At 33.2% G+C, this 126,041-nt stretch overlaps 7 protein-coding genes across 19 annotated transcripts in view; 2 read left to right on the forward strand and 5 right to left on the reverse strand.

Annotated features, from left to right (window-relative positions):
- Positions 1-3,041, reverse strand: part of LOC127789107 (calcium-dependent protein kinase 8-like) — a 5,495-nt gene extending 2,454 nt beyond the window's left edge. The window contains exons 1-5 of one of the 2 annotated variants that reach the window (XM_052317891.1): positions 2,652-3,041; positions 1,913-2,539; positions 965-1,088; positions 718-861; positions 1-16 (exon numbers count right to left, since the gene is read on the reverse strand). The exon at positions 1-16 is cut by the window's left edge and continues 137 nt beyond it. In XM_052317891.1, the coding sequence (XP_052173851.1) occupies positions 1-16; positions 718-861; positions 965-1,088; positions 1,913-2,419 (791 nt within the window). In that variant the 5' untranslated portion in view covers positions 2,420-2,539; positions 2,652-3,041. Of the gene's footprint in view, positions 17-717; positions 862-964; positions 1,089-1,912 lie in introns of both variants that reach the window. The other variant, XM_052317889.1, reaches the window with a different exon arrangement.
- A 14,649-nt stretch (positions 3,042-17,690) lies between these two features.
- Positions 17,691-43,968, reverse strand: LOC127788947 (putative elongation factor TypA-like SVR3, chloroplastic). 4 transcript variants are annotated; one of them, XM_052317665.1, is made up of 15 exons: positions 43,592-43,709; positions 43,322-43,414; positions 42,663-42,772; positions 40,847-41,050; positions 39,234-39,410; positions 38,710-38,862; positions 34,253-34,342; positions 30,589-30,723; positions 30,369-30,485; positions 22,426-22,577; positions 22,258-22,342; positions 21,628-21,722; positions 20,459-20,624; positions 19,121-19,316; positions 17,691-18,327 (listed from the first exon to the last, which is right to left on the reverse strand). In XM_052317665.1, the coding sequence occupies exons 2-15, from the start codon at positions 43,380-43,382 to the stop codon at positions 18,194-18,196; spliced, it is 1,875 nt and encodes a 624-aa protein (XP_052173625.1). In that variant the 5' UTR covers positions 43,383-43,414; positions 43,592-43,709; the 3' UTR covers positions 17,691-18,193. The 4 variants fall into 4 exon arrangements, with proteins under 4 accessions (XP_052173625.1, XP_052173621.1, XP_052173623.1 ...); XM_052317661.1 differs by lacking the exon at positions 43,322-43,414 and having other exon boundaries at positions 43,583-43,962; XM_052317663.1 differs by lacking the exon at positions 43,322-43,414 and having other exon boundaries at positions 43,592-43,960.
- Positions 43,969-52,195: 8,227 nt separating this feature from the next.
- On the forward strand, positions 52,196-54,528 carry LOC127788724 (remorin 4.1-like). The gene is made up of 2 exons (XM_052317317.1): positions 52,196-53,027; positions 53,997-54,528. The coding sequence occupies exons 1-2, from the start codon at positions 52,410-52,412 to the stop codon at positions 54,186-54,188; spliced, it is 810 nt and encodes a 269-aa protein (XP_052173277.1). The 5' UTR covers positions 52,196-52,409; the 3' UTR covers positions 54,189-54,528.
- A 1,173-nt stretch (positions 54,529-55,701) lies between these two features.
- On the reverse strand, positions 55,702-60,952 carry LOC127788725 (pentatricopeptide repeat-containing protein At2g33680-like). 4 transcript variants are annotated; one of them, XM_052317319.1, is made up of 3 exons: positions 57,794-60,952; positions 56,535-56,618; positions 55,709-56,249 (listed from the first exon to the last, which is right to left on the reverse strand). In XM_052317319.1, exon 1 carries the CDS (start codon positions 60,775-60,777, stop codon positions 58,489-58,491), a length of 2,289 nt encoding a protein of 762 aa, XP_052173279.1. In that variant the 5' UTR covers positions 60,778-60,952; the 3' UTR covers positions 55,709-56,249; positions 56,535-56,618; positions 57,794-58,488. The 4 variants fall into 4 exon arrangements, with proteins under 4 accessions (XP_052173278.1, XP_052173279.1, XP_052173282.1 ...); XM_052317322.1 differs by having other exon boundaries at positions 55,710-56,618; positions 57,794-57,876; positions 58,360-60,952; XM_052317320.1 differs by having other exon boundaries at positions 55,716-56,249; positions 58,360-60,952.
- Positions 60,953-66,173: 5,221 nt separating this feature from the next.
- Positions 66,174-69,981, forward strand: LOC127789265 (guanylate kinase 2-like). The gene is made up of 11 exons (XM_052318127.1): positions 66,174-66,414; positions 66,837-66,872; positions 67,013-67,120; positions 67,225-67,301; positions 67,388-67,517; positions 67,745-68,107; positions 68,675-68,796; positions 68,877-69,012; positions 69,122-69,167; positions 69,293-69,398; positions 69,491-69,981. Exons 2-11 carry the CDS (start codon positions 66,870-66,872, stop codon positions 69,600-69,602), a joined length of 1,203 nt encoding a protein of 400 aa, XP_052174087.1. The 5' UTR covers positions 66,174-66,414; positions 66,837-66,869; the 3' UTR covers positions 69,603-69,981.
- A 6,558-nt stretch (positions 69,982-76,539) lies between these two features.
- On the reverse strand, positions 76,540-88,361 carry LOC127787876 (pentatricopeptide repeat-containing protein At4g20770). 5 transcript variants are annotated; one of them, XR_008020268.1, is made up of 5 exons: positions 85,777-88,361; positions 82,891-83,062; positions 77,222-77,858; positions 77,057-77,107; positions 76,540-76,955 (listed from the first exon to the last, which is right to left on the reverse strand). XR_008020268.1 is itself a non-coding variant. In XM_052315939.1 (2 exons), the coding sequence occupies exon 1, from the start codon at positions 88,204-88,206 to the stop codon at positions 85,825-85,827; it is 2,382 nt and encodes a 793-aa protein (XP_052171899.1). In that variant the 5' UTR covers positions 88,207-88,361; the 3' UTR covers positions 79,127-79,472; positions 85,777-85,824. The 5 variants fall into 5 exon arrangements, 1 of the variants encoding a protein (XP_052171899.1); XR_008020265.1 differs by having other exon boundaries at positions 76,544-76,955; positions 82,891-83,050; XR_008020266.1 differs by lacking the exons at positions 76,540-76,955; positions 77,057-77,107; positions 77,222-77,858 and adding an exon at positions 79,131-79,472 and having other exon boundaries at positions 82,891-83,050.
- A 12,384-nt stretch (positions 88,362-100,745) lies between these two features.
- LOC127787825 (G-type lectin S-receptor-like serine/threonine-protein kinase SD3-1) lies at positions 100,746-104,504 on the reverse strand. Of its 2 annotated transcripts, none has more exons than XM_052315850.1 (3): positions 104,288-104,504; positions 103,690-103,784; positions 100,746-103,337 (listed from the first exon to the last, which is right to left on the reverse strand). In XM_052315850.1, the coding sequence occupies exon 3, from the start codon at positions 103,323-103,325 to the stop codon at positions 101,016-101,018; it is 2,310 nt and encodes a 769-aa protein (XP_052171810.1). In that variant the 5' UTR covers positions 103,326-103,337; positions 103,690-103,784; positions 104,288-104,504; the 3' UTR covers positions 100,746-101,015. The 2 variants fall into 2 exon arrangements, with proteins under 2 accessions (XP_052171810.1, XP_052171809.1); XM_052315849.1 differs by having other exon boundaries at positions 100,746-103,382.
- Between the last annotated feature and the right edge of the window lie 21,537 nt (positions 104,505-126,041).

Raw genomic sequence — 126,041 nt, forward strand, 5'->3', positions numbered from 1 at the left:
ACACCTTGTTCAGTCTCTGCATAGCAGAAAACAAAATTTTAGATGGGAGGGGAACTCCAAGAATCAAAGTAGGACGAGAAATGGTCTTAGTGACATAGTTGCAATTATATAAACTCTAGAAAATTGAAATTCGAAGTACGAACTGCTGACAATGCATGCAATGGTGCAGGCATTTATCAATGACAAGGCTTGGTCCATAAGGACATACTCCATAATAATACTCCTATTTAAGGGAAAAACAATCTAATTATATTACTATTGCCAAAACTCTTATCTGCCATCCTAAAAACAAGGCACTTTCATAAATGTCTCTGGTACTTAGATTGATGTTTTCTTCTTTATTTGGTCTTACTGAAAGGGGTACAGGGAAACATTATAGTACTTCTTTCCAATCAGACTTCCAATATGCCATCCCTCCAAGACACAAAAGCTACTAATCCTGGCTAGCCCATTTTATGGGATACATGAAGGCATGCTACATTTTACATCCACTCATACTTTCTGTAGAATCATCAGACTGAAAATTAATAAAGGAAATGGCCTCATTCAAGTGTTTTGAACTATGAAGGCATCGTACAGTTCTGTCACATACATTTTGTTAACATGCTGAGATAAAATTTCTAATTGGCAAATACCTGCCGCAGAAACCATTTTTTTTAAGACTTATACAGCCAGGGAAGCAAAAAGTAGCATGAAACCTTCAGATCAGATACAGACCTGCCCAAAAGGGTGGGACACCACAGAGTAAGATGTAAAGGATTACTCCAGCACTCCAGACATCTACTTCTGGACCATAGTTTCGTTTCAGCACCTCAGGAGCCATGTAGTAAGGACTTCCTACAATCTCGTTAAATCTCTCGCCTGTGGAAGGTAGAATAATTTCAGCTAAATGTCAATAGAGGAACCACTTATTGATGATGACAACAAGCATATTATCCAAGAAATGGGTATTGAAAGGCATTACCAGGCTTAAAGAAGACTGACAGCCCAAAATCAATTGCTTTCAAGGGTGATTGTTCCTTCTTGTTTGCAAACAGAAAGTTCTCAGGTTTTAGATCCCGATGCATAACTCCATGCTTATGACACATCTGAAACGCAACAAAGAAAAAGTAAGTATCCAGAAAAATCAATTACTTTTCACTGAATGATAGAAGGCAAATAAAAACTTCTTAAAAGCAATATTGACTGCCATGGAAGAGAACCTATAATAAGAAGAAAGAACAAATTGAACGAGATAAAATAAAAATGAAAAAAAATCAATAGCTGTCAAGATTCGAGTAAATAAGGCCACCAATAAAGGACCAAACCAAAGCCCAATGACATAAACCTCCATCCATGGCAGGCAGGAATCCAACACAAAGTGAACTACTTAATAGATTAAAATCAGACAAGTTTTTGAGTTTCATAACAATGGCACATATATCCAACTTCTCAAAATGTTACCATGGGATATGAGAATCTCGAGTGAGACTAAGACGAGCCAAATTTGGAAGGTCACAATTATTTTCAAATGGACAGGACAGAGACAGGGGGATTGAAATCTGTCTTTGAAATAAAATCTAAGACCCCATAAGTACCCACAACTAATCCCAAAAAATCAGCAAATGAAAGCTAAAATCTAGTAATCAAGACCCTTATTGGAAAAAAAATTATGTCCAAATAAACAAAGGAACCCACAGGTGGAAGTGAACTTTTCATGTCATATAGCATTAGGATTTCTATTATAGTCTCCTAACAGCAAGAGTGTGTGTGTGTGTGTATCTTAGGTATGTTGATGCATACTTATCATCTTTATGCCCCTAAATATGTGAGGAAATATTGACCAAGTTATACTCTAACCATGTAAGGAAATGTTATCACTTATTAAATGAGACCCAAGACAATATCAATATAATATGAAGCAGATCTTCACCTGAATGACTTCAACAATCGTTCGAGTCACCACTGCAGCTGCCCTCTCTGTGTAATGCCCCCTCGCGACAATCCTATCAAACAATTCACCACCCTCGCAGAGCTCCATCACCAAGTGGACTGCATTGTCATCTTCATAAGTGTCTTTCAAGCTCACAATATTAGGATGGGGAGGCAAACGCTTCATGATCTCAACCTCCCTCTTCACATCATCAATATCCACTCTAGTCCTTAGCTTCTTCTTGGATATGGACTTACAAGCAAACACATCCCCTGAAGATTTATCAGTACACAAATATGTAATCCCAAATTCACCCCGGCCGAGCTCGCGACCGAGTTCATAACTCTGCTCAATTTCATGGCCTGTTGGGTTCTCCAACACATAGGACTTGTGCCCACCATTTACAGATTTAGGGTTTCCACCATGTTCAGTTGCAAAAGGGTTTGATTTGTGTTTGACCTTTTTGTTTTCTGATTCAAAAGCGGGCCTCACACAACAATTCCCCATAACTCAAAGCAACAGTTCCAGAAAACTTGTCCCAAAACTGAACCAAATATTGGTCAAAAATAACAAAATCCTGAACTTTCTGCCTAGAAAAGATAGAAACCCGGAGCGCAAGCTTCAATCCTAAAAAAATCAAAGCTTCAATGTCAATGTTTCTCTAAATAGACAAAGGCAAGACTCAGTCAAGATCTGCTCTTCTCTGATCCAAAACACAGAGAAATCAAGAAAACAAAACCTGAACTTTCTTCAACTTCAGTGCCTCAACAGCTTCAGCACCAAATCAGAGCTCCCTGATTCAGTAACCCAATTGAATTCCGATTTCTCCAAGAGGAAGGAAAGGCAGCCTACCTCAAGACTTGGATTTCCCCGGAAAAAAAGTATGGAACTTGCAAAGAGGAAACTGGGTATGCCAAGAATTTATGGAAGATGGAGAGGAGATTTATGGAAGAAAGGAAAGGGTTTGGGGCAGGAAGAAGGAGGAGAAGAAGACAAGTGGAGGAATTTGAAGCGTGTGAATCCCGCATAAAGGTCAAACCCAATTCGTGGACACTTCCGTCCACCCCCATCCACCCTTCCATCTAAATTCTATAATGCAATGAAGACCCATTGTGCGTTTGTTCCTCTCTTTCCAGCTATCCAACATTTTACCCTAAATTTCTAGAGGCCAAGACCTGGTTTTGCCACGGAGGGGGAGGTGGTTTTTCCAAGTAATTATAAAATGATTTTTTGATTCTATAAAAATATTTTTTTTATTAATTAGGCCCATCTCTTAAAAAAAAACTTACAATAGCATAAAATTGTCAAATGCCATAATTTTATAAATTATATATAATTGATAAGGATATCACTTCAATAAATTCTAAATTTAATACGTGATTGATATAGTCATACTAATATGATTCGAGAAATAAATTTAGTTATGATAATAATTCTATACTCAAATATAATGTAAAGAAGATGACTTCTAGAAAGTCCAACGAATTTACCGATTGGGTTATTGAAAAGAGAGCAAAAAGATGATTTTGCCCCTACGTTTTGCTCTCTTATTTCCCCTCCCATTGATTGCCCTGCCCCTACTTTCTTGTCTCCCCTGCCATGGCCGCTACCCTCGTCTCGTCGCTGCGCCTCGCTATCGTCACCTCGCCTAGTCTCCGTCGTCTCTCTGCCATTGCCGCCAGAAACTGTCGACGAGGCGAGACGGGGCGACAACAGCGAGGTGAGGGCAGCGGTGAGGCGGCGACCATGGCAGGGGAGACGAGAAAGTAGGGGCGGGGCAGTGACCCGCTTTGTAAATTTACAAAGTAGACGGGGCAAAATTATCTTTTTACCCCTTTCTATGAAGGGCTCGGTAGACTCGTCGGGCGACTCTGTAAAGAATATGCAATTCACTTGTATATTTAAATTAAATAGAGGTGCACGGTCCACGGTCAAGTAGATCACATCTTGATAATTTACTGTCATGTTCTTAATTTTTTACTTTAAAAAAATTAAAAGATAAAAACATTAATTATTGTGTATCTATAATAAAATAATAAGATTATTGACAATACTATTCTCCCCAAAGATGAATGTTTTATACAAATAATAGTGTCATTGATAAAATCGAGTCAATTGAAAATTAATCCTTACCTAATAGTGTGGAAAGATATTGGTCTTTTTTTTAAGAGATATCAAATTTAATTAGAGTGTGTTTGATTATACACATTTATTATAGAAAATGTATAATTATTATAATATTTTTTATGAAAAAATATGTATGGTACAAACATTTAAAATTTCTTTCCATAAAATTCATTTTTCAAGGGAGTGGAATGGTTTTTGTTTTCTAGGCAAATATTACCTAAAATTAAATTATAAGTAATGCAATCAAACATACTCTTAGTGTCGAGAAACCCTAATGTGCAAAATAAATCTTATCCAATTTACTTCAAGATTATCACACCATTAATCTAGATGCAACAAATTAATTTTAATAAAAGTTTTGTTTATATAACATTACTTACAAATGCGTACAATTTAATGACTATATTAAGGAAAATGTAGGATAAGGCAAGGTGGGTTGCATGCCAAATAGCTAATTTGTAGGGCACTTGAAATGATGTGATGTGAAATAGTCTCAAATATTAAAGGGCTGTTCTCTTTGGCATTCTCAGCCTGTTTTTCATTTTCAGTTTTTCAAAACACTCAAAACGCGTTTATTTACTTATTTTCAAAAACACATTTTGCAAAACACACAAAAAATTTACACAAAAAATTCAAAATGCCAAAAACACGTTTTGGCTGTTTTCAGCCAAAACCAACCTTCATCCAAAACACGGAAAACAGCCATCGTTTTCATCTCTTTTCTTCAACCTCTCTTCTCTTTCTCTTCTTTTCTGTTCAAGCTCGATCGCCTCCATCATCCATGCCACCGCCATCACTGCAATCGCTCGCCACGACCATCACTGCCACGCCCAAATCCGCCAGCCACTGCCATCTCCCTCACCCGCCATAGCCCTCCGAGCCCAGATCCTCCACCACCACTGCCTTCCATGCCAAGATCGACCACCGCCATCGCCCTCGCCTGTCACTGCCCTCCAAGCCCAGATCTGCCACAGCCACCGCCGGCCACTGCCTTCCACGCCCAAATCCGCCACTACCATCGCTCTCGCCCGCCACTGCCCTCCACGCCCAAGCCATCACCACCGCTTGCCATGCCCAAATCTAGTCGCCCGCCACCGCCCTCTGCCATTTCTCCCTTTCGCACCTCCATGCCCAATTAATATAGTTTTTTTTATTTTATGCTTTATATATTTTTTAAATATTTATGTTGTGAATAATTTAAATCTCAAAATTAATATCAAATTTTAATTTATAGGTAAAAATAAATTTATTATGAAATTAATAGTTGAGTGAAATTAAAAATGACTTAGAATGTACTTTGTAATTTTAATATATTATATATGATTAAATTATATAATTTGTATTATATTTGAAATTTTTTAAATGAAATTTATAATTTATTTTGAATCAAATTTCTTAAATAAATTATCATAAAATAACATTTTACAAAATTTCAAAATAAACACATTTTCCAATTTTCTGTTTTGAAAAACAATTTTTCAGAATAACAAAGAGAACGCGTTTTTAAAAATTTCAAAACAGACACTCAAAACACAAAATTCAAAATAAATTCAAAATTTAAAACTAAAATACAAAGAGAATACCACCTAAGATTCGTAGGGTTGCTTTGCTTACACTTGAGAAAGAGAGAATCTTGTTAATAGATGTTGCAGCTTTTAATTCCTTTCCTTTATTGGAAAGGCACTATTGATGGCAATACCTCATGCATACTTTATTTAGGCCTGATATTTTTTTTTCTTGAATAAAAAATATAAATATTTATTGTAATACCTCAAAAGCTCGGAGAATGATAGTATATATCGAGGAAAGTAAAGAAGAAAACAACACCAGCTAAATACATTTTGGGTTGGATGTAGATAAAAAATTCTCGGATTAAGCGTAATTGAGCTAGAGAAGTTTAAGGATGAGTATGTGACCCCCTAAAAAGTTCGTGTAAACTCATCAGGGTAAATTGTTCTGGTCTTTTCTATCACTCGATATAGAATATTACATTTATATACATCGAGATTGATTTTGTCCAGCTCGTGTTCTACCCATTTAAGTTAATTATTGTGAATGACGATTGTCTTTCAAGAATAATAGGGACAAATCAAATAAGAATCTTCCAAGCGTTGTACGTTGATTTACTTTTATCATACCTACAACAATTTATTACCTTTTAAATTTGATAGATAAAAACTTAGGAATACATATCTAAAGTTCACGAAACTTGATCACAAGATCCTAAACTCACCAATATCACAACTTATCGCTAGCTACCACTCTTAGTTTGGCATTTATTTTTCTCATTAGATACTTAACACTACCTTTACTTTTTTTTGACGACAATGGCACACTCTGTAATCTAATCACAATTTTTTCAAAGTGTATCAATGCACCTAGACGACATATTAATCATCAACTTTTATTAATGAGAAAAAAAAGAAAGAATTGATAGAGATTATATAATTGCTTTTACACTTTTTACTTGGTAAGTAATTGCCTTTTCACTTTACCCACAAATTAATTGAACAAATGTTGCAATGATCCTTTGTAGGCCTCACACTACTCTTGCAAAGGAGAAGAGATTAATTGGTTTGGTTTGGCATGATGAATATTGAATTGTGATAATGGTTTGAAATACAAGAAGCAACATATCATCATTCTATGTTGACCCAATGATGCCATGGCAATGGCACCCACATTGGGAACTTAATTTTGCCAAGAAGTTTAAGACTAGAAGAGAAAATGAAAGGAAGGAGAGGAAAAGGTTTGTTAATTCTTTTGTTCATCCTTTTTAAGAGATAAAACTTGTAAGAAGTAAAAATGATATGAGTTTTTTTTTTTATTTCGATATTAGTTGTTATGTTATGTATTTTTTTTTACAAAAAATGATCAATCGTTTAATAAAATCATATAACTTGACGAAAAGATAGTAATTAATTGATAATTGAATATGTCACGTCTTATACTGTTAGGTGTTTTAAGTCAATCACTTCTCTTCGAATGAATTTTTTTTTTTTTCATACTTGACGAGAAGATAGTGATTAGTCGATAACTTAATAAATCACGTCTCATATTGTTGGTGTTTAGGTCATTTGTTTCTTTTTTATGGGAATTTTATTTTCTTTAAATGTATTCTAATTTTTTACTTAATTCTTCTTCTAATAATCGATTTAATATTTGAACAGATGGCATTGCAAGCGAATAGAGAACTCTCATTTGTTTGAGCCGTTGTGAGCTAGAAGGCAGACCTATAGTTTGAATCGAATCAAAAATAGGAATACAAAAACAATATTTTTGTGCTTTTCCTGTTTTCTATAAAATAAAAATTGTCATTTTATTTTTGACTAATTTCTTTTTCTAAAAATTAAACATATTGCAAAATTAATTTTTTATAATTAAAATCTTATAAATTTGATAATTTAAGCCTTTTGTTTAGACATTTCAAGATGAAATTAAATTAAATTAAAATATGAGATAATTGTATTTATTTTTTAAAATAACAAAATTGCCAAAAAGCTACTTCTCGTGAGGTGGGAGGTCGTCGTACACGTGGCGCCTTGGGAAAGGTCTTCTAGAAGCAGTCGCAGAGGAGGAGGTCAATCTTGTCAGTTTCAATGGTCACGTGTGACCACTAACGACCAAGTCCATATATATATGGCATCGCATCAACCCAAACTACTTTTTCCATGTACACCATCAACCCAAGCCACTTTTCTTTTTTACATTTTCACCCCCATATTTTCTTTTTGGTTTCAAGTTTCACCTCAACTCAACTTCACTCTTCGGAATAAGAGTAGATCGGCTACGAACTAGATGTACCTTTATTCGTTTCTGTAGTCTGTAAAGCACAAAAAAGGCTCCAATGCTTCATTTCTACGTTTCCAAATCGTTTCTCATTTTGAAAACAAGAAAAACGGTCCAAAACTTTTTTGGTCCGTTTGTGTAATTTTTTAAAAAAATTGGGCTGTTTCGAAATTTAAAAAACGTAACTAGAAACGCGTTTTTGGTGAGTGCTACGAATCCCTACAAAAAACTTTCTCCTTTATTTTTCTCTCTTTTCTTCTTCTTCTTCCAGCAATTTTTTCCAACGATTTTTTCTCCTCCTTCTTATAACGATTTCTTTTTCTAGCGATTTTTCTCATGCTTCCCTCTTTTTTTTTTCTCACTATCGATCATTCCTTCTCGGCCTTCTCGTTGTTAGTGCCCGTCATCTTTTCCTTTTTTCTAACTATAAGTAACCCTCATCTCTTTCTCGATATATATATATATATACACACACGAAGATATATATACGTGGAGTTAACAATATATATATTTATCATTATATATATGTATATATATTTTTATATATGTTTCTAATATATTATGGAATTTATATTTTTTGTTTATCTTTGAATACTCTTTATATTAAAAATTATATTTAGAAAAAAATTCTTATATTTTTTAAATTTACAATTTATTCTGCATTTCCATTTCTTATTTTTTTTTTAAAAAATGTCGTTTTCACATTTTTGTTTTCTATCGAAAACATCTCCCATTTTTCATTTTCGTGCAATCTAGTCTATACTTATATCTTATCACTTTGGGGTCCTGCCAAGTTGATGAACTAGGTTTGTCGACTTGACAAAATCTCTAAAATGTCCTTATATGTATTTTGGAGATATTAAAAGGTTGACATACGGAGGTCTTATTTGGCTTTGAGTTTGAACATGCATTGAGTTGAGTTTATGGCCAAACACAATAAATAAGATGTTTGGAGATATTAGGTACATGAAATGACTCAAACTCAACGAAGAGTTTTGTTAAATTTAGTGCTTTATCAAATACTTTTATGTAATTGAATTCACAACTCTATCTTAATCCCAAACGAGGGTTTAATTACCAACTTAAGCAATGTTTGTTAAAATTAATGAGATAAGATTGTAATACTTTTCAGACCAATATATGAAATGGTTAAAATAAAATTAAAAAGTATTTTAAGATTTTAAATTTTTAAAATGCATTGGAGGACATATGTTTCATTTTTTCTTATATGTAAAATCTAAAATATATTTATTTGGAGTGAAAGAGATATAACTATATTTGAAAAATATCATATAAGAAGTCACGTAACATTTTTTTTCAAGAATTGCCGAATAATCTTAACAAACGTATTGAAAATGATAAAATTCTAAAATGTTTTTTTATATCTTACATTTTTTTTGTCTGTATCTTAATTAACGAACACTGTCTTAATAGGTGTCACAAGCCTAATATAATTCCTTGTGCAATGTCCTAAACCCTAAAGATCAAAATTAGCTATACTCCGTAAGTGACAAATATTGAACTCGAAATACAAAGTTTCTTAATAATGCTGGCCTACATTCACAATTATTTTATCAATAAACTCGCAAGAATAAGAATGTCTCAACATATATAATGTCAAAGGTATCGGTATTCTATATAATATAAAGGGTATTTTATCTATATAATAAAAAAAATATTATTTTCAAAAAATGATATATAACAGGAAAATATAATACACAATAAAAAACAATATACTCCCCTTCTATTACACGGAACATTTTCAACAGTATATACAGTACCATGCCTTTAGTACAGGATGATTTTGGTAGGGGTATTTTCGTCTTCCCAGCGATCGATCAAAGAAAAAAGCTAATCCTTGTCGCGTTCATGTGAACGAGTTCTAAGGGTAATTTCGTCCTTTCGTAGGCCACCCCGGAACCCACCAAAAGAGCCACCAGCCTTTTAAAGCGGCCGCCGGTCAAACTCAACGCTTTGACTCTAATATAATATAATAATAATAATATATTTATAATAAATTTATATTTTTGTGTTACATTGTAGCACAGGATATGTCCATATGAATTTTAACACGTGTTTTAAATAAAGATTTTTTTAATAAATAATAATTTATATATTTTTTATATTAATAAAATTAAAAATTTGAGTGTTAGGGATCCATGGTCACCTAATTCGATATCTATCCATTTTCTTTTAAATAAAAATTTAGTTCTGATATTATCTTAATAACTCTTAAATTTCATGTGTTTTAAACCGACCCTTATAGAAAAAAAAAATTAATCTTTTAGTGAATTTTTAACATTTAAATTAACCATTATATATTCGAAAATGATATAATAACGTTACAATAAATGTACCTAAACCCTTAAACATTGTATTTTTACATAGACAAATTGTGCAATCAGTGCGGCAAGAAAAAGAGCATGTGAACACTCGAATATGATCATTTAGATAAACGAGAGAAACTAATTATGAGTCTAACTCTAGACCCTAACTTATCTTGGTACTGGTTTGAATTGTCTAATGTCGGGTCTTATGGGTAGGTCAATTTTTTTTTTTTAAGACCTCTTTTGGTTATTTAAGTCTTTTCGAAAACGCTTATCACCGGTCTATTTTTTAAAAATAATTCACAAAAAATGAAAAGTTATAAATTTTTTCATATTGAAAACAAAAAGGTTTTAATTTTTAACACTGTGTATATATATGATATATTTAACATATGACGTTTGTTTATACAATAATATAAACAAAAATAAATTCTAGTAATAAGATTTGAACTTGTAATATTTAAATTATAAGATACTTAAATTTATCGCTACCTTAAATCTAAATTTCATTTAATTTTTGCTTTACAAATATAAAAACTAAATTATGAGACCAACTGTTGTCTAACGAACCTTGATTTATTATTATTATTATTTTTTAACTTATATATGAATAGCACCAGCAACACCTCTAATATATATATATATAGATAGTAAAGCTAATTATATGAATGAATGGTGACAGTTGTAAAGGAATGTGACCCATAATAATGAATAAATGTTGGATACAAGCAAGAAAAGTTTGAGCCTTATTGTGGCACATTCACATGTCTTGCACTCAATTGTAGGGGCACCATTATGTTGATGAAAGTTAAGGACTTCTTATTCTTAATGTACACATATTATCGAGTTTCTTTATTTAAGTAATATTTATTAAAATGATAAAATCATATTAAGATAAGATTAAAATTTTTTTTGAATCAACATATAGAATAACTAAAATAAGAGTAGAAAACATTATAATATTTTTATCAAAATATTTATTAAATTTTTTAAAATACACTTGAAGACATGTGCCATTTTTTTTTATCTCTAAAGTCTAAAATATGCATATCTTGAAGGAATGAGAGAGATAAACATATCTAGAAAATGTATAAGAAATCACGTGACTTATTTTCTAAGGTTTACCAGATAAGTTTAACAAATACATTAGAAAGGATAAAAGTTTGGAATGCTTTCTATATTTTATTTTTTTCGATCTATATTTTGGTTAACAAATAGTACTTTAATATATGTAATTTCTTTAGGAAGTGTTTATTAACCAAGATAAAAGGGAGAAAATATCATATATGAAAAGCATTCAGGATGTTTAGCCTTACAACATGTTTGTTAAATATCATATATGAAAAGCCCTTACGTGATCTATTATCTCATTTTTTCAAGATAAATTTATCTTACCTCCCCCTCAAATAAATTTATCTAACATTTTGCAAATAAATTTCAATTAGCTATATGTCCCTTATAAGATAGTTAATACATTTTAAAATTTTAAATTTATTAAAAAAAATTATTCATTTAAGTCTTATAATTAATATTATTTAATACATTTTTAAATTGTCATATGTCATTTAAAATTTAAATGACATTATTCCTTTCACCGATTTTTAAAATTTAAATTTCTCTCTCTACATATATATTTTATTAACTAATACAATTCCTTTCGGTAATTTTTAAATTATTTTATTATCTGTTATGAAAATATGTTTTGATCATTTTTAATTATCTAGGTGAAATTATTGTATTTTCAACAATAATTATTTCTACTTTTCAACTCTTTTTAAATCTATTTTTGAACATAGATTTAGAAAATAAAATATTATTTTTATTTTTTTGATAATTCATATTAATCATAAAATACTATTTTAATCATAAATTTGTTGTTGATGTTAACAAACAATTTTGAATGAATTTGATAATAAGGATATTTTGATAAAAAAAACTCTTATCTTGGTGCTTATTATATGCATTAACAAATAAATAAAAAGAATAAAGTACAATTATTAGTGAATTTTAAAAAATTTAATAAATAGTTTGATAAAAATCTTAGAATACTTCTCAGTCTTATCTTGACAATTTCATATCTTGATCTGGAAAGCATTCCAAACTTATCATGATATCTTTTATTTTGTTCATTTTAACAAATGTTCCTTTAAAAATTATGGGTCATTTGTTAAAATATAAATTGTTCTTAACCATATAATTTTATATAAAATAAAAATTTATGAATAAATTACACTCAGCATCTTGTTGTTTAAAAATGATATTGGAAGTCCTCAAACACCCTTATTAACACCATAACACTCAGGCAAAGATGAATGTTAAAAACGATAATGGTAAGGTTGAGCCTAACAAATGAGAGACCTTTTCCAAGACTTCAACGTAGATGACAACATTACAATCACTTGTGAATAGAGGAAGATTTATTACCATCGTCGACATGCCATAACCATTATTCATCACTTATCTTTGATGAGTTGCAAGAATTCTCGATTGGTTGGAGTCTATCGCCAGCGCTAGAAATGGATTCTAGCTAATAACGATGATTGTTTAGTAGATGATATTACACTTTTTTTTTATCAATAATTAATTTTTTGTAACATGGGGTATTCTGACTTTCGGTCCGATTAATCCTCATGAACCCATATAAATTGCCTTATCCACATGAATCGAACAAAACTCTATCACTTGATGGCAAAACTCTATATAGTCATTACATGAAAAAGGATATGTAATGTCTATATAGACTCCACCACATAACATGATAAACAGAGTATCACGTCAACCACAAGTAATACACAAGACCACAAAAAATCCACTATACATTATAAGAATAAACCTTAAATAGTACAAAAACTTACTTGAATATTAATTATGTAGAAATAAAATAATATTATTCAATGACTTAAGCCCATAAAAGAGAAAGTGGCCTAATTTGTTGTGAATTTTATAATTATAAAGATCACTTTCAAATTATTGTCATACAATTGATTAACACTACTTAAATAATCCTAAACTCCTTTTAAAATAAATGTCCCTTTCCACCTCTTAAATCGCCATTATACTTTTTTCCATCAAGTTATTAAATTTTGGTTCTTTGATTCAAACATCACTTGAATTTTAAAATTAACTTAATTAGACTTTAAATTTTTAAAATTAGTGACGACACCTCATCTATTACTATTAGGGTTGAGTAAATTATTCGTACACTGTTTAAACTTTGGGTCTTTGTCTTAAATGCTCTTTAAAATTTTATTTTTTGTTAAATTAATTCTTAACTTTTCTAAAATGATCAAGACTGATTTGAGAAAGACTAAAAGTTTAAGAAACGTTCGAACCAAAAATCCGAAGTTTAGAAGGTGCTTGAGCTACAATCAATTTACTCAGCATTGTTAATAATAAAAAGGTATTTCAAACGGTGAATAAAGATCTATCACTCACAACAAATGAAAAAAAAAGAGTTAAAGTTTACCTAAATCGAATAGAACATCATAAAGATCATTTACTAACATTTTAGGCAAATTAAAATTATAAAATTAAAATTCATACAATCTAAAATATTACTAACTTGAAAATGAATTTCAGAACTCAAGAAATTTTCCCAACTTTATCTCTAATTTCTAGAGTTTGGGTTTCCCAAATATTCTGCCCACAAAAAGTCTCCCCCCTTCTTGGAAGCTTTTTCTTTCAATGCCCCAATCAATTCTCAATAAAGTCCTGTGGATATGCCTTCTAGAACAAAATAGTTGTAATGGGTAAGCCAAGATATTCCTTCTAGAATCAAATAATTTAAAGGGTTAAACCAAGAGTCATTCTAGATTGGGCTTCTAAATATCTTTTTAGTGTTAAAAAATTGTAAGGAAGTTGAATAATACAGGGTTATTTTTATTATCTTTAATTATTAAAATAGAAGATAGTTGCAAAGACCGTTACTTGATTAAAATATTACTTTTTTTATTAAATTTATTATTAACTTATAGAAATTTCTTAGACACATTCTCATTTTTTCTCTCACCATAAAAAATTTCTAGTAGCTCTAAAATAATATCGAGACTTACCTATGAGATAATTTTTTGTTCAAATTTTATTTTAGTTGACCTTTTAATACTTAATATTTCTTGAATTTATAAAATTACTAACACTTTGTTCTATTTTTTAGATCGCGTTGACTATATTTGTAAAATTTTCATACTAAAGTAACGTTTGTTAAAATGAGCAAGATAAAATTGTATCAAGATAACATTAGAATATTTTTTGATCTAAAATATAGAATGGTCAAGATAAGAATGTGAAGCATTCTAAAATTTGTATCAGATTATTTGTTAAATTTTTTAGAATGCATTGGAGGGCATAATGGGTCATTTTTTCTTATATGTAAAGTACAAAATAAATTTATTTGAAAGGAGAAAAGATAAATTTATCTGAATAATTCAAGATAAAAAGTTCCGTAACTTTTTTTTTAAAAAAAAATTGATAGATAAATTTAATAAACACAATGAAAACCACTTTTGTTTGGAATGCTTTCCATATTTTATTTTTTTTCAATCCATATTTTGACTTGATTAACAAACACTATTTAAAAAAATAAAAATTCTAATCTTACATCAATTTTTGTTAAATCAAAGATGGTCGAAGAAAGTTTTTGTAAGATGATATCAAGATAGATGAAAAATAAACATTATAACAGACCTTTAATTAGGTCTAATATAATTATTCCTTAATAGAATGACCTAATGGTATTGTGCTGCTCAAGTTATCAAACAAAGGAGGATAAAGTCTTTGTTGATTCCACTATTTCAATGCCATAAAATACTTGACACATTCAAGTCAAGAATGGTGAGCTTAGAACCACCCTTTAAGGCCTGCTTGGCCATGCATTTTTGAGGAAAAAAAATGTAATTTTTAGTATATAAAAACATTTCTCCAGATTTTGTATTATTTGGCTAGTGAAAATAAATGTTTTTAACCGTCAATCAAAGGTTGGATATGGTAAGCGACTATAGTGACTGTTTCTATAATTTACGAACTATTGTGCATACATGATAAATTTACCTAGTATACAAAAAAAATAATAATAATAATAATAGGGTAAATTATATGAAATTTTCTTACGCTTAGGGTCATGTACAACTTACTCCCTGTACTTTCGATTGCATCAAAAAATCTTATACTTTTAAAATGTTACAATCAGCCACAATTTGTTATTATTTTACATAATTTTATGCAATCTATTAGTTGTAAAATTTTATATTTTATATGTAGATTATGTACAAAATTATTTAAAATAACAACAGATTGTGGTTGATTGTAACATTTTGAAAGTGAAAGGGGATCTTTTGATACAATCGAAAGTACATGGGGGATAAGTTGCATATGACTCTAAGTGTATGAAGATTTTATATAATTTACTCAAAAAATTATGACGATTGCATCTCCTAGTCGACCAAAAAAAAAAAAGAGATTTTGTATATTGCATAAGCAATTTTGTGACTGAATCTCACTACATTTTCATCTAGTTAGAATCCTAAGCAAAGAGGGGTATGCTTCTATGGAATTAATGATGCAATTCAATCAACTAATTGACTAGTTGTAGAACATCTGACCTTTTAATCAGAGGCATCTAAGTTTAGATTTGGCTTCTAGAGAACCCACTTGGATTTGGCTTCCAGAGAGGCAGCTTTATCCACATATTCCAGCCTGACTTTTAACTTGAGGATCAAGCTTTGAATTTTGTCCAAGCCAAAAGGGTCTCAAACATCAGCACATTGCTCGCTGAGCCCTCGCCTTAGTACATTAACAAGTTAGGCTGGGTTTTCTTTATTATTTTTAACCTATTTTGAGCTTTTAATTTTTCAAAACATTAAAAACGTGTTCACTTTAGTTTTTTCAAAAACAGATTTTCGAAAACAATAAATTTTTTTATAAAAGAAATTCAAAACAATAAAAAAATATTTTAGCTATTTTCAGTCAAATACACTCAAAAAATCAAAACACGCAAAACGCTCACTGTTACCTCTTCTCTCTCCCTTCTCTCTTTCAGATTTGACGAGTCCTATCTTGCTACCTCTTCTCTCTCCTTTCTCTTTTCCTTGCTTCCTTTTCTTTTTTGTTAGTCGGCGATGCACTTGCCATGGCTATCTTTGCTGCAAGCCGTAGTCTCACTCTTCATTTTCTCTACCAGATTGAAGTTCACTCACTCTCTCTCTCTCTCCTTTGTTGGCCAGCGACGTGCCTACCAGGGCCATCACAGCCACAAGTCATCACCATCGTGACCAACAACCCAAATTCGTCACGCCTCGCTTACGCCTATTGTTTCAACAACCTAGTTCCGTCGTTCGCCTACGTCATCAGTCACTTCCTATTGTGGCTTTTTCTCTTCAGGTTGAAGCCCTTATACTATTTGGAGAATTATGTATGATTTTGTATTTTTGTTTCTAATTTGATGGTTAAATCTGGATATGTAAATCTATTCTTGTGAGGAAATAGGTATGATTTTGTATTTTTGTTTCTAATTTGGTGATTGTTGATATGATAAATGGGATCTTTTGAGTGGGTAGGTGGTTTTTTGAGTGTAATTCTGTGTTTTGTATGGATCCAATTCTAATTTTTGAATTATTTGAAGGAAATATTCCTATTGCCTCTCAAGTTTTTGGGACAGTGTTTTCACTCCATTCTTTCGTTTGATGCTACCAGCTACCGTTTTGGAGTTTGTGTTCTTGGGTTGTTGTAAGACAAGGTTGGGGATTAATCCTCATTGTGTTATGTGGTGCATTTGAAAGGAAACAAATAGAATAGATTTTGGGAACAGTGGGAGCCCAATCCAATAACTATGCTTGCCTTTGAATTGGGCCAGTAGTATCCCATGCCCCATTAGTGTTGCATTTTTTGCCATTAGTGAGCTTAGCTTTGGCTTCCAGAGAACCCATGTTTTGCTATTAGTTTTGAGTTTTTAATTTTTTAAACTGTTTTAATTTAATGAATAATCAAATTTATTAAATAAAATATTATAAAATAATTTTTTCCAAAATTCCAAAGTCAACACGTTTTTTTAGTTTTTAGTTTTGTAAAATAGTTTCTTAGAATAACAAAAAAAAAAAAACACACATTTTCACTAATCTCAAAATAGATATTCAAAATAAAAAATTAAAAATAAATTTAAAACTCAAAACTAAAAACTGAAACGCAAGAAAAACCACCTTACTTTAGTACCAAAAATGACTATGGAATATAGACATAATCAAGTTACTGTTGTACCTAAAATTCTTATAAATATAGCAAGCGCGATCATCTAGAATGGAAACAGTAAGGCTTATCCTTTATGATCGAAAGGTCAACAGTTGATATTGTGAAAACAATCTCTTTGCATAAAAGCAAAAGTTAGGTTCCATACGTGCACCAGTTTTATCATCAGAGACCCAAAATGCCTTGAGCTCAGTTGGCACTAATTACCATTCATGATGCAGATCATAGAAAGATGATAACTTGTTTTGGTACAAAGTAAAATCGAATTTTGAGAACGTACCTTTCATCTGTACATAAACTTAGAAGAATAGGCCTGCAAATCTTATCAGCTGGCAGTCCTAGAATAACTTCAACATCAAAATTAGTTAGGGATCGATCGACGTTCAATCTTCACGATACAGTCAATACATTCATGTTCAGCCAACTCGTCATAGATTTTACAAGATAATCAAAAAACAGAGCCTCTGTCAAAAATATACTACACGTATCCCATCCGGTAAGATCCAAGTATACAGATGGAGTTTGTCTAGTTTCTATTGCTTTCCACCTAGACCTACTGCCAATCTTTATATGGTGGTATGTAACCCTTCAGGATATGTACTAGATATAAATTCACTAGATCAGGGAGCAAAACTTGCTGCACCATTTCTGTACCTAATAAAATAAAAAATCTGTTTTTCCTGCAAGGTGCAAGTTTCAAAGGAAAAAAAAAAATGCTTTCTGTGACCCTCCCATATAGGGAAGAGGGAGAGATTAATCTTCAGGTATGAGCATCCAACCTTGCATAGTCTACAACTGAATTCTACCTTCCCTTCTTTGCAGCCTTTGGATTTTTGCACATGCGGATGCTCATGGGTGTAACCTCCACGAGTTCATCTTCTTGAATGTATTCTATGCAGTCGTCCAGACTGTAATCCAATGGGGTATCGAGAACCACTGCATCATGAAGATGACAAATTTGCGGTTAGATAAGTGCAAGGAAACAAGGCTTAATGCTCCAAAATAATGTCAATACATCTTTGGGCTCAACTTCTGTTCCTGGGGGGCTTCCAAATAAGCTACTTCTTAGGTGCTTCTCAGTTAGTGTTTCAAGTTTATTAAACACTTCTTTACAAGCTTCTTCTCCAAAAAAGCTGTAAGCATGCCACGTTAAGCAAAATCCCATACAGGGCTTAAGACTATAAACCAGAAAGACTCTTGGGCACACTAATTTGGAGTATATTTATTAAATCTAAGGCACCTCGAGAGATGTTTATGATCAATCAATCTCGTAACTGAATATTCTCAAAACAGTTTCAATCACTTTGTCTTTTGTGTTTTTTGTTTTTTCCATCATTTTCACTTTTACGACAACCAAGCCTTATCCCAATAATTGGGGTCAACTACATGAATTGCAGCTTTCTGTTCATTTTCTATCTATAGCCTTATCCTTATCTTCTATAGTTTATGGAACTTGAAATTTTTACTAGAGTGTAGTGCACTAAATACAAAAAATTATGGACAATGTGAGAATTTGAAAAGAACTTGTATAAGGTGGACTAGCCAGCATGCAAAGTTATAAAGGACAAACAATTCATAATAGCATCAAGATTCGTACAAAGAGCAAAATTAGGGAAAACAACTAACAGCAGTACAAGTTTCCAGTTGATTGGTTGGGTGATATTTCTTTCTTTTTCCATTATGGGAAAAGGAACACTAAGTTGAGCGATGTAATTGAAAATTGCCTTACCTGTTTGCTCTTTGTTGGAACGGACATTTGTTGCAGCCTTTTTCTTGCACACGTTTAAGGATAAGTCACCAGGCCGCTGATGAATGCCAACTATTTGACCTTTATATACGTCAATTCCAGGGCCAATAAACAACTGCCCTCTTTCTTGTGAACTAGATAGGGCATAAGATGTTGTTGTTCCATCTTCAAATGCAACCTAAAATCAATCCGCTTGTAAACACTATCACCAATACTTATAAAACACAATGGCCTCAAAGTAATTCATACTTTTAACAGAAGAATGAACAGGTATGAAATGATAATAAGAGATAGGTTTAGTAGCAAGAACCATACAGCTGCCATATACTTGATAATAGGATAAAAGCATACCATCAAACCAGCATTGAAGAGAACTGTTACCACAGGTCAAACATACTTTTCAACTACTATCATATGGTTACAACATATATGATTTACTTTAAAAGAAAATGAACAACCATTTTAACTTTTTTTTTCATTTGTTTTAATGGATAATAGAGAACAAAACAATTGTGCTATTGTTGAGAGTAAAAATGATAATGCATAAGATAAATGTGAACTCTCTATCTAACAATTTAAACTTTTAGATCAGGTTGTAGTTAACAATTCAATATGATATCAAAGCATACTAAAGTCCTGAGTTCAAACTCATCACTGACCCAATATTTAATTTGTTACATGAGTTTGGACAAGTCATGTAATGAAGCCTAGCCACACTTGAGGAGGTATGTTAAGAGTAAAAATAATAATATAAAAGATTAATCATTTATCTAACAGCTTAAGTTTTTAGATCAAATGGTGGTTAACAATTCAACAACAATTAACTATTTTATAAATTTAAATTATCTATCAAAATAATAAACTGAAATAAAGCAAAGGTGATAGCCTAATAACGATAGGATTTTTGGTTATTTTGGTTTATTTTATTTTTTTTTAGATTTTTAGATTTTATCTTTTATTTATTTTGTTGGGATAATTGTAATTTAGGACAATTATCTTTTAGTTGGAATTTAGCCTATAAATAGGTTAGGAGATAATCAGACAATCAGTTTTGATGATTTGATATAAAATATTGCTGATATGTTCTTTTGTGAATTTCTCTCCTCCCTTGGATCTCCTTTTCAAATTTCTTTTTCTTTTCTTCCCTAATTCTTCTCTTCTTCAATCTTTCACAACATTCTGGCTGTTCCCCATCAGATAAGGAGGATCATGCACTACTAACACTTCAATAATTATAACAATAAACACTGGCCAAAGGCTTTCCCATCATGGCCATTGCATTAACGTTGAAATATTAAGTCCAATGAAAGGATAAATTACCAGTGAACCTTGATCACGAGTACTAATATCGCCAGCCCAAGGCCCATAGCTATCAAATATTGTGTTGAGAATTGCTGTGCCCCGAGAAGCAGTTAAAATAGCATTTCGCAAACCAAGGAGCCCACGCGTTGGTATCTTATATTTAAGTAGAGTCGTTCCTTCTGACCTGGTAGAAAAGTGAGATTATGAATGTGAGATAGATGATACCAATATGCATATAAAGAGCTTGGAGAGGACCTCCTACAACAAAAGAAAACAAGGAGAGAAACAACTGTAAGGAGAAGGTAATGTCCTTTTGGCTACTAGCTAGCATACCATATCGCTACTGAGCATCCCTTTGTATTGATGATTGATGTTGGAACAGAGTTTTACCACACCAAACATGCACACAAGCAATCACATTTTCTTTATCATTTAGTACACCCAATCTCATCTATATCCTATCCTGTCCCCAGCTAAAAAGGCCATATCAACATTGTTATGTGAGAAATCTCATTATTTTTCAGTGACAGCAATAATCAATTAAAGGATACTAGTTCAGAACTCTCGAGCAGTTACCTACAGATTTATGGTCTCACCTGAAATAACAAATAAGTATAAACCAGATCCATATGCTTCCCTATTTTACTGAAAGCTTACACCTAAAGAAGCAGTCCAATGTAACCCCATACAACAATGCCTTCTCTAAAATTCATGTAACTGACATTTTTTGACCATGTCGAATGGAACCTATATGACTAAAACAAGTTGGTTAAGTAACACTATAAATAGTCAGCTTGCATGATAGCTGTGTCTCAAATAACAAATTAGATCACTAGCACTAAAAGAATAATAACAACAATTCTTGACGCAACTTCATATAATATGTGCTTGCATGAAAATATTGAATGCAGTTGGCACTTTGCATGAGAGGAAACACCATTATATGTTGCTTCTTAGTTGTTCACATTTAAGTTATCAAATGCAATAACTTTTCAGAGTTCGTTCTATACAACAACAACAACATATCCAACCGTTATTCCACTATGTGAGATTGGCTACATGAATTCTAGACTTCTATGTTAAACAAAAAATAAAATAAATGAAACACACGCATGCGTGGAAGCAAGCATGCGCGCGCGCGCACTCACTTAAATAATATCAATAAGCAAAGAGAGCATTTCACATACCCAAGCCCTTGCATATCGAACATCTGCCCACGCCTTCTACCAAGAAGTTCAACCACAGGTCCCACGTGCTCTTCAGGTACCTCCACAGTGGCTATCTGTAAAAACATTAGAAATTAAGTTGGTGTGTTGGGATTCTATGTGCGGACTAATGAACACCAACATACAAGATTCTAACATAGAATGACAGAATATCACATCCCTCCAATGCAACTTATAAAATTGCTGCTTTTACTTGATCATATAAGAACAATCATATATAACTCAATAAATTGATAAGTTACCAATTGTTGGTTGGTTATATGGGTGCTCAGATGTTGAACAATACTGATGAATTTTACATGAAGGTGCCACTAGCTAGCTGTTTAACTAAATAGTTATACTAGGCATTTAATATACAAGTAAATGAACGTGTGCTGAAATTTAAAATAATACTCATATCTTGAATGTTCATAATGTGCCCACTTACCTGTGCCAGTTCTAATATATACATATACTAATACCCAAAGAATGAATTCATCAAAAAGGCCAAACATCTGGGCACACCCACACCCAAGATCTATTCCCAAGTCCATGTAATATGCCTACGTTCATTACTACATTATTAGAGATGATAATTTGCAGAAAAATCACCTCAAGAGGTTCCAGCAACTTGTCATCCACTATTTTATTGATCACTTTTGGTGGTCCCACCATGAATTCATAACCTTCACGCCGCCTGATGGACAAGGTTATTATACAAATATGAAATAAAAAGATAACATAAGAGTCCCAATGTAGCTTATACCTCAAACTACTTACATATTCTCGATCAATATGGTAATATGCAATGTGCCCCTTCCACTAACAATGAAAGTATCTGCAGTTTCACCATCTTCAACTCTCATGGCCAAATTTCGCTCAAGCTCACGATAGAGGCGATCTCTTAAGTTTCTACTGGTAACATGCTTCCCCTGAAACCAAACATGGGAAATGCCCTTACTATAAAATTCAGAACACCTGAGGAAGTGCTTATAAAGTTGACATATTGATGATACAACCTACAACACAACAGAACCTTCATGTCGTCTTCAGACAAGGAAATAGAAGCATGAACATACCAGAAATGAAGTGAAACATGACTAAAACACAGGCAAGGAATGGAAACCAGGAAGAAAATTGGAACTACAAAGAACATACTGAAAAAGAGTTGGAGAAAAACAGAAATGGACAGCAAGATAATTATTGTGGTAAATAATTAGGGAAATAATTGGAGCACTTTGTATAAAAAGATATGCATCATCTTTCCAGATGGACATCATGAGAATAAAAATGAGGAAATTCTTAGCAATAACCTTTCCCAGTTTTGGTTTTCTCAAAAAATTTCTGATGAACTTGCCTCGAGATTGTAAAATGTCAGCCAGTTGTCTCCTCTAATATTTCAGAAAGGTCCAGTATATACAAGTAATAAGAGGTTGCAATATGAAATCACAATGCGGCAAATTTTACATTGGTGCATCAAAAAACTAGACATTTCAAAGATGTGTCATACATTTGCACCCTGAAGAAATTAACCCATTTAGAAGAGTCCAATAACAATGTTTTCACCCATGTCATTTTCTGTCAAACTGACATTTATATATCCAGTTGTAGTGACCAGTGGATCATATTATTTTCCACAAAGTAATGTGCACTTGTCGGAAGATAAGTAGTGTGATTTTCTCAGTTTTATTGGATTTATCTGGCGGCTTGTATCTTATTGTTTTATCCTTTATTTGTTGGTTATTTTGGTTATCCTTATCTGATGGTTATGGTTGAAGTGGACTGAGCCTTGCTCCTTATCTGTTTGTTTGTTTCAGGATAGTTGGTTAGGTAGTGTGTCCTATTTTTAAGGAGGTGGGTTGTTAACCTTCAAAACTGTATATAATGAGTCCTATTTTGCTGGAAACAAATATGATTTTTCTAGCTAAAGTTTTATCATGGTATCAACTAGGTTACATGGAAATGGAAAATATTTCCAATACGAAACAAAAACGACATTTTTCCCAAAAAAGTAGGAAACGGAAGCGCAGGGTAAAGTGTAAATTAAAAAAATATAGGAGTTTTTGTGTAAATATAATTTTTAATATAGAAAATTATAAAAAATAGTTATTTAGGAGATTTTAAGTAAAAATACATGTTAAAGTTAATGCAGAATTTTATTTTGGTAATAGATGTATAACTAATATTATGAAAAATGTTCTCAGTGTGTAATTAATTTTTGTATAATATTTTGTGTATAATTATTATACATATATTATTACAAAATTAATTAATTATTGAAAAATGGTTGATTTGATTGAAAAGAAGAAAAGGCAATTGAAGAGATGGGCTCTGCAAGCGCATCATTGCGCTGCAAAATGAAATTGAAATTGGGGGAGAAATGTTCCCCCCCCCCCCCCCTCTACTGATGCATTTTATATATATATATATAATATTATGATATATTATTAATTTGAAAATGTAGAAGCAGCAGCCCCTCTCTCCTTTGCGTGATTTCTAGTGCCTTCCGTCTTCTTCCTCATTTGTTCTATCCGTCCAAAACACGCAGCAGCCTCTCCTTCCCAATTAATCTCTCTTTCTCTCTAGGCCCTCTAGCATACAAACATATATATATATATATATGATATATACAAATTAAGGGATATAATGGAAGAAGATGGAGTGCGTCAAGCAGCTTGTTCTTCTCCCTCTATTTTGCTATCGTTCGATTATGCATATATATGCGATATATAATATATTTTGCATCAGGCAGGTTGTTATCGATTGCTAAAAACGTGTTGCCGACCATTTTCTGTAATTTGCGAAATGCCCCCGGGACGTTTCACAAATTATAGAAATGGCCTGAAAAACGTTCAGGCTGTCTTTGTCGTTTCTGTGCTTTAGAGGGTATCAGAGCTATAGGTAGTTTTTCCTAGAAACCGATACTACCATTCTTTGTGTGCTTAAGCCCTGCAAACTTGCACTACTGCAAGATCATATTCTACCCCATTTTTTGACCCGAAAGATCGAGCAAGAGTCATCTAGAGATCATGTCTACCACAACAGAATCTAGTGATGTATCTAAGGCACCTATTACAACAACTGTTAATGAAGAGAACAAAGGTACAACTCCAATCAAAGAATTACAAAATATCCAGGCGGCCTATAGGCTAAATGATAAAAATGATCTGAAATGGTCCCAGCTAGTTTGCACATTCTTGAAAGAGAGAGGCAAGCTGAGCCATCTACATGGCACTGAACCTAAAAAAGGGGATCCTACATTTGAGGCTTGTGATGAAGAAATTCAATAGTAATATCTTGGCTATGGAATTCAATGCTTCTGGAGATAAGTGACACTGTCATGTTCCTAAGTACAACTCGAGAAATTTGGGATGTTGTTAAGCAAACTTATTCTAAAGTTTGAGATGCAGCCCAAATTTATGAGATTAAAACAAAAATCTTTTACTACAAAGCAAGGAAATCGATCAATCACTAAATACTCCAATCTCTTGCAAACTTTATGGAAGGAGATGGATCATTATCAATGTATCAAGATGACTTGCAGTGAAAATGCAGCCCTTCTAAAAAGGTTTGTTGAAAAGGAAAGGATTTATGAATTTCTTGTTGGTTTAAATATTGAGTTTGATGCAGTGAGGGTACAAATTCTTGGGAAAGAAGACTTGCCATCCCTAAATGAGACTTTGGCCATAGTTCATGCTGAGGAAGGAAGGAGAGGAGTTATGCTTGAGCCTCCTACGATAGAGAATTCAGCTCTAATGACAAGAAGAATGAACCCCCAACATTGCAATTCTGAACAACATGGAGGTGAGGCTAAAAGAACACCAGATGGGTCTTGGTCAAACAAGGATCTATTATGGTGTACTTATTGTAAGAAGCCTAGACATACTATAAACAAATGCTGGAAGCTACATGGAAAACCTCAAGCTGAGAACAACGGGACATTAGGCAAGTAGAAAAGACAAGAGCAGGCATACGTAGCAAACACCCAGCAATCTGGGGAAGGGGATTCTCCATAATCACTGGCTGAATTTAACAAGGAAGAAGTTACAAAATTAAAGCAGTTACTTGAGTCCCTAGAGAAACCAACTAGATTAGGTACCTGTATCTTAACCTTTTCAGGTATTTCTTCCCACTCTCATGCTCTAAATGCCTCAAATACTACTCTCTCAGATGTCTGAATCATTCATTTAGGAGCCACAAATCACATGACATGTTCCTCCCAAAAGTTTATTTCATATATCCCCTATCCTAGCAATAGAAAAATTACTATAGCTGATGGTACAACAACTACGATGACCGGCCAAGGAGATGTTTGCATCGGTGACTCTCTTATATTAAAAGATGCCCTGCATGTACCTAAGTTGTTTACTAACCTTGTTTCAATCCAAAAACTCACCACATATTCTAATTATAGGGTGATTTTTCATCCCTCTTATTGTGAAATTCAAGAACAGGACACGAGAAAGATGATTAGGCATGCTAGAGAGAAAGAGGGTCTCTATTATCTTGAGGAACAAAGTGGTCAGGAGAATAGGGTAGCTAAGTTCTCCCCACTATCTTTGCTGACTAAGTCCCTAAGGTCTCGAAAAGAGAGAATTTGGTTATAGCACCTACGTTTTGGCTGTCTATCTTTTAATGTTCTTAGATTGATGTATCCTTTATTGGCCAAAGGATTAGTCAGAGAAGACTTTTAGTGTGACATATTTGAATTTGCAAAACATAAGAGAACATCATTTCCAGTTAATACGTAAAGGAGTTCTTTTCCATTTTGCTCTTATCCATAGCGACATATGGGGTCCCTCTCCTATTCCTAACATCACTGGGACTCGGTGATTTGTGTCCTTTATTGATGATTGTACACGTGACACCTGGATTTATCTTTTAAAGAACAAATCTAAAGTGAGTTCCATATTTCCAGTTTTCTATAATATGGTGAGAACCCAATTCAATGTTGAAATCAAAAGAATTCTCTGATAATGCTAAGGACTATTTCAATCAATTCCTTACTTCCTATTTTCAAGCAAGAGGCATAATCCATGAATCCTCTTATGTTAATACCCTACAACAAAATAAGGTGACCGAGAGGAAGAATGGACACCTACTTACTATTACAAGGGCTCTTCTATTTCAAAGAAATGTTCCAAAACAGTACTAGGGGGAAGCCATTTTAACTGCTACTCATCTTATGAACAGATTGCCTTCGAGAAATCTAAATTCCCAAAGTCCACTTCAACTGTTGTCTCAATTCTTTCCATAGGTCTCAATTTCTAATGGTCTTATACCTAGAGTGTTTGGGGAGTATAGCATTTGTTCATTTACACTCTCAACACAGGGGAAAGCTTGATCCTAGAGCTATTCGATGCATCTTTGTGGGGTATTCACCTACTCAAAAAGGCTATAAGTGTTTCCATCCACCAACCAAAAAATTCTATGAAATAAATGTTACATTTGCTAAACAAAATTAGTATTTTGCTCAGCATTCCCTTCAAGGGGAGACCTCAATAATTGAGGATAAGGATAGAGACCTATTTCTTCTCAAATTCCCATCCTCATTACCCCCATTTGTTCCACACTTACAACCTATTGTTTCATTATCACAACCTGCATCTAACACTCAGTCCAAAACTCAAGAACAGATACAAGATGGTCCAATCTAGGAACCTATACACTGTCCACTTCAAGTATAGAAGAAGAAAGAGACCAATTGCTCATCTAGCACTTGTTCAAGCATCCGAATCCACACCTGGTCTTGACATTGATCATAATGACTAATGAGGTAATCACTTCTCCTTCCATCTCCCCTAATGAGATCAAACCTGTTGTTGACCCATCTAACTCAAGTAATAGTGAACTTCCTATTGCTAATCATAAAGGAACTAGAGCTTGCACAAAGCATCCTCTACACCAATTCATGTCCTACAAAAATCTATCCCCTAGTCATAAAGCCTTTCTTACCAACATAAGTTCCATTCCTATACCAAAAACAATATCTGAGGCATTAAGATGAAATTGAGGAGTTAAGCAAGCTGAAGTATTTTTTTGGGTATAGAAGTGGCACACTTTCAGCAAGGGATTTTCCTATCCCAACAAAAGTATATTCTTGACCTATTAATAGATACAGGTACGCTAGGATGCAAGTCTACTGAAACCCCTATTAAGCCTAATCATCGACTTGGTGACAACCCAGAAGATACAACAACAGATAAGAGCCTCTACCAAAGATTAGTTGGGAGGCTCATTTATTTGTCATATACTAGGCAAGACATAGCATATGTTGTGGGAGTTGTTAGTTAATTCATGCACAATACAAGGAGATACACCTGAAAGTAGTGCATTGAATTTTGCATTACTTAAAAGGTACACCAGGTAAGGGAATTTTGTTCAAAAGAGGGCAAAAAATAACTCTTGAAACCTATACAGATGCTAACTATGCAAGGTTAGTGGTTGACAAGAGGTCAACATTTGGATATTACACATTCCTAGGGGGGGAATATTATGGCTTGGAGGAGTAAGAAACTGTGGCAAGGTCAAGTGCAGAGGCTGAATTCAGGTCAATGGCCCTTGGAATTTGTGAGTTGTTATGGGTAAAAATAATTCTAGAAGATTTGAAAGTCAGATGGAAGGCTCCAATGAAGTTATATTGTGATAATAAGTCAACTATTAATATTGCACACAACCCAATGCAAGATGACCGCACTAAACATGTGGAAATTGACAGGCATTTTATAAAAGAAAAACTTGAAAGTGGTCTAATTTGTACACCATTTGTGTCTACAAGAAATCAACTTACGGACTTACTCACTAAAGGTCTTCTGGGTGCAATTTTTCAAAGGATAACAAGCAAGTTGGGAATGGAAGATATCCATTCACCAGCTAGAGGGGGAGTGTCGGAAGATAAGAGGTGTGATTTTCTCAATTTTATTGGATTTATCCGGTGGCTTGTGTCTTATTGTTTTATCCTTATCTAATGGTTATGGTCGACGTGGACTGAGTTTTGGTCCTTATTTGTTTGTTTGTTTCATGATAGTTGATCAAATAGTTTGTCCTATTTTTAAGGAGGTGGGTTGTTAAACCTCGTAACTATATATATTGAGTCATATTTTGCTGGAAACATACATGATTTTTCTTGCTAAAGTTTTATCAGTACTCAATTATATATTTACTTTACAGAACACTCAGTCCTATTTGGCATTCCAACCCGTAAGGGCTTGTTTACTTGTGGAGAATGTTTTATGTTTTCCATTTCTAGTTTTCATCTCTGTTTCCATGTTTTCATTTCTATAGAAAATCAGAGAAAAATGAAAAACGCATTCATTTCTATTAAATTTGAAACCAGTTTGCGACTTCAAAAATCATGTTATTTTCTACTTGAGAGCCACAATCGCCGTCTTTTTAGAGAAGAGAAGGGAGGAACTTTGAATGACATCGACAATGTTCCGATGATCAACTTCAAAGGGGACGACAGGTCAAAGAGGATGGGTTGGAGATGACATTTCAATGTTTCAACAATCAGGGTGATTGTGTATGGGCAAAGGAGATGAAGGGAAGAGGATGGCTATGAATCTGGGAAAAAAGAGAAGCAAAAGGGTAAACATGTTGACAGGATTCGAAGTCAGGGGTCAAATTAGAAAAGCATGTTTTCCCTAGGAAATAAGTGGAAAACAATGAAAATTTTATGAAGGAAAAGAGTAGAGAACATCTTTAAGATGTTTTCTAAAATCTAATAAAATTTTAGAAAATAGAAAATTTGTTTTCTATTCTCCAATTTAGAAAAAAAAATCATTTTGGAACACAATTTCTAATTTTCTATCTCTGTAAAAATATTTTCTAGAAAACTACTCTAGTTCTCCACAAATAAACAGGTCCTAAGATTCTTTCTACTTCTTTTTAATCAGTTATGGGTGCACTAGCCCACACAAAGAAAAGACACCATGAATGATCATCTCAGCACCCCTCAACAATGACCAAGACAGAGACATTGAACCATGAGGCAGCCAATGGCATGTTTCAGCTCTAAGCTTCTAATGAAAAACAAAAAAAGGAAAAAAAAATCCATGACTATGACCTCTTATAGTCTTATTTTCCAAAATCTCAAAGTTCTAATTGAATTTCCATATGAATATATATACATTAACGAGTACCCATGTATCCATGAAAAAATCATCTATATTAGTTATCTACATATAAAATGTATTACTTTAGAAAATAAAAATGTTAAAGGAATGAGTTATTTAGTTTAGAAAATAAAAAATTATGGGGCTTGAGGTTCATATGAGATTCCAGTAGCAGAATTCATTCCTCAATGTTTTGCCCATTGCTCAGGAGTTTGGAAGTAAGACACATTTCAAGATTTGTGCATATGAATGAAAAATGCAGTAATAGGTTTTGAGAAGTTGACTCTACATATAATATCAAGTATATCTTATATTAATCATAGTACTTGTCAAAAAGAAAACCTTATATATGCCATAACATATACTGGTCTTGTTTCAAATTTTATTGGCTGGTCTCATCATTCTCATGTAATTTGGTTACAGATGAACCTGCAATAATTCCTAGGTCTTAAGAGAATCAAGAGAAATGATAGGAACATGAGAATCATGCAATATGGCTTCCAATTATCAATGAGGCAATGACTAGAAATCAAGCATTCAAACAATTTGACCAGTAATAAATAATGAGTCTAGAGAACTAATCTAGTGTACCATTATTTAGCAACATACCTCACGCCCAACAAAAGGTGAGGTGTTGATAGAAAAAGCCATTTTTACTGTAGGTTCTTCCACCTTAATGGCTGGTAATGGCTTCCCTGAAATTTTATCAGCAATTGTTTCCCCAATCTAAATAAAGAAAATAAATTAGCTTGACAATTACACAATGAAATGATTGATAAAAAACCATTTGATAGAAATAACTAATCACACAAAACAAGTCTAAATCTACCTGGATATCATCAATGCCACAAACAGCACAGATATCGCCAGCTTCCACAGCGTCAGTAGCAACCCTACTGAATTTCTCATACACAAAAAGTTCGCTGATTCTTGCATATCTGCAAGCTTCCTCTGTCGTGCATACCTGAAACAGTTCAACCAGTCAATTATTTTCATTTCTGTTTCCCTAGCACAGTTGTCAAATCAAGATTTGAATCATGAATCAATGTGTTCATTTTTGCTAATCGAGAATCAGGAATCAAATTGAATCTTGAGATTCATTATACATTTTTTAAACCAAAAAATGCATAAAATCTAAGTACAAATCATATATTACTCAATAAAAAACTAATAAATATTCCTGTAGAATATGTAATATCTGTTGGAAGGAGATAAGAAAGAATGGCACGGGAAAAAAGATAAAGTTGACAGCATATATTCAGCCCAAGAAATAAGGATAAATCAGTCTTGAGATATCCTAATTCTTGCTAATCATAATCTGTAAAATAGTTATCTAAGAGTGTTGTAAATCCACTCCTATAAAGTAGGAGATAGACATGTAATCAACTCCTATGAAATAGGAGACAGGTAAGAGAGGTTTTTAGCAGATTTTTTTAGGAAGTTTTCTGTATATATTTCCATAGTTTAATGAAACCATTCACGGTGGAGTATTTTCATAGTTCTACACCTAATTCTTTCAATATCATATATACATTTACATAGATACATATGCATATATGCATACATACGTGCATATACTAACATACACATAAATATATACACATGCATACATATAGACATATATATATGTACATGCACATAGATACATATATACATACATATCTACATCCATGTATTTACATATATATACACACAAATTCATATATGTGTGCATATGTACTGTTAGAGTATCTCACAGCTTTCCACTCTATTCTCTCAACCCAACCAGCTTCCTAACTCAAGAATATACTGATAACAAAGAACAGAAAAAAAAACAAAACATCCACACAAGAAAACAACAAGATTTATCCTGGTTCGGTCTTGAAATCCAAGACCTACATCCAGACTGCTTAGGAGCCACTGAAATCCACTATCTTGAAGCCACCAAGGATGATTACAACGAGAACTTAATCCCTCCCGCCCATATACACTGAAAGCTATAAGGAAAATAGGGAATACAAGCTAAGAACCAGCCACTCCCAACCTCTCGCACTCAATCCCAACTTAAGATAGTAAACCGGAAACAATCCTTCACGATTTCTGGCACACTAAGACTCACACACTTACAAACCTATCCACGACCTCTATTTATAGGATATAGGGGTGGCGGAGCACAAGGAATAAAACTAACTAACAGCCTAACCGAATAACTAACACATAAAGCTGGCAGCCTTCTTCTAGAAACAGACCTTCTAGGAGAACAAATTAAATCTAACACTAAATTAGGAATTAAAATATGCAGCAATACAAAATACATGATTACATTTAATCTAATCTAATACAAATGTTACAACATGTACAATTATATATACATGTATATTCATATCGGAACATAGATGAATGGCATAACTTTACATTTTTTGTGATTTTATTTCCACACAACATTCTAGCTTGGGTTGTAATGAGAATTGAACAATTCCCTTTATTTCTGTTGATTATGAAGCATTTACCAACGCCGTTTAGAATTAAAGGAGCCGGGCAGGAGGGTCAGCAGCAACCACTGCCATGTGGCAGCGAAGGGCAGCTTGGCAACCACCCAGTCGTCCTTCTCTCGATCATGCCAAATGACTTGTCCTTGTGCGCAATCTGGACCGTCGATGCTGCCTTTTATCTGCTGCAATCCAAGCCACTCATTTGCATCATGCGACCCTTATTTATTTACTGTGCATCAAGATTTGTAATTAATCAAAGATTGAGAGAGAGAAAGTGTAGGGAGACGCTTAGGGTCTGAGGGTTGATTCATTTTGTTGTTTTCATACTCTCTGGTTTCTTCGTGTTCTTCTCTCTGGTTCAATAGGGTAAGCCTCTGATTTTCCTCTTTTTTATGGTTTTGAGGCAATTTTGGTAGTGAACCAGTCTCTGTAAATAGAGTGGTTGTGAGGCTTGTATACTGTAAGTATTGTAAACCCTATTTTTACTCCGATAGTGCAATGAGCTCTCCTTTGTCGGAGCTCAACGTGGATGTAACCCTTCTTGGGTGAACCACGGTAAATATCTCGTGTTATTATGCTTTCCATCATTTTATGATTGCGTTTGCTGTTTGTGTTTTATTTCCAATATAGTCTCTTATCTTTGTTGTTGGGTTTAAAGGCTACAGTGGTATTAGGGTGTGTGTGTGTGTGATTTTGTTGTTTGAGCAACAATTTGCAATTTACTTCTGATTTTTTCCAATTTTCAATACCTTTATAGATCCACATCATTTTAGTTAAGATTTGTATCGAACCGCATGATTCAAATTGCAAATCATGTGATTCTAATAACTATGTTCCCTAGAACAATTCCATGAAAATGGTAGAGCCATTTGTTAACTTAAAATCCAAAAAAATCACACAAAAAGAAATTAACAACAGATAAGACATCAAACATTAAGGCAACTCAAAAATGCAAGAGAAAATCTTCAAACTAATGTTCTAAACTCTTATGACTGTGAAATTTTTGTCCCAATCTCCAAATAGGAGCCTATCTTGTCATAAATCCTTCAATAATCCACCTAAGCTACATTGCTAACAACAACAAAGACAACTCAAAGTGTATTGATAGCCAGAATACGAGGTTGGTGAAAGACACACGCCGTGCCATGTTTACATCATGTATATATGCATGTTCTTTCATCCATTATAGATATATGTTCATTTACCATGCATGTCTATGCATAAAAAGTCTCATATAGCATGTGAGTTCCTGAATCCACTCAGGTTAGGTAATAGAAAAACGAGATCAACAATTCTTCTTTCATAATAAGAGAGTAAGACTAATTCTGAAATATGGGAATGAGGAAGCCAAGAACTGGACCTCCTGCTGCAAAGAACAAAACTAGTCATCACCATGTTAAGAAAATTTGCAGGTGTTCATTCATCATATTACTGCAAAATACATGCCATATATGTAATTGATCCTAAGGAGGATGGGAGCTCATTGCTGCAATTTTTTCCATTTTTATGTTTCCAGAAGAGGCACATAAGGTTATATAGGATTTTTTGAGTCTTTTAAGCAATCATAGCTCATTAGCTAGCTCTCTTACAAGTTATTGGTTTTGCATGCACAAACTGGCATATCACAGTCACAATCAATTAGTACTTCAAAAAATCCAAAAGTTGGTAATAAGATTGTCCCTTTAAGATTAATGCCTGAACTATTCAAATTAATTAATAGAAGTAAATTTCAGAAATCAGTGATGATGGTAAATGATTCCCAAGCTAAATTATCAAAATGCACAAATGGGGCATCTCAGTATGCTAATTTCAACAATATGATTAGAATTATGATATATTAACTGTTAGAAGAATATAGCTTTGTAGTGTTGTACATAATGTGATGTTTCTCTTAGTTGTACCTTGGAGAATTGTGTGTGTGCATATAGATGGCTAACTATGAATAAAATTATCACATATTTTTTCTCCTTTCTCCCAAAACATTACCAAAATGAACAGACTTTAGCTCCAAAGTAGACTCACCCGCACATCCATTCCTCTTCGTAGAACACCAGCATGCAAACGTCCAATGGCTATCCGCCCTTTATGTTCATCATACTCAATATTTGTGGCCTAGAAATATATTTAATAGCACAGTTATAATCAGCTCCAGCATAATACATCAGACTTGCATTGAATTTGACAATAAATGCTACAAAAGAGAATTCCTCCAGAAGGAAATATTTAATAAAGTTTTACAGTTCATATTATACGAACAGATACCACAGTTATAACATGCCACAGAAGTTGAGTATATATCCGTGGTTTCTCTTATTGCAGGCTTATTTCCATCTTTTTATCATTATAACATTTCATGGAAAACCTGTGCATGTTTAGGTAGTGTTTGTTAACCAAGATATGGGGTGCAAAATGTAATATATGGGAAGTATTCCAGACTTTTTAGCTTTCCAACGTGTTTATCAAACTTATCTGACGATTCCTAGAAAAACCCTCACATGACTTCTTATCTGATTTTTTACAGATAAATTTATTCCCTCCCCTCCCTCCAGATAAATTTATCTGAGATTTTACAAATAGGCATAAATTACCTATATACCCCTTGTAGGATAATTAATATCATTTAATACATTTTTAAAATTTAAATTTGTTAAGTCTTATTTTTACAATAAGGTAGATTTTAAAAGAACTTATTTATTAAGTCTTATAACTAATGTCATTTAATACATTTTTAAATTGCCATATGTTTTGGCAATTTTTAAAACTTAAATGACATTATTCCTTTCACCGATTTTTAAAATTTAAATTTCTCTCTCTATATATATATATATTATTATCTAATACAAATTCCTTTCATCGATTTTTTAAATTCTTTTATTCAATTTTATATTTTATTATCTAATATGAAAATATGTTTTGGTAATTTTTAATTATCTAAGTGGAATTATTGTAACTCCACCAATAATTATTTCTACTTTCTAAGTCTTTTTAGAATCTATTTTTTAACATGGATTCAGAAAATAAAACACTTTTTATTTTTTGACAATTCATATAAATCATAAAACATTATTTTAATCATAAATTTGTTATTGATGTTAACATACAATTTTGAATGAATTTGGTAATAGGGATATTTTGATAAAAAATCCTTATCTTGGTGCTTATCATATACATTTAACAAACATATGGAGAGAAAAAGTACAATTCTCAATGGATTCCAAAAAAATTAACAACCAATCTAATAAAAATCTTAGAACATTTCACAATCTTATCTTGACTATTCCATATCTCAGTCCGGAAAGCATTCCAATCTTATCTTGATACAGCTTTATCTTGGTCATTTTAATAAATGTTACCTTAGTGTACAACATAGAGTTTAGCTAGAAGTTCACTTCATTTCCTTTTAAATATATTTAAGTAATAGAGAAAGCTAAAGAGTATTTGGCACCTAAGAGAAACTGGAAGCTCAGTTGGTGATCCTTGCTCTTGATGTGAGTATATAATTAGTCAAAAAATGGAGCTATACAGCATATGGCTACTTTTTTTGGGACAAGAATATTAGGAAAGAGTTACCAAAGGGTAAAAAACCTATACCTTTTATACATCATTAGTGAAAATAAACCTATAAATACAAACGTGACACAACACAGACATGCCAACACAATAATTTTTAAAAAATCAAGACACAACACATTGGGAATTGAAAACAATTAAGTGTAATGTTATGTGTATTTACATTATAGCACAAACAATTTAATCATTTTCGGATTGCTACTATGCTTACATTGCAACAAAAAGAATAAATAAATATATATTTTTTCTTTCTACATATTGAAAAAGAAATGTAAATAAAAATTCTTTTAGTATCTACTCTTGCAATTTTATTGATGGTAGTGAAGCACCAAACGAAGTCATTGGATTTAGCAGATCGGAAGGCCACATGCTGCAACTGCAGACTGCCATGTGGCACCTGCTGGATGGCAACACATGGCAACCATCCGCTGCTTCTTGATGGCGCCTAATTGTCCTTGTTGATTGTCCTCGCTCGATTGCATTCCCTGCCCGACTGCTATTTCTGTTGAAATAATCAATTGTGCTTGCACGATTTGATCTTAGCCTCTCAACCATGCTTTGTGAGGCGTGATCCCAGCCATCCATCATTGCTTTTAATCTATCTCCTCAAGATGTGAACGGTCAGACGATAAGAAAGAAAAGAAACGAGGAAAGGAAAGATCGGGAGGGAGAAGGTCTTTGTCTTCGGGCTAGAGTTTCTGGTTTGCTTCTCTTTTCATTCTCTGTAAATGCTCTGTATAGTGTTATTGAGTTCTTTGGTTCGATAGGTTACGCCTTTATTTTGTATTTGTGATTATAGGGCAGTTTTGTTAGCGAACCATTGTTTGTATAGAGAGTATTTGTGAGGGTTTTGAGAGGTTGTAATCTCCGATTCTTATCTTAGTGTAGTGAGCTCTTCTCACCAGAGCTCAACGTGGACATAGCCTCATTTTGAGGTAAACCACGGTAAAATATTTGCCTCCTTTCGTTTTTCGTTTCCTTTTGTTTCTATTTTGTGTATGTATGTTTATGCTTCCTTTTGGCTATTGTGAATCCGAGATTGAACGTCCTCTATGAATACCCTAAGGTCGTGTTGTCTATTTGCAACATTTATTTATCAAAAAAATGGAAGTGGACAAGGAGTATCATGTTCTTAGTTAAGAATAACAATATGTCTTTGGATGGGTGTTCAATGTGTGATTAGCCATACCCAACAAGTGCCGATGTTTAAAACAAACATAACAACTCTTAGATACAACTCTTAGAAGTGTCTATGCTTCTTAGGGTACAACTAAAAACAAAGTACTCACCAGCTAAAAGTCTCTGACATGTTAAATTTTCTCCTATTATAATTCTTATCCGTCCTTCCAAGGAAATCTACTTGAAAGAATTTCATATTGTACTACAAAAAACAACAACACACTAAGCCTTAATCCCACTAGGTGGGATTAGCTATATGGATTATAGCTAGGGCTGGAAATGAGCAGAGCCATTCGATACTCGGCTCATTATCTAGGTCAATAAACTGAGATTATGAGCCAAATGAGTTGAACAGAGGCTAAAAAAATGGCTCGTTTAATAATAAATGAGTCAAGCTCGATTTGTGATGTATTCGACCCATTTGGTTCATGAGCCAACTCAATTGAATTACATATAACATATATAAAATATAAAATATATGTTATAATATATGTAAAATACATGTTATATTATATCTTAATAGTAAAATACACGAAAAGAATTTTTCAAGCTTAAAATTTTAAGTACTGTAAAATACTTTATTTGTGAAGAGAAATTTATTTTTTTAATGAATATCCTATAGTAAATTTAATTTGCGCATAATATATAATTGATTGTGATAAATTTATTAATTCAAAATTATTGCATATTTGATCCATGCATCTTTTTCCCAAATGATTAAGTTTTGGTGCGTTGAAGTAAGATTTCTTTTATTATTATTTTTTGTACTTAGGTTGAGTTGAGTTAAATGAGTTGAGCTAATGAACCAAGCTCACTAGCTGCTTGGTGACACGACCCTAGGGTTTGGCTAGGGTTTAGAAAGGAATTTGAGAAGAATACAGGGAAGAGAGAGATAGAATAGAAACAAAGAGAATTGAGGGAGAGAAGAGGAAATTGAGGGAGAGGAATGTAGAGAGAAAAGACTGAAATCAAATTATCATTCAAAAACCTCTAATTCTCTAGGTTACAGCCTATTTATACGCTTTCTAGGTTAAGGTACAAATCAGCAAAGCAACAAGTACACAAAGGAAAAAATACATGCAATCTATTATTACAAATATTCCCTAAAATGCCCTTGGGGTCATGATAATTGGTTCAACTTGGTTCATTGGTTCATATTGGCTCATTTGGATGTTATTTGAGCCTAACGAGTTGAGTCAAGCAGTTCATGAGCTTGGTTGGAGTTGAGCTTGAGCCAAAAAACTTGGTTCATTTCAAACTAGAGTTGAACCGATTTTTAAATGAATTGAGTCGAGTTGAACCACCACTCGGCTTGACCCAACTCATTTCTAGACCTAGCTTACCAATCATCTTTATCTATTACCATCTCTTCTATAGGCCCACTATAACCCATGTCATGCCTAAGAGCTCACCAAGTTTTTCTTGGTCTTTCCTTTCCCTTGAAGAATTCCATATTTTACTATTCTTGTAATTTCCCAGAAAAAATGGTTCAGCCCTAATAATTTAGAATTCATAAATCTTAATAGATATTATTTATCATAAAAGAGTCTAACTAATTCGGGTTTCCATAACACTCAATTGTTCTTCCAACATCCTACCAAAGAGAGATAAATCAATATGTAATTCAGGAAGTTTTGCAATATCTAATCAAAGAGGAATAACAATCCGGTTAATAATAGACAGAAAACAACAGGGAAGACAGAAAATCAATATAAAAGAGAACCACTAACAAGCAATTGGAGTGCACCATCTTTGTCAATATGCGGGCCCGGTATGCATCTAATTATGGACTCAAAGAGTGGACCAAGATCCTCTGCCAAATTATCAGGAGAAAGTCCAGCCTTTCCCTTAATACCACTTGCATAGATTACTTGGAAATCACACTGCACATGGGATGAGTCAGTTAGTAAACAATGGATGGTAGCAACTGCAGATGACACCAAAGCACCCCTGAAGCATCAGAGATAGACACCAAGACAAATTAGAGAGGAAATATCTTGAGGGATAATTCATCAAGTCTACTTGTCTAGACCAGATTTGAATAGCATTTAGAACACCAGATATTACTTAAAATTTAAAAACAGAAGCCATCTAAATTTGCATAATAAGTGCAAAAATGTTTGATTAGAAGCACTTTGTCCCTCAGTATAATTTTGCTAACTGTCCACATCAAATAATGTACAGTTCAAAGGATATCAAACTCTGTCAATAAAGACAAAAAAAGATGTCTCTACTAACAGCCTCGCAACAGTACCTGTTCATCTGACGCATTTAGTTCAATAAAGAGTTCAAAAGTGGAATTAATGACATAATCTGGACGAGCAGAAGGCCTATCAATCTTGTTAACAACAACAACAACAGCATGACCAAATTCTAGAGCCTTCTTCAAGACAAATCTTGTTTGTGGCATTGGACCTTCAACAGAATCTACCTACAAATAAGTGCCACATGTGTTTGTCAATATCATACTCATATGCACCAACAGAAGACTATTAAGATTACAACCTTTAAGATAATGCATAACACAACAAAAGAAGCAAAGTCACCCAACCCAAACAACAGGGCAACAGTGCCAATAAATGGAAGTTGTAATATACTACTAGAAAAAAACACATTAATCAAAAATATATACAAGCCAAAAAAATTATTTATGCCATTTTAATACAAGAAAGTATAACTCAGAAAAAGAGGTCACCAACTCAGAGTGCAAGGGAAACAGATAGTTGAGGTACTGTAAAAAGTAAAAACTATTCTAATGTGTAGCCCAGAAAATTTTTCATTAACTGCAAACAGCTCATTAGTTCCAATCTTTTGGATCCCATAGAAAAAAGCAAGAGAACCCTTCCAAGCTTTCATACCGTTATGGTACCAATCTTCAGACAAGTCTTTTTCAGAGAGATAAATAGTTTCTCTCATGATAGCTTTTATTTGTTACAGACTAGATTGAAACAGAAATTTGTATATGAAATATAGAAAGATTTATACTACTATGTAGGGTTTTTAGATTAGTAATAAGATCAAATATGAAAGTTTGCATAACCAGTAAGTATGCCAAGGCCATTTCTCACCATCCAAACATTTTGTGTATGATTCAATTGCACAAGCTTTGTACTTCAGTTGCAGGTGATGAGAGAAGAACTGGAGATTTGACCACCAAGAAATCCACAATCTAGTCATTGACTATGATTTACTACATAACATTCTGAAATCACAGTCAGAAATTCTGATGACACAAATGTCCATTTTTATGAGGGTGGATGCTGAAGCTAATAGGCTTCACAGAGGATATGGCCGTGGATAGAGATGCATAGAGGTCTAGAATTCATGGAGCCCACCCCGTCTAGTGGGATTAAGACTTGTGATTGCTTGTTGTTGGATTTAAACTTAATAGGTCCTTATAATAATCAAGCAGGAAGAGAGATTATAAAACCAAATCAGCTTTTGAAAAGCACATTCTTGACCGATGCCAGGATTATTGCCATTAATGTCAGACCATTTGAGAAGACAAAAAGTCATGAAAAACATTCCTGACACTGTAAGACCATCTTATAGACTTACAAGAAGGAGAGCGAGGGGAAGGGGACGTAACAAGTTACAGCCATTTAATAGGACATCCATCTCAGCCTTTTCATCCTACCATTTGAATTCATTAGGAATGTTTACACTTTATTGTTGTCTACACATTTGCTTAAAAAATTCCAAATGCCAGTGTGCCTAAAAGGTCCTATGCTCATACTTCATGGTTGTTGTAATCATCGAAGCACCAAGAAAACAAACCCAAACAACAACTCAAGAGAGTCGTCCACAATTTAATTGAATGATTACAGTGCACTAATAGCTTCAAACAGAGATTATAAGAATAGTTACCACTAGAAGAACTCCCTCCACCATATTGAGGATGCGTTCCACCTCCCCACCAAAGTCAGAGTGCCCTGGAGTATCAATTATATTTATTTTGGTATCTTTATACGTGATTGATGTGTTTTTGCTAAGTATTGTTATTCCTCTTTCACGCTCTAGATCATTGGAGTCCATTATCCTCTCTTGTACAACTTGATTATCACGAAATACCTGTACAAAGGAATATTAGTAATAATAACAATTTTCACCATTCTACCCCAATAAATTGCAAAACGTAAAAGGGCTGACAATATCTTTGAGATGGGATAACTGATATCTCCACAGACTGCATGTTCAGGCAAAGAATCCCATAAGTTAATCAATGAATATGAACACCTCAGTGGACTAATAAACTTTTGCTAACACAAAAACATAAGTAATTGGGATGCCAACTTCTATCAATGCAATAAATATTCGTAAATATTTGTCTCATAACAGAACATTTCATAATCACAAAATCACCTATCCCCTAGGTCCTACCATTTTCCCACAGTGGAAAATCAAACATTTTAAGGGAAAGACAATGTTAATGTTCAACCCCTCAACAAAGCATCAATTTTTCAAAATTACATTCTAGTTTTTTCCATTAAATGCATTTACACTCATTTAAAAGAGCACAACTTTGTAAAACCACATATTAGCATGGTAGAAAAAGGAGGGAGTACATAAACTGAAGTAAAAATGCCATTACTATCCCCCTAAAATCATTGATATTATATTACAATACAAAGTCATTCCCAGTTCTGTTCAATGAAACCATAGGGTTATGAAAATAATGAGTAAGTTAGGCATATTGCCAGCATATTTCTGAATTGATTTTTAAAGGAGCTGTAACAGCTTCATATTAGATCTAGTCATCTTCTTTTATCAACTGTAGTTTTTACAATCAGGTATTTTTGTCACTGAAAGGATCTGCATTGGCCTTTACCTCTTTGCTCTTATGATAGATAAACTCACAATAACACATCTGAGAAGAAGTGCCTTCATATATTCTATTTGTAGACAATATTGTCTTGATGGATAAGACAAAAGCGTGTGTAAATAATATTTAAATGATCAAGAAACACCTTAGAATCCAAAGATTGCAAATTGAGTAGATTGAAAACAAAATACGTGGAATGTAAGTTTAGTAAAAAAGAAGTGTGGACAATGTCATTGCGAAACTTGGAGATCAATTTATCCCACAAATATATATATATATATATATCAGTTTATATATCTTGCATCAATTGTTCAAAAAGAATAGGAGATAATGGAGCATGTTACTCGTAGAATCAAGGGAGGATGGTCAAGTGGGGAATTTCTTCCAACATTTTATTCATTAGAAAAATCCCTTTAAAGATAAAAGGAAGTTCGATTGGGAAGTTATAAGATCATTTTTGTTATATGACTAAGAATACTAGGCAATAAAGTACCAACATATGAAAAAAATGAGTATAACTAAGATAAGGACATCATGGTGGATGTGTACCCTTATAATAGAAGGCAAAATAAGAAACAAATTTATACGTAATAAGGTAGGAGTGGTTCTTATTGAAGATAAGATGCGGGTTAAGCAATTAAGATGACTTGGACATGAGATAAAAAGATTGGTAGACATGCTTGAGAGGGAAGTAGATGAAATAGGTATGATAAGCTACAACTTTAACTTTTCAACTTTATAATATCCAATGAGGGGGTGCCAATCTTGTGTTGCTTCTAGTCTCAAATAGAAAAACAACTCAAGGATCAATTTGCAAGGAAAACCAATTGGAAATGGGATCCATGAAAGGCTCAATTCTACCTTTGCTTGTTTCAACATTGCATCCACCAATGTGGTTTTTCCATGATCCACATGAGCAACAATTGCTATATTCCTTACATCCCTTCTCCTCATTAATTGGCTCCTTTTCTCTGAAGCAATGACGCAAATGAACCCATCAGAAAAGGTCAATAACATGCCCAAGTCCACAAGTACATTCCATTTTTTTAAGCAAAAGTTATCACAAACTCGTTTTATCAAGATATATTACATGATTTTCCCTGTAAATTCCAGGGTGCCCATCACTAACTTATAGAACATTCATTTCCAACTTTTATGTAGATGATTTAGTATCACTCACACCCCTTAACTCAGAAATTAAATGGGCCACCAGTAAAGTAGCCATGCAAAATACCCAACAGTAAAATGATATATGATTTGAACAGGACAGAAAAATAGCCTCTTCTATGACAATTTGATTTTATTATCAAAGAAATTCCTTAAAAATTTCCTTCCGCCCTCCTCATCTCCATTTAAACTTTGAATTATCATTTTTTGAATGGTTAAGGTTGACCGGTACTACAAAATAGTAAGACTAATTAAGATTTGGGAACATAATGTTACATTCACCCAATTCTTCTACAAAAAGAGAGCCTTTTCTGGACAGAGCCACATTTGGCCTACAAATCCAGCAAACACACCTGAAACCACAACGAATCCCATTGGCCCTGAAGTTCGCACTTCATAATACACGCCAGCCATGCCAGTTCATACACCTTCTAAAGGTAGGGGAGCTACAATTACAATGAATCAATTTTAAATTTTCAGTCTATTTTAGGACGCTAAGCCTTAGTACATAACAGTAAAGAGCTTTCAAAGTAACTTAACCCCAAACTTGTGCATGTATGTATGTGTATGTGAAAGCAATAACAGAAAAAACGGTAACTGTCTAACTGACGGAATTGGATTACCAGCGGCGGCTTCTGTAGCTCCAGAGACGGAGCATTTGACAGAAGTGCGAATTGCATTTCTGGAACGAGAATGGAACGGCGTTTTGTCGATCGAAGCTGAAGACAAGGCACGCCCGAAGAATTGGCTCCTGAGAAGTGGAGGCGGAGAGAAAGTGAGACTCCTCTTAGGGTTAGGGTTTGAGAAAGAACTGGAAGAAGAGGAGGAGGAGGAGGGAGTGAGAGAGCTGCGGAAGGCTATGGCCATCTCCATAGCCGATGCCCGGGGAGAGAGAAAGAGAGAGTAGAGGCTGGTGTTGAAAGTAGAGACTTTGAAGACGGCTATATGGAGCAACGAGGAACGGAAATAGAAGGCTAAGGTTTGTTTGGCTGTACGTGCTTTTACCTTCTCTCTGCGCTCTGCTTTTGCCACCCATGCCCAAACGTGTGTTTGTGGCTCTCTCTCCCCCCACCCCCCAAATGAGTGTTGGAATGATAATATTATCAAATTTTAGGACCGGACCTAAATTTTTAATTTTAAACTCTTTATCACTCTTATTTTATTTTTATTAAATTTAACATTATTAGGGTTATAAATGAACTAAGCCGGGCTCGATGTTCAACTCAAAAAAAACTCATTCAAATTTGTTCGTTAAAGTAAATGAACCTAACTTTAAAAGTCTCGATTTGTAAACTAACCAAACTTTAGTCGAACTTGAACTTAGTAAATCTCAACTTATTAGTTCGCAAACTGACTTAGTTAGAGACTCTGAAATAAACTTGATTAAAAGTTCGTAATTAAATATGATAATATATATATACAATATATTATATATATATTTTGTAAATAAATTATTTAACATACATATCATATCATCACTTTTCCTCATCCCCTCCCAATAAATCATTTTTCTCTTCCTTTATCTCTTTTCTTTTTCTTTTCTCTTCCTTTCCCGTTGCTCTTCTTATTCACTAGTCCATTTTCTTGTTCTTTTTTCTTTCGTCGCCTTTCTCTCATCATCTTGTTTTTCATAAATTTATTTTCAATAACTCTACGGCTTATAGTTTGTTTTTTTAAAATACAGTAATTACATTGGCTCCAACTCTTAAATTATAATGATTTATTTGACACTTTTAAAAGTATATTGACCAATTTAGTTCTAAAGCCAAAATACAGTACTTTATTTGGCACTTTACTCACGAGTAAGTTTTATTATATTACTGTCTTACATGTTATTGTATACTTATTTATAATGTATGTGTGTGCACTATAACTTCTACTGTCCATATCTTTTATACTATTATATAATATAAGATTTGTTAAAATGAGTATTATAAATTTATATTAAAATAAAATTAAAATATTTTTTAAATCAAAATATAAAATGATCAAAACAAGATGAGGAATCATTATAAGATTTTTATCAAACTGTGTTGTTAAATTTTGTGGAATGCATTAAATGACGTATGTATCATTTTTTCTTATCTATAAGATTTAATATATGCTTATCGGGATAGGAGAGATAAGCATATCTGAAAAATGCCAGATAAGAAGTCACGTAATTTCTATTCTAATTGTCGTCAGGTAAATTTAACAAACATATTAGAAATAACGAAAGTTTAGAATATTTTTCATATCTTATCCATCTCGATCTATATATTGATTAATAAACACTACCTAAATAAATACTATATTTTGACATCGTAAAGTTTCGTTAATAGAATATTTTTTTTAAATACCCTTTAAGGGTTTCGTTTAAAAATAAATATTCTTGAACTTATAACTTTTAACAATTAATTTATGAATAATTTTATGACTACATTAAATTTTATTTTGTTTAAAGTTTTGCCTTAAAAAGATAAAAAGTACATTGAAATTATCCAACGTGGTCCAATGAACATTTATTTAATTTTTTTTATTTTTATTCACATGTGTATAGTACAAGAGGAGTACTCCTCTAGTACTAATATTATGAATTTTTTGAAATGTTATTATGTTGTCACAAAATAGTATAAAATATTAAAATAAAAGTGGTCGACCAATCTAACTCAGTCAAATTAAAACCAACCAACGTATAACTTGCGAATCGACCAATCTAATAACTCATTGGTTTGAAAACAAAAACTAACAACCATATTAAACTAAAAACCAAAACTAAAGTTGATAACACTCTCCAACATACCTTAACATACACAATTATTTTTTGTGATATATATTTGTAACCACCCCCAAGTGTTAATATTAATGTAAAAGCTTGGTTGGGAATATATCTTGAGGCCCAAGTACCACTCAAATCTGGGCCTAAATATGATTGGGCTCGTGAATTCACATCTAGAAGCCCATTGGGTTTTAATAATTTCCATTTTCACCTTTTCTAAAGTTTTCTATTTTTTCTTTTCCAAATGCGAGGTCTAAACGTATATATTTAATTTAAATTGTATAGAAATAAAAATAGATACGATATAAAATAAAAAAGAGAAAATGACATTTTTCAAAAATGTAGAAAATTGAAATGCAGGGAAACGCGTAAATCAAAAAAAATATATAGGTTTTTTTTGAAAATATAATTTTTAATATATAAAATAATAACTTAATATAAAAATAAACATAAATTTTATAATGTATTCAAACAAATATAAACATAAGTTATATCATATATGAAACAAGACTTTTTAATTAAAAATAAATAATAAATTAAAAAAAGAAAAATAATCAAACATAACTTGGTTAGAGATGGAATTTTTTCTGTCTCTAATCTCTTCATTGACAAAAACGCGTTTATGATATTTTTTAAATATTACGAAACAGTCCTAAAACATTTTTAAATTTACATAAACAGCCTAAAAATATTTTTTTGGTATTTTTCAGCATCTTGATGTAAGAAACGTTTCAGAAACATCGAAACGACCCTCCCAATGTGTTTTTGTATATAAGGTTATATGAAAATAAGATTGAAATACTTTTCAGACTAAGATATAGAATGATTAACATAAGATTCGAAAGCATTCCAAGATTTTATCAAACTATTTGTTAATTTTGTTGAAATTCACTAGATGATACATGTGTCATTTTTTCTTATTTGTAAGGTTCAAGATAGATAAAAAGTCACATAATTTTTTTTAAAGATTATAAGATAAATTTAACAAATATAATATAAAATATTTTTTTTAGATACTTTTCATATTTCACTTTAAATTCACTTGTAAAAAATAAACTTCATCGTGATTTTGGGGTTAGGGCCACCCTTGTACACGAAGATGGAGTTAAGAGTGATAGATTTACCTTTTCAATAATAGTAACGTCTTAAATAAATATATACATATATGTAATAATAGTTAACCTTTACCATGGGTTTATTAGTCACTCTACATTTATCTTTTAATTAAAAAATATATATATAATATTATAATATAAAGAAAAGAAAAGGTTACCAAATCAATCATTTTCAAGTAGCAAAGTAGGAGGAAAATGGGGGACACTTGTGCCCAAATTTGTTAGCATATAGTGCTCAAATGTCACATCCCACGTTTTAAATTAGGCACTTCCACAACTTCACTAGTTGCCCGCAAACAAAGGGTAGTCCACTTGTCAAAATCCTATTGGATTATTTTTTCATTACTCACTCAATAATTTACTCAAAATCATTGGGCGAGTCCGCAAGTTATCCTTATGACCAACTACAAATTAATATAATAAATTAATTCAGAGCAAACTTTTATTCAATTTATAAAGTTTTATATTAAATAATTTTTTTTTAAATAAAAAGGTCGAGCCCATTTTATTAGGCCTCGGTATTTTTTTGAGATCTAAATCTTAAATTGATACTTTTTTTTGTCGTTCTTTAATATTTTGTTAAAGATTATTCTTGTGAATCGATTTGATATAAAATTCACAAATCATATCATGTGAATTCATCCAAACAATAATATAATCGAGCATGATTTGAACTCATATTTTTAAACTTGGAAGATGATTGATTTAACTTATGGGTGCTCATGAAAGTGTAGAGCAAAGATTCTTTAAATACTAGCCAAATATGAATAGAGTGGGGAGGTTAGAGTCTTCTACTCATACCTTACCCTTATAAAATTATATATTATAATTCATAGATTTAAAATAAAAAACTCAAATCATATATCAATTTGAAATCTAATATATTTATGGTCTCTTTTACTTCTCAACTGATCACTAACAAACTGCTGCACAATCTAAAATATTGTAGTTGTTATATATTAGACTGTACTGATTCAATTTTTAATACATAATTCTAATACATCTTTTCTTCCATCCTTTGTACTTGTCACCGACCACCTCTCCCCTCTCTTGTCTTGTTGCCGATTGTTTCTTATCCTATCACACTGCCCACTCAATCTCGTTGTCAGTTATCATTTTTATCAATCCCTCATCTTTTTACAAACTTTTTTCGTCTTAACCCATTTTCTTCTTTATTCTCTGCATCTCAATTGTCATTGGCCATTGAAAGAAGAAACTATGGCGGAGATGGTGGTCGATAATGAGGGCTTTTTGAAAATTGGTTACAAATGATTGAATGATAATTTAAATATTTTAGTCCGTATCAATTGTACACTTTAACTCAATTAGGATAAGGTGTATAATTAATTTGAAAATGAATTATTTAAATATATAATTAAATTAACAAGAAATTTAAATTATCCACACAAAAAAATCAAAGTAGCGAAGTTAAATTATAGTTTCCCCTAATTCATTTGTTACATGATTTAACAAAGCTTTGTTGAGCTTTCTCACATGTCACGACAAAACAGATAATAGTAACAGTTAGTGACAGATATTATTAATTAACACCTAGACGCGGGGGGTTTCGTGGCCTGAGATTGGTTGTCCAACCGCAGCCGTAAACGTGTTCCAATCAACGGCCGAAGCCGCGTCTGCGGTGCATGGGGGTCGGTCCAACGTAGGCAAGGGACCTGATGGAACCCTCCCGAATGGGAATTCGCCACGTTTGCGACATGACAGGAGTGATGGATACCGTGCGACGCGTGTGCACGGCGCCACTGGTCTACCGGGCACTGCCGACCTTGCTGGGACCCACCCGTTATCCAATCCCTTTCCCGGCCGACACTTTTGATTCCGAAATTTTGGATGAGCCCCTGCACAATAAGGTAAATGCACGGCAGTCCGTCATCTTTGGAAGTCTTACACTTTTCATCTCCATAATTATTCATTTGTGTTTAAGCCCCCTAAAATCGTGGAAAAAAACAAAAAAAATGGTTAGCTTTATGTACAAGGTGATATATCATGATATTTGTTCATCTCCTTCTCTCTCTCTCCCTCATTCCCTCGTCGCTACAACCAATCACCCGTCGTTGTTCTTCGCCTCAGCCACCTCATCTGTTCTCCCCACCATCTCGTTTGTTCTTGTCGCTGTCTAGCCTTGTCGCCGTCTCGCATCTTCTCACCGCTGTAACCTCTGTTGCCTCGCCCCATCACCTAGTCACTGTCGCCTCCTCTCGTCTTGTCATTAGGGCTGATGGTGTAAGAAGGAAAGTGAGAGAAAGACAGAATAAGAGAAATGGTACTAAGTCTTTTGATTTAGGTCATTTATTGCAGGAACAAAATGGGTATTTCACTACCATGTAAATGATTATATAATCCACATTCTGTACAAATAACATGTCTCTAGCTTGATAGCCCTATGAACCATCATTATATTTTCTTTTATTTTAAGGTAAAAAAAGAAAAATTCAAGCAATTAACTATAAAACATAAGGTCTTTAATAAATTTCATAAATCATACGACAAATAATCATCTAAATAATTATTGGACATTATATTCATTGAGACCAGAAGTCTTAAAATATGAAAATATATCACAAGCCAAACTATTATGTTGGGTGGTTAATGTTTTCATGTTTCTTTATTTTTTTTATGTTAATATAGTTGTATATATCGACTTTTTCTAATTGTAGCACATGTTAATTTGATTTTATATATGTTAAATATTTTGGGTGATTTTTATTGTATTCAATTAGCAAGCTTGTTCATGTAATCTTAAAGATTTAAAAACAAAAACGAATTCTTGCAAAATCAAGAATGTTAGTTGAAAGGACATTTATTTTTGTCTCAAAATGTTTTAAATACGAAAAATTATAATAATAAGTTTGCAAGAGAGGCTTAAGTGATGACTAATTTTTCATGATAAACATCCAAATTTTTCATATTATGTGGTACGGACATTTATATACACTGAAAAGAATTATAATAATAGTCACAAATTTTAATTTTAGTTGATAGAGTTAATTATAATTTTTTAATGAAAATGTGACAAAAATAATTAGGCAAATAGCACCAAAAAAAAAACGTGAATTTGTAAATTTATCTAAAACGTTTCAATTTTGACAATTATATTTTAATTGACTCAATTGAGTATAATTTTATTCAATACCTAAAATTAATTTGAGAGCCGTGTCATTAAAAAAAAAAACTAAAAAGAGCTGGACTTATATATATAATTTTTTTATATTTTTTTTCATATATATACATGTGAGTTTCACTCATATATTTTTTTTTAAGGACAGATAATATGTCATATACGCAATGACACATGACTCCTAAATTAATTTTAGATATTAGATAAAATTACACTTAATTAAGCTAATTAAGATATAATTGTCAAAATTGTAATGTTTGGATAAATTTGTAAATTTATAAAAAAAAATTGAGTTTTTTTTCGTTGCTATGTGTCCAAAAAAAAATTATTGACATTTTACATTTTCTTTCTCCTAATAAGACAAGACCTAACTCCATGGCATGATTATGTTTTTTTTCTATAAAAATGTTATTTAAATATTTAAAAGGGACACTTCTATATTAGTATATTAGATTACATGTCTAATTAATATAAATATGTACCATACATAAATATCACACTAAGTGTTACGCTTAAATGTTTAAGTAGGATTCTAGAGACTTAGCCAACTAATTAAATTGGGATTAATTTTCAACAATTTAAAAATATTTATGGGCATTAAAGTGTTAAGGTTGGCACAACAATACTTGTTTGACTAAGGTTTGTGGACCATTTGCCCTGTTACCAAATCAAAATTAGGTGGCTTGCAAGACTCAATTAGGGTACTTGCCCACAGTTTTTCTTTCATTTTATTAATTTTTTATTAGAGCTTATGAGAAAAAAAAAAATGTTCTCTTTGTTGCCTTCAAAAAAAAAAAAAAAAATTCTTATGTTTTAAGAAAACTTCACTCACGCCACTTTGTTATAGAGTCGAAAAATATTGAAAATATCGCATTTTGTCCTTTAGTATATTTAAATATATCTTATATCTTATTAAAACTTCCACAATAGATACCAATGAGTTTGGAGAAAATTTTCAATTTTTAGGAATTATATTGATTATCTCTACTATTTAAAAATTATATTAGGATTACCTTGAAGTTAGATTTGCATTATACATAGTATTCTTAAAAATTTATAAAATTATATAAATATCTTAATAACTTATTTCCTAAAATGAAGAGGGTATATCGATGTGATCTAATAAAATCTATGGGGGCAAATGTAATTCATCCAAAATAAAATGTTAAAAACAATGAAACTCTTAAATAGAGTTGGCAAAATGATCTAAACTTGTGAAATCTATCTTGTCATACTTCAATGGGTTGAGTTAAGTTTGAGAAGGGCCAAAATGGGAATGATAAAATACTATCTCTGTATATAAAAATTTTTATTAGATTGAGATCAATTTCAAAGTGCCCAATCCTGCCATATGCCCTCTTACGACGGGGTATGGTGTGAAAACCCTTTATTCCCTCGAAATACAAGACTAACATTAGAATTCAGAGTTAAAAACATGACAAATCTATTTGTTATCGAACAATATTTTAAGGTAATGTTTGTTAAAATGAGTAAAATAATGTTGTATCGAGATAAGGTTGAAATACTTTTCAAACCAAAATATAAAATAGTTAAAATAAGATTGAGAATCATTCTAAGATTTTTATAAGATAATTTGTTAAATTTTTTGGAATGCACTGAAAATTATACTTTTTCTTTCTATATATTTGTTAAAATACATATAATAAGTATCGATATAAAGCTTTTTTTACCAAAATATTCTTATTTCCAAATTCATTCAAAACTCTTTATGGCGGAGATGACGATGATAGATAAAGCAATATGCGACAGAGGCAACAACGATATGCGAAGCAAGAAAATGAAAGAAAAGATGAAAGAAAAAAAAATGAAAAAAAAGGGTAAAGGTTTGATGGGATGGAGGACATATTATTTTTTTTTTTATCTGTAAAATTTAAAATAAATTTAATTAAAAGGTAAGAAAGATAAATTTATTTATAAAATTTTAGATAAAAAATTACGTGACTTCTTTTTAATAGATTATTAGATAAATTTTATAAATATAATATAAAATATTTTTATATCATAATTTTTTCATGTCATATTTTGATTATCAAACACTTACTTAAAAAGGAAAAACCTAACCTAATGGGGGAGAACAAGAGATTAAAATAAAAAGAGGGGATCAATTGTTAATTTAGCAAATCATCATGGTCTATCTCCATAATGAAATCTAAAGAAGCCTTTTAAGCACCCTATAACTAGAGATTTACATTATGAGTTGAGAGCCATCACTCATAATTGAATTCTATTTCCATTTGCATATGTGGCCGATATTCATCCCCTCCTCAATCATCAACCGACTTTATTATTACTAGTATTATTATTATTATTGAGATCATCAGATCGACTGCTATGCTTCAAACTTCTGATCTTTCTTCTTCCCATCCTCTCCTCCCATTCGCCAGTAGTTCTGTCTGCAACAAGACCTTGACATGCTGAGTACTACTGATCAATATTATCACAGAGAATTAGGAAGCTCCTCTGGGCAAGATCAGGAAGAAGAGGAGCAAGTCAGGGACATCCATGCACTGACGCCGCCACATCCGCCGCCGGCCGGCCGCCATCGCCGGAGAGAAGCTTGGGAAACAAGCAGCCACAGATCATCCTCCCTGTCCATGGCCAGCGAAGGAGGGTCCAACGAGAACTTCCCCTCCATGAGCAGGGAGTTCAGCGCCTTGGTCCTTGCAGGGTCGTCCATGGGGAATCCGAATGGGACTCAAGACAGCGACAATGGCGGAAACAACCTGGCTAGGATCGGGGAAGAAGCTGAAATGCTGGAGGAGACTAACCCTTTGGCCATAGTTCCCGACAACAACCCTTTGCCTTCGCCCAGGAGGGGCGGCGGCGGCGGAGGCGGAGGCGGCGGGGGCAACCACAGCGAGGTATCGGTGCATAGGGTGAAGAGGGAGGAGGTGGAGACGAAGATATCGGCGTGGCAGACGGCGAAGATCGCCAAGATTAACAATAGGTTTAAGCGGGACGAGGCTGTGATTAACGGTTGGGAGAGCGAGGAAGTTCAGAAAGCTAGTTCATGGATGAAGAAAGTTGAGGTATATACATGCATACGTGCATACATACATACATATATATATTTACAAACATGGAAACTTCATTATGTACACTCTACATGTATATGCCAATGATCCTTTCATGAGCAGTTCAACTGTTCAAACGTATGAATTCATGGCATCCTATAGCTAGGAATAACATAGAGCTCCCGCTTATTGCTTCTTGCTTCGACTCGCATCCATTCATGATCTTTTATCCTGCATAGTGGGTCAGTGGCTACATGAATTTTAGCTCGACAAGTATTCTTCTTCGTAGCATATCTCTTATCAAGTTTTCTTAGTCTTTCTACCTTTGTGCTAGAAACATGTTCCATTTTAGTGATAATCTTACAGGCTGCAAGTACGATTAAAGATTGCATTTCCAAGATAATATAATTTAATTCGAGTAAGAGCATACAAGGGTTAGTTTACTTGCTATACGGGGAATTTTTGGAAGTACATGAGGTACGGGGAGATGAAACAGAATTGGGTAAAAGGTTCTTAGGCATAGCATAAGATATATAATGATCAACAATTAGGGTTTGTGATGATGATGAAGAGGAGATGGAAGACTCTAGACTTTGTCTGTTTATGGGTTTTGTTTTTTCTTGTTGATTCGTCTCATATATTCAGCCTATAATTAATGGGTAAAATTAGTCTTTGGCTTGCAATTATATTACTAAGTCAGTTTAATTTAAACCTGGAAGTCTGGACACGTGGTTAGTATGAACATTAGGTAAGAATCTATGATTTTCCTTTCATAATCAAGATTATCTAACTGTGATAGCAAGTTAGAAAGTCTTCCCCTTGACAGCTTCTTCTTCCCACATGTGAAAGCATAAGCATCCTGTAAATTAAGTAACTTTCAAAGAGAGATGAATGTTCATGCAAACTGTTATGAATTCTCATATAATCTTTAATGATCGAGATCTTGTTTATAATATACTTTTTTTTGGGGGGGGTGGTGTGCAGAGGAAGCTGGAGGAGAAAAGGGCAAGAGCCTTGGAGAAGATGCAGAATGAGGTAGCAAGGGCACGCAGAAAAGCAGAGGAAAGAAGGGCATCAGCAGAGGCCAAGAGGGGCACAAAGGTGGCTAGGGTCCTTGAAGTGGCCAACTTGATGAAAGCTGTGGGCAGGGCCCCTGCCAAGAGATCCTTCTTCTGAGTCCCCAACCCTACATTTTTCTACAAAGTTTGCATATTATGGACAATACAATTAAACCACATTAGTACTCTCAGTTAAGGGTCCCTCCATCTTTTCAACTATAGGGTACTCTACATCAAAGGGCACATTCAGTAGTTGTGCCACCACAAAAAAGAAAAAAAAAAAAAGAACGCACAAATATGATCAAGATTTAGTGATCTTAAGAGTGGTTTTAAGGTTTCAGCTTCTCTCTGATTGTGGAATGTTGTGATTGTGAGGGTGATGATGTTTGAACCAAATTTTCTAGTCCTCTGTACAGCTTTACTTCTCTGTATATTACATATACTACCTTAAGCTTTAAGGTCTTCCAGCCAGTGGAATGTTCATCTGTAACATGTATGTTATACAGCTATATGATCAAAAAGGGGGGCTAACAAACATGCAAAATCATAATCTTCTCGACACTTTTAGTGTAAAGATATTGCTCCTCGGTAACAAGTCCCAAGTTCAGATGAAAGAGTCTAAACAGTTGTGCTATGTAATTCACATCGAACATAAACATTATCGAATGTTTTTATCATGAATTCTATTCAAAATATCATGGATTGGTGAACTAGATAAAATACTTTGTGCTTTTTTCCCCTCTTTTTTCAGTTTAGGTCTAACCTGCCTAAGTTTGGTTGCATTTAGGTTGGGGTGAACAGATCTTATACTCCAGTAGTTAGGAGCAGAGAAGAAAAAGAAGAATGTCATTGTTCTTTGTCTTTCCTTTCAGTTTGTTTGGGGTCTTGTCTTCTGTCGTCGTTGTCATCACAAGTCTTAATACCACTAAATAAGATCAAGTGTATAGATTTTAGTTCTTCAATTATCTCTTTCTATATTCTTTTTTGTACATAAGACTATTATATTGCATGCCATGTCTAATTTCCTATAATAAACCTTCTTTACCCCTACCTCTTTTACTACAAACTTATTGCATTCCATCTACCCTCCAAGCACATATGTTGGTCTAGTAATCTTCTTTTCACATATTTAAACTATCTTAAACATACCCTTGTACTGCATCTTGCATCTTTAATGGTGCAATTGAAATCTTATTATGAACAATCTTATATATTTTTAATTTTCTAGTTTCAAATGATCACGTGTTCCCTAGAATACTCTCAATTTTTAAAAGATTTTCCGATCACATAAGTAAGGTGGAGATTGGCTATATGAAATCTAACTTACTAATCATTCCTATCAGGGACTTAATTATTAAGGTGAAATGAATAAATATCTCAAGATTTAAGAAAGGGAATATTATAGCCGGCCACCATGAGGGTATCGCATAAACCAAGTATTATTTGGTGGGGGGACTGTGAGGATGCATCTGCTACTTTCACTGATATAATTAATAAGACTGGAAAAATTATCCTGTACCTAACTTTTGAAGCCACCTTTTTAGGTAGCATAAAGAAAATTCTCTCCCCCCCCCCCCCCCCCCAAGATATAGACACATGCATTTGTAAAGAATAAATAAAGATAGAAAAGAAAAAAGAAGAAAAGAAAAGGAAAATAAACAAGGAAAACAACAAATACTGTCACCAACTAATCAAAGAGGCACTGGTCAAGACGCGTTTTGCTGTGAAGCTATATATATGTATATCTAAAGCAGGCAGCTTTTCTAAAGTGGTGATCGCCCCAAATATTCACTGACGTTGGGTATAACTTTGTTCATAAAACCACAATATGAATCATAAAAGAAATGAAAAATGGAACCCACTATTTATCACTAGGTTACTTGTATGTTAGGACGTGACCTGAACAGTTCATATTCTCGTCATGTCTAAAGAAAGCCTGAATGGAATATAATTATACATTTAACCCCAACTATGAGATACAGATAGACTGAGTTGTCCTTTACACGAGGTTTAGGTACAAACTACTGCCCCAAGGAAACTCATCTTCCTCACCATGTGTGAGAGGAAAGAGCACAAATTGGACCCGCAAGCTGTAAAATGGTGCTCTTACCATTTACATCCGTTCCACAAAGCTACTGGTGGTGAGACCCGACCCGCTTTCATTGTCTCACCTTCAAACCTATTCATATTACTCTAATAATTAAGGGTAACAGAAGGGCCAAAAATCCAACAGATTCAAGGATGCAAATATATGATTTACATTTAACCTTTGCCTTTTCAATTTTACACAGTAGAGACACTATTTCCACAATAAAAAAAAAAATACTACTACTAACAAAAGAAAAGTTACTGAAAATAAAGCACACGATGAGCAATAGTTATATGGAAAACCCAAACCGTGAACTTTGGTCCAGCTGAAACTGTCACTATTATATAACAAGATGTTTCCAAGCTCATGTCTTACCATGATAGTATTACAAAGCTCAAGTGGCACACATATTGGAATTCATCAAAGGCTGTTCAAAATCTCGTATATTCACCTTAGTTCCTGTTCACAAAAGTCTCAAATAAATTACAAGCATAACCTTATATAAACTTGGTTAAGATTAAATTGATTTTTGACGTGAATTAGTCAATAAATAAAAAGCTAAACCTTTAAGAGTTTTAATGTGGTAAGAGATATCAAGCATCCCAAGATAAGGTAACTAGAATTTGTGCCATGTGGAGTGATGGCTTGAGAAATTTACCATGTTGCCTGAACAGGAATTTTGATGCCAAAAGGCCAACTTAACGTGGAAAGGAAGTTCCTTTTTCAATTATATAAGGAATAAGTTATAAAGGATAAGGCTTATGTATAGAATCGTCCAAACCTATTTAGGTAACAGTTGTCCTTTATCTTCTACAGAAACCAAATCATAGTGATCCATCAGTCCATGTATTGCACATTGGATACTCTGCCACTCTTCCTTTTTAATGTTGTTGCTTTGCCTTTTACCTGATGTGGTTATTTGCCACTCACTGTCATGTGGCACTTCATTCTCCAACTAGGACCAATCAGTTCAGATATGAGCTACGTCACCACCCCAAACAACCCTCACAAGCAAAAAGGTTATTTGAAGATATTCAAAGGGATATACACAGGTCATCCAGTCCGACCAGTTTGGTGGGGTGGAGAAAATTTCTCCCTAAAATTAAGATCCCCCATAAAATCAGGGGCATCATATCATCCGGATAAGAAAAGGATGTGCAACCTTCCAAAACCAAACTCTTCTGGTATAAACGAGACCAATCACCACAATCACGAGTACATAATCATAACCTCGATATCCTTTCTTTCCCACAACTAAATTTTAAGGCTCCAACAGCTAGTAATTTAGGCATCGGAAGCTTGTCCCATAGAAGCGTAGGGCAGTTCTCTCTTTTGCAAGCTTGTCGGAGATCACTTCAACTCACCATCCTACACAAACCCCATTCTATTCTCCCATTTCTTGTCCAGGTCATGATTTCTTGAGGGTGAGCAATTGTGCATCATCAGTACCCTTAATATTTGAGTGTATGACAGACTTAAACAGTTCATATACCAGTGATCACTAATACCCAAAGTCATCAATGGTGTACAAAATGCTTTACTACATAAGGCCTCCAGGCTCTTTTAGACAATATTTTTCCAGACTTACACTCAATACAATTCTTTAAGCTAATATATGACTAGGAAGTGCTTACCATTCGCATCAGCACCAAATCATTCCCCTTCCTTCCCATGATTTTGAAAGCAGAAAGCACAGATTCAGTCGACCACCTTGTAACTAAAAATATAGACATTAAAACTTCTGCAAATCATCCTCCTGCTAAGTGTCTTTCAAATGAAGGCCATCTTCCATTCAGATAATGATTAAAAATCATAATATGATCTATGACTGCTTTTATTATGTAGTTAAGCAAGCAACCATTAGGATTATTGTGATCAACACAAGGGCCATAGGATAGTCATCTCTTAGAGAAAAGGTAATCTTGGAGTAATTTTTATGGCTTAATTGTTTTCTCTGACAGTCACATATACTATTACTAATTGTCAAAATAATTCAATTAAGGTATATAACTGTAAAAATTCTTATCAAAGAAACTCACTTATGTTAAGGAGAATGGATAAGCATACTTACAGTGAGGAGGTTATTGCATGAAAATGATCTCACCTCCCCTGAAGTCTTATTAGCAAATTACACTGACATCTCTTATCATCTCAGATCAAATACTAATCCTAAACATATTGAACTGTCAAAATGAATTACCTGCGCATGCCCCAAATAGGTGGTATGCCCCAAATAGGTGGTGGGGCAGAGAGCACTATTATATACAAGTAACCAAGTCTGCTGCCTCTTTGGCATGAGAAAAGGAATTAGTTTTCCATTTTAACATATTCATGCTGGATCCCAGATCAGTTGAAGATCAGTCTTATCATCGTTTTGTTCTATCTCAGCCCTTAGTAGATCCAATTTCTCATAAATATCTCTACTTTCTGGGTGATTTCTGCTGCTTGCAACAAACAGATGGGTCTTGTTATCTATCTCAATCCAGCTGCAACCTGCTTCTTTCCTTATCTTTAAGTCATTCATTTCAGTCCTTACTCTTGCAGCCTCATCAAACATTCCTTCTCCAGCATACATATTTGAAACAAGTATGTAAGATCCTGCTTCTTTTGGTGCCAGATTAAGCAAACAGTTAGAAGCCATTTTGCCAAAGTCAAGATTCCCACCAATCTTACACACGTGGACCAAAGTTCTCCAAAGAAGTGGTGAGTCTGAAAAAGGACTTCTGTTAATAAGATCCTTAGCCTCAACAAAAAGCCCAGCTCGCCCCAAAAGATTAACCAAGCATGCAAAGTGTTCAAGTGCTGGCCTAATCCCATATTTCAGCTCCAATTCATTGAATAAGCAAAGCCCATAATTCCAGAAACCTGAGTAGCAACAAGCTTGGAGAACAGCCAGTACAGTAATCTTGTCAGGAGAAAATCCTTCAATTACCATGTCATTGAAAAGCGAAAGTGCTTCCTTCCCTTGCCCATGGATAGCATGAGCAAAAATAATGGCATTCCAAGATATTAAATCAAGCTTTTTCATTCCCATAAACATTTGACAAGCATCTGAAATGCTTCCACATTTTGCATACATAGTGATTATAGCATTAGATACAGTTAAGTTAGCATCAAATCCTGTTTTAACCGCATAAGCATGAAGGCTTGTTCCTTTAACTAGGCAAGCTTGTTCAGCAGACAAGCTAAGGAGAGAGGCAAGAGTTACCGAATCTGGTTTTAGACCAGCTAATCTGAGTTGATTAAACAAAAGCATGGTTTCCACATCTTCTTCTCCATCATTCTTTGTACAACCAACTAAAAAAGCATTAAAGGAAGCAGAGTTTATAACTGAGAGACCATTGAGAAGCAACCTAGCAGATTTAAGGTTCTCACACTTGGCATATAAATCAATTAAAGCAGTTCCCACATAAACATTTGAGGGCATGCCAAGCTTTATCACAAATCCATGAATTTGAAGCCCCATATTGAGATTCTTGGACTCTGAACAGCAATTAAGAACACAAGCTAAACAATCAGAATCCAAATTCAATCCCTGGCTAACCATGTCTAAGAAGGCGGCCAGGGCTAACTGACCATGGCCATTTGCAACATATATGGATAAGAGAGCAGTCCAAGAAACCAAATTCCTCTCGCCCATACAGTGAAACATGCTCTTAGCCTCCTCAACCAACCCGTACCTACCATACATTGTAATAATTGAGTTTCCAACAGATGTTTTTCCCACTAAACCATACTTAATAGCAAGTCCATGTAACATTCTGCCTTCCTCCGAACCCACAACTCCATCACAAGCACTTATTACATTGGTAAATGTATAATCATTTGGTTCCAAGCCAATTTGAAGCAACTCAAGAAACAAATGAAGAGCTTTCTTTCCATATCCTGCATTGCCATATTCTGAAATCATAAAATTCAAACAGCAAACATCGACGCATGTCAACTCATTGAACTGTTTCTCAGCATCATCCAGCCGGCCACTTCTTGAATACATAGAAACCAAAGAAGTTCCAACATAGACATCCTCGCAAAACCCACTTTTTATAATAAAACTATGAATCTGTTTGCCACAACCCCTTTTATCCGGAAACTCACATGCCCGCAAAATCACCGAGCAAGTATGCTCGTTAAATTCTTGATCAGATTTATGCATACAATGAGCTAATCTGACAACAGAATTAACATCATTTATCTGTGAATAACCATTAATAAGAGACGTCCACGTGATTGTATTCCTATCAAGCATTTCATCAAACACCCTTTGTGCATCATCCACACTATTGAATTTCACATACAAGTTCACCAGATTATTGCCTCGAAACACATCATTCCGATAGCCAGATTTCGTTAAGAATCCATGAATGGCCTGACCGAGACAAAAATCTTCGGACCCAATTGAGATTCGGAGGAGCTGGGGCCAGTCCTCATTCAAGAACATTGATGGCTCACAAAGCGAAACCCCATAACCGACTGGTTTGCATTTTGGGTTTTTGTTATTAAGAATAAATTCAGTAGATGGAACGCAGACGTCATTGAGTTGCCTTGGTTTCCGTGGCGGGAAGTACTGCTGATTCGTTGAGAGGAAAGAGAAAGAGGCCGGGGCAGAGAGGGCATACATGGAATCTTGTCAAAGGTTCGGATTGAACCGTTGGGCTCAAGGACTTCGGTTCAAATCAATTCAAAACCGGAACTGAAATCGTTGGGAAGCTGGAACCGAACTGTCTGTAGACAATTCAGTTTCTGTTCCACCTTCTATTGGAACCGAAATTGCCGGTTCCGAAACCGTGGTCAAGGCTAGCTACTGCTATGCTTGCGCTGACTACTCTGTCATAGTAAATTGGGTTACATTGGCTCACAAGTCAACCAAAATATTTTAAATATCTATTTTAAAATTATTAAAAATAGTATTTTTTCCTTTTTGAAAATTTTAAATATATTGTAATAAAAATAACTAAAATGATTTTTTATTATTTTAATTTTTTTATTTTAAAAATACATTTTTAAAAATATAAAAGTAAATAAGTTTTTATTGTTTTAAAAAATTAAAAATAATTTAAAAATAATAAAGAGAATATAATCTAAACTTTTGTTATCAAAATTAGATATATCAAATGGGTTACGTTGATTCCATATTATCAAATAGGTTATCAAAATGTTTTGGATTATTTTTTATGTTTTTGAAACAAAAAACGGTTCGAAAACACTGAAACAATATCTTTGAGCCATCTTCGTGCTTCATAATTTCTTACAAATACATAAATTGAGCTGGCCCATGAGTTAAATAAACCGATAAGATGTTTATAAATCTTAGATATGTTGAACCCTGCCATAAGCTTGGAGTAAATTGGATGGGGCCGGCCCATGGGCCAAGTAGGCCCGCCAAACAAGCCAGCTCACCAAGCCCGTTGGGCCTTACCAATTTTAAATTTTAATATTTCACTAAATATATGCGATGAAGGTGAAAGAGGTGAAGGTTGAGCCTTACTATTTTTAATACTAAATAAACATTGGCATATCGTTAATGGGCCTGACTTGGGCTGTGAATGGGTGCCATATGATTGGGCCCGTATTTGATGGGCCTGGCCCAAGACATATCTTGTTGGCCCCAATATCTTGATTCTGCATTTATTTTTCTTCCTTAGCAAAAAATGTAATGATAAAAATAAATTTTAGTTTTTTTAGACCAAAAAAGTATGAAATTCTCAAAGAAAAAACAGCAAAAACAATACTTTTTAGCATTTTCTTTTCATTAAAATGAAATATGTCTGATATATTTTTATATGTCTATGCAATTAGTTTAGAAGATATAATAATATTTGCATTATTAGGGGAGTATTCTTATGGTAAAAAATTAACTATTTTTATTTTTAAATCTATAAAAGCCGAGTAACCTACTCAAGCTAGTATGGAGAATGAGGTTTTAGGTCATAAGTTCAACTCGTGCACTTTAGGGGCATCTACAATAATAGTTTTATACTCGAACACGTATGATACAAAGAGAACGATGTTTTCAATTTAAATTGGTCAGATTGTGATTTATAATGATTTGCACCAATTTTAGTGATTTATGTTTATTTTGTCTTTTGGAAGAGATTCATTCCCTTGGTTGAGTCCAATCAAGCCCTATAGGCTATGTTTACTCATTAGGGTGGTCCTTGTACCAATTGCTTGGCTATCATTGACTTAGCAAAAAGATATGAAAAGAATTTGTTCTCATTTGTTCAAATGGGCACAACATTCATATTTATTATGACTTCTAACTCGTGGACAAATAGTATTTTTGTTCAGACATCTTTCTTTATATTTTAAATGAAAATTTTTCGTACAAATTTGTTCTTTCCTCAATAATTTCTTTCTCCTTATTTGGCTTTGGTTGTTGGCATACTTCTACGATTGGCATGCCTTTAGCCTTCCTATAGTTAAAGGATGTTGGGATCTACAAACTAAAGATCCAACTTTTCAAGGCTTAATAGCAATTTTTTTTGTGAGCGATGTCCTCGACCAACTTTCTCAAGCTCAAAGAATGTTAAAATAAATTGCTAAAAAGTCTTTGATCTCATTGAATGTTCCCCACACTTTTTTGTGTGTGCATACTATAAGAGAGCCTATCCTTGGCACGTTTATATAATTGTGAAAGAGTTTATCGTCTTTGATGTCTTGCGATGAAGTAGGACAAGGATTTCTCGATAAGTTTAAGGGGTTTTGTCAAACCACCTAAAAATTAGGTAGCCAAGACTATTAAGTAGAACCTTATGTCTTCTGGACATGGTTGGTGTTATGAATTTAGATCAAAAATAAATTACAATTAAACCCTCAATTACACACACGAACATAGACTTTTATGTGAAAAACTCAAATCGAAAAAAATTATTGGCAAAAAAAACAAAATATCATTAAATAAATATTGTTACAATAAAGTGATATTGTTACAACTTATTTCAGGGTATTGAACACATATTTATAGACTTAAAATCACCTATAGATGTACATAAAAAATTTTATTATGATCAAAAGATAATTCATAGGGATATTCCTTAATATGAGATAAATCACAAATAAAATCTAATTTAACAACATCCTAATCACAATCAAATTCAAAATCTTAATCATGGTCAAATTAAAAATCTCAATCATGGACAAATTTAAATTATGAATCATAATTATAATATTTCGTGTTACCTATTATGCGTCTTCCATTGCATTGGTCCCTAGTAGGCTCTTCACCCCACTTTGTGCATTAGTGCCTATTTTTTAACTTTAAAGACATTTTTTTATGATAAATTACACTAAAAGATCTTGAAATTTAAAAAGAAAAAGAGAAAGACATCTTTTACATTTGATAAATGATACTAATCTCTTATAATTTTATAACTCTAGTTACACTTTTTCTAATCATTATTTTACAAATGTTAAAAATTTTAATATGACAAAAATACCCTCACATTTTTTCTACCACTCCCTCTATTTTCTTATATGATAAACTAGTTGAGATTCGATTATCTCTCGATCTTTTTGTCTCTCCAATTATCAAATAACATAGAGAGAGAGAAATTGATAAACTATCAAATTTTGGCCAATTGGCAGTAAGGATAAAGGGAATAAAAAGAAAATATAAGTGCATTTTTATTATATTAATAATTATAAAAAAATAATATACCTTTGAAGAAATTGATTTAATGATTGAGAATCATTATTTTTATATTTAAATTATATTACATTAACTTTGTGTACAAGAGTCTTGATTAAAGATGATAATGAATTGTTTACTTATTTATTTATATATTTATTTAGTAAATATTAAAAATATATTTTGTATTTATATTTTTAAATATATATTATTCAAATTTAACTTTATTTTAAATAAATAATTAGAGTTCATTTTAATAATTGTTCAAACAAACTTTATTTTTATAACTCAAAATATGAATTATTCATAATCATTTTAACTATATATAGATAAATGAGACTCATTTATTAATAAATGTTCGTTTTACCTAAACTAACTAAATCAAACCGATCGAACTTATCGATTCGGTTCGATTTTTTTCTTGCATTGGTTCAACTCGATTAATTTTTCTCAAAAATTTGATTTTAGTTCTGTTTTTTTGGTTGGAATAACCAAACTAATCGAACCGATCGAACTTTAAAATAACATTATTTTGATGTTTATAAAATGATGCATTTTTTTCGATTTTGTACGTTTTCTATTGGTTATTTCAATTTTTTTTTCATTTCTTCATTTTAATCGATTTGAATTTGATTTTTTCGATTATTGATTAGTTCAATTTTTCGGATTAATTGGCCAGTTCAATTTAATTTTGTTAATTAATTTGATTTAATCCAATAGTGAATTTAAATTAATTAGATAACTGAATTGACTATTTACACCCCCTTAATTATTATTCGTGCACACGATAAACAATAAAAATATACGAAAAAAACTCTAGTCTCTAGCATATTCTTGTGAATATGTAGTCGACCTTGTTTGAAAATTATTTCTCACTTTTTTCACTTTCGAAATAAAAAATAAACTCAAACTAGTCAAATTTGACTAAGCATGCCACAGTGGGGTAGGTTGCGTTGAAAATTTGGATTCTTTTCATCAGATTGCCAACCCATATGCTAGAATGTGACATTTTCAGAATCTTATGTAAATTATGATAGAATTTATTAAAATGAGTAAGATGAGATTATATTAAAATAAAATAAAATTAATTTTTATATTAAGATATAGAATGATCAAAATAAAATTGTAAATCATTCTAAAATTTTTATCAAATAATTTGTTAAATTTTTTAGAATGTATCGTAAGATGCAGAGTCATTTTTTTTATTATTATTACTTTAGGTATCCAAATTTCATCCAACTAATTTTCAGGGGCAAGTGACTTTCTTTCTTGATGCATTCTCGAGTAATTCTCGATGCAGACTTTCAAAAAACGACTATTTTCCCCATAGACCCCATTTATGACATGCGGACGAGACTCCCGGAGGGGCGACATGGCGTACCCAGACCTTGTCTCCATAAGGGCGACTTGCCTTCCAATCTTAAATGCTACCGTCCAAGTTGCCACTGAGATTAGAAACTCTAATGATCCTATTATCCTCTTTGTACTTTATCGCTGAATTATGCTCGTGGGGGTGAGTCATTTTTTTTTATCTATAATGATCAAGATAAATTTATATGAAGAAAAAATTCAGATAAGAAGTCACATGACTTATTTTTTAAAAATTGTTAGATAAATTTAACAAATATAATAAATATTTTTCATATCTCAATTTTTTTTATTTATATCTTGGTTATTAAACAATATTTATGTGTACAAAAAATCTATTACCTATATATATATATATGCATCATGAATAGTGCAAGTTTGTCACAATCCTATCTCAATGGAAAAAACCCTCCATTATACTTTATCCACTAAAATTTAATATAAAATATTATCAATAACACCATATGGTTAAGAAAAAAATAACAAATTATACCCAAATTAAAGTCGAATGCACGTCAAATGCTATCGAATCCACCATACTAGGGTTAGGGTTAAGTAAAAAAGATTGCATTTTTTTTTTTATTTTTGGGATCAAATTGCCAACCCATACCCATTAAGTTTTCTTGGAAAACCATCAAAGAAAGAGGCCGATTGCAGAAGTTCTGGGTTAGAAATCAGAAGTGGGAATGGAATTGTTCCATCCACGGACGCGTGTCGGCCGGAGAGAGAGATAGGAGGCGGCATTGGGTGCCTTCGCTATCAAAGGAAGCACTTTTGGGTGCCCAAAGCAAACCCTAGAAATCTGTTGTTGCCTTCCAATTCCAGAGACGGACGGGCCCGCGACGAAGCTTCAACCGCACCCTCAAATTACAATCCAAAATAATACCAAAATTTTCAATTCAATTGGGAAAAGGAAAAAGAAAAAAAAAAAAAAAAAAAAACCTTTCTTTCTGTGAACTGAATGCGACCAAAAAGCCAACCAGCCCCCCTCCCCCCCCCCCCCCCCTCTCTCTCCATCCCCTACAAATACGCCATTGATTCTCAGCGTCCTCCCCTGCGACTTGCAATTCAAAGTCTTTTCCTCCCTGCTTCGTTCTCCTTCGAGAAACTGAAGATCCGAGGGTTGGAAAGATTCAGCTCCTCTGGTCTTTCATTGACCCATTGTTCTTCGAATTTCATTGTTGAAATCTTTCTTTTGTTCTTTCCCTCTCTCTCTCTCGCGGGATCCAGCTTTGATCCATTGATTTGAGCTAGATTGAGGTGGGTTCTTCTTTTTGTCTCTTCTTATTTGTTGATTTTCTTCCGTATCTCTATGTATCTAAGGCATCTCTCTGGAAACTGTTGTTATATTTGAATTACAGATATGGATTTAAACGGTCACACAAAGGGCATCTACAATGTGTTTCCTCTTCCCCCCTTCTCCCCCTTTGTAACTTAATTTTGTTTGGTAGTATGAAGACGTTTATTGTGGTTTTGTGCTTTGGCTAACTATTTTGATTCTATTTTGTTTAAGATTCGATTGTTGCAAATGTTTTCTTGAACGTTTGATGGGTTTTTGTTTCTGTTTCCATTCTATGCCCTCTTCTTTGTTGTCTTTGCAACCTTTATGTTTGATGTATGGATGATCCACAAGTTGGGTGTTTTTTTGTTCTAATCCCTTCCTTCATGTGTGTACTGATCAGGTGTGATTTTGACTCGAGGGACGTATTACCTCCATGGTGAGCTCCTTTTTCTTTGTGTGTGGGAATGAGATAGAATTTGTTTGAAATTCAAAAGATCTGGACTTTGATTGGCGTCTAGGTCTGTAACAAATGTGTTAAATGGTGTGGCCTAATCTGGCTTGTTTTGTGGTTATCAGGGAGAAGCTCCAGCTCTCTTTGTAGATGATCTGCACTGCGAATTGTCAAACGGGTCTGCATTAGAATCCAAAGGCTCACAGACGACTACCATAGTGGGTGATAAAACAGTATGCTCATCCCCCCTTCAAGTCTTCCCTATAAAGTTCTCTTTCAGTGACAACGATAAATTTACTCCCCGTAAAAGATTGACGGTATATTTTGTTTTGATCAGTATTCGATTGGTGGCAATGATGACCAATCAACATCGACAATTCAAGTCCGGATATTCGACAAATCTACAGGAAAATGGTGCGTTCTTAAACTCTATGTAGATAATTGCTGCAATTGGCGTTCGAGTTATAACTGGGGTTGCTGATATCTGGTCAAATCCACAGGACAATCCCCACCGTGTTGGGAACAGAACCACAGCAGTGTAAGGTTCATTCGGCTGTGCTTTTAAATGGAGAGCGAATACTAGTTCTTAAGGGGGGCTCCACTCCTGATGACTGTGCTTGGTTCCTTGAGGTTGTTTTCATTATCAATAGAAGATTTCTACTTTATTATTTGTTCTCTTGTTATTGGAAGAAAGTCTTTACGTTTTCTGTTTTTCTCCATAACCTTTTAAGGCATGGATTATACAGCAGATTATTTTGCTCCCGTTGCTATTTGAATATCTATTCCTCATATTCAACTTTAATTTTGTTGTTTTGCTGTTCTTTTTTTTCACATTGTAAGATCTATTTTGATGTTAGGTGAACACTGAGTTCGTTAGAGAGCAGAGGAAAAATTTTGAGACTGAGGTAGTTGCTTGGAGTAGGGGAGTGATAGGTGATGCCCAAAAACCCATTGTTATCAGCGGTCCTTCAGGGGTTGGCAAGGGTACATTAATAACCAAACTCATGGAGGAGTTTCCATCCAATTTTGGGTTCTCTGTAAGCCACACAACCCGCAGTCCAAGGAACAAGGAAAAAGATGGGGTCCACTACCATTTCACCGATCGAACTGTTATGGAAAAAGAGATTAAAGAAGGGAAATTCCTTGAGTTTGCTTCTGTTCATGGAAACCTCTATGGGACGAGTATTGAAGCTGTGGAAGTGGTTGCAGATGACGGAAAGGTATTCATGTCTTGCATTTTACCTATGTTTCTTTGTAAACTCTTTATCCAAGGAAATAATACCCTTTTGGGGTTAAATGATATTGATATAGTCTTTATCCAAACTTTGTACCTGTTCTGCTTGTTTCATTTTTCAACTAAATGTTTGTTCCCTTAAGATTTCTACCATTGATGGGCATGCCAAAGAATGAGGAGACAAATGATTAGATAGATAGGAACGATACTATAATAAATTTTCTTTTAGTTTTTCACTAAATGCCTACTTTCGATCTTTGCCAAAAGTAACAATGACTAGTGAGTTGATATCCTGTCAAAGAATCAAGCTGAGTATTTTAATCAAAGTTGCATGCAAACTATATGGTTGCCATCAAGAATTGGCAGAACAGAAAGGCATAAATAGTTGTGCAAACAATTTTCCTGCATCTATTGTCAGAACTTAGAAGCTTTTAAACTGTTCTCTGGGTGATATACGAGTGTCTAGTACAGAAAGTATAATACCCCAATTTACTCTGGCTGTATTAAAATTCATTCATGCACCCTTGAAATGGTTTGTTTGTTTCCGATGTAGAGCTGCATCCTTGACATTGATGTCCAAGGGGCACGGTCTGTGAGGGCTAGTTCTCTTGAAGCTATTTTTATCTTTATCTGCCCACCATCATTTGAGGAGCTAGAGAAGCGCCTTCGTGAAAGGTGACCTAAAGTTGGAGATTAGAACCATCCAACTTTTGCATTCTCCAATAATTAATGAGAGTTCTAATACTTCTGTGCAGGGGTACTGAAACAGAAGAACAGATCCAAAAGCGACTTCGAAATGCTAGGAAAGAACTTGAGCAGGGACAATTATCAGAACTTTTTGACCACAAACTGGTGAATGATGATCTGGATACTTGTTATGAGAATCTTAAGGTAATTTTTGCTTCACGCTTCACTGCAAATTATTCTTTTGTTTCCTTACCTAGAAGATAATTCTTGTTCTTGTTGCATATTGATAATATGTTTCATTTTTGATTGGCAGAAACTATTGGGTCTTGATCAAAATATTGTCTCCGTCCCTAAATCATGTAAGAAATCCTAAAGCAATACATCTGTTGCATTCCACAAGACTCGTCACTTGGTTCTTATGTTCTTGTTTGCTTTCTATGTCTGCTTATATTAAATTGATGGGATGGGAAATTTTCCAATGCAGTGCCAGAATTTGTAGATCTTCCTGTGGAGCATTCTGTGTCAAAGATTGATCAGAACATCATTGTAATCCATGGATCTTCAGAACTCAAAAATGCTTCAAAAAACATGTAATTTCCATCCCGATACTGTTGGCTTAACATAATACCCAACCATTTTAACTTTGACTTACCCTTGCCTTCGTTGTTGATCATTGAGTCAGGCTTCTACTTGATTTATCTTCGCTTAAAGGTGGGGCGCCTGGTCGGACAAGGGGACTAAACATGTACTCGAGAGACCCCTTAGCAAATGGCATGGATGGGATAAGCAGCTGAGCTGATGACTACACCATTCTTAACTTTTAACTCCCTATACCCCTTGAGATTCTACATTCTATGGTTTATTCTAGAGGATTAAGTTTACAGAAGCGATCCTTCAATAACCATTTCTGTTCCATTTTTCTGCATTTTTTGTTTCGAGAAGAAGCAGCAGCAGCGCACCAACAATTCTTTCCATTTACACTAGAAATGAGAGATCATTTACCATTCTTGCGGCCTATGAACATCAAAGGCAAGATATGTCAACTACATTTCCTATGCCTTCAATGTGGAAGGATGCTTGACACAATAGATGTGTTCTAATCGTTTACTAAGATCAGTTGAATTCTGCTTGATACTTCTTGATACAGGAATGCAATTTCTGTTTCTCATTTCATCCTCTTTTGAGATTTCATTGTGTTCATTATTAGGCTTATGGAGATGTTCATTTTAGTCTTCTTTTTAGGTGTTCAACATGCCCACAGTGCCAAGGATAAGCTCCATTGCCCAAATCTTTTTAGGTGTCATGGATAGTTTGGCTAAGAATTCTCATCAAAGTGTTGGTTATAATTTTTGAAGCCAAGTTTTTACAACAATGGTAAAGTTACTCTTTTGTGAATGAAAGATTATAGGTTTAAATTGTGAAAGTAATGTTCTTGCAAAGGAAGGTAAGATTGTATCAGATCTTTCATTTATCATGGTACAGTAAGGGTAAGATTTTATATAAAACAAGTGATGTAGAGCACTTTTTTTAAAGATAAAAAGTGTACGGGTTTACTTAATGTTTGTAATTTGTGGGTTATTATGCGTGTTTAATAAATTTATTTATTATATATTGAAAATAATAATTAAATTTTGTTAAGAAAATAGAGAGCGTGCAAATGGATATGGGAACGTTTTTGATACAAAATAAAAAAATATATATATATATATTTTAAAAAAAATAAGAAATAAAGATGCCGATAAAATGTAAATTAAAAAAATATAATTTTTTTATAAATATATTATTTTATGACTAAATAATTTTTTTTTAAATATATTATTTAATATATATACATACATATCATATCATATATTATTCATCTCTTCAAAACAAATCTTATTTCTCTCTTCTTTCTCTTGCCATATGTTATTCTTCTCTAACAACTATCTCTCGTCATTGCCTCATCTCATTTTGCTATCGACTTGTCTCACATCCTTGTCCAAACTCTTACCACCTTGTCTTTTGTTATTGACTATCACTATATTCTCTTTATCCCTCTATTGTTATATTCTTCATTTTCATCATCTCTTATCTTAAAAAACGTATTTTTAATTATTTTATATAATTTGTAAAATGATCCCTAAATATTTCATAAATTACAGAAAAGAAATGACACAAAATATATTTCAAACCATTTTTTTCATTTTTGTCAGAAGAGATAAGAGTTTAGTTTTTGAGATAAAGCAAGAGTATCTTTTTTTTTTTTTTTTAATTCTCCAAGTGGGGAAAATATCTTCTGTCAGTCAGTGATTGTAAGTTGCAGCATCATATGGTTGCTAAGTCATGTGGCAGTGGGGCAGGGCATGGGAATTTTGTGACAAAAGATAAAAATAATAAATAATATAGAAGAAAGTAAAAATAAAAGGAATAAATGGCTCAAATATATTAATTCTGTTTGCTACAACTAGTCAATTTGTATTAAATAATATTTTAGTAATATGTTATTATTTTTAAGAACTTTAGGACCATACAAAGCCTAACTTTTTCATGGTCGACTTGGTTTATTTCTCCACCATTGAAGGGCAAAATGTCTTCTCCCCAACTAACATTTGAAAGTTACACATCTTTGTGGAAGGTTCCTCTGGTTGTGCCCCTTATAAAGGGCATATTCAGCTGCACACAAAGGCCTATTTGTAAAGTTTTAAATAGCTTTTGAGGTAAATTAACATATATACCTGTGCTAGGTTGGGTAAGTCGACTGTAAATAAGAATTCACAACCAAACTAGTTCAATCTTTTGGACTTTTTTTGTCGGCCAACCAGATTGGACGAGGAACAAATGAATGAAGTTGGAGGTCGGAGGTCCTAGGAGGGAGCCGATTAGTAGGACTGGTGGGTGGTGGGTCACTTGAGCTTCAAGTGTTGTCCCTTTGTGAAAGTAAAGGCCACTTAAAGGCTTCCAGGCTTCCACATGACATGACATGACACGACACTGCCAATTAACTTAATTAGGCAGCAGCACCAGCATATGCAACATGGGTTTGGGGCTGGGGCTGGCTGTTGTCCCGTGGTGTCACAGTCCCTATTTCCCACTGCAACAGCAGCTTGTGTCCTGTGGATCAAATCAGAGCCAAGTTCCCCCCCACCCTCCCCCACCTGTGGGGCTCTCTTTCCAGTTCAGCCTCAGAATGCCAGTGGGTCTGTTGCTCAAATGCTTCTTCTCTCTCTCCCACTGGTCCCCATCACATGCAACCATAAATTCATATCATTGCTAATTCTGCTTTCTAGTATTAAAAGTGTTTTTCTTACTCATAATCGTTTCTAAACTCGAATAAGGGAGGAAGGTTGTGTTAGGTGATCAATTATCATAGATTTTAGACATAAAACCAACACTAATGATTTCTATGATTTGCCAATTCTCAACCAAAAAGGTTCATGGATTCTACCAGTTTTGTGGTCAATACACAAAATTAAGACTACTTTCGTCTCTAGATTGAGTAATTCCTTCTTCTGTATAAGAAAAGAGAGTTCTACTAGTTAAGCGGCAGCCATCGTAAACCTCGTTGGATCTACTGTCATAGATTCTAGACAAAAAACTAACGGTGTCTATCATTTTCCATTTCTCAACCAAGAGATTCATGGATTATGCAAACTTTTCGGAACGAACTTATGCTGTTCCTTGTCAGTAAACAGACCATTAAGGGAATTAACTTCCCTCTTGGCTCTGGGTGGAGGAACAATTCTCAGATAAGAATACTTCTAGAGACTTGCAGACTGGTTCCTTGTCAGTAAACAGACCATTAAAGGAATTAACTTCCCTCTTGGCTCTCGGTGGAGGAACAATTCTCAGATAAGAATACTTCTAGAGACTTGCAGACTAGAGCCATCTATGTTACATGGAAATACCTCAAAAGTGTCGTTTTCCCGTTTCCGAAACGTTTCGAAAATGTTTCTTATTCCCGTTTCGGACTCTATTTATGCCTATTTTGTTAGAAAAATGTCCATTTCTACGCTTTCATTTTCGATAGGAAACGTTTCCCGTTTTCATTTTCGTACAACATAGACAGCCACAGGCCCACAAGATCCATGTTTTATGATAGTATAGCTATCACAGTCTCCCAACTAAGCCAGGTCCAATTTCTAGGTGCCCTGAGAGGCCTCACTCAAGTTGGGCTCTAATTCTATCAACTACAGAAAAGCCACAATTAAAGGAAACTATCTTGTCTTGTGAAGTGTGAACCTACTCACAAATCCCGGACTCCGGTCAAGAGATCCAGGACACACCCACTGTAAATTAAGTAATGCCAAATGCCAACTACTCTAGGGGGGTAGTTGCGTGAGAGTCACCCCTTGAGTTAAGAGTTGGGACTTGATGGGCTTAAAAGTTTTAAGTTCGAGTCTGATACCCCTTAGTTGTTTGGATGATAACCCTTCATAGCGACCCTTAGTTGTTTGGATGATAATTCTTTATAGCGACGTACTACACTGCCCGCGTGTAGTGTCAAGTGAGCTAAGGCCGCTGCATCGGCGCTCGGATGTAGTGACAAATGAGCAAGGGTCCCCGCATTTATTTGGACGGATGTGGGTAAAGAAGCTAGTCCAAAACCAAAATAAAAAACAAAATCAAATTCAAAGTCAAGGCCAAAAATAAAATCATAGATTAAGGATTGGGTCATGGAACATAGGAACATTAACAGACAAAACTATGAAAGTGGTAGATGTGATGATTAGGAGAAAGATTAATATTATGTGCCTTCAAGAGACAAGATAGATAGGGAAAAAAGCAAAAACTTTATTAGAAACTGGATATAAAATATGATACACAGGAAATGATCGAACAAAAAATGGAATGGGGATTATTATGGATAAAAGCTTAGTAGATGAGATAGTAGATGTAAAGAGAATAGAGGATAGGATTATTATGGTGAAGGTTAGTCTAGGAAGAATGACTATAAATATCTTTAGTGCATATGCACCACAAGCGGGGTTAGATGAGGAGATAAAAGCAAAATTCTGGGAGGACCTAGAGGGACTCATACAAATGATACTAAGAGAAGAGAAAGTGATTATAGGAGGTGACTTAAATGGGCACGTGGGTAGAGACGGAAACAATTATAGAGAGGTACATAGAGGGTATGGATTCAAGAAAATTAATAATAAGGGTAAGTCTATTTTAGATTTTGCTATGGCACATGAGCTCATCATAACCAATACTAGGTTTAAAAAATGGGACGAATACTTAATCACATATAAAAATGTCACATCAAGCACCCAAATAGATTATTTCCTCAAGAGATAAGAGGATCAGTTATGTTGTAGGGATTGTAAGGTGATACCGGGAGAATGTTTGACTACTCAGCATAAACTTCTAGTACTTGACGTCCGAGTAAGAAATTGGAAGAGAAAAAATCACATAAAACAAAATCCAAGAATCAGGTAGTGGGATTTAAAAGGGGAGAAACAACTAATCTTCAAAGAAAAATTAAGAGGTAGAAGGAAATGGAATAGAGAATGACAGACAAACCAAATGTGCAGAGAAGTGGCTAATGTCCTGAGAAGCACGACAAATGTAGTCTTTGGAGAGACAAATGGCAGAGCCCCTAATCTTAAGGAGTCTTGGAGGTAGAATGAAGAGGTACAATTGAAAATTAAAAATAAGAAAACTTGCTATAAGCCTGTATATCAGTGCAACAATGAAGAAAATCAAAAAAATTATAAGGAAACAAAAAATGCAGCAAAAAGAATTGTTAGTGAAGTAAGGTCAAAAGCATATGAGAATATATATAAACGACTTGATACAAAAGATGGAGAAATGGATATATATAAATTAGCTAAAACAAGAGAAAGAAAAACAAGGGATTTAAATCAAGTGAAATGCATAAAAGATGAAAATCAAAATGTATTAGTGAATGAGGGAGCGATTAAGGAGAGATGAAATGAGTATTTCACAAAATTATTCAATGATGGTGGCGACACAAGAGTTAAGTTGGGATATCTTAGTAACTTCGAAGGGAACGTGAGCTATACATTTTATCGACGTATAAGTTCAAATGAAATAAGACAAGTATTAAAAAAGATGAAAAATCATAAGGCGGTGGGACCAGATAATATACCAATAGAAGCATGAAAATGCATGGGAGAAGAGGGCATCTCCTGGCTAACGAAATTATTTAACACAATTCTTAAATAAAAAATGATGTCAGATGAACGGAGGAAGAGTACTTTGGTTCCTATATACAAGAACAAAAGAGATGTTCAAAAATGTGAAAATTATAGATGAATTAAATTAATGAGCCATACCATAAAACTCTGGGAGAGGGTAATAGAACAGAGGCTCGGAAAAGAAACAAAGGTCTCGAAAAATCAGTTTGGTTTCATGCCTGGTAGGTTAACAATGGAAGCTATATACCTGCTGAGGCGCTTAATGGAAAGGTATCGGGAACATCAAAAGGACCTACATATGATGTTTATAGATCTAGAAAATGCCTATGATAGGGTCCCTAGGGAAGTATTATGGAGGGTTTTAGAGAAGAAAGGAGTCGGAATAGCCTATATACAAGCCCTTAAGGACATGTATCACGGTGCAGAGACAAGGGTCAGAACATGTGGAGGGGATACTGAACCGTTTAAAATTACAATAGAACTGTATCAAGGTTCTGTACTAAGTCCATACTTATTTGCTCTAGTAATGGATGAACTCACTAAAGATATTCAGACAAAGATGCCATAGTGTATGCTATTTGCAGACGACATAGTGTTGGTGGATGAAACAAAAGAAGGAGTGAACACTAAGTTTGAGTTGTGGAGAAACAATTTAGAATCTAAGGGATTTAAATTAAGTAGAAAGAAAACAGAATATATGGAATGTAAATTTAGTAAGAATGCAAGAGTGGAGGATGTTATAATAAAATTGGAAGACCAAATCTTACAAAGAAAAAATAATTTTCGATATTTGGGATCAGTGATTCAAAAAGATGGAGAAATTCACGAGGATGTCACACATAGAATTAAGGCAGGTTGGCTAAAATGGAGAAATGCATCGGGGGTGTTATGTGATGGTAAAATCCCATTAAAACTGAAAGGAAAATTCTATAGGACAACTATAAGACCAGTCTTGTTGTATGGCTCAGAATGTTGGGCAGTCAAATACTAGTATGAGCAAAAGACGAGTGTAGCGGAGATGAGGATGTTAAGATGGACGTGCGGCCATACAAGAAAAGATAAAATTAGAAATGAAGTTATTCGTAATAAGGTAGGAGTAGTGCCAATCGAGGAGAAGATGAGAGAGATTAGACTAAGATGGTTTGATCATGTGAGAAGGAGACCAAGAGATGCTCTTGCGATGAGAGTTGTTGAAATGAAACAATTAGTCAAAAAAAGAGGTAGAGGCAGACTCAAGAAGACTTTGGCAAAGACATTAAAGCTTGATATGAAATGTATGGACCTAAATAAAGATATGACAAAAGACATAAATACATGGAAGTCTAGAATTCATATAACCGACCCCACATAGTGGGATAAAGGCTGGATATGTTGTTGTATTCTATATAACCAACATGCTGACCCCGTTCGAATTTTACGGCAGTCCAGTGAGTGCCTAGTTACCCAGATTTTTTACTTTTACCAAGAACAAAGAAAGTAACAATAAAGTTCGTACTTTAACCTGGATTACTCTGAAGTACATCAAGCAGAAAGATAATAAGAACAAAAGAATCATGACAAGATAAAATGAAAGGAAAGAGAAACTAGTAGATAATATTGATAGAACGCAGACCTGGAAGACCTTCAAAATTGGTTATCAACAATAACAAATTATCAAGCCTTAATTCTACTAGATATGATCTGCTAGCTTCAATCTTAGGTTTTTTTTAAGAGTTTCCCACCAAATTTTCTTTAATCTTCCTTTTAAGTAAATATTATAAGGACAAATACTGTTTCTCCACACTTGGACAATAAAAAATGTCAAAATCTCCACAACTCACTGGGAGAGAGTAAATTTAAAGGCAAGATTGATGAATATGCATGTAAAATCATCAATTTACATCAGTCTTACCTACCCTTCACAGACCATGTCAATGTCAGAAGGTTAACAGTAAACCAAAGTGGATATTGAAGATGCCAAAGAGGCCCATGACAATGTCTCCTCGCCCTTGAAGATAGATATCGAGCCTACAAAACAGCCAAGAGCTCAATAACAACCCTCCTAAAGGATTTATTCTCTGCAATAGGTTGCACAAGTAAGCTGAAAAGGTCAGCAGTTCTCTTCTCACCTTTCACATCCCGTAAAATATGAACCAACAACAAAGCCAATATCGAATTTCCTGCAAAAGAGACCACATAAGAAGGTTTTTTTTTTCTCCACAACAGGCTGAATCAGTAAGCCTGCATCCTAAAATAAAAGGTTGAACCAACAAAAAGGTCCATGAATGAATTACCTGAAGAGCACACCACATAAACAAGGTTTATCCTCTGCAACAGGATGGATCAGTACCTCCAGCTTCCCAGGGCAGTTTCCATATGGTGGTTCCTTGGCTAACCCAATAAAAGCCCAACAACAGTGCCTAGCAGCACTAGATACAGAAAAGACAAGCCATATTGACCTTCCGGAAACAGGAGGCTGTAGCTTTAAGTTTACCCACCTACATCCCCCCAATCTTGCATCTATGCTAGAACCATTTTTCAATTTATTGAAGCATATGCAAGGAAAATGCTTCACCCTTTTGCAGAATTCATTTTATAGTCAAAGCCAGATCTGAGTCCCAGTTCCCAAAATCCTAGCACAATGGGCTGCTTTCGACAGGGCTGCAACAATCTCCTCCACCCACCCTTTCATACAGAAGCAATTAAAATGTTTACATTTGAAAGTGCAATTGCAGAAGAGCTCCTTGACTTTTTGTTATTAGTGGAGAAGTGGAAGGGGCTGATTTGGAAACCAATTAATCATAGCAATTTGTTGAGACAAATATACAAGTACCAGTGCCCTTGACAGAAGTGACACTGTGACAGTAAGAGTAGCACCAGGATTTGAGACCTTCTCATGGCATGCAGATGACATGATTCATGAAAATAAACCTGCATGAAACACAAAAATGATGATGTCAGGATTCAGTAAGACAAAATTTTAACTGTCTTTGCTGCACTACTGTTACAACAAACACTGCACAAACTGTTTTGTAAACAATTTACAGCTCGGAAATAAAAAATACCTAGCATCCAATCACCTAATGCATAGAAGTTTTACATTATATTGACCTAGTTGGTTTGCTCAAATATAAGACAAGATGGTCCATCTTGAAACTTGTAGATCTGATACTTCCTCAAATCAGAGCTAGTAAAAAATTTACAGAAGTAGCTGAATATATCAATTTAGAGAGAAACTTTAATAATAAACTCAAATATAGCTTGTCAAAAAGAGTGTCAATGGAAAACTATATTCATACTACAAAGATTACTATAAAAGTCAGACCCAAAATAACAAATAAGAGAAGCATGCTCATGTTATTCATGCATATAAATTTTCGTAAGCAACAATTTTACATCATAAACTCCACTTGAGGATGGGTACTTCAACATTTCTCGTACTAAAGGTTTTACTCCTTACCATAGTTGTTAAATCGAGATTCGATTCGGTACACATTCTCAATTTCAGCTATAAATAATATATATCCATAAAAAATAAATAATGTGCCCACCATGATCAATTCTTTTAAATATAAATAGATAAATAATACTTCTAAATATATTTGCTAAGTTTAGAATTATACTAAAAGGCAAAAGTATATTCATGTTGCCTTTAAATTCAAATTGCACCAAACCAAACCACTTTCAAAATAGCAAGCTAGAAACAAAAAAAAAAAAAACTATTAGACTACTAATATACTCCATTGTCCATAATCTTCACTAGTTATCAACCATCTTCATCTTCAAGTTCAAGAGCATCATCATCTTCATCATTTTCATCATCTTCTTTGTCTTCAAACATAGCCAAATCGGACGAATATTTGATTAAAACGCACATGCAGATGAAGTTGCACAAATCAAACGAATTGTGCGATTCGGGCAATTCATGGTCGATTCGTCCGATTCACAGTTGATTCTAAGGGATTTTCAATTCACCCTATATATTCGACTCAATTTATATATGAATCGAATCATACGATTTGAATCGTGAATCATATGATTCTAACAACAGTACACCTTACCAAGTTGGTGCCAAGCCAAGATGAAAAAGGAGGATTGTATTAAGTAGCTGTCAACAAATGTAAAAATCATTAAACCTATCAACATGGATTTTGGGCACAAGCATATCTAGTTGGTTTGAAACCATTTTAGCAATGTTTTTTAAATGACCCAAAAATTTCCTCACATTTTTTTCTCACACACACACACACACACACACACACACACACATATATATATATATACACATAAGCACTGATAAACTCAAATAAAACTCATCACATCTTTTCATTAAGAAATAGAAGCCAACATAAATATTTACATCACCATTCATTATAACTCAATTTTAAGGGACAATAAAAACCTAAATACAACTTAAGCTCTTTTCTTTCTTGTTGCCCTTAAAAACACTCCCGTGGATCTTTTGGTGGGAGAGCCCTGTACACATACTAACCCACAAGAATCCTCTCCATTGGACATGCCCACATCATATGACTTTTCCCTTACCTGGAATGACGTGAAGCAAATATGAGCCACAAGGCCCAGCAAGTGTATATATATCCAGTAAACAACAGCAATAAGATTCATAAAACTGACAAGATAAAAAATGATGAGGCAATAACGAAGAACTCGTTTAACATAAGAGAAGCAACAAGAAGAGAAACAATATGCTTTGCTCACTATTAATCGACTCATAAATGACATACCCCATCGTAAACCCATACAAATTTATTTCATGTCATGCAATCATACCCATGTTATACTTTACAACATTACACACTCTTATGCATATGCTTTTCCTCATGACGCACGCACGCACACACACACATATATATATATATATACAATCTTGCCAATTATCTTTTTCTTATGGACCAAGTCTCACTTAATGTCACCCCTCTCCCTAGCAGTACATGCCTAGCCCACCCGGACGTAACCGACATGGTCTGTTAGCAGTACCCCCACTCAGTGAAGAGGTCCACTTATTGAGCCCAAGTCTAGGATTCGGCCCTGGTCCGTGCACACAGGCGCCCCCATAACTTGCTCTAATACCATACTAATTTCCTTTCCAACCATAAACTATGGATCATAGACGTAGCGCAAAATAATAAATGTGTACACATATATATCATGCACATGTATCAATTTGAAAACATATAAAATTTCACGCATGGTCTCATGTCCCCAAATACTCCATGCAATGCCCACATATGGCAATTTCTATGCATAATAATTTCCCCTCATCATGTATCAGTTCATAACAATACTATGCTCATGCCCCAATACATAAATGATGTATCAATTTCCACATAAATGTACACTCCTAAATAATTATAAATATTTTATCAATTTTCTCCCATAACCATGCTTTTACCCCTCAAAATGTCCAACCATTATTAAGATTAACCCTTGGACTACACCCTAGCTATTAATGACAACTTGGGCCATACAAAAGCTGAACAGAAATAATTAGTCGACAACCGAAGAGAAACCAAAAGTACACGCAAGATAGCACCAAGATCTTGCATAACACTAGACCCTAATAAAAAATACATCATTCCTTAAGAAATATAGGGTGAATCGAAACCTTATTGAGGCCTTTGAATAAAATACATAAAGTATTTAACAAAATTAATAAGGTTAAACATCATCTCAATCATAGGAAGAATAGCCAACACAAAAAGGATTAATTAGGAAAAATTTCAGAAAATTTACAAATTTCGAACGGTCACGTCAAAGGCCTATTTCAGACTCGTATCTTAGCCAAATGTTATGAATAATATACTCAAATCGAAGCCCTGGATCTCTAGTTTCTGAAACAACAAACGGAATCAGAATAAAAAATAACCACAAGAAGTTATTTCCCAAAAACCAAAGAAAGGCAGCTGACTCGAGCAGTAAAATTTCTAGATTTTTGGCAAAGCTTAACAGGGTTGTTATGGGATCAAAACGTAACCAAAATCATGCAACTAATATATCAAAATGAAGCTTGGGATGTCTAGTTTATGGATCAAAAAGCAGATTTCAAATCAGATATAACCAAAAAAAGTTATACCCCAAAAACCCAAGTATGGACAGATTACACAGAAACAGTAAGTTTTTATTTTAAACAGAGATTGACAGGGCGATTACAAGCTCAAAACTTAACCAAATAATTGTAATATATCAAAACGAATCCCATGAAATCTAGTATACAGAGCAACAAATGGATTTCAATTTGGATATGAACACAGAAAGTTATAGGTCAAAAACTGAAGTAATGACAGATTACACGAAAACAGAAATTTCATATTCGAGTAGGTATTTCACAGGGTACTTACAGGTTCAATACTTCACCAAATAATCCAAGTAATATATCAAACGAAACTTAAGAAGTCTAGTTTACAACGCAACAAACGGATCTCGGTTTGGATATAAACACATAAAGTTATAGGCCTAAAATGGAGCAATGACAGATTACACAGAAACAGAAAATCCAGATTCGAGTAGGTATTTCACAGAGCACTTACAAGCTCAATACTTTGCCAATTAATCCAAGTAATATATCAAAACGAAGCTTAAAAAGTCTAGTTTATAATGCAACAAATGGATCTCGATTTGGATGGAAACACAAGAAGTTATAGCCCGAAACATACAATATGAGCAATTTGGCCAAAAATTTAATAACTTCGAAATGAAGGGCATGAAAGGAATGGAACTTGCCTTGATTGATGATTAAATTTGGAGAAGAAATAACCTGTTAATTGCTGCAATTTCACTCTCCTTGGGCTCCAACTAGAGAAGAAGAAGAAGTAGTAGAAGAGAGGAAGAAGAAGTAGAAGAAATAAATGGAAAAATCAATCAGGAGGGAGTGAAAGAGAGAGAAAGGAGGGGACAAGGGAACAAAGGAGGAGAAAAGTGAGGAGGGATTTGGGGAATGTCTGCCACCCCACCCCCCACTAATGCTCTCTCAAATTTTCCCTTCCCACTTGCACACACTCACATATATAACCATGCCCCCCTTTTTGTCATTTTATCTTCTTTTTTTTTATTTTTCTTTTTTCTTTAATCCACTTTACACCTATTATTATATATATGTATACACATAATCTTCCTCTTAAAATTTTGATTTCCCCCTCTTTTTATTTATTTATTTTTCACATAAAATATTACCAACACCTTCCTCAAATAGTAACACATTTTTCACATATAAATTAATGACAAAATATCTTAGATCCGATAACAGGGCGTTACAGTTTTACACTGCCTGAGTGAAATAAAAAATGAGCAAGGATCACCATATTGGAGCCTAGATGTAGTGCTTATCCACAAGGACATTGTCACAGATAAATTCGAGTAAAAAAGTTAATCTAGGACTATAAGCTTAGGATTGGATAACAGAATATTGCAACTTTGATAGAAAAAGTTGTGGAGATGGTGGATTTAATGATTATGAGAAGAATTAATATTATTTGCTTTCAAGAGATGAGTTGGGTTGGTAAGAATATAAAAAAAATTGTTAAGTCGGGATATAAACTTTGGTACTCAAGGAAGGACCATAAGAGGAATAAAGTGGATATTATTACTAATTAAACTTTAAAGGATGAGATTTGGATGTGAAGAGATTTAAGAGATAGGACATCACAATCAAAGTTCTTAGAGGAGAAGAGACTATGTAGCACATTCCAGTAACCCACATTCTCACTCATTAAAATCAGTTACTTCTCTGTTTTAAGGGTAAAAGTGTGTCAAACGTAAACACTTTTCAGAAACAATATTTTGGGTTCTCTAGCTTGCTACAAGTACCAAGGCAAACTATTTCAGAAGTTACTAAATAACTGGACTTCATGAAATGATGAAGATGGAGATACAGGAAAAAGTAAAATGAATATAATAACCATAGTCAATGAATACACATGCAAACACCAACGAGCACACAACTAACCTTTGAGCTGTATCAATCTCTTTTCCTACTTAGCCTTGTTACATTTTGTCTTCACCTAAAGTTTCGTGGTACTGCTTAGCTTTCACCTAAACAGGTCTCTCCGTCACTTCAAGGACAAAGCTATTCCAGCATGGTGCACCTCAAGTGCATTAGAATGTACCTAACAGAATTTCTGAGTGTTAAGATAGCACACATGTTCCCCAATTATATACTCCTATGAAATAGAACTACTAGAGAATGGAAGATCATGGTCCATAAACCGTGTGAAGCAGATACAAAGCCACAGCAAAAAGCATATTACTCATTTATGAACATCCAGGCAACATTCCCTTTTCACAATTCAGGAACAAGTTCTACTGGTGTTGAAAAATATTTCACACTATTTTCTGAAGCATTTTGCAGCCTAGATTAATCAAATTATCAATTTTCTCCTATTCTCTGAGATGTCCCAATTTTAGTTTTTCCACATCCTCCATTTCCTTATTTAAGTTCTGGTCACTCAATCATATGAATTTGCATCTCTGTTGAAAAGTAAGATATTTGAAATAACAAGAAACAACCCCAAGTGCCTTGTGGCAATATTGGGGGGAAGAACAAGAATACAAAAATATGAGAATGCTGTCCATATACACAACGTGGCCTATCTACTCACCTATTTCTTCAATCACTTCCACGTAGGAAGCTCCAAAATGCCATGTACAACGTGAAACAACAGCTAAGACAAAAGCCCCCTTTAAAGAATTTCTTTATGTTTAAAAGACAAAAAATTAGTTGACAATTGCAAAAACAAAGATCAACATAATGAATGACATGAAAAGGTTAAAAAAATAAATGAGAAATTTAAGTTTGTAAACTTAAAAAAAAAAACTCAATATTTTTTCCAACTAAGAACTTCTATCTTGAGATTTGGACTTCAACCATGATTTTTTTGTTTCGACAGCTTTAATTTAATTAAAAGAAAGAGTACTAACTGAGGACTCTTTCAACCTAACCCTCCCAACCCCTGAATATATACACATATATGTATAAAGAAAAAAAAAATGGCACATGCAAGGAATGATGCCGTACAAGTACAAAAGGAGTAGAAACAAGTTCATGCAAATCAACTTGGACAAAAGAGCTTATATTATTGCCTTATGTATACAAGCCCTTCTTGTAATATAGTATCAGTTCTTGGTTTCATGTTGGATCAATAAGAAAATGAAAGATGCTTGAGTATCACATCCACTGGTGAAATAATCAAAATATGAGTAACAGGAGTGCAGTTGGATCAATCATCAAAGTAACCTGATTGTAGGGTATGCTATACATTTTTATATGCAATAAAGGGTACAATAAACACCTAATGGTCTTTAAAACCCTTTGAATGCAAGCTTCATTTAGAAGAAAAGGCATTTATTAATGTCTTGTCAAGTTCGAATTTCCCCTAAACAAAAACGATGGTAAAATATTTGGAATGTCATTGTCCTAAGAAAGAAGGCACTTTTATCAACAGCCTAAAGAAACAACTTGTGTTATAAAAACTAATAAAACGCATTCTTCCAGCAATAAAAATTGCTGGGTATTGCAATCTACATGCTATTTGCTGTAACATGAAGGTATTAAACTGCAGACTACAGAACTGTTTATTTCAAGTTAACTTTAGTCAAGATAATGCTAAATGTGCAAATCAAGTAGTGAAAGGAAGCACAAAGTTGTTACTAATGCCTTTGTAATAGTAGATACAACATGGTAAGGAACCCATAAGCATCAGGAAGAGAATCATTCATCTTTCTTTTGAGACAAGCAAGAATTTAGGGCAACCACCCAAAAATTGCAAACCTAGAGGTGGTGATATCTCCAAAAGTGCCTTGGTGTATTTTATTTGCAGATAATATCATGCTATTAGTGGAACAGACAAAAGAATGCATAGACACTAAGCTCAAATTATGAAAGGATACCTTAAAATGCAAAAGCTTCAAGTTAAGCATATTGAAAAAAGAATACATGGAATGTAAGTTTAATAAAAATATAAGTGTGGATAATGTTATGGTGAGACTGAAAATCAAGTCATTCCAAGAAAAGTCAATTTAGATATCTTAGATCAATCATGCAAAGAGGTAGAGAGATTATTTAGAATAAACTAAGGTAGGATGGCTAAAATGAAGAAATGCTTACAGTATTTTATATGGTTGCAAATTCTGTTTAAAGTAAAAAAAAAAGAGTTTTATTGAACGATTGTGAGACCAGCTTTGTTGTATGACATGAAATATGCGGTAGTTAAGCATTAACTAGTTCAAGATGTGAGTGTAAATGAGAGAGAATACTGCTACAATCAATGTGCGACCATACAAGAAGACATAACGAAAATTGGAATTATTCATAATAAGGTTAGAATAGATATGGAACAAAACCATATCAATTGTCTTCATTCACAGCCCTCTCATGTAACTTTTCCATGTGAAGATGTTGTTGGAACTTTATGTCATCATTGCCTCGCTAAACGGTTGCTCTAAGAAGGGCATTTGGCATAAAATTTTACTACATTGTTCTTTTGAATAGATTTGTATTGTAAATATGGCACTTAGAAGTTAATTGACAATATGAATGTAGTGCCACCGACCCTCACTTGGTTAAGATAAGAAGATGATGATGAAGGTCAAAGTAGTGTCTATTGTGGAAGATCCGTAAGAAATGATTAAGATAGTTTGACTATATGAAAAGAAGACTAATAGACCCTCTTGTAAGAACAATGGATAGAATGGAATACGTTTGTAACAAATAGGTAGAGAAAAATCAAGAAAAACTTCACGCAGAAATCTTAGGCATGACATGGGATATAATGTTCTTAAAGAAGACATGGTCATATATATATAGATGATTGGCAAGCTAGAATCTATGACTAACCTCAACTAGAGGGTTTAAGGCTTGGTCTGATGTTGTTTCAAAGCAAGATCATCCAACATTTGCCACTCCGAAGTCCTGAACTGTCTGCCTAATATTATCATCAACCTTGAAGGCTTGCATTCTGTTCTTATCTTCAACCCAGCTATAACCAGGACTTTTTATCACCTGCTGATCATTCATCATTTCCCTAATAGCCTTTGCTTCTTCCCATCTTCCCAATGAAGAATATATATTAGCTAGAAGTACATAAGGGGTAGAGTTCTCTGGGTCCAACTGGAAAAGTTCCTCTGCTGCTTTTTTTGCTAAGCTTACATTGGCATGAACTCTACAAGAACTAAGCAAAACCTCCCATATAATTCGATCATTTTTATAGGGCATCTTGTCTAAAAGAACTTCAGCTTCATGGAACCTACCAGCACGGCCTAGAGCATCAATGATGCAAGTATAATGATCCAAAAGTGGCTCCACTCCATGCTCAGACTGCATTGAATTGAATATTTTAATCCCGGCATCAACCAGTCCAGAATGGCTACAAGCAGTTAAAACAGCAACAAATGTTATGCCATCAGGTTCCTCACCTGATTCAATCATGTTTTCATAGAGGATAACAGCCTCATCTCCACACCCATTCTGTGCATACCCATGGATCATCTCATTCCAAGTAACATTGTTTTTATAGGGCATCGTATCAAAAAACTTCCTAGCACCATCCACATCACCACATTTGGAATGCATATCGACTAGAGCAGTGCCCACAAAGACATCATTCATACTTCCATCCTTAGCAATCCGAGCATGAACCTGCCTTCCTTGCGACAAAGATGACAGTTTTGCACAACAACACAAGGCGGTAGAATAAGAGAATTGGGTAGGAAACAAGCCATTTGCTAGCATTTCCTTAAACAAAATGAATGCCTCCTTGTCAAGAGAATTTACCGATAAACCTGTCATCATAGAATTCCAACAGACAATATCCACTTCAGGCATTCTATCAAAAACATATTTTGCTGCCTCTGTCTTATTGCACTTTGAATACATGCCAATAAGTCCACTGGCGACATATATATCGTTGTCAAACCTAGCCCTTAATGAGACAGCATGGACCTGCTTCCCGCCCTCCATAAGTCCCATCCCTGCACATGAGCTGAGAATTATGGACAAAGTTGTCCTATCAGGTTGGACACCTTGAAATTGCATTTCTCTGAAAAGCCTGACTGCCTCCTTATGGTTTCCATTCTGGGAATAACCAGAGAGTATAGCATTCCATGAACTCAAGGTTGCACATACCATTCTATCAAATATTTGACGAGCAGTTTCAATATCTCTGAATTTGACACATGCTGCAAGCATATTGACATAGGTGACCTCATCAGGTTCAAACCCCTGCTGCTGCATCCTTTGCATATAGCCAGTGGCCTTCTCAATTTGGTTTATTTGGCCATACCCACCAATCACGATGTTCCAAGAAACAACACTAACTTCACGCAAATTAGAAAAAATCATCTCAGCACTGTCCATGTCCCCAATCTTTGCATACATATCCAGTAATGAATTACTTAAGTGAAGATCTCCCTTAAGGCCCAGTTTAACAGCAAGACTGTGTATTTGCTGTCCATGCATATAACCTGAAAACCCATCAGTCTGACTAGGGAAACCAAATTCCCCATTTCCTCCTCTCGCACAAACACTCAGAACACTTGACAAAGAAATTGAATCAACAGAAATCCCTGCTCTAAGCATTGACTTAAACATACTAACAGCATCCTCAATTCGATCACTCTCTGCTAATCCTCCCATCATTGCTGTAAAAGAAACCTCGTTAGGTTCAGGTAAGTCCCCAAAAGCCCGAATTGCATCCCTTATACAGCCACCCTTTGCATACATGCACAACAAAGCATTACCCACATACATATTTTTGTCAAGACCAACTTTAACAGCAACACCATGGCACTCCCTTCCACACTCCACATCCATCAATGCACCGCAAGCACTCAAAACACTAGCCAACGTAAAATGGCTAGGCATAAAACCTTCAAGATTCATTTTATGATAAACATGCAGAGCATTCTGTTCGAACCCACTCTGAGCCAAAGCACTAATCATGGTGTTCCATGAGACCGCGTTCCTTTCAGGCATTGCTGCAAACAGTTCATGTGCGTCTTTTAACTTGCTAGCTTTACAATAACCATCCAACATGGCATGCCAAGAAAAAATGTTTCTTTGCGGCATTTTATCGAAGACATGGCGAGCGGTAGCTATCCGCCCACATTTCGAATACAGTTCGACGAGGCGGTTTAACAGGAAGGTGTTAGCAAAGAGGCCATTCCGGAATATACAACCATGGAGGATTTTGCCTGATAGGTAGTCTTTCTTGCCTATGCAAGACTGCAAGATATTTGACAAGTGGGTGACGATGGCCTTGCTCTCCATTTCTAGAGGACGAACCAGAGCCCAAATTTGAATTGTAGGAACCTAATTAAGACATTGCAGAGCATTCACGATGAGGTTGAGCTAACGAATGCTCTCACTTTCGAAGTAGAAAATGGAAGACAAGGCAAGGCAACCCAGAGAGAAGCAGGGTGCACTGCTTGTTCCACGAAATTATTGCTAGTGACACTCCACTTCTTATATTATAACTATAAAAAATGAAAAAAAAAATTATGGAATGTGATTATCAAATTATTTAGTGAAAATAACATAATCTTCAAAATTATCCTTTTTTTATTGGGGAAACTCTATTTATTGCAAACAAAAAATAAAATTATAGAATTTCTTAATATTGTGAAAAATCTTTTTTTTTTTACAAAAAAAATAATATAAATTTATGAGCTACTCCCAAGAACTTAGTAAAGATTGATTGAATAATGTGTAACTTTTTGGACTTATTAATATTCTAATAAATGTCATGTCTAGATTTATAAAAGAAAAAACTCGGATATGATGCTCTTTGGTGGATATGGAAAAGAATTCAGTGAGTTATTTATTTATTTTATTTTTTTGGAGTTGCGATGAGAGCGAGAAAGATTAAATGAGTTTGAATTTGCTCGCACCAAATATAAATAACAGGTATTTCCTTTATAAATTGAATTACTCTAACTTCACTCAACCAATAAAGTTGAATTTATTTTTTAGTCCTTTTAAATGGTTTAATTTTGTAGTTTGAAATAATGAAATTTCCCCTTTACCCCTTTATGTTTATAATTATTACAAGACAATAAAGGGTAAAATAAATATTTCACCTCTTGAATCCTAAGTCAAATTGTTTGTGAGAACAATAAATGAGAGAGCCCCTTATTTACAATAAAATATATCCATTTACTTGCCAACACGACCCAACGGTATATCAAAATTTTATCCTATTATGTAAGAGTGAGTATATGAAATTTTATTTCATCAATTATTATTATTATTATTAATACTCTTATTTTGTAAATATTTTATAATTCATACAATTTTTAATTGTATCACGTCAAATATTTTTGAGTCTTTCTTTAATTTTTGTTCAGTGCTCGTTCAATTTCATTCACTCTCCTCACATGAGTCTCATTTTGTGACTAGTATGTCATCAAAATTGTTATGCTAATTGAATGCCAAACCACAAAATTATTCCGACTTAGAGTAAGATTAGGAAATATTTTTGTGATGGAAATGGGCTGATTGAGGCCCAAAGCAAAAGTGGACCACATAATGGGATGATTTTTTTTTTATTTTTTTTTTTAACGTAGGAATCGAGGAGCTTTACCTAGCGATGCCTTCGATGCGAGCATTGCTTCCCTATAACCTATGGGTTGATCCAAACCAAACCATCGAGCTAGGCCAAGATAAGTTCGGGTCAAAGACCCGTACTTGTGGCCCTTCGTGTAGTTAAGCGATACCTATCACATTAATTAGGATTCGAACACACAATCTTAGCATACCCAACACTCGAAACCCATGCGATCAATCACTTGAGCTACCCGATGGGTTACAGAGGGATGAATTTATTGCGCTAGATATGGGCACAAGGTTAGGGCAATTTGGTGTTGCTTTGGAGATTTGGGGTTAATAGAAGGGCTCTAACTGGTGAATCAATGGGCGTCAAGGTGGGCCTAAGACAGAGGTAAAAATGGGCCTGAAGATCCTAGAAATGAGAGTCCATGGGCTTCGACTTGGGTTTTAAATTGGGCCTAATTTATACAATGCGAGATCAGCATGCATTCTTTCAGAGGCTCCCCTCCCTGTCCAATTGTTGGTGCCCTTACGGTCATGTGCAGTATCCCAATCTAATAGACCTCTGAGTGACTCTAAGACTATTATCATGGGTTGGGCTTATACCATTGTTGGTGCCCTTACTAGGGGTCATGGGCAATATCCCAATCTAATAGGCCTCTGGGTGACTCTTATCAAGGGTTGGGCTTTCTTCATTCTGCATAATTATTGGGACGGTCAAGTTATTTCTTGAAATTTATGAGCGATCATTAGGACAAAGTAATGAGAAGATTAATATTGTAAGTCCTCTTATCCTAATAAAGGATTAATGCTTATATAATTTGATCTTGGGGAGCAATAAGAGCGATTTTTAACAAAATTTTCTTCGTGGAACTTCCAACGGTATTTGACTCACAATTTTCGAGTATCTAAAATACCCTTTTTTCGATAATCTAAAAGATTGTGACCATGGCACTTTTTAATAAAAATTACATATCATCTTGTGATTAATCTTCTATGAAAAAAGAGACAAATAAAAATCCCTTTGCTTCATACATCTAGGGCCAAGAATATCACACAGAAGAACATAAAAGTTTTTCGTAAAAATTCAATTTGAAAAAATTATAGGTAAAAAGAATAAAAATATAACTATGATGATATTGTTATAATAATTTTAGTATATTAGCCACCTATTTATAGATCTACTACTTATTTATATATGTATACAAAAAATAATGTACATAAATCTATAGTCTGGTCAAAAGATAGTCATAAAGAAGATAAATTTTCAATTGTAGATATATTCAAATCTCACAATTAAATTTGAATTCTAGATCACAATAATTACAAATATCCTCTTCAAAGTGAAAAGCAAGAATAAATTATGGGGCCAAAGTAATACTGCAGAGAAGACAATAATAATGATTTTTATTATATCATAATAATATCACTCAAAAGTGTGCCTCTCAATTAATGAATGAATGCATTTTATTGTGTCACACATTCTCTCCTCCATTATTTATTACTCAAAGCTTCAATTGAATGCATGCAAGCTTCAAAATGTGATCTCTTTTTTAGTTTTTTTTTTTAAATTGTAAAGTTTAATTCAAATTATCACTATGATATTCTTATTTGTGGGTATAACATTTTCAATTATATTATAAAAATAATGTTGGATACGTATGATTTAAGGTTTAGACTATTACATGTATTTTAAGTTTGCTTAGTGCACACTTCAAAAGATAACAACTGCAAGTTCTTTGTTATAAAAAACGATATCATTTGTTCTTGAACATTTAATTTGTTTTATAATAACTATTAAACTTGTTATAATTTAGTCATCGATTACAAATTTCATCAAAAATTTATAATAAAAAAAATATAAAACTAAATATTGCTAGTGGCTGCCGCGAGTAACCACTATTACATATGGAGGAACCCATCGCTAGTTATTTTTTATTCTTCGAAAATCACTAAGTGATTGTTGTTTTCGTGTTTTAGTTTTTAATTTTGAATTTAGTTTTAATTTTGTGTTTTGAGTGTATATTTTGAGATTTCTAAAAATGCGTTCTTTTTGTTTGTAACATTTTTTACGTTTTGAAAATTTTGAAAGTGTTTATGATGAAAAAATAATTAAAACGACTTTCTGTTATTTATTTTTTTTATTTTTAAAAATATAAAAATAAACACATTTTACTATTTATGTGTTTGGATGAGGGCATATTGATGATGATCAGCAGCCGCACGAGGGTTGGCCCTTTTGGCCATCCCATTGGATTCTCTTCTCAAATGTTGCTACTTTTTCCGACCAACCAAACAGTCGTACCATCCACCACCCCCAAACAAACAACTTTCACTCCATTGCATGATTCAAGAAACTCCCACTTTTGCATTCAAATTCATTACATAATAATATATGAGGTTCCTTTAAATTACACTAATCATCTTTGTATTTTTGAAAACAATATATTAATTTACTTTTAAGTTAAGCAATAAAATTAATTAACCATTTTATTTTTTTTTATTATTTATCATCTCCACTTCACCACGTTATTAATGACCAACGAAAAAGTACCCATCACCGATAATCCACAATTAATCTTCAACCATCAATAATGAAAAATAAAACCCATTATGCATTGGACATATTGGCGATGGGAAGAAACTCCATCGCCCATGTGCCCATCGCTAGTGCAAGCACTATTAAGAGAATTATAGAGCAAAATATATAGAGGTGAGCATTCGGTTAATTTAAATACATTTTCAAATCGAAAAAATTGAAAAGACCTAATTGACAGAAAAAAAACTAAAAAAACATAAATAATAAAGTATAAAAATGATGTTATTTTTGACATTTTGGTCAATTAAATTATTTCGATTTTTTGCAATACGAATACCTAATCAAATCAAAATAACCAAAATTATCAAACTTGAAAATCGAACTAAATCGACCTATAACTTAAATCAAATCAAATTGATAATTTTGATCGGTTCAATTCGATTATTTTGATTTAATTGAAATATTGTTCATCCCTAAAAATGAATATTATAATATTAAGTGGAGTGGGTAGTGGTAAAATTTTAGGAATCTTATTTTTTTTAAAAAAAATTAAAGGTTGAGCATTCAAAATTTTAGGAATCTCACTTTCACTATCTCTTGTGGTTTGGTTTGGTGGTTTTTCGGCCAAATAGTCTACGCGTTTCATAAAATAAGAGTGTATGATGCTATCGAATAAGGCCATTATAGAGAGTTTTACTCAAACAATAAATAATAAAGTGTTCAAACTAAATTCCCGTATAAACGAACATGTAAACACAACCCATACATACCATCAGACTATCATCTCTATTGAGCTCCAAAAGGGTAAAGCCACAGAATTAAAATAAGTCCATGGAGTTGGATCAGCATTAAAAATCATACACCTTTTTCCCTAGTGTTGTTCTTCAGGTTGGCCCCTCAAAAAGAAACCTTTTCTTGTTCAAAGTATATGTGCATATGAAGCAGGTAAAAGCAAGTAAAAAGGTGTTTGTGCTTTTTAAGTACTATTGCAATAAATTCTTATTTACTTAAACCATAAACTAAAAAAAAAAAAAAAAATTATAACGATCACATTTGAGATTTGACGTAATTGTAAGAATTACTTTTTATATTTCAAAAATAAAAATAATTTTTTATTATTAAAAAAATAATAAAATAATTATTTTATCTTTTATTTTATCTCTTTTCTCTCTCTTTCCTAATTTTAGGAAAATGCTGGATATATAACGTAGGCATTCGAAACTTTCAAAGCCATTTTTAAGATTTTTAATGCCTATTTGAGTGGTGAATTATTAAATAATAATTATTGGTGATTATCGTTGAATAGAGAGTGAATCTAATGTGTTCATTATTAGACTCTAAATTTTTTTTTTAGCGTAAAAAGTTGAAAGGAGTTCTCGATTAACGCACAATTTTTAGCTAGAATTGTCCCATTCTCTCTAAAGCACGAGAGAGGGAAATATCTTTAAATTATAAGGGTATTTTAGTTATTTTTTAATATTCAACTAGGATTAACAAATGATAAAGAAAAAATTACAACATATAGTAATAAATCTTAGGAATGCACATTATATTTTCTCAAACTATCTCTTGCAATTATTTTAAATTTAAAAAAGATTGCGTGTAATATTTTTTTAAAAAAATAATACAAGCCTAGCAATACCCTTTTGCAATGGTAGCTTCAATACCCTTTGACTGAATGAATGCTCAAATCGAACATATCCAAAAAATAAAAATAAAAAAATCCAACCTACCTAAAAAACTATTTTTTTATAAAAAAATGAAAAATAGAAAAAAAAAAGAGCCCAAAAAACCCAAAAACAATATCATTTTTGATATTTTGGTTGGTTCGATTATTTAAGTTTTTTTCAATATAAAAACTGAACCGAACCGAAATAACTAAAATAGTCAAATTTAAAAACTGAACCAAACCGAAATACAGATTAAATAAAATCAAACCGTCAATTTCGATCAATTCAATTCAATTATTTCAGTTTAACTAAAATGTTGCATATTGCTACTCTCAACTCTCTCAATGTAGGAAGTGCATTGGAGACAATTTCTTTCATTAGTTTGAATATAAATATATATATATTATGTTTTTTTTTTCAATGAATCACCAAATCAGAGTCAATTGAAGTCAATTTACCCCAAGTCAGCTAATTAACCTAATCAATGCTATTGAATTGGCCTATAAAACATTATCGATCCCTTCTCCTACCCATGAGTTCTTAGTTTACTTGTGACATTCCTCAATGTGTACTATCTAGCTATGTGCATACAAAGGATGCTTTTAATAAATGAAACTCACATTATCCCTTCTCCTATCCATTATAAGTTCTTAGTTTACTTGTGACATTCCTCAGTGTGCATGTACTATCTATGTGCATACAACGGATGCTTTTAATAAATGAAACTCTTTGCTATTTAAAAAAGTTAAAAGGGAGATTTCTTGTAATCAATATTTTTCTTAATTACGTCGCAAAATAATTATTTTTATATATAATTTAAATTCATAATTTTTTTAATCATCGTCACCCATAACTATGTGAAAGAAAAAGAAGTTAAATAGTATAAATAGTTACTGAAATTTGTATTAAAGTATAAAAAAATCACTAAACTTTAATTTATACAAAAAATGTCACTGAACTTCAGTTTAGTTTATAATTTCATAACTACTGTCAATTGTTATTAAAAGAGTTTAAAGAAATAATGAAATTTTTGTACTTTAGTGCAAAGTTTAATAACTTTTTTGTATTTTTATATAAAGTTTCGTGACTATTGTGTTATTTAGAGATTCATGTTGTTAGTCACGTCAACATCTTGTTAATTTCTTTTTTAACAGCAATTGATAGTAGTTATAGAATTGTATACTAAATTAAAATTTAGTGACTTTTTAATTACAAATTGAAGTTCAATTAACATTTATGCTATTTAGCCGAAAAAGAAAGAAAATGGTTGGAGAGACGTATAGAACGGCTGAAGAAACTAACAATCAGCATTGAAAAGCACAGATCAAACATTCCAACCAGATGGCAAAGCTACCATCTTGATGATCATCCAACCCTATAGCTACCACCACATATATATATATATATATGTGTGTGTATGCATGTATAGATATCAAGCTGAGATATTTCCTAGGGCATGGAAGAAGAAGAGCTCCAAATCAGGATGGGCATAGAACGCCATGGCAGACCTTCGCAGCGAGCAGTTTCCGGCGACTCTCTTCTTCTTCTCGTTCTTCATCTTCTTCGGCGCCGGCGGGCATGACAGAATATCCGGTATCCTGAACCTCTCAGCCTTCGGTGTGGAACACCCAGCTGATCCTTCTCCATTGTCAGCCTTGTTGATGATCTTCTTCTCGGGCTCAAACTCCATTGGTGCTTCTTCGAGCTTTGATGATCTGCAGCACAGCAGCTGCTTGTTGTTGTGAGCCCTTCTTCTTGCAGCAGCAGCATGTGGCGCCATTTTGAGAGCCAAACAATGCGGAAGGGACACTTGAGCTAGAGATTCCTTGACCTATGACTCTGCTAGAAATACAATATATACTAACCTTAATATTCAAAGACATTAATATCAGTGGATAGGAAAATTCCATGTAGGATAAGTGGTCATGTTATTAGAGTCAATGTTGAAAGTCAAAGCACCAGTTTACACACGAGCTGATCTCGATTAACCCGGTAAACCGAGAAACCCAAAAAAAAAATAAAAAATTGGTTTGTGATACAGTTCAAAAAAATATATTTTAATTAATTAATTTATTTCTCTTTTTGAATTAGTATGAGTGGAATAAGTCAGTCATGCATTTAGGAATAGTTAGTTTTTGTTGAACTATGTTATGGAGTGTTAAATTGTGGATTCTACTTTGTTATTTAGTATGGCGATAGTTGTAAGTTAGTTGTTATATATTTCTAAACATCGAAATTATTTTTGTAACAACAGTTCAATTTAAAAATTAAAGATTTTTACTTCCTTTAATAAGTTGAAAATTTATGATTTTTCTCTCCTTGACTCAAAATAAATAGAGGAAATAATACTATCTCTATAGATGTACCAAAGTTGTATTAGAGCTTTGTTATGGAGCAGGGGATGGAAAACTTGGAGAAGACCATGAAAACATTTGCAGGGCATAGAGAGCTTTTATGGAAGCTAACGGAAACACTCGAAAAGCTCAGTAATTGGGTGAAGAAATTGCCAACCATACCCAAGATGCTACTGACCATCCTAGTGCATCAAACAACACACCACATAGTCGACGGAATGTACAGGAAGGAAGGAGTACTAGTTCATTTGTTCCAAAAACCATAAAGATCGATTTCCCTCGCTATGATGGGAAGAGCGACCTTACCTTCTAGTTGTTCAAGGCAAAACAATTTTTTTAATTATATGAGATTCCTATACCTAATCGAGTTGTTTTAGCCTCATTCCACCTAGATGGAGATATGCTCATATGTGGTATCAATTGTTACATTAAGAATTGGGCACAATCACATGGGGAGAGTTTGGACATGGGCTAAACTCAAGGTATGAGCCAAATCAATATATGAATTTTTTTGCTGAATTAACTCAATTACAACAAACGGGTTCAGTACAAAACTACCAGGATAAATTTGAAAAATTATTAGCTAAGGCAAGACCAATGAAGCAAATCTGACAAATCAGTTGCTTCATGGGAGGCCTCAAAGAGTCCATTCACACATATGTTCGGGCTAATAAACCAACTACCTTGTCTTTGGCTATTGGATTGGCTCGGTTATACGAAGCCTATGATCTCACCTCATCCAAAGTTTTGTCCATGAGTGATGAAGTTCAAAATGGTCCGCAACGTCGTCAATCAAGAAATTAACTAGAGAAGAAATAGAGGAGAGAAAAAAGAAAGGCTTATGCTTCAAGTGTAATGAAAAATTTGGCCTTGGACATCATTGCAAAAGACTATTCATGATTCAAGTTTGCTTGAATATAGTGAGGTAGACGAGGAAATGGACATTTATGGTGGAAGTCTTGAAGTTCTATGGTTGCCATAGTTGAATTAAACCCTTGAGAACGGTGTTTTCAAGGGAGAGGGAGTTGATACAATCCCAAAAAAAATATTTTAATTAATTTATTTGTTTTCTTTTTTGAATTAGTCTCAATTGAATAAGTTAGTCATGTATTTAGAAATAGTTAGTTGTGGTTGAACTGTGTTAAATTGTGAATTCTGCTTTACTATTTAGTAGGGATATAGTTGTAAGTTAGTTGTTATATATTCCCTGTTGCAATGAAAATAAACATTAGAATTATTTTTACAACAACAATTCAGTTTGAACATTGAAGGTTTCTGCTCCCTTTAATGAACTAAAAATTTATGATTTTTCTCTCCTTAACTCAAAATAGATAGAGGAAAGAGTATTGTTTCCACCGTTGTACCAATTTGAATTCTAGTTAAACAACAATTCCTAAGATATTTGAAGACAAACCTAAAATGAACCCAATTCAAATAGAAGATGACTATCGAACTAATCTCCCGACAAAGATATGGATAATCTTTGTAGGGCACAATTCAAATATAAGGTCTTTGAGCACTTATTTGATAAGCCCTCAACACGAGACAAATCCCTACAATCTTGAAAGCAAGTAAATTCAAACCCAATAAAGAGATCATAGAATAGCCATTTCAAGCCCCTCTATGCTACCTGTTCAAAGCTCCATGAACTTAAGGACGAGATATTTCATGCTCATCCTTTAATCTCAGTTCAAATAAGGAGGAATCACTTAATGCTTTACAATACGTGGGTAGGCCATTTTCATTGTAATCCTTATCACAAAACTCAATCCTAAAAGGTATATAATAATTTTAGGGGGAGTTCAAAGTATCATATTATATACTATTCTTAATATTTTATAAGATATCTATAGTATATCTTATGTTGATTTAAGTATCAAAGTGACATCATCTCAATCGAATCTTAGATAATTATTCTTAAACATGTGTAGAAAACACAAAAATTAGATCGATTTGAGACAAAATTCGATCCTCACGAAGATATTACAAATTCATTTGATAAAGATAATGACAATAGATTTTTTGTTATTAGAAAAAAAAATATTATTAATGTATTGGAAGATGCAACAAAAATAGTGAACAGTTGGAAGCAACCACTGCCGCGCGCTAAAGGATAAAACACTTTTTGAAAACACTGCCAAGTGATGATAAGTGATGCCCTTTTGGGCTCTTTTATGGGAAGTAGTCGTTAAAAGGCTTAAGTTGAAAAGGCTGCTTCTTGGACTAGAATAATAATCATTGATTCTCCAAATAATAAAGGAGGAATACGGTGTGTTTAATTGTTTATCTTTTTTTATTTTTTTTTTGGTCTCTTTAGGGTTTGAAAATGTTATATATATATATAGATAATGTTAATTATTGTCTTAAAAATAATAATTAAAAATCTAAGCTTATATTTTTTCCTTACATGAAAAGCTTATCACCCCCTATTGAATATTTAACGTTTATAATTTATATCTATTGAATATTTAATCTAGTTTAAAATAATACGTGAGTTAGATGTGAAGTGAATTAAAAAGAAGAAAAATAAAAGAAAGAAAGAATATAAGAAGAGCCTACCAAATTGATCATTCCTTCTGCCTTTTCCTTCTCTTTCAATTGTCGTCTTTGCTTTTGTATCCATTCTCCCGACTCTCATCAACCCATATGGAAGAACCAAGTTTCTACTTGGTCGTCGTTATCTCAATCGATCCCAACCCTTCTTCTTTCCTTAATATGAGAATGAAAAAGAATAATTGATTTCAGAACTCGTATCAAGGAACTTGCTAACATAAAAAGCTCAGGAAATATGGCACAAGATCAAACTCTCAAGGAAGCGAGGGATCTAATTTGTTTCCATAGTAGAATAGTTTGAATAATATTCTACTAATGTTGACCGACAAATCACAATCAACCCACACTTCCCTTTCTTTGACCAACGATCCATGACTGACCCATCATTTCCCTTTCTATTTGCTTTAATCGATGACCAGTGACTAACCCACCTTTTCCTGCCCTCTTTGCTCTGACTGACAACCCACAACTTATAATTTGACAGCCATTAAGCATGGTGTTTTATTGGTTTGTTTTTACGTGTTTAATGACACTGTTATTACACTCTCAATGTTAACTAGATAATAAGATAGTTAATATGTGTAAATTATAAAGATTATGTATTCAATAGGTCATATTTGAAGTTTAAGAGAGTGATAGGCTTTTTATGCGAGGTTCAAAAGGGAAAATATGGGTTTGGCCAATAAATATTTTTTTTTCTTTTAAAAAAGATCTATTTACTATATCTTATTTTTTTAACTAAATAATTCATTAAACAAAAAAAAATAAGATACACAATTTTATTATTTGATTAAATGATTCAAAATACGATATATTTTTTAATTAATAAAATTATTTAAAGATAAATATTATTTATCTAGATTGAATCCATCTCCAGTCCAGTTAAAATATTTTCATTAAAAAATGAGAAAGTGCATATGTGTAGGTTTCAATGAAAATATGATAACTAGATTAGAGATTCATTTCAATTTAGATAAATAACATTATTCTTATTTAAATATTAACAATAATATGTAGTAAATACACCTTTATAAAAATAAAATACATTACCATAATAATTAACATTACCCATAAAATATACATATGTGTGTATGTATATATATATATATTGATGATTATAAGATGGTAAAGGATAAGATTGCTTCATAATTGATATGATATATCTTCATAATGATAATTTTACTTTAGAAAGGAATGTCTTGATATGACTTTTTGGTATTTATATAATTGATATAATTGTGGGAACAAAGACAAATAAAAACACCGAGGGGCTAGGGAGAAAAGATTCATTACGGTGATATGATTTCACATAAATTTGTTGAGATAATATCACCGACCAATCATGTGACATTACATTTCTACTATTGTTCATGCTAACCATCTTTTGATATATACACAACAATTTTAGATTTAAAGTCAAAATTAAATTAAATTAACTCGACAATACAGATTAATTCATAAATTTAAATAATTATATAAAAAAATATAAAAATGTAAATATAAATTTAAGCAATATGCTTCGTTTAATTTTTTTTCCCTAGATTTGTTTGTTTGACTCTAAGTTTAAAAATTAGACCCAATTCAAAGATAATTATTTTTTATATATGAAATTATTTCTAAGATGAGGAAAAGATTCAACCCGATTACTACACCCAATTTTAATTGGGCTGATATTATTTAATTAGTTTTAAGTTAAAAATTATAAACCCGAAAATCTTTGACTCGAGTGAGACTTAATTCATATAAAATCCGTAACTAACCACCCAATTCAAATGATTCTAAACAGCTCAACCCAATTCTGTTTGACCAACAGCTAACATGGTTTTGGGATTGATGAGCTTAAAGTCAAGGAGGGTATAAGATATAAAATTGAAATATGATTTAGCTGAAGCCATTCCTCCCAACGTCTGTAATGGATGGGGGAAGAGCCGGAGAAGGATTCCAAAGCTGCCAATGGAACAACATTAACAAAAGTAATTTTACAGTCTTAAATGCATTATGGAGAGGGAGAGAGCATAGGGACTACATATTGCTAGATTTTATGAACCCTCCTTCGCTTGACTTGACAATTGTGTATTCTGAACATTTCAATGGAACACATATTTGCAAGAATTAGTCCAGAATGAAACCAAACTAGATAAGAAATGAAGGGTCAAGAGTCTAAAATTATGTAGATCAGGACTTACCAACCAAGTTTATGGACAGAGAGTTAAGGAGGGGAGATCAAAGACTGGACTGGACATTTGTTTAGGAATAAACCAAGTTCAAGAACATTCCATTCCTTGCAATGGCTAAAAACTCCCAAATATCTTGGGGTGAAAAAAAATGGATTAAACTTCAAAACCATTGCAACATTGTCTTCAAGCCACTTACCCTTGCAGTTAGATCCACTATACAGCAAGCTTAAATAAACCATCATATGTTGTTGGGGATCTGAAGCTCTATTTCAGATGTTGATGACTCGTTTGCCTCCAGCTCGGCCCTCCGGCAAACAAATGGAGGCGGCGGGGGATCAACAGCCAATCCTTCCAAGACCTTAACGACCTCCCCCATTGAAGGCCTCATTTGCTCATCTACTTGCAAACACCAAAAGGCGATTCTCAGTGCTCGCTCCAGCTCTTCTGAATCCACCCCATTGTCTATTCGTCTATCCACTAGCTCCTCTGCCTGTCCCTGTACCCACTTCTCATAAGCCCACACACCCACGTCGTCAGCTTCTGGACGCCCGGTCACCAATGACAGCACCACCTTGCCAAAATCACTTATATCCGCCTCTGCTGTTCCACAACTGTTGGAAGCCTCACCATGAAGTTTCCCTAAACCAAACTCACTCACCTTGGCATCGAAATTTTCATCCAAAACTACATTCTGAGATTTTAGATTTCCATGACTGAAAAATTCCCTGCATTCTGTGTGCAAGTAACAAATGCCCCTTGCCACAGCTAAGCAGATCTGCATTCTTCTTCCCCACGTGAGCCTCTTGCACAACTTAGGGTCTTCTATGCATCTTGCCAGTGAACCATTCATGGCATACTCATAGACCAAAAATCTGTGATCCGTCTCGCAACAGTAACCCTCCAGTTGCACAAGGTTTTTGTGATAAATGCTTCCTATTTTTAGAACAGCACTCCGGAACTTCCTTCCTTCAATGGCAGTTTTCATGTCTTTGACCGCAACTGACCGGCTGTTTGGAAGCATGCCTTTAAACATCTTTGGTCCAATTTGGTTCTGGAAATTTCCTGTAATGTCTTTGATTTCAGAGAAGGATAACGTGATCAAATCTGTTGCGTTGGGGCCAGTGTAAGCTAAAACACCTTTCCTCCTGGAAAATTTTCTTCTCTTGTAGATGTAGAACCCAAAACCAACCTGAATTAGGAAAAGCACTACAAATGTGCCTGAAGCAATTCCAACTAGACAAGCGATGCAAACTCTATTCGCCCTTTTTGAATCATCCTGGAAGGATGCTGAAGAAGTAGGGGGGAGGGGTAAAGCAGCGACTGGATCAGAGCAACTCCTAACAAAGGATATTGAACTTAAAAATGGGTTGGACTGCCCAGTAACATATCGAGTTCTCGTAATTCGGCACTCTGTCGTTCCATCATTCATGAAAGTTACAGCAGTACAAAGAGGATCTTCTAGGCACAGTCTCTTACACTTCTGCAAACTAGATTGAATGATTCTTCCATCTGGCGGATATAGCCCGGACATGATAGTGTGCTCATGAATAGTCATGAAGGAACCAGATTGACAGTCCTGTTTATATGGGAGCACACATTTTGAGTTAGACTCATTTGCAGGCCTAAATGGGCATTTACAAACAGGGAAGCCTGATGCATTGAACATGCATATTCCATGGAGGTCGCAGGTTGCAAAGACATCGCACTGATTCTCAACAGCTAGCCAAACTGGCCTCCATGACCTTGATTCATCCACCCATGAGTATAGGCGAAGATTTCCATCAACATCTAGTCTAAGAAATCGAAGTTTCACATCTGAATCATTATGATCTTCCCCAGACACAGACCAAATAACTTCAGATCTTTGGTCAAGAAGCTGCAGAGTTCCGTCAGAACTGAGAACAGCTCTGAGAATTGAATGAGAAGAGTTTCCACTGGTCCAGTAGGTAAAATTACTTTCCCACCTGAGTTGCAACTGGCCTGAATTACCTATTTGAAGACTATAGTAACTTGACACAGCATTCCTGCTAGAAGCTCGAAGCATTTGAAAACCAGATAAATTCTGGCCTGGGAGGAGCGTATCGGTTGGAGTGTCAAAGCTTTGCCACACAATCTCCCTCTTTATGTTGAGAAGAACAAAATTGCCACTGTCAAGAAGAACTGCCGAAGCAACAGATAATTTGGTACTGTTGCTTGTCCAGGCATTGGCTCCTTTCACGGAATCATATAAAACCAAATCTCCATATTGGGTCAGCTGGAAGTAGGACTCATCACCGACGGTAAGGTCACCTCCAGCAACCCAAACCACCATTTGTTGGCCAGCGGGAATAGAATTTGAACTGAAACGGATTCCGACACTATACCGACCTGAACGGTTAAGGAATCCAATTGCAAATTTCCCATTGGAGGAGGTCCAGTAGTTGCTTTCCACTACTGAAAGTTTTGAACCCAAGGGAATTTGCGAGATGACAACTGGAAAGAGCAAGAACCCAACAGAGACAAGGAGTCGGAAAGATGAATCAACAAGCATTCTCTTCTTCCCAAGCATATCTGCATATGCCTGCAGATGTAGATGAAGGAACATAAGAGCAACAGCCTCCACCCTCTGCATATTGACAGCAGGCACTAGAGATATTTGATTTTATTTTTCCAGATAATAAGTCAAAATTTGCGACTGGGTTGGCAACATTCAAGATCAAATTAAGACCAAACAACTGCAGAGAGAATTAGGGGTCCCAGTAACAGAAAGTTGAATATACCATGGGCATTGAACCACAACTATTAGGTAAAACGAGTTGAAAATATTGTAGTTTGAACTTTGAAGGTTTTCAGAGTAAGCTCAAATAAAGAAATCCAGCATGAAGACATCTATGTAAATCAGAATCTAGAATCCAGCATTCAGGGTTTGGTACCTGAAAAGGTAGTCAAGGCCTCAGAAATTCAAGAAGCCGGTGTTGAATGCTCCAATTCTCCAAAGGCAATACCTAAAATGGCCCTGTAAGAAAAACTGGCATCCGGGCAACAACGAAGGTCAATGGCAGATTGAATAAACGAGCATAGGATCCAAACAATTCAAAACTTAACAATCACCACACGTAGATAATAAAAGCAGATAGGACTTTTAATATACATTTGAGAGAAGCTTTTGCATAGACTTGGAAGGGTTGGCCCAAATGGGGCCCAAATTAGGCTCATATGATGAACGTCGTCAAAGCCAGCACACGCTATCACTTTCAGAGCTCAAAATTGACACTGTTCAGCAGTGGTTTACAGGAAGACAGAGGATAAATGACCAAATAGCTGATAAAATCAACACACATCTACACAAGCATACATTTATGGCAACGAGAAAGCAAATAGGAAATTATTCTCAGTCTCAGATGCGCATAGTATCCGAGCAATCATTCAAAAAGCAGGTTAGGTAGGGTGGGGGAAGATAAGGAAACGAAATGAAACCCTTGAACGAAGAAGAAGATTCGCATTCAAAGAGAGAAATCTCGAGATTAAGACCTGCAGTTAAGAAGCTAAGTCGAGAGGTTCTTCGTGCCGGTGACGGGGATTGGACTCGCCAGGACACCAATGCAAGTGAAACGAATTCAGTTTGCGCCGCAACCTGGCCGGAGAAGACACCGGAGCTTGGCCCCAGAGAGAGAGTGAGAGAGAGAGAGCGAAGGGGGATGGAGACGCCGAGAGAGAGTGAGATTTTGAATTTATATTAAAAGGGAAAATTGGGAAGAGATTAATTAATTTTTTAGATAAATGATTTTACTCAGCGTTAGGGCATAGATTTGGACTAGGCCACTCCGAATGTCGGAATATCTCTGCAGAAATAAGCCCCACTTTGGACCTTAATTACAATGTTGCCACTGTTGGCTGTATTATATTATGGATAGGTTTAATATTATTTTGTTATTATTATTATTTTCTTGGACTTCATCTCAAAGGATTGGTCCTGAAAAAATGATATTTTCATTTCTTATCGACTACCCTTATTATTGCTAGCCGTTAAAGAAGATGTCATAAATTTTCGATAAATTACCAACACAACTACCTAACGACCTTTAGATATGCTCACAAGTATTAGCAATTCCAAACTAACTTATTTATAAGTTATAACTTTTAAAAGCTCTTCTAGAGTTAATGGACTCTAAAAACTCATATTGGAGATTCGTGGCAACACCAAAATAAAGCTACAAGCAATTATTAATAATTGTCGATAACTAATTCAAAGATTTTTCAACGACATTAAATTGTCAACAATAAGTAACAACAACTACAATTGCTAAATAACTTCTTTACCGATACTCTCAAAAATTTGTAGGTATCAAGTGACTACTAGAAGCTCTTTGTGAGGTGCTTAGAGCACCGTAAGCTTTTCTTGGAGTACGAATCACTAACTAGTGGCAATTCCAAAGCAGGGTTGTAAGTAATTGCTGGCAGTTATTGATAACCTCTTCAACAATTTTGCGATAACATTAAATTGTTGACAATAAGTGATAACAACCCCCAAAGATAGATTCCTTACCAATTGCAGCTCCCAAAACTCCTTTGGAGTCAAGGACTCATAAAAATTCTTTAGAAGTCAACCAACCCCATATATTCTTTCTTGGAGAGTTATCGATGAGTGGCAACTCTAGAGCACAGTCATGAGCAACATCTAGCAATTGTCAATAATTGCTACAATAATTTTTCGATGACATTGGATTGTCAACTATGAATGGTTTGGTGAAGAAAAATGAATTGAAATAAAAATATTTTTTTATTGTTTCCAACATTTTGAAAATGTTAGGAATATATTAGAAATTACAAATGTGATACATATACATCGTGTTGGGTCCTTGGAACCCTAGACTAATATAGAATTGTTCTGAGGGGTTCGAATGGAGTGGTGGCACCACTCATCAGATTTAAGGATATAAGCGATGACCTCTATTAATAGCTTAAGCTTTTGATAAAGATAGTTGAGCACTAGTTTTTGGAATTTTACAAACTAGGTTACCCTCAACCATGGTCCATTTTATGAGGCTAGTCTCAACCTTGGCCTATTTAGTCAAACCACCTTCAAACTTAGACCATTTTATCAAGTTGCCATCGACCTCTAAATTTTACTTGGGTCTCACCTAACCAAAATGAGGTCTTTCACAAACCTGAAATCAAGTCAATCCTAGTTGGGATTGAACTACCTAATTTGACTACAATTATCTCTTAGAATTAAGCAATAAGCATGATCATGATCTTAGATTACTTTCTACAATGTAGTGGGTAGTTCGAATCTCAATAAACTTAAAATTTATCCTTTCTCCAAAATCTTAAGAAGATAGTAGATAGAAATAATTCTAATCTCTCCAAATTTGTATAGTCACTATTTTTAGATTATACATAACAAAGAAACTAAAGTCTAAGCAAAAGATTATCTCTAAACTACTATTGTCTCACATCTAACGTAGACATTGAAATGGCTTTATCAACTAGTCTCAAGGCGCTCTCAAAGTTCTTTTTTTCACAAAAGCTCAATTTAAGAGTCTTAAGTTCAAGGTATTCCGTCATCTTATATGTTTTATTCCTCGCAAATATATTAGTGGTCTAACTTGTGCACTATCAATTAAAAAAATATAAGAAAAATATAATTAATAGAAAAATATTAAAATACATTATAATATATAAAAATAATTATTATATGAATAATAAAGCATATTAATTGTCATACACAGTAATGGAAATTCATGTGATTCATTCAGCTAAAATCATAGTGCCATTATTATTGTGATTACCCTCAAACAAATAATTAGCAACACATCATTCTAATAGGCTTTTTTAAGTGATAATAATTATATAGTAATATAATAATTAGTTGAAAAATGAGAAGGAGAGAGAGAGAGAGAGAAGTAATGATCATTTCTTGAGATTTATTCAAACAATTCCACTATGATCTCAACTTTGGCAAATTGTCAAAACCCTAACAACTCACCTTCCACCTCACAATCATTTTATTTAGGAATCTAAGCTATTTTTTACACACACAAAAAAATTGATATTCTTGTGAAAAAGACTCTGATAGAATAAAATTGCAGAAGAGTATATTTAAAAAATAACAAAAATTTCTTATACTTAATATGTGTTATAATAAATGATTTAACAAAAATATTAAGGGGGTGTTCAAGGCCGATTATCGCCAATTCACACTATGACCATCTCTTAATAGGTTTTTCTTTGTTTTAAACTATTTTTAATAGTCTCGAATCTAATCTTGTTTAGGATTTACTCTACCTACAAAAAAGGGCATACCTCTATTCTTCGGTTGATCTTCCGACGCTTAAATCATTCATTGCACTTGAGATTGAATGATGAGATAATGATATAATAAATGTGCAATTTATAAGATACCTAGTTTTTGAAAAATCGTGCCTTTATATGGGCTCATTGCAAGGCCAAGCTAAGATTATGCCATATAAATGGTCAAATTTGATTTCTATGTAAGCTTGGCTAGCTGGTGATAGGTCCCGTTTGTTACAACTTAATTAAAGAAATTATAGTTTATAGCTTCTTAGATTATAGCTTCTAAAACTTAGAATAAGTTGTGAACCTGTTTGCTGCAACTTCTTAGAAGTTGTAGTTAAGTAGTTGTGGTGTTTGATACCATAAGCTGTAAAATAACTTATTTTTGTATAATTGTCCATAATACCCTTAGTAGTTATAGAATGATAATTTAAAAATTAATTAGTGTATATGTATAAGTTTCAACTGTTATAAAAAAATTAATTAAAGTATAGAGAGAGGAAGAGATTTGAAAATAGAAATGGCGGTGGAAAAAAAAATCCATGATTGCGTAGACAATAAAGTAATTCTATGCTAAAAATAAGGGCAAAATTATCATAAAAATGTAATTATTTAAGCAGAAGTTATAAAAGCTGGGGTACTCCAGTTTTGAAAAAGCTAGCTTCTACCCCTTCTAAAATCTAGTAGAAGTTATAAGTTAGAATTCTATAAATTAAAACAAACACTACATTCCAACTTTTTTTAAGCTAAAAGTTAGAAGTTACAACTTTTAAACTACAACAAACAGGGCCATATAATTGGATCCGAACCCTTTTGTCATCCTAGCTCAAATAACTTTAGCATTAGACTTTGAGCCAATGTTGAGTCTAGGCCTAACTCTTCAAGCTCGATCTTTTTAAGGTCAATGATTTTTCGAATTACATTGCACTATTGAGTTAGATTTTCTCCCAATGAAAGAAATTTTTTTTTTTGTCCTTGGAGCTATAATGCCCCATCAACAAATATAATTGCAAAGTGAAAGGCTATTTGATTTTTTTTCTTGTAGTTTCTAGTTTTTTTTTGTATTTATTTTTTAAAATTTTGAACAAAAATAAAAACGTCGTTTGGGAAAATGTTTTTGTTCCCGAAAAAACTTGATTTTCCCAATAACTATTTGAAACCTATATTTACACAAATATTGTCATTATAAGTAAGAAATAATATATATATATACAAAATATAATTATATTCTTTTGATTTTCAAAAATTCTATCACTATATGAAGAAAAAATCGACAGAAATAAATTTATTAAACGATATTCTCTATTTTTGTTTTGAATTTTTGAAAACAATAGCAAAAAAAAAATGAAAATTAAATGTAAAATGTTAAAACTAAATTTTAAGAGCCGATGCATAAAATCTGACCAAAAAAATTAATGGGGTCTTAAATACCGTATCATATTTTTGACATGATCGTCCATTATTACTTATAATTAATGTTTTAAAAATCAGACCGGAAAGTAAACTGGCCTATTAATTGGGTCACGGGTCAATTGATCCAATCGGTTAGACCGGAATAGTCCGACCGGATAATGTCATATATATATTATAATTAAATAATATATATATTAATATATAATTAAAATACTAATATTCTATATATTATTATGAGAAATGCTATTATTAACTAATATTTTATATATAATTGTTATATATGTTATTAAATAATTAATTAATAATTAATATTTTAAAAATAAGTGAGAAGGTAAAAAAATCGGGGTCAACCCAGTTCCCAGTTCACTTGTCTAATCGGATTTTGACCGATTTTGACTGAGTTGAATGAGATTTAATTTTTTGAGTCAAATCGAACTGGATAGACCACCGATTCTCGATTAAATCAATCCGACCGGCTGGTTCGGTCCGTTTTTAAAACAATGCTTATAATTAGAAGTGTCTATAAGTTAATTTTTTTTAAAATTTGATACTAAAATATAGAACTGAACTGATCTTTACTAGATTTATAAATAGACTCTTGACTAAACTAATCCCCATAAAAAACCAAACCAACCTAGCCCAATAATACTCTAATTGGTTCGGTTCTATTTTTTATTTCAATTACATATAATAGTCTATTAATCTCAAAATTTTTATATAACCTTTCGAAAAAATAATATCAATATTGACCAAAAAAATTGCAACTAAGCATATATACCATATAGTAATTAACAATTTGCTTTAAACAATGATGACAAGTAACTGGCGACAAACAACTGATGAATTCACAAAGTATGTCAACATTGAATGTTTATATATTTATATTATATATTTTAAATCTATTTATAAATATTGATTAGTTTGGATCAAGTTTACGAACTTGAAGGCTTGGATCTAGAATCGAACCAATCTCCTTCTAGTTCAAGTTTTTTGGAACCGTGATCGAATCGATATACTTAAAACTCGAACTAATAGCATTCATTCAATTCGATTTTCGAGACTACCCAAACAAATGAACACCACTGCATATAGATTCTTACAAACTTTTGACATATCAAGAGGGAAATGAATTGAAAATCAAAGCTTTGATTAATCATTTATGGCTCTTTCTTTAAATTATTAGAACGATCAAAAAGGGTGTAAAAGCAACAAAATATGATTAATCTGTTTAAGGTTAGAAATAAAGGGCGATTAGGGAGAGATTTAATAATTATGAGAGTAACAAAGAATGGTAAAAGATGAAGAAAAGTTGGCATAATTAGTAGTAATTGAATGGAAGACTGTGAAATCCTTTTCACCCCATCTTTTTCAAATCATCATTTTGTCTCCCTCAAAATGGAGACAGAAAGGATGAAAAGAAAATAAGTAAAAATTTATTTACTATATATAGACAAAATTATTTTGAAGTGTTTGTTGTTATATATAACAATAAATTTGTTTGTAATGAGAGTGTCTCGATTGAAGTCTTTGGGAGACACGCAAGGAAGAAAATCAGTTAAGGGTATGAGTGAGCCTCTTGTGTGGCCCTTTCGATGCTTAAGTAAGTATCTTCGTTTAAGTGTAGAATACAAAGTAAATAGAAGTGTAGTCAGTGCAGAGTTGTGAACATACCTCAACCGAACGAGGGTTCTCTTATTTATATATATGGATGATACTGGAAAAGTTACATTCTTCGGCAAGCATATCAGATGTCCTTTTGAATTCGTAGACAAGCACATCGAAGGTAAGTTTGACTTGTTTTTCATAGTCTCATATAAATACTGTTTTGAGATACAAGTCTCTTAGGGTTTGTAGTCTCCCCGAATGGTCTCTCACACTGTTAGGAGATAGGCTTCCAAGTTTGGGTAGCCCACGAGAGTATCCTGAACAATGGTCTTCATGTGACCGATTGACCTATAAAGCTCTCCCAAAAATGTCCCTTGGAGACGTCGAGAAAGGCTTACAGGATATGTCACTCGGGTCTTTCAATCTATAGTCAGTTGGGCCTTTTGGTAGTCACTCGAGCCTCTCAATCTGAGATTACTCAAGGCTCCCAATTGGTCTTTGAGCTTCATTCTTTATGGTTAGCCCATCCTTAGGCATAACAAGTACTTTTATAATAGTTTTCTTAAATTGTATATTTATTGTCAGGGTATAACTAATTATTATTTGATGTTTAACAATCTTTCATTCCGCTAATTTATAGTTTATTAACTCACATACAATAAAGTGGGTGTCTATGATGTAATATGAGATATAAGAAATAGGAGCAAATTTTGATATGAAGTAGATCGAACCAAAATATTTAGTTCTAAGACAAAGTATATGCTTGTTTGGCCTTTAGTCCTAAAGTTTGGAGTAATCGATTCTCATCCCACAAGGAAGAAAGAAACCCTAAGTAGTGCTGGTTAGATCTACCTTTTGACTAAACTTATATTTTTGTTTATGTATTTTCATATTCTTTTCATGTGATTTCTCGAATTTTTCGTTATTTCAATTACACCATTTGACTTATATTTTTTAATTAATTGAACCTTTATATTTTAACATTTTTTTTAAGTGACAACCTTAACTTTTTATTATTTTAATTACACTTTTAAATTTATATTTTGAATCAATTTAACCATTATACTTTGATATGACTAGAATATGACGTGTGTTTTATCATTTCACTTTATTTTTTCTTTTTATAGATAAAAGTACAAGAATTAAATTGATTAAAAAATGTAAGTTTATGGGTATAATTCAAATAATGAAAAGTTCATATTGTAAAAAAAATTTAAAAATATATATTAAATTAATTTAAAAATTATATTAAAAATATAATTAAAATAATAAAAAAATAAGAAATTAAATATGAAAGGAAAGTGAGAAAGTACGAAAAATTTCTGATCTCGTCACCTTCTTCTGTTCGTCAGTTTTGACAGACAGAGAAGCGCAGTCCTCGCCGTTGATGCTCGACTTGCACTTGTCCCCTGCCGCTGGCCCGCTGCCATCGTCGTCATCCTGTCAGATGCGCCTCCATTTGCTCGCTGCCACCTGCCAATGACCAGTGACCCAGAACCAAAAAAGCCCTTGCCTTTAAGTAGCTTGCCGCCGGCTGCCGGCACCCACTAGCCGCCAAAGAAGTCAGTATTCGGCCCCATTCGTGAGCAGTGACTGAGTGCAGACATTTGTTGGGTTTGTTTTGTGAAGATTGGACCCTTTAATTCAGATCAATTCAAACCGGTCCACTCTTCTCTTGATTGGATCCGATCTCCAGCCCCTTTCTGTTTTTAATTTTTCGGTTTCAGTTCCGTCTAATCTAAGATTGATTCAGTCTTATTATCTAAACCAATAGAACATCCCCAGTACAAAAGCCCACGGTGACCCTCCTCAAATCTCAACCTCAACATAAAGACAGCAATCTTACTCTCGCTTCCCCAAACACCCAGTTCGCCGCGGTGGCCTTCACCGTGAAAATCATTGCGGCCGGCGACAGACATAGACGTCGACAGCGAGGATTGTCGAGTGATGGGTGTGGACATGGTGCCCAGAACACGAGTCCTTCTATAAGTTTTCAATTGATCGCATGCGCGTCAACACGAGTTCTTTGTCATGGTAGCGAGGTGTGCATCTGTAGTTTAAAAATGTAATTGGAATATTAAAATATTTAATTATTATATAAAAAAAAGTTAAAATGGCTTATATGTTGATGATGTAGTGGTAAAGTACTTGAAATTTTATATGAAATAACATGATTCGAATTAATGCGACAACTTAAAATACAAAATTATTGTTAGAATGTAACAATAATACTAGAAGACAAATCTAGCATGAACTGTATCGAGTATTCAGCTCTAAGTATGTATAGACTACGTTCGCATTCAAATTTATCCAAAAAATGCATCACAAAAAAAGGTCAAGGTCGGACCTTTCATGAGCCAGTTGCCTCAGGACCCATGAAAATTTGACTATTGGGGCCATAAATTGAAAACCTCCATTTTTATAAGGGTCCACTGCCTAGGCCCAACTACCCACCTCATCTCCCTCTGCAAAGCTACACCCTTGCCCTTCTCCTTCTCTCGCTTTCAATATTTCGTTTGCTGTCCTACCTCTCTCGCTCCATCATTTCCTCTGTCACCCTCACCCTCGCTTTCACCTCTCTCTGCTCCATCACTCGCTGCCTCTTTCTCCTCTCACTACTCCATCGCTCTTCGCCCTTGCCTTCACTTTCTCCCTCCTTGTTGCTCGATGGCTTGCCTTCACCGACTCACCTCGCCCTCATGGCCGATGACTCACCCTCTTACCTCTAGGGCCCATTTTTACATTTCACTTAGGGGCCAAAAATCTCATTTACGACGTTGGAGAAGATCATCCACAAAAATTTCATGTACGACACTAGAGAAGATTATCCATTTCTAAAAATTAGTCAAATAAAATTCAGACATTTGAAGTGAATAAAAAAAAAATAAAGGCACACGGATTAAATTAAAAATTTGGCGAAAACATTTTCTTAAAGGAGAATGAATGAATGGGGATGTGTGACACGTGATTGTGGTGGGTGGCCAGTAGAAAAGGCGAGCATGCTCGTGCAGTTCAATAAAGCAGCATCTTTTGCCCCCTTTGTTTTTCTATATAGGATTCTTTGTTCTGATGATCTCATTGGGCCCCTTCTCACACAAATGGCTTTGGCTTTTGGCTTTTGATAAATAAATTAACTAATCCAACATATTACTTAAATCATTAAAGTTATATTTGATGTGACACTTTTATATTATACATTATATTAAAACAAATATATAATTAATGTAGGGGAATGTAACATCACTGCATGCATCTCAATGTCTTCTAAGTCCAACAGTTCACATGCAGCACCCCCTCCCCTCTCTCCCTATATACAGTGCAAGTTTGACCCAATTGCTTCCCTTTCAAGTGTCAAAAGTGTTTTTTAAAAAGGATATTTTAGTCATTTTATTTTATTTTATTTACCTATGAAATTATATAAATTGTCTTGTTCACATGTATCAAGTTAAATGGATGGTCATAGAAACTGATACTTCTTATGATGTAGACCCAAATCAACTCCGTGTTATTCATGCATTCATGTTAATTGTGGTTCGGAATGGCAACGGTTCGTCCATCTATTCATTTACATATTCATTTAATAAATATTCAAAATATGTTTTATATTTATATTTTTTTTTTGTAACATAAGAAATATAAAAAATCTCTTATCATAAATAGTCTTTGGCATGAACCATCTCACTCTCTAAAATCTAGAGTCTGTTTTGACCTAATTTAGGTATGTGGACATATTCGTCATAACTCGAAAAAAGAAAGTCGACTCTAAAATAGATATAGGTGATTGCACAATTCCGCACGAAGTTAGAATCGAACCCACAATCTAACTTTATCCAAGCTCTAAAATGCATGGGCCGAACCATTTGTGCTACAAATATGAATTTTTCAAATGCATTTTAATTTTAAATGAATAATTAGGGCTTCTTTTAATATATATTTAAATAAATTTTATCTTTATTTAAATACAAAATTAAAATTATATCTCACCAAACATAAAATTAAATCAGTACCTAATGTGGTTAGTTGTCTAAATATTAAATTATATTTCTCCAAAAATAAAATTAAAAAAGATAATACTTGTATGGACCTTTTAGGGTTTGGTACAAAGTGGTCATGGGCAGTAGGTGGAGAGCAGTTAGCGTTGAGTTTGTATAGGCAGTAAATGACAATTAATAACTCAATTCAATTTTTTTTTAATTAGAGAATATATATATATATCATTTTTATTTTTCTTATAATATAGAATATCTAGACCTTTGGCCTAACTAATATCATAAACCCATACTAATTGCCCCATTCACATGAATCACGCAAAATTTTACCTGACGAAACCCCGCAACAACTATAAAGATTATATGTGTCAACATTATCTTATCATATATCGTGATGGATAGAATGATGCATCAATCATATATCGTGCAGAAAGTCATATAGACCCATCACACATGTGATCGATGTGGCTCCCAAAAGTTTAGCTAAAAAATACCTCTCATATCTTCAACGAGACCGGACTATTTCTATGTCTCAATTCAAAAAAAAAAAAATGATTTAGTTTTGAATTATTTACAAAATTACTGTTATCACAAACATGATTTGTTTGTTGTTTAAAATGTATTAGATTCTTACTAATCCCAATTATTGCAATTAATTTGAGCCAGTTTAATTAGTTATTCTAATTAATTCCAATTATTACAATTAATTTGATTAAACATTGGGCCGGGGCCCCAGGCCCAAAGTTGAGCCTGCTGAATTGTAAGCTACTCTGGTGAAAAAGCCCAATCTTATCCGGCCCATCTCAGTTTCTCTTAAATGAAGTATAAAACATACACAATTTCAGGGATCAATCGGTTGGGGTTGGACCAAATGGAAATTAAAATTAGTAAAATTTTTGGATTGAAGACTGAACCTATAACGGCAGATTCGAACCAAACCGAACCGATTTATTCTAATCCGGTCCGATCCTATTAAATTTATATGTATATATATATAACAATACAATCAAAATATACATATTGTTATAGTAAATATTACTTTTGATTACAAATTGAGTGAATGTATAGAATCGCATTTAATCAATAACAAACTTTTTTTCCAAAACGAGTGCATATTTTCAATTTTGTCATCAACAATTAAGAAACATAGTAAAAACATTAATACTGTAATGATGAGAGTTAGAGGGCCGATCATCACTTGATTCGCGATACAATCATGCTTTTTTTGAGTTCTTTGAACTGTGAGACTATCTAAGTAATCATCATACTTGAGCATGTCTTAAATCGATTCTTTTTGCAAGGAAGAAAGGTGGGATCTAGTTTCTCAATAGATCATCTAACAATAAAATTAGTAATTATGCTCGAGAAAAATGTAGTGGTGATGTAGTAAATGTCATACTCAAAACTCTTGGATTCTATGCTTTTATATATAGGTGGATGGTCGAATGTTATCCTCTTAATGGACCAGGTGAATCAGTTATGGGCATAACCTTGGGCTTTGACTTACCTTGGTGCTAGTTTGATGCCGGGCTCTTAATAGGCCCAAACTTTTAAATCCTCCATGACTTGAGACACAATCTCAAATTTGGATTATTCTAGACTTTTCTATAGTGCCCATCATCGTATAATATGTAAGTTAATAATCTTTTGAGACAAATCAAAAATGTAATAAACTCTCAGTGAATATGAAAAATCATAATATATGACGAACTCATGTTGAAAATTTTAAAGATATATACATATGAGTTGATTGGTTCAATCTTCGGTCTTAGTATTGGGATTAATTGTTTTTGATCTAATATGGTTCGATATATCGATCCAGAACCAAAAATTAGTTCAGGATTACTAATAATAATACATTTTTAATTATAACTCTTAATGATCAATAATATTAAATATAAATAAGAAAGATATATACATTTTTTCCTTCTTCTCTCATCCCATTTCGATGCCCCCAAACCCCAATCGAAATAAAACCCTAACATGCTAAGTTTAGTTATAACTTTGTTTTATAGAAGTTAAAGTTAAATGTTATATTTTGTTATTGTTTTATTTTGGGAAGTGCAATGTTAAATAGAATGTTGAATTTGGTTATCGTGTAATTTGTTTTTTGGAGTTAAAAATTAAATTTAAAATGTTACATTATGTTGATTCTTGTTTATATTTTTTATTTTATGAAAATTTTTATTTGGATGATATATAAAAATATATATTTAAAAATTTATCTTAAAATCAAGGATGACAAAAAAAAAAGAGTTTGGATTGGTTAAGATCAAATGGATCCCATCCAATCTGATTTTGACCCTTAACTAATCTGATATTTGGTTTGAAATTTTTGAGAGTACAAGGTTGAACCACTTCGATCAAACTAAACAAACACCTTTATATATATGTACGGAATTATTATCTTGTTTATGTCGAGTAACATAACGTTTGCCTTATGCGAGCAAAATTAGAGGGAGAACATGGGCCCCAGCCCCCTTCCCCCTCACACATTTCTTTATATGTCCGCGTGGGACAAACCCGACACAAATAAGAGAACATTTCTATATATATATATGTATATATACACACATATATACAAAAATGCTAACAAAAATCATTTAGTCATTAGAATCCGTATCTCTTTTTTATCTCAGTGTAAGTTTTAAATTTACAAATAATCATATATTTTACAAGACTAGTACTATATTTTGTCACATGTAAATATTTAAAATTGACATAAATATTTTTTTTTTCTTGATAAAATAATAACTAAGAAATAAAAGCAAATTTTATACACACACATTTATATATATATATATATGTGTGTGTGGGGGGGGGGATATTGTATGGTTGAAGGGGGGATGGCATATGGTTGAATTATAACCTTGTGAGGATTGAAAGGGTCCCATAATCCAAGATGGGGGCAATGGTCAAAAGCAAAATGCAGATCTTTCTTCATGCACCCATTGGGTCAATTTATGCCATAATTTCACTCCTTCATGGCTAGAACAATATACCAAAGAACATAAAGCCAATCTTGTGATTGAAGCCACCCAACAGTGAGGGTTTGCCATGTGTCCCATGATGAGATGGTTGGTCCCATTTTGGTACCCCCTTGGGGAGCCAATCAAAAGGAGGACCATGTGGTCACCCTCAAATGGGAGGGAGGAGGGGGATAGTATTGGATAAGAGTCCACATGACCATATCTTTATTAATCTTTAAGTTAAATTGATTTTACTTTTTTTTTTAATTTTGATAACTTAATTTAGATATTTTTTCAAAATTTTATTTAATAAGCAGTTAAACTTTCTAAAATTAATCCTCATGCCCTCTAAATTTTGGTCCTATAAGAAGATTTTGCGGCTAATTTTGAAAACGATACAAATTGATTGAACAAATTTTAAAGTTTAAAGAGTTCATATGTCAAGGGTCCAAGTCTAAAAAAATTGATCGGCTCGATTTTTTTTTTTTTAGAAAAAGGTACCTGATGTTAATGTTCATTTTATCTTACGGTACGGTGATTGAGGCGATAAGAAATTTGAGAAAAAAACTTTTAACTGTAATATAAGATATGATAATTTCGTAAAAGATTAAAATTCATGTAACAGACAAATTATGAAGGAGATGATAAATTATGATGTAACCTCTGAAACTAATAAATGAGAATTTGCTATCATATCTATTATGATGGTTTTGAAAGGTTAAGAAATCTTGAAATCAATACTCTAAGCATCAATTTGAAGTAATTTGCAATTCATGCAAGTGCATGTATACATCAAAAGGGAACTTATGCTCCCCTAGACCACTTGTCTATGCTTTCCCTAACCCTTGAAAATAAAGTAAAGAAAAAAAAAGGGTTTTTTAGGTTTTTATAACAAATAAAAAGTAATATGACGATTATGATCCATTTTTAGCATTTTTTTTTTATTCGATCTATATATGATAACATATATCAATTAATCTACAATTATTGACGTTATTTGACAATATATGTGTATATTATAGTTGGTTTAGCAATTTTATGTTATGTAAAAAAATAGTTCTTGTACTTCAGTTTGTCTTATATATAGTAACCATTAGCTCATCTTTAAAATTTTGTCGAGTTCTGATAAAGAATTATCATTTTATAAATGTATAAAGTAAAGAAAAATTAAAAAAAAAATGAATAAGCATGAGTTGTCGACCATTGTTGCTCAATATTTTGAATTTTTTATACAAATATATACATATATATATTTTCACATATATATGAAATTTGTAGTAAGACTTTGGTAGGTGAAGAAAATAATCTTTCTGATTTTGAAAAGATTTTTTTGAGAAATTGAAGGGAAAACGACTTAAAAAAAAAAAGAACCCAGTGATGAATTCTTCATTCGCCTGGTCCATAGCACTGGTAACTAATAACAATCATCGGCAGTCATCATTTCTATTCTTTTATTTTTTTATTACTATCATATCATAATTTTTTGATACATTTTTTAATCGAAACTAAAGTATAACAAGATTAAAAGCTTAATACTTGTTATAAAATAAATTAAACTATAAAAATTAATTTATTATGAATTATAAAACTTAAAGACTAACGATATTATTTACCCTCGATGCATGCATATATAACAATTATAGTATTAGAATAAGCATTGCGATAGGTTTGCTTCTAAAGAGTTGTTAAAGAGATCTTCGATACATAGATAATAACTTTGGCATTAGAATAAGCATGCAATAGGTTTGATTCTAAAGAATCGTTAAAAGAGATGAGGTTTGGGGAAAGAATAAAAACCCTTTGGAATCTGATTTTTTTGTGTGTGTGTGTGTGTGTTTTTAATTTGTTTGGACCACAAAGTACAAATCACAACTTACTTGAATGTGATGGAAAATAAAGTTATCAATATGCTAGTATTTTATTGGGCATGCATATGTCCTCTTGTCACTCTGATTTTGGCTTCTTATTAGGAAATGATGTCTATTTTTGTTCTCTTTATCATCTAAAAGAATATGGGTATTTGAATTTTGATTCGGATTGAAAAATGAGTTCGAATCGATTTGGACGGCCTAGTTTCAAACTATAAGTTTTAGTCAATTTTCAATTTAGTCCTATTTAGTTTAAGATGGGTCTAAGATCGAAAATTAGCTGCAATAATACATCATTAAAAACTATAATATATATTATTTAAAACTATATCATTAAAATTGTAATATAAAATATTTTGTTTGGATGATATATATAAATATATGCACATATTTTTTAAAAAAATTATGTTTAGAAACAAGAGAAAAAAATACATCGAATTAAACGGGTTTGGTTCGAGAATATTAAGAATCCTAATTCCGATTCAAATCGAACGAACACCCTTAATAATGAGGTTGATGAAAATAAAAAAGCACACAATTTTAGACATTAAGGATGCACATTAATTGGTTGAGTTGATTCAAGTTTTGTATATATTACTTTCAACCCAACGAGGTTGATCGGATTGGTAGCAATGGCGACGGAGTGTCGTGATCCAACAACCTGCGCGATGAGGGGTGGCCGGCACTTGCAAGCACTCTGACGTTCAAGTCAATATGGATTCAAAAATGTCAGAGTGTGAATAAAGCTTGGAAAGAACATACATTGGCCTGTAATCAGCTTGGTTTATATAGAAATGAAGGTACCTTGCGTATCACCGACAGTTGTGAGATAATAGAGGGTTGAGATGCATGGCAATACTAGGGATCATTCTCGAGGATCTTGGATCTCATGAGGATTACAAGCTAATGAGGATCTGTGTGCGAATTATTGGAGGTTGATGGAATTTGTTATTGGTACAAGAATCTCGACTTAAATAGAAATATTATCCGACCACTTGGGCCAAGATCTAGCTTGGTGTCAAGTGGTGAGCCTGCTGCCAAGGCATGGCCCAATGAGTCAATATGGTCCAGTATGCATTTAAAATCACCTCAACAATAAGTGTAGTTCAATGGTTAAACTCAAAAAAGCAATACAAAATCAAAACACTTGTGAGGATGAGAGTTTCTAAAACTTCATTAATGATTAACCCTCTATGGGGCCGAAGACAGAGTCTTTAAATAAAAGACAAAAACTAGTAAGGGCAAAATAGTAAAATAAAAAATAAATACCAACAAAAAATAGAAAACAATACAAAATTGATGATTTTGAGGCACGAAACAACCCCTATTAGGCACATATCATAGAGCTCTGATTATCCACCCTATGAGTACTCGTAGTTAGGGATAATAAGTTAATAAATAAATAAATCTTATTTACTCATTTAAAATTAAAATAATTATGAACGAATAATATTTTGAGTAATAGAGATATAATTTATTTAAACATTTACTAAAATATGGCATAATTACTCATTTCAAATTATAATAAATTTAAGAATTTTATATTTAAAGCATATAGATATAAGACATATTTTAAACATTTACTAAATTGATAAATAGGCGACCGATTGTCATTCTTCGAAATATAAAATATCATAATTTTACAAAAAATATATATAATAATAAATAAAAGATAATTAGAAAGTTAGAATCTATGTATCCCATTTTACTTAATGGGATAAATGCTAACGATGAGGATGATTGTATAATGAGAAATATAAAAATTATATTTTTTACATTGTTAGAAGAAACCCTATAAGGGTTTTTCTTCAAAATTATGGGCTGTTTTTGGAGAAAATTTTAATTATATATTAATTTTGTTATTTATTATTATCATAAACTGAAAATTTCTCAAATTTCTATTTTGCTTAAAAAAAAATCTAAGGGAATGTTTATTTGTGAAGGAGGTTCTATGTTTTTTTATTTCCCTAAGGATCTATGACAACGACAGAAAAAGAAAAGTTGGTAGAGAAAATTGAAGGGTTTGCGGCAACTAGTGACGATCAAGGACTCACAACAAAGGATTTAAAACAATGGCAACAAAAGACCCACGAATCTAAAAAGAATAGGTTGATGAAGGAAGAGGACGTGATGGTAATAGTCGACAACACATAATATTGGTGGACGATAAAGAAAAAGACAACGCTTAGTTTAACAACAATGGTCGATGACACACAATATTAGTGAACGATAAAGAAAAAGATAACGCTTAACTTAACAACAATGGACATGAAGAAGACTACAAGTAGTTTTCCAACAGAAAAATAAGAAACAAAGAAAGGTGTGCGGTTTTGTGGAGAAGTTTACTGTCAAATTTGATCTCGAAACATTATAAGGAACAAATTTTGGAAAACATTACAAATGTTAACAAAAGAAATATCGAAAAGATGTTTTCTAATTCTTAATACAAATTTAGAAAATAGAAAATTTTATAATCTAGAAATAAAATCGATTTAAATATAGTTTCTAATTTTCTATTCGTCTAATTTTTTTTTTTTGAAAAATTACTCCAATTTTCTATAAGTGAACAACCCTTAACTTTTCCATCAAAAAATTTTTGTATTTGAATAAATTTTTATTTTTCATGAACTATTTTTTAAAAAATTAAGACTATCCTTCATGACTAACTTTTACAATATTGTCTTTACAATATTAGAGAAGATCACCAAATAATCAAACATCTAAACTCGACGAGACCTCGTTTCTTAGTATAATTTCAGGGGATCATGTTAATATTTCTTAGGCACCCATTAACACTTTAATATATGGTACAATTATCAATTAAGGGCACCCATAACACTATAATAATCATTATATTACTTAAATGGACATTTTTTGAATTTTTAAGTACAAAAGGATAAAACCACTGTCCGGAAATCTTTTGTAGTGCCAAACGAATCACTTTGAATAATATAATAATAAGTGAATAAGTTTTTATTAGAAATTTTATGGTACTTAAAAGGGTACTAATATTTGTGTAATATAATAAATATGACAGACAACACAAAGAGTATATTATATAATATAGTGGGTATGTCACAAATGTGAATGGTTTTTGAATAATAACTATATAATACATGTTTTAAATTATATGTCACACTTTTTATATTATATAGGGTATTACAAAAATGTATGTTATATTATCCGAACAAACATAATATTTGACTGACATAGGCTAATTGAGAAAAGGGGTGCGGGGCTCCATAGGAGTGAAACGTACACACTCATCTCCAAGTTAGCTTGCGACGAGCAACATATTACCTCTTAATTCAAACTAATAATGATGCAAGACGACATGAAATTCGAATCAACCCATTTCTTTGTCTTTCCTTTCCTATTCTAAGTAAAAATCTTTGAAAGACATCTGCCATTGTCCAATGGATCAATTGGGCATTTTTCATTCACGAGACTAATAGTCTCTTTGACTGCACAACAAATCAGCCAAAAAGTACTTTTGTGTAGATGAAAGTAAAAAAAAAATTATCCCAAAAAGGTAAATTTTACTCAATTTGGTTGTGGTTTAAATTATTTATATAAAAAAATTTATAGTTTAAAAATATTTCTATAAATTTATATAATTTAATATTTTTTTCAAGTCCCTTAGTCAATTTAAAGTTATCTAGTCGAGGTGTTTAAGTAAAAAAAAAAAAAAGTTTTGGGACCTTTAGAGATATTTTTTAACTATATCAATTAAAAATTATATCTAAATAGGGTGTCCAGACAAAATAAAAAAGTAAATTATAAGAAATCCTACCATAATTGTTATGTGTAAAGAAATCTATTTATAGACGAGTCAAAATTCAAGATTGACGGTCTGAATTCAATCGCCACCAAATCCATCTTTAACCAAGTGTGTTTGGTAACGATCATGGATCTCGAGAGCATTCAAAATTGACTTGACTTACAAAAATAGATTGACTCTTGAAAATTAACGTATCTATTATTTAAAATTCGTGTCTTTATATATAAGTGTATTATAAGTCAAAGAATGGTCATAATCGTGCCACATAAATAGTTGCATCACAACTTATGAACTATCTCGATCAGACATAGATCCAATGAATAGGGTAAATTAGGCTAAATTAGGGGATTTTCATAATTTCTCCCATGACCCAAAGTATCCCAATCAAAGACAATTCATCCTTTAACAGTAATTCTAGAACATAATGGTAAAAGTCTACAGCAGCTTTCTTTATTCAATATACATGATCTGTGGGCTATTATGTAGGTCGATAAATGGACTAAAATCCGAGATAGGCTCACATTCAATTGAATATTTTGTCCCCTGGTATGGGACAGCATTGTCACATTTCTCCCCTAATCTCCCACAGGAATAGGTAAAGCAAGTCCACTTCCATCTTTCTTTTAATTCTTTGTTACATATTCTTAGTTGTCCTTATAATCCCATTTCTATTACTGACCTTATTCTATCCCATTATTATCGTTCTACTTTCGATTCTAATTTTGTTACCATGCAAGATCGAGGTACTATGTGGATGATTGGGGCTAGAAATGAGTTTGAGGGTCTTTATCATCTTTATTTTTCTTCCTCTACTATAGCTACATCGCATCTTCATGTTCATTGTCGACTTGATCATTTTTACTAGTCTTTTCTAAAAAAGATGGTTATGATTGTCATCTCTAGATTCATTAGAGCATGTCTTGTAAGTTTGGTAAGAATATTCGTATATCTATTTCTGATCGTGTTAGATAGTGTTTGTTAATTAAAATATAATTTGAAAAAAATAAGATGACAAATTCAACTAGTTCAAAAGATAAAATTATCCTTAATATATATATATATATGTTGTAGCAGCCCTATTATAATTATATAATAATAAGATCATATCATCATAACATAGTGTTAATCATGTAATATTTTGTGTTTTTAGTTTATAGTACATAATTTCAAATCGCATATAATCTTCGATGATTAATTTGATGCTTACACTGATAAATCTCTAAAATAATATGCATTTGCCTACTGAGACCTTACCTATTATATATGTTGAGTTGGCAACGATTGAGCGACATTCTCAGCAAAATTTCTTAATTGGGATTTGGGTGCTAACCATTTCTCTAGGTAGTAAAGATAATTGATAGGTCTTGTCTTCTCGCACTTTAACAAATAAAATACATAACACACTTTAATTGATGAGATACATACTCATATCGTGATTTATTCTTCTCTTAAAAAGGTATCAAATGTGAATTTATAAGTAAGTATATTATAAGGGTCTGCACATATTCTTTTTTTTTTTATCTAAATTAACGAATTCTAAAATTACATAAAAATTATTTTTTGTAATAATTTTAAATTTTTAATATGTGCTAATTGCAAGATATTTTTTTTAACGGCTAATGGGTGAGTAACGCTTGCTGAATTTAAACTCGAAATCTCAAAATTAAAATAGCTATCATCTATGGATAAATTACATCTATAACAACAAAAAATAGACTTATTTTAAAACTAAAGATGTTAATCTTTTGTTGCATAATTAATTAATAGATTTAAATTGTTGAACCAAAATGCATTCACTACAACAAATTTTAGATTAAAAAACATTTAAAAATGCCTTAATAGATAGTTTATTGGGGCATTTTAACTATTATGACACTAATAATAATACCTGTGTGTGCCCCAAAAACGTATTAAGACACTTACAAATTGCCTTAAAAATAACTATAAATTTAAGTTTGTTGTGGCACTTAAAAATGTCTCAAAAATCACTATAAATTTATTTTTTATATCCCCACAAGGTCTTCTCTTAACTCTAACTTATTTCTCCCTCAGCTCGAACCCTGAATCTTTCCTTCTTCTTGCACACGCGTGACCACCTAATCTACATATCATCTTATTAATATATGTGCCTATGTTTATTTTATAGTATATCTAAGTTTTATTAGAATTATTCTATTGGGGCACTTAAGATTTGTCTATTAGAGCACTTCATCAAAGTGTCTTGTTAGAATTATTTTAATGGGACATTTAAAAAATTATGCCCTATTAAATTTATCTATTAAAACACTTATATTTGTCTATTAGGGCATTTCATTGTCATGGCTCATTAAAATTGTTTTATTGGGGCACTTCTTTAAATTGTGCCTTAAAATGGTATTTTATAGGGTACTTAATTATTGTGCCTCATTAAAGTTCTTGTATTGGAGCATTTTTTTAGATTGTGCCTTAAAATAGTATTTTAGATGACACTTTCTAAAAAATGCCCTAAAAAATATGCCTCAACAAATTATTTTTATTGTAGTGATAAAATATTAGATTAAATTAAAATCTTATCCTATCTCATAAAAGACGAGGACAATGCAATTTATTTTTAGATAATGTGTATTTACTCTATTTTATTTTCAATATTTAAATAATCTAATTGGTTGATAATTATTAGATGTTAAAAAAAGATGCACTTATTGCCCCCTAAGGGGCACAACTTTAACATTAAACCCAAATGATAATATATCGGAAATATTACTTGGACAATCAAAAATGATATTTAACGTGACACTTTTATATTAACGAATTATACATTTGTATTGATCAAACAAACAATATAATGCATCATTGTAGGTGAATGTCACGCTAAATTGTCACTTGAGTGTCTAAACAAATAGCATCTCTAATATTATATTTATTTTTTGGATAATGTTAATGGTTGTGGCAATAAATGTACTTTTTTAAATTAAAGTACATTATTGCATCTTATTTTTAATATTTAAATAATTTTATAGATTGATTACATAGTTTAAAATACAATACATCTACCATTAATTTAAATGTTAAAAACAATCTATACTATTATATATGATGATAATTTTTTTTATCGTAGAGAATTGAGAAGTCCCCGTACACGATTTTTGACCTAGATCGTCACACTCTTTCTATAATCTCTCGACTTTATCCATATGGGCACACAAATAAAGCCAATAAGACCGGGTAAAAATCAGGATCTTGACTTTTTGATAGACACAAATAATATATTTTATCTGAAGACAATATATATCATCTATTTTTCCTAGAAATAACATTTTCCAAGAACCATTTTCTTGACTACCAAACAGGGTTTAGGGTTGTCTGGCCCACGAAGAATCACAC

The sequence above is a fragment of the Diospyros lotus genome, chromosome 13, assembly GCF_014633365.1.
Source record: "Diospyros lotus cultivar Yz01 chromosome 13, ASM1463336v1, whole genome shotgun sequence".
Classification (NCBI taxonomy): Eukaryota; Viridiplantae; Streptophyta; class Magnoliopsida; order Ericales; family Ebenaceae; genus Diospyros; species Diospyros lotus.

Excerpts from the sequence above, each read along its gene's own strand:
- LOC127787825 (XM_052315849.1), bottom strand. The coding sequence starts at position 103,361 with ATGTTCCTTCATCTACATCTGCAGGCATATGCAGATATGCTTGGGAAG.
- LOC127787876 (XM_052315939.1), bottom strand. The coding sequence starts at position 88,206 with ATGGAGAGCAAGGCCATCGTCACCCACTTGTCAAATATCTTGCAGTCT.
- LOC127788947 (XM_052317661.1), bottom strand. The coding sequence starts at position 43,841 with ATGGAGATGGCCATAGCCTTCCGCAGCTCTCTCACTCCCTCCTCCTCC. Across the intron at positions 22,578-30,368 it reads CACCTTTTGTTGGGCGTGAG|GGGAAGCATGTTACCAGTAG; the intron begins GTATGTTGCTAA and ends GTTTGGTTTCAG. Across the intron at positions 21,723-22,257 it reads AGTTGCTGGAACCTCTTGAG|ATAGCCACTGTGGAGGTACC; the intron begins GTGATTTTTCTG and ends ATGTTTTTACAG.
- LOC127789265 (XM_052318127.1), top strand. Across the intron at positions 68,797-68,876 it reads GAGAAGCGCCTTCGTGAAAG|GGGTACTGAAACAGAAGAAC; the intron begins GTGACCTAAAGT and ends ACTTCTGTGCAG. Across the intron at positions 69,168-69,292 it reads TGTCTCCGTCCCTAAATCAT|TGCCAGAATTTGTAGATCTT; the intron begins GTAAGAAATCCT and ends TTTCCAATGCAG.
- LOC127788725 (XM_052317318.1), bottom strand. The coding sequence starts at position 60,777 with ATGTATGCCCTCTCTGCCCCGGCCTCTTTCTCTTTCCTCTCAACGAAT.
- LOC127788724 (XM_052317317.1), top strand. The coding sequence starts at position 52,410 with ATGCTGAGTACTACTGATCAATATTATCACAGAGAATTAGGAAGCTCC. Across the intron at positions 53,028-53,996 it reads CATGGATGAAGAAAGTTGAG|AGGAAGCTGGAGGAGAAAAG; the intron begins GTATATACATGC and ends GGTGGTGTGCAG.